This window comes from Martes martes (genome assembly GCF_963455335.1).
Source record: "Martes martes genome assembly, chromosome: 1".
Lineage (NCBI taxonomy): Eukaryota > Metazoa > Chordata > Mammalia > Carnivora > Mustelidae > Martes > Martes martes.
Window position 1 is genome coordinate 7,548,676 of NC_137888.1, and position 144,179 is coordinate 7,692,854.

General features: G+C 40.3%; 1 protein-coding gene across 2 annotated transcripts; it reads right to left on the minus strand.

Moving 5' to 3' along the window:
* Window positions 1-26,500: 26,500 nt before the first annotated feature.
* DYRK1A (dual specificity tyrosine phosphorylation regulated kinase 1A) lies at window positions 26,501-119,667 on the minus strand. 2 transcript variants are annotated; one of them, XM_080823682.1, is made up of 11 exons: window positions 119,582-119,667; window positions 68,004-68,200; window positions 61,575-61,667; window positions 59,332-59,520; window positions 54,890-55,037; window positions 50,314-50,600; window positions 47,667-47,813; window positions 45,631-45,771; window positions 35,900-36,206; window positions 35,299-35,423; window positions 26,501-29,810 (listed from the first exon to the last, which is right to left on the minus strand). In XM_080823682.1, exons 1-11 carry the CDS (start codon window positions 119,589-119,591, stop codon window positions 29,190-29,192), a joined length of 2,265 nt encoding a protein of 754 aa, XP_080679808.1. In that variant the 5' UTR covers window positions 119,592-119,667; the 3' UTR covers window positions 26,501-29,189. The 2 variants fall into 2 exon arrangements, with proteins under 2 accessions (XP_080679808.1, XP_080679807.1); XM_080823681.1 differs by having other exon boundaries at window positions 61,575-61,694.
* Between the last annotated feature and the right edge of the window lie 24,512 nt (window positions 119,668-144,179).

Below are 144,179 nucleotides of genomic sequence, written 5' to 3' on the forward strand. Positions count from 1 at the left end.
TTACCTCACATGCACATGAACCCACGGCAAAGTTTGTCTAAACAGACACGGGTCTGTGAGGACCATTAACCTGTCAGTCTGTGAGGCTAACTCAAAGAGCAGGCCATGACAGGGCCTAGGCCCGCGCTCTGTCTTATGGTTTTTCCTCCTTATGACAAATGACACAACAGAGACAAAAACAGTGCCCATTTGTATAGGGAATAGGATCAATAAATAAGACTTTTTTTTTTTTTTTTTTTTTTTTTTTTAGCAGAGTTGCTAGACTCAAGGAACTAGTTACACAAATATTTTCTCCTGCTGATCTAAATTTAGGAGAAGTGCTGTCACCGTGCTTGCTTCCACTTCACCCTTCAGGAGGAGGGCCGGGAGACTAGCAAGGTGAGAGTCCTTACCTTCTGCTGGCGTTTGGTCAGAGGCCCCAGGATCTCCCAGCTGCAGCAGCCCCACCAGTGAAAATCCCATCTGGGACCCCAGAAACTGTAGGGATGGAAAAGTTTTCCCTCCTTCCCTTCTAGGTTCTTCGGTTGGTCTAATAATTAGGTTGATAAAAGACAGAGTAGCAGGAAACCAACAAAAGCTTAATAACCTGTATACCTCCTGGTTACATGGGAGAGACCCCGGAAAACTGGGTCTGAAAACTGAAGTCTGGAAACTGAAAATTCCATCTTCAGCTGAAGACCAAAGATGCTGGGTCAGTTATGGGAGGAAAAGGAAAAGGACCAGGAAATGGAAATGACCAGGAAAAGCACAGTGACCTGGGTTAGGGGGTTAAGCAGATTTAAGTCCCAGCCAACTGCCCTGGTAGCAGTTTCTGGAGATTCAGCCCTTCCCCCCTTCCTGGTACTGGGAGGCAGACACCTTACACGCGGAGATTTCCTGCAAACACGCAAATGTCTCTTATAAAAGGGGAAATTCTACGTGGTTTTCAGAGCTCCTCATGAGTCGGCTGATTCTCAAAAACAACCAGCCTAAAACACTCCCTGTGCCAAAGAGGCACGTTGCGGGGGGCAGGAGGAGGGGACACATTCGGCTCCCCTACAGTGACATTCCTAGAATGACACAGCCTGTAGCACAAGGGCCAGGATTCAAACTCCGGCTTCTACTCCCATTCTGGGAGTCCTTCCATTGTTTTCTATGGCGTCATTTCTATGATCCCCGAAGCTGCTTTCCTGGCAACAGTTCAAGTGCATACAGTGAAAAATGACACTGCTAAAGAGGATGGCATTTATAAGGTGGGAGGAGAGGCATGAAGAGCGAGAACGTGGTTAAATAAATACCGACCCATCAGAAAACAACAAAGAAAACATCAGCCGGAAATTTATGACCTGCAAGTGTTTGCCCCTCCTTCTTCTGCCATGTACCTTCGTCCAGACTCCCTGTTCTTTGACCAAAACACCCAGAAACACGCTGTTTTTTTGTTTTGTTTTGTTTGGGGGATTTTTTGGCATGAGGAAGGAGATGTTTTGAATGATCCAGCGTGTCTCTTGTTCTAAGAACCCTTTAAGGATGTGAGTTATGGGGCTTTTCCTCCTGCCTTGGTTCCTTTAAATTATGCTCATAGCTTGGCAAAGGACTCTTAACTGCCTGGCCATTAATCAGGCCGCGCCATAAATTTCTTGCCTCGTTGCCCTGTGGAGAATCCGTCTGGAAGATGTTCACGCTGGAGTAGTTTGGGAAGCTCCCCCATCATCAGTGGCCTTGTCGGGTCAGCCATCCCCCTGCACTCCGGAACACAGGGGCTGGGCAGGGCCTCGGCCCTCCGCTGTGGCTGTGTGGGCCAGACAAGCCGCCTGAGCACTCTGGGCTCCTCGTGTGCAAAACGGAAATAGTCATATTTCCCTTTCTGGATGGCTTTGAAGGGTCATAAAGTGCCTGAACCAGGTGACATTAGGTCAGGGGATAGCAACAGTAGACCCAAGGACACAGCGCAGCCTCCTTAGCCTTCGTCCCGGCTCCGCAGGAGAGCCCCCTCCTTCCCCGTCTTGCTCTAGCCTCCACCTTTGTATTTCATGATGCCGCTTCAGGGCACCTGGCTGGCTCAGGCGGTAGAGCATGATCTCAGGGCTGTGAGTTCAAGCCCCATACAAGGCGTGGGGCCTCCTTAAAAACAAACCAACAAAAAACTGTGGGGCTTGAATGGGGAGCCTCCGCGCCATCATGGCTGAAGAAATGGTGGGCCCGGGTTTTGCTGAGACCCAAACCAATTCTGTCCCTTCCTGTCTCTCCGAAATGCAAACAAGGTAGGACGCGCCACCCGGAGGACCCCGAAAATCGCAAACCCCAGCTGGAAAGGTGGGTCCCGGTTTCCTAGCGCACCTTCCTGAAGAAGCACCACCCATCCTCACCGCCAGAGGGCACTGTTTTCCCTTCTAGATCCTCATCCTCGCGTGCCCTTGGCAACAGCCCAGCTTTTCCCCCCAGGTGCAGCTCCCAGGGTGCGTCCTCCGTTGCTCCATTCCACAATAACAGCAAGATTTCAACCCAGGTGAGGAGCGCATGAGCCTGAATCCAGGCCGAATCTGGGTTCCGTCCTCAGCATCTAATGGCCATCAGCCCGCAGGAGCTGCCTGCTTCCAGGGAAAGCTGTCGCATCTCTCAGGCCCCGAGCCCTTCGGGACGCCTACGTGGCATATACTTAAACCTAGAACTAGATGGGTGCGGAAAGCAGGGCCAGAATGAGCCCTGACCGTGTCTAAGACCAGCGGGTTAGGGTTGACTGAGTTTGAGATCTCGAGCCTTGCGAGCTGCCCAGCGCTCGCCCCTCGGCAGCAAGGCTGCGGTCCCCCACTCTCTCCACATTTCCAGGGTTAGTCTTTGGCCAGAAGCTCTGGATCTCTCCCTCTCCCTCTTTCTCTCTCTCTCTCTCTGCAGAGTCCTCAGACAGGATCCCCACGGTATGCAACGATGCTGGGATACGCAGCCATCCCGGAGAGAGAGCACCTATGTATCACCTACGAACCTTCAAAATAAAACTGCTAGTGATTTCACCAGCAAAAAGGAGGAGGAGGAGGAGAAAAAAGAGGAAGAAGAAGAAGAAAAAGGAGAAGGAGAAGGAGAAGAAGAAGAAAAGAAGGAGAAGGAGAAAGAAGGAGAAAGAAGGAGAAAGAAGGAGAAGAAGAAGAAGAAGAAGAAGAAGAAGAAGAAGAAGAAGAAGAAGAAGAAGAAGAAGAAGAAGAAGAAGAAGAAGAAAAGAAAAATGAGTTTATTTGGGATTAGCCGAGAATTGCAATCTGAGACAAGCAAGCCAGAGCAAAACTATAGGCAAGTCCAACGAATAAAGGAGAGAACCACTCTTTATAAGAGGAAAGCAGCTGTTCTCAACAGAATGCCCATTGCGGTAAAGCGGGAGTTTGAAGTATAGCGGCTTCTCATTGGCTGAGCTGTGACTGTCTCTCATTGGCTGGGCTGTTGCCAGGGGAGGAGAAAACCTTCCTTCCGCCTGCTGGGGGAGCGAAGTAGTATCCCTGTGCAAAGTACCTCTCTTTCTGTTGGGTCTGCAATGGATGGCGAGCGCCGGGCATGGGAGCTCCCCCTCGCAGCCTCCTGACTCCATGCTAAATGGGGTTTCCTTTTATTAAGTTTCACACAGACATCTGAAAATTAACGTACTGTGGATTTCTAACCCTACCTCGAGGAAAAGTGTGGACAGCTCAAAACAAAACAAAAAAATAGGTTAGTTATATGTTGGTTGTTCTAGATGACTCTATAATAAACGTAAATGAAGTAAAAGACTCCTTCCACTTTTTTACATGTCTGAAGTCAGTAAAGCAAGTGTAACATGGTTTGCTGTAGACCCTGACCTCTCAAATTTTTCTCAGAATGTACTCATAGTCCTATATCCCTTCTTAAATTAATTCCTGCTTCTTCCCCTAATTATTGTGTAATTCAGTGGTATCACTTTTAAAAATCAAGTCATTATTATACCACCAGCAAACACTAAGAAAAAGGAGGGGGGATCACTTTTTGAAAAGCATTTTTTCTTGCCCCTTGCATCTCGAACGTGGCCTTACTAAGGATTACACATTTGAGATTTTTTTTTCTTTCCTTGATCTTTTTTCTTTTTTTAATATGTTATATCTTTTCCTTACCTTTTAGTTTTTAAGATAAAGTTTATATAAAGTGGGATGCACGGCTCTCAAGTACACCATTCAGTGAGTTGTGACAAATGGATAAAGGTGCATGGCTCAAGCCCATACCGTAACACAGAACATTTTCATCACTGAGAAAAGTTTACTCATATCCTCCCGATTCATCTTCCTGCCTATCCCCAGCCCCAGAGACACCCACTGTTGTGACTTCCATCATCATAGTTTGTCTTGTTCTGAAACTTCATATATAGAACCAACCTGTGTGTACTCTTTTGTGTCTGGCTTGTTTCACTCAATGTATTGCTTTTCAGATGCATTCAGTTTCATATATCAGGAGTTTGTTGTTCTCTGAGTAATAGTCCATTGTATGAATTCATCACAGTTTCTTCATCCACTCTCCTATGGATGGAAATTTGGGTTGTTTTCAGTTTTTAGCTAATAGGAATAAAGCGGTTATGAATGCCCTTATACATATGTTTCAAAGGGCATACATTTTTACTTCTCATGGATTTATCTGGAAGTGGAATTTCTTGGTCAAAGGGAAGGTGAATGGTTCACTTGATAAGAAATGGACATTTTCCCTAAGACTGTGCCCATGGCCACATATGACAGTTGTGGTGACCTCCCGCTCCGTAACACTGAGCGTTGAGGGTCCTTCACATCAGCCGTTCTCCTGGGGTGTAGAACTTCATTATGGCTTTAATTTGCATATTATTAATGGATATTGAACACTCTCTTATGTGCTTATTGGCCATTGATTTTGTTTCCTTTGTGAAGTCTATATCCAAGTATCTTGTTCCCTTTTACGTTGGGTGGTTTGTCATATCATCATTGAGTTGTAAAAGTTCTTTTCCTAGAAGTTTTTTCTTCGATGCTTTCTTCTACAAATTTTATAGTTCTAGCCCTTATATTCAGGTCCAGGATCCACTTCAAGTTAATTTTTTTGCATGGTGTGAGATAAGAACCAAAGTTCATTTTTTTCTGCATGGAAATCCTCTGGCTTCAGTGCCATTTGTTAGAAAGACTACTTTTCCCCCATTGAATTATCTTGTCCCCTTTGTGGGAAATCAATTGACCATGTAAGTGGGGAATCTATTTATGGAGTCTATAGTCCGTGCCAATGACCTATCTGTCTACCTGTCTGCCGACATACAGTCTCAAGTGCGATATGGTGGAGACAGAGATGAATCAATAAGCTGACAGTAGTAACCTTAGTAATGGGCACAGGTGGTAGGTTCATTACACTATTCTACTTTTGTGTGAGAAAATGCTTTCAAAAAGAGACAGCTTCAAAAAGCATGGGGGTGGAATGTGTAACACCAGAAATGTAAATTAGGGCAATCTATTTTCACATCACCAATCTGATGTTTAACAGCAATACTAAATTTGTCTTGATAATACAGAGTTGTATTTTTACCTCAATATACACATAAACCCATATCGTCTATTCCAAATAGATGAAATATTTAAATGCAAACATCATACAAGTAGAGGAGAATTTTGGAAGAGTGCTTACATTATCCTGAGATGAAGAGGTCTATTTTAGCATGACAGAAATGTCCAAAACATAAAGGAAATGATTGACATCTAAAAGCATGAAGACATATAATGTTCATGTCAAAAAAAATCATAGACAAATTAAAAGATAAAGGACAAAGGGCAAAACATTTGCAATATATAAAGCAGCCACAGGGTGATTATTATAATATACAAAGGCTCTTTAAAAATCATTAAGAGATGGGGCACCTGGGTGGCTAGGTCAGTTAAGTGTCTACCGTCGGCTCAGGTCATGATCCCAGGGTCCTGTGATGGGCTCCCTGCTCAGTGGGGTGTCTGCTTCTCCCTTTCTCTCTGTCCCTCCCCCCTCCTGGTGTTCTCTCTCACACTGGTTCCCTGTCTTGCTCACTCGTTGTCTCTCAAATAAATAAAATCTTCTTAAAAAATCATTAAGAAAAAAAATCATTAAGAGATACAGATTTCAACTGCATTAGTAATATTTTTAAGTGTCTGGTCAATCAATAAGTTTATTTGTGGAATTTCTATACCTTTTTGGTTTTTATTAGACATTTTATAATAAGTTTAGGATAATAAAAACAAGACAAAACCGTAAGAAAAAGAGGAGCAACCCACTAGCAAATTGAGAAATGGGTAAATAAGTGCTCATACCACTAACCAAATGTGAGATGGTGATTTATAATAAGAAATATATATATTCGGCCTTTGTCCACTGTTCCTGGCACATAGATTCAAAACTTGGAATTTCCCATTTAAGAACCATATGGGCATCTTTTGTTACAATATTGGGGTTTTATTTGTTGTTATTTTTTTAAGATTTTATTTAGGGACACCTGGTGGCTCAGTTTGTTAAACATCTGCTTTTGGCTCAGGGTTCTGGGATCAAGTTCCACATTGGGCTCCCTGCTCAGTGGGGAGCCTGCTTCTCCCTCTGCCTGCCATTCCCCATGCTTACGCTCTTTCTTTCTGACAAATAAATAAATAAAATCTTTAAAAATAAATAAATAAAGATTTTATTAAAGGAATCCCAACTCACTACCTCAGAACCACTCTTCCCTTCTCTCCTCACAAGGGGCTTCAAGCAGGATCTGAAGATCCGGGCAGAACCGGCTCAGCTTCCCCTGCCACGTGCCTCAGACCCTACAAGGGCACCACCGCCCACTGTCGGAGCACACAGCTGTCACCCAGGGTCACCTGGAGTGAATCAGGAGGGCTGGGGGGCCTCAGTGTCCATTCAGCTTTGACCTCACGGTGCCCAGTGTGTCATCGAGAGAATTTCAGTCAGTTTTAAAATGGCAAATCCAAATAAGGAGCGCACAGAAAGGCAGGACCCACTACCACTTAGAGAAGAACGTTTGCCTAAAAAAGCAGCTCCTAGAGCTGACAGGGCTTTTCACAGAGCTCTCTCTGTGACCAGATAGCAAACACTCATGTTGCTTGCTGTCGGCAACAAAAACCTTTTGACTGAAGACAAAAATAATTATGGGTTGACCTGCCTGAGCCCTAGAATTAATTAAATGGGTCAGATGAGCTTTAGACAAGAGACATACATGTAATGACTATAATAACACAAGCCATCCCCCCTTCCCCAGAGGGAGGACATTCCCAGACTCCTAGTGGATGCCCGAAACCGGGGCAGTGCTGACCCTACCTGTACTACCTTTTTCCCTAATTATACATACCTATGACACAGTTTAATTTTTCAATTAGGCACGGTAGGCAATTAACAACCATAACTAATAATCAACTAGAACAATTAAAACAATATTTTGTAATAAAAGGAGGTGAATGTGGTCTCTGTGTGTGTGTGTGTGTGTGTGTGTGTGTGTGTGTGTCTCAACGTATCTTCCTGCACTGTCCTCAGCCTCCTTGTGCTGACGGGAGATGATAATATCCCTCCGGGATGAGATGACAGGAAGTGAGGGACAGGGCGGAAGGCGACTCAGGCGGTACACGCGAGGATCCCCGGACCGCAGGATTCCGGACTGCAGTGGACTGCGGCTAACTGAAGCTGTGGGAAGCAAAACCACAGGGAAGCATCATAACCAATCATAAACTGGTCGATCCTCGCCAATAATGATTTGAATGTTCTTGTCTCTTTCTGTCACAAGGGAGAGACCCCCTCTGTCGCCTCTGCAAAGGGGATTTCCAGGCACTGAGACCCTGGGACCGCAGCAGGGATGGCGGGCATGGGACAGGCCCCCGAGGAGCCTGGACTCTGGGACCATTCTGGGGAGCACCTGTCATCATTAAAGTGTCCAGGGGCCTCCAGTCCCTCCCTGCATGGCCTCCACTCCTCCCCTTCTCCCCACCCGAACTCTCTCCTCCTGGTAGATCCCCCTCTGGCCCATGACACCCAAGTCAAGCCAGACCGTAAGAGGGGAGTGGGAGTTAAACCAAACTTGGTGGAAACCCTGAAATAAAAAGGATAGGAAGGGCTGGTGACATAAAGAACATGTGGCCCTTCCCACATGACGACAGTAATTTCCAGAGACTGTTCTAAAGAATGAGGTCTCCGATACGAAGCCCACGTCACTGCACAAGAGAGGATGCACTCCATCACGGGCTCTATACCACACAATGACCCTCAGTCAGGAGTCACCGTCCTCCCCTGTGGTGCCAGCCCCTCAGAGGACATCCAAGGAGCCCGTGGTCTGGCCGCTGACCCCCACTCAGCCTTCGACTCCTTCCAGTTTCTCTTTGGATTTGGCGTTCCACCAGCCTGGCTCGGTGCTTGAACTGATTTTCTGCAGAGACTTGGACAAATTAGGACAAGTTTAGGGACTTCACGCAACACCAGGGCATCATCTTGTGGTGCTGGAAGTCACAAGTCCAGAGTGGGACTTGTGGGGTTCAAATCAAGGTGTTGGCTGACCTGTGTTCCTTTCTGGAGGCTCTAGAAGAAAATCCATATACTTGCTTTTCCAGCCTCTAGAGGCCACCTGTACTCCCTGCTTTGGGGCCCTTCCTCCATCTTCAAAACCAGCAACTCGGGCTGCGTGCTTCTCACATGGTCATTTCTTGGGCTCTCCCTCTTCTGCCTCCTCCTCCACTTACAAGGACTTTTATGATTATGTTGGATCCATCCAGATGACCTAAAAAAAAGCTCTGCATTTCAAGGTCATCTGGTTAACCTTAATTTCATATTCTACCTTAATTCTTCATTACTCGTAACCTAATATATCAAAGGTTCTGGGGAGCAGGACACAGATGCCTTTGGGGCGGCGGTGGGGGGGGCATTATTCTACCTCCGTAAAAACACCACAGCATTTGCATCTCTCTGCCTTTACCCACGCAGTTCTTTCTGCCAGCAACGCCATCTCTGTCACTCCTATTCCCATTTCTCAGACAAACTCATTTCTTATTCAAGATCTTTCTCAAGTGTCCCATCCTCTGTTAACCACTCTACTCCTCTTCAGAACCGTAAAACCTTGAAGCAGGCCCACACTATGTTAAGACAATTATCTGTGCACTCCAGTCCCACTAGATCGAGAACACCCAGTATTCTCCGTCTCAGGAAACTTTTTCATTCAACAGAACTGCGGCATTGCCATGTCTTAAGTTCCCCTTTGTCAGTGAAGGGCTGTATTTCCAGCTTGTCGGCTCTTCCCTGGATCTACTTCTCTGTTCCGAGACCAGCACCGCTCTGACTTCATTCAGTGGCTCTATACATGTTCTAATACCTGCTAAATAAAGCAAGTTCCCCACCGCCACGCTCCCTGTGCACTATCACTCATCTTCCTCCTGCCTCTCAGGGCCATTTTCTCCAGCACTGCTGCTTCTGTCCTGATGAAGAGGGTTACACAGGTGTGTACCTTCACCAACCGATCAAACCATTCACTTTAAATATGTCTATCAAAACTGTCAGGCATTTGTAACGCGATTACAATCAAGATACCACCAGCATTTTTCACAGTGCTAGAACAAACAATCCTATAATTTGTATGGAACCACAAAAGACCCTAATAGCCAAAGCGATCTTGAAAAAGAAAATCAAAGCAGGAGGCATCACAATTCTGGACCTCAAGGTCTCTCACAAAGCTATAGTCATCGAGACAGCATGGTACTAAGCAAAAAGCAGACACATGGATCAATGGAACAGAATGGAGAACCCGGAAATGGAGCCTCAACTCTATGGTCAACTAATCTTCGACAAAGGAGGCTTGAATGTCCAATGGAAGAAAGACAGTCTCTTCAACAAATGGTGTTGGGAAAACTAGACAGCCACATGCAGATGAATGAAAATGGATCACTTTCCGAAACCATACACACAAATAAATTCAAAATAGATGAAAGACCTAGGAAACAATCAAAATCCTAGAGGAAAACACAGGCAGCACCCCTTTGACCTCAGCTGTAGCAATGTATTCTGCAAGTGAAGGAAATAATCCATAAAACTAAAAGACAACCTATGGAATGGGAGAAGATATTTGTAAGTGACATATCGGATAAAGGGTTAGTAACTAAAATGTATAAAGAACTTATCAAACTCACCCCAAAAATAAATAATCCAGTTAAGAAATGGGCAGAACACATGAACAGGCACTTTTCCAAAGAAGACGTGCAGATGACCAAAAGACACATGAAAAGATGCTCAACATCAGGGAAATACGAATCAAAACCACGATGAGATACCACCTCACACCAGCCAGAATGGCTACAATGAACAAGTCAGGAAAAAAACAGATGTTGGCAAGGATGCAGAGAAAGGGGAACCCTCTTACATGGTTGGTGGGAATGCAAGCTGGTGCAGCCCCTTTGGAAAACAGCATGGAGGTTCCTCAAAAAGTTGAACATAGAGCTACCCTATGACCCTGCAATCACACTACTGGGTATTTACCCCAAAGATACAGATGTAGTGATCCGAAGGGGCACATGCACCGGAATGTTTTACAGCAGCAATGTCCACAATAGACAAACGATGGAAAGAACTCAAATGTCCTTTGACAGATGAATGGATAAAGATGTGGTATATTTACACAATGGAATATTACTCAGCCATCGAAAGAATGAAATCTTGCCATTTGCAACAATGTGGGTGGAGCTAAAGGGTATTGTGCTGAGTGAAATAAGTCAAAGACAAATGTCACGTGTGGAATTTAAGAAACAAAGCAGCTGAACACGTGGACATCTGAACAGATGAACACGGGGAAGAGAAGGAAAAAAAAAGAGGGAGACAAACCATCAGAGACTCTTAACTACAGAGAACAAACTGAAGGTTGATGGAGGGAGGTGGGTGGGGGGGATGGGCTAAAAAAATTAAGAACAGAAAACCACCGTCAGGTGATTCTTAAGCCTCTAGGCTGACTGCAAGTAGCACTTCAGGAATTTAGCACAGAAGCAGGTGGTTAGACTGAAACTAAGAATGTTTCTTTTCCCTCTTTACAAAACAAAGCACTTGACCCCATATGAATAATTTGGCTCATCTGGTATGAGTTAGTGCTGCTGGCTAAGCACCTCACCTTGGATGGCTGCCCAGGCCCGCCCAGCGGCTTGCAGGGAGCGCCCCACAAATGGCCTCCACGGCATACCCCGCTCTGGGGGGGCTCACGGGGAGACCCGGCCATGGGTGGGTGCCTGTCAGTGACCTCCCCTCAAGCAGTACGGTGGAAGGGAGCGGCCAGCCAGGCTCCCCCTCTTACCTGGCTTCTGATTCTGCAGCACCTCTTGGGGCAGCCTCTGGGAGTCTGAGATGCGGCCCCTTCCTTTGGAGAGCTTCCCACCGCACCGGGCGGACCCCCCTGGGGCCCATCCCCCTGGTGAGGCGTCGCAGCGAACTTGTCTGGTGTGCGGTGACTCATGACCATACCCGCTCCGGGTCCGGAGGACGGCTCCGGGAGGGGCTGGCTCTCAGCCCCGGGACCGGGGACTGCGGCCTAAACCCTCCCTAGAGTTCTCTCGTTGGCCAACTCCTCCTTCCTCCGGTTAGTAATTCTTTACACTGAAGTCTCCCTGTGTCGGCTACTGTGTGTTTCTTGTCTTCCGAGATGGATACAGCTGAGAACGCCGGTCCGAAGGGCGCGGGGGCGGTCTCTCAGGGAAAAGGAAGGATGTCGGAGGGAGCGGTGCGGGGAGCTCAGAGGAACCGGCAGCCATGGGGATGGCCACCAAGGATCCCTGAGTCCCGGTCCTCCTGCTGCTGGGCGGCCCCCTCCTACGCTGACTAGGGCTGACTGGCAGACCAGGAAGACATTGTAGAAAGGGCAGAGCATCCCAATGAGCCACAGAACTTTGTGGCTTCCCCCTCAAGCTCCTCATCTGGTCAACGTGAGGGACCATGTCATGCGGCTGCCTCAGGAGCCCTCCGGAGAGGCTCCTCTCCAAATTCTGTGAATGGTGGAAGCTTCCAGCCACGCGCCGATAAGGGAGTTGCCTCAGCAGGGATCCTCCAGCCCCGGTAAACCTTCAGATGACTGCAGGCTCCCCTTGAGTGACCCCAAACCAGGGCCATCCGGTGGAGCTGCTCCGAACTCCTGGCCCAAGGAAACGGAGCATAGTAAGTTATTAGTATTTTAAAGCCACTAATTGGAGTGTGGGGGTAATTCTTTACATAGCGTTCAAGAACAAATACACACGGTCTCAAAGTGTCTCCGGCAAAATGCCTATTACTTAGCAAGGGAAAATGAGTAACTTTACAATGGAGAACGTTGAAACATACCACTTCAGCAAAGCGATCAAAATTAACATCACCAGTATGGAAATACAGCAGCACCTGCCTTCCCATACGAGCTACTGAGAACAGCCCATGATCACTTCCTGCTATTCTTGCCAAAAATGTGTAATCTTAAACTAATCACAAAAAGCATCACACCAACCCAAACTGAGGGAAACCAAAATGGAGGGAAATTCTACAGAAGAAGTAGCCAGAGCTCTTCAAAAATGCCAAGGTCATGGAGAAAAGAAGAAGAAGAAAAAAAGACCAAGGAAATGTCTGAGCAGGAGACTAGGGGCATGGGAAAAATCAGTGCAGCGTGTGGCCCTGGCTGGGACCTCATCCAGAAACCTGGTGGAGTTTAAAGAGGTCTGTAAGTTAGTGAATCATAGGGTCATCTCATTTCCCAGTTTCATGATTGTATTAATGGTTACAGAACATGTTCACTGCAGAGGACACTGGACGACAAGTATCTGGGAACTCACCATCTTACTTTTGTAACTTTTAAAAAACCCTGAAATTATTTAAAAAGTAAAAGTTAAAAATAGTATCTTTCAAGAATGAAGGTAAAAATGGTTTTCAAATATCAAAAAGCAAAATAATTTACTACCAACGGACTGCAGTAAAAAAGAAACTAGAAGGTGTTCTTCGAGCAGAATGAAAATATTTCTAATTAGAAGCTCAGATGTGCGGAAGAAATGAGTACAAAAGAGAGTAAATCTGAATTTGGGTGAGCCCTGTTATGGGCTGACTGTATGAAGAGTGATCATAATCTATGGTGGGTTAAAGTTATACGGAATTAGAATACGGTAACAGCACATAAATTGAGGAATGCTCACAGTTTAAAATATTCTGAAACCTATGCATTGTCTGGGAAAAGGGTAAATGTGCTGAAATACCATTAGTCTTTGATAAATAAATGCCACACTGTTTAATCTCTATAGTAACCACTAAAAATAGAGTAGAACGTTGTATACCTTAAAGACTAATGGGAGAATTGGAAAATTGAAATGGAAAAATAAAATTGAAAATAGAATTGAGAAATGTACAATCAATCCAAAAGAAGAAAATGTCATAGGAACAGAAATAACGAGGGGGGGAAGAACAGATGTAGAGTACAACCGCCAATAATAGATAGATCCAAATGTATCAGTACTTATATTAAATCTGAGCGGACAGAAGGTCCAGTTAAAAACAAAAAGACTTTCAGACTGGATAAAAATACATCCATGAGATACACTCTACACTGTTTGGCAAAGGCACACCAAAAAAATAAGGATATAAAAAGGCTAAATATAAAAGGATGGCAAAACATACATTGTGCAAACACTAATCAAAAGATGACTGGTACAGCGGGATTGATGACAAAGTTTAAGGCAAGAAGGGTTCCCAGATAAAGACGAGGCATTTCCTTCTCGGAGGAGTAGCTGGAGGCATTCTCAGTGAAGTCAGGAATAAGAAAGACATCCACTCTCTCACTTCCGTAACTGCACCGGGGTGATGAGCCAGTGTTGTCGGACAAAGGACAACGGCAAAAAGATAAGCACAGGGAAGAAAGTATAAAATATACCTGTCTGCGGGTAATATCACTGCATTCTGGAAAAATACGAAAGATTCCATGAACAAGCCACTAAAAACAATGAGAGAACTTAGTAAGAGAGCAGGATCTAAAATTAACCCAGAAACCAATAGTCTTCATACGTTCATAGAACAACCAGCTAGAAGATGCACAGAAGAGGAAAAACCCCACCAATGGCAGAAACAAAAAAGCAAAACCATGTCCGTGTAAAAAGGACAAGCATTATGGAAGGTTTTTAGAAGAACTTTAAAACACCCTTGAAAGACACAGAAGAGGGTTTCACAAATGAAAAGACATCCGTACCATGTTCCTGGATACAATGATGACTCAACATCAAAAGAAGTCTGTTCTCGGGGCCCCTGCGTGGCTCAGTTGGTTAAGCGTCTGCCTTCGGCTCAGGTCATGGTCTAAGGTCCTGGGATCGAGTCCCAAGTCAGGCTCCCTGCTCAGTGGGGAGTCTGCTTCTCCCTCTGCCTGCCCCTCCCTCTGCTCGTGCTCATGTGCTCTATCAAATAAATAAAATCTTTTTTAAAAAGTCAGTTCTCAAGTCAGCTCATAACTTACAGACTTTTCTACTGAAATTAGGTATATTCACTCAAAAATTCATTTGGAGGAAATCAACAAGGAAGGACGACCAGGACAACCTGCAGGGAAGGGAGCGGCCCTGCCGGATGGCACCGCACCACCCAGCCTCATACTCAGACAGCAGGGCTGTGGCTGCGGAGGGCCTTACGAACCAGCGTCTGGAAGACCCAAGTGACTGTGCGATGCCGGGTGACAGATGATAAATGTGGGATCGTTAACAAATGGGGAGAGATGGGCTTTTTAATGCACGGTGGGGGAACACCCAGGTAGCCACTTGGGAAAATAGACAATTGAGTCTGTGCCTCATGACATACAATAGCATAAATGCCAAACAGATCAAAGATTTCTTTTAAGATTTTATTTGTCAGAAAGAGAGAGAGAGAGAGAGCGCATGCACACGAGCTGGGGGCGGGGTGCACAGGGAGAAGCAGACTTCCCACTAAGCAGGGAGCCCGATGCGGGACTCGATCCCAGGACCCCAGGATCATGACCTGAGCCGAAGGCAGATGCTCAACTGACTGAGCCACCTGGGCGCCCCCAGATCAAAGATTAAAATGTAAAAAATGAAACCATGAAAAAATATTAGAGTGGGGAGAATTGCCCCAAATATAAAGAACAAACGGTTCTAGACTTGAGGGGACTTAAGCAGCAGAAGGAAATGCGGTGCCTGCCCCTCACTGGGATCCTGCTTGGAACAAACATCGGCATCTCATACCGACTTTCCCCCAGCACTGGAGGGAGCAGAGGAGAAGCCACTCCTGGGAGGAGGAGAGGCAGATGGACATTGTCCACTCTGGCACGGGCACCGGGGCGCTGCCTGGGGCACACTCAGGTGCCACGGAACAGAGGGTCACAGGTCCTGGAGGGAGGGGACGCTGCGAGCACCAGAAGCGCCTCACAGAAGGTTGAGCCGGGAGCAAAGGCTGAAGCGGGCACATTGGAGAGGCTCATGAGTTTGGAACTCAGGAGCCTGTGGGTAGGTGGTGGGTGAGTGTCAGGTCTCAAAAGAATTTTCCAGAACTTTCGATTATATCCTGGCAGTGACAGAGGTAAGGTTTTGAATAGAAGAGGGCAAGGCTTATATGGGAGAATGCTGTCGGGGAGGAAGGGGGGCGCACGGCAGCTGGGAGACAGGCCTGGAGGGGGTGGGGGCTCGGCTTGAAGGCAGTTGAGGGTAATGGCGAGTAAACTTGCTCAGTCGACAAAACTAGGTTTGAACCCAGGGAGGATTTCTGACTCCCAAGCTAATAGCTCTGTGTCCTTGAGCCAGTTACCAGGACTCAGGGACCAGTCCTTACCTCCCAGGTGGCCAGGACGGACAAGCGACGCCGTACACCGTTGAGAGCTTCAGGCGCATTCGCTCATGTAACCCCCTAAGAACCCCCAGGCTGGGTAATACAGTCATCCCTGTTTTCAAGATGAGGAGGCAGAGACCCAGAGAGGTTGAGTACTGGCCCGAAGCCCCAGAGCTGGGGAGAAATGCGGTGCTCGGCCCCGACGGGCTCGTAAGGACACTTGATCGTGGGAGCCACCATGACGACGGGGGGCCGAGACGTGGACGCGCTGCCCCAGGACTGGCATGCCGCCCACCAACGGAGAGTGCCCCGTGGACGGTTGCCAGCCCCAAGAAAGGGGCTTCTACAGATTCTAGTAACAGTGATGCCCCCCTGGCTTTCCAGATTGCCTGGCAATTCAGCCGGTTTTACAGTCCCAGACTCACTCACCCTCTTCTTGCCTCTGATCTTGCCAGCAACACTGGCTGGGAATTCACTCCCGATGCCAGACAGGCTCCCGGTTTGGGGCCCCCCCATCATTCCTGTCCCGGGGGAGATCAACAGGGGCCTTAGTAAGTGCTGACATACACCAGCTGTGGGCTTCCCCACACCTCCGCTTCCCCACCACCCTGTCAGTCCTCACCCGGGGTGTTACGTGCTCACAGTCCACACGAAGGATGCTCCAAGGTAGGTGTTACTGTCCCCATTTTAGAGCTGAGTTAAACTAGCGCTCAGGGAGGCTAAGCAACTTGCCTAATGACACACAGCTCGTATAGGACAGGTCTGTGATTCAGAACAGGGTCCTCCTGACTCCAAAGCCTCTTTGCTCAACACTTACTTTGTGCTGGGAAGAGAGAAGTGCCTCCCGTGGAGGGCACTGGTTTTGAGCAGTCCCTATAAAGGAGTTGGGTAGAGGGGCCAAGAGCAGTTTCTGTAGTCGGCCCACCGGGGGTTGGGAGCTCGTGGACACTCTGGCAAGTTACCTTTCCGTGGGGCTTTGGTTTCCTCCACTGGGAAGTGACGATGAGAACAGGATCCATCCACCCCACCGGGTGGCTGTGTGCATTAGAGGCAATGAGCCCTGAGCTACTGCTGCGTCTAAATAAGGACTGCTGTGGTGTCATAGAAGGATGTTTGGTCTCTGTCCCTGGTCGCTGACACAGAGTTCGTCGATCCCTGGTAGTTTCCGGCATGATAGGAGTGTCTCTCGTTCTAATGGGATGACCCTTGGTGGGCCCTGGACAGCTTTAGGACAGGGGTTGGTCACCACAAAGACCAAGCTTTGATTAGAAGCCTGTGACCTTCAGCTCACCCTCTAACCTCCAGAGAAGGGAGAAGGGCTAAAAATGGAGTTAAAATTGACCATGCCTATGTAGTGACACCTCCATAAAACCACCCAAATGGCAGGACTTGGACCCTCTGAGTTGGTGAACACATTCATGTGCAATGACATCCCCCAACTCCACGGGATGGAAGTTGCTGTACTCAGGACCCTTCCGACCTCTCCCTACGTATGTACTTCCTCATCTGGCTAGTCATTCGGATCTTATATTAATAACCAGTACACAGAAATACTTTATTGAGTCCTGTGAACTGTTCTAGCAAATTACTGAGCCAGAGGAGATCATGGGAACTAATCTAAAGCTGGCCAGTCCAGGGAGATAGTGTCAGAACCGAATTGAATTGCCGGGACACCCAGTTGGTGTTTGGAGAGGATCAGGGAATTGGTTGGTATCAGGAGAAAAGAAATGTCCCTACTGCCTTTGCGCAGGCAAGCTGATGAGCAGCGACCAGGAATCCGAGGGCAGACAGCTTCAGCAGTCAAACTTTGAGGCACCAACTAGCTTCTGGGCCATCAGTCCTTACAGCTGTCCAGTGGGTGGTTCTCTGCATGGAAGAAGGCTTAGGAACCAACAGACCAGGGCACAAAGGGGCCATCATCCACCCAGTTCAGAGACTCTCTGAGGGGCAGAGCCAGAATATCCTGGATCCCTGCCCCAAAATTTGTCTTTTAGGGGTACTGATGTGGGAAGCCGAACCCACCTACTCCTCTTTTGCTACATCTATTGAAGGGATAAGTGGATTTTTTCTTAAGAGGCCAGGTCTAAAATGTTTTAGGTTTTCTGGGCCAAGAGGCAACAATCTAGGATACTGTGGATTTATATCATGAAAGAAAAAAATTTAATTGGTGAAATTCAAATATAATAATAATTGAGTAATTAAAAAAAATACAGGTCTACTAATGAGTGAGAAAGCAAACAAGTCCAAGGATAGGGGCAGAGGGAGGGGGAGAGAGAGAATCCTCGAAGAAGCTCCATGCTGAGTGCAGTGCATGACGAGGGGCTCAGTCCCACGACCCTGAGAGCACGACATGACCTGAAATCAAGAGTCAGATGCTCAACCAACTGCACCATCCAGGCACCCTGAGAATAATTTTAATTTGGGGGCAATAACATTTCACTGAATTGAGGTTAAAGCTAGAGTTGCCTGTCGTCAAAATCGACTACCTGTGTTTCTGTTAATGCTGATCTGTGGTTAGGTTCTGCAGATTTAGTCTTTGAAAAAGTCTTCACGGGGACAGATCCTTCACAAGACTGGTATCAGGCCATAAGCACAGGATTTTCAGATGAGCTTATTTACCACCTGAAAGGCATTTATGGAGTTCGATTAGATTTTTCTCAGGAGGTTTGCCTCGTAACAGGTTAATCCCTTCAACTGAAGGTTGCGTGGGAGAGCCTCCATTGACGTTGAATGGATTTTGCAACACAGAGAGTTCTTTGGGGGTTGCCTCAAGGTCTATAAAACACTTCCTGCACTGCAGTTTGAGCCCAGATACCACGTCTGCTGCAAACATGGGTGGGAATGGAACTCTAGGTTCTTGTGTTACCTTCACAACACCGGACACATAATGATGCAGTCTATCGTTAGTTGTGATTCCAACACTAGTTCCTGCTGAAATGAGTCTACCACAGTATGAATTCCACATATAAACTTTGTTTTGCCTGGTGATTTTAGATAGACTTCAATGAGAAATGAAGTGTCAGCCAAAACTAATTTCCAAAGCCCTTCGGGGTTTGAGGGCATTTCTTCTCTCTGTCTTGGTCCAAAGCTCAAAAATTGAAATTACACTTGACCACAGACTACACCACTGAACTGCTGTGGGATAGACCACGTCAGGATATTCAGCTACTGTTGTTGATGAAAATTCATGGACCTGTTGATGGTTCAGTCCACAGCAGTAGACAGAGTTCACTGTTGAAAATATTGGTTCAGTAACATGATTCAAATGTTTCTCCACAAAATACCTGTTGACTTAAACGATGCAGTAAATAACCATAGGCTCCACCACCTGACGTTATCACAAGCTCTATGCATTTGGCCTAGTAAGCCTTTTCTATTCCACATGTATTTTTTCCAACATCAACTGTGACACATCTCAGCGGATTCCACTTCAGGTTGTACTGACTCCGTTCTCTCAACTTTGAAAGCACTTCTGCCTGTTGTTCTTCCGCACAGAGTGTTGACAGCTGAAGTCGTCAGTAACTCCTGGCTTGGCACAGGCTCATCAAATGTCTGAACCACCCATGTGACATCAGTCAACTCTTGTAACAACAGTCAGGGACAACCACTCAAAATCACTTGCTTGGTTTGTTAATGGACACTTGATGTTGCTCATAATCCCCTCAACACCTGGAGCAGCTGCTGTCAGTGAGAGGCTGACAGTCCTAAACAAACTTTCTCTGGGCAGGTTTCTACAGCTGCTTCATCACACGTGACTTCAAGAAGTCACCCCAGGACAGTGGTTTCCGTGCTCGGCTAACAGAGAAGCCCATCAGAAACCTACTTTGCTTGTAGCAACATTTTCCTTTATTTGTGTGAAGAAATTCTGTGATTAGATAACCAATTTTAAATTTTCCAATTTTTCTGGCCATCGCTTTCTTGTTAGAAATATTACAGTGCAGGTTTAGATGGAGAAGGCCAACATCTATGGTCCTCTACGACATCACTGCATGCTACCACCTAATTCAGTGACGACCACCAGACTGGAGAAGCACGGAGAGACCCGAAGTCTCCTGTCCTCCTTTCTTGTGTTGACGTGATGGGTGGACATGGGCGATAAAGAGTACGACACAGAGGCAGTCATACATGTTGCACTCAGATGCTGCTGAGCTATGACCGAGTCGCAGCCATCTGTGGTCCACCACGCAGCAGAACGTGCCACACAGCTCTCTGTGGCACCTACTCAACTCTGCCATTGTAGCCCAAAAGCAACGACAGAACAATGTGCAAATTTTAAAGAATGTGGTGGTATCCCAATACACACTTGATTTATAGATACTGAAATTTAAATTTCAAAAAATTTTCACATCTTAAAATATCCGTTTGGTTTTTTCAACCTTATTTATTTATATTTATTTGGCGGGGGGCAGAGGGCAGAAGGAAAGGGAGAGAGAGAATCATAAGCGGGTTTCATGCCCAGCGCAGAGCCGGACACAGGGCTCAATCTCACAACCCGAGGTCATGACCTGAGCTGAAATCAAGAGTCGGACGCTTAACTGACTGAGCCATCCAGGTGCCCCGTGATGTTTTTCAACTCTTTGAAGTGTACAAACCATTCTTGGCTGGACAGGCCGCACACACACACAGAAATGAGTGGCTGTGATTTGTTGATATGTCATCTATGACAATGGACAGGAAGCAGGGGTCAGTCAGCCCTGCCCTTCTAGAGCTCTAGATGGTCCCTAAAGGGCCCATCACCGTGGAAGGATGTGCCCAGGGTTTGCTGCCATGAAAGCAAGCTGAGAGGTTTCAGGGAGACGAGTGAAGCTTCCTGGCAATCACTAGAACACAGCGCATCTACTTCTCTTCCGTTCTATTCCTGTTTTTACCTTTGTTCCGAGTCCTAGAGGGCCTCCCTACCTCTTGGTCCAGTGCTATGGCCCCGGGGCCCTCTCTCACATGGGAAGTGTCTAACTACAGTGCATCTGGATGGAGAGTAACTATGGGGCCTGGAGTTGGGGGGACAACAGGAGAAGACAAGGGGGACTGAATGCCACACGAGACAATCAGTTGCTGCAAAGGGCTACCCAGCGTTTCATCACAACATCCCTGCAGCTGCTGTTGGGACAGGAATTCTTGAACCTTGTAAACTAGAAGGGACGAAAATGACCTAGAGAAAAGGGGAGGGGAGAAGGGAGAGGAAAAGGAAGCAACGCGGTCTCTGCTGGATTCTTCAGAGCCTCCTGGAAGCTATTTTAGTTGCTCAGTGAAATGAAAAAGAGAGAGAGAGAGAGAGATCAGCTCACTTCCAAATTCACGAAAAGCCTGTCAAAATAAAAACTCTTCAGGCACCACAGCGGCTCATCAGGACGCAATGCAGTCACTCTTAAATACCTAAGCTGACTCGAGCCCCAAAGCTGAGAATCTATATTCACTGAAATTAGTCTCCCCCACAACTCCGCTTCTAGGGCTCCATCCAGCTGCCGGCTGTGCTAGGTGATCTTGAAAGTCAGGGTCAGCATAGAGAGCTGAAAGCAGGCTGCATTTCAGGCCAGTCGCTGACCAGTTGTGGACTCTTGAACTCAAGTTGCTTAACCTCTTAGGTTTTCTCAAATGTAAAGGGTGATGCTGGCCAGTGCTTCTTGAACTTGATCCCACCGATGCACTGCCCAGGCCTTGTTCAGATACAGATTCTGAGTGTGGGCGGGACTTGAGATTCTGAGGCTGATGTTGCCAGTCCCAGACCACCCAGAGTGCCATCTCCACCCCTCAAGAGACCCCGAGGGTCAAGAAAGCCATGATGGGGTTAATTTAGGGAACAGATAGGCTGCTCGTGTTGAGGTGCCCAGGCTCTGCTCTTAGCCCCCTATCCATCACCTTATCACCATCACCTGCCTGAGAAGCTCCCAGGCCTACCAGCCCCAGGCCCGACTTCCCTACCTTCAACCCACTCCCTTCTAGGAAATCACCCGCTGGACCTCTTCACTTAGATGCCCTTAAGCCCTCCACACTCCACGTCCTGTATCTGAATGCACAGGTAGCCAGCACACCTGCTCCTGGTTGAGGCCCCCAGGTTGCACAATCAGCACAGGACCATCTGCAAAGTTGCCCGAGCTGAAAGCTGGAAGAAGCCCGGGTCCTCTCCACCACTTCTCAGTCTATCCAATCAATCCCTAAGATCAATCAACTCTCCCTCCAAATAAGTAAACCCTAACCACTTAAAAACTTACATTGGCAAGGCCTTCTGGTTTCTCATTACACCAGGCTTTGAACATGCTGTTGCCTTCTTCTAGATTCTAGAACATTCCCACCAGCACTTAAGCCTCAGTTCCTCAGGGAAACTCCTGTCCGCCCCCACGCCAGAATACATTGGGCTTATTTGGGGTTATTCACCAACTATCTGCCCCTACCCCCAAAACCAAACGGTGATATGCAGGCTGGGGTCAATCCTAGGACACAGCTAAGTGCCTTGCACGGGGCAGGCATTCTCGTCTTCCATAGTCCTTATATCAGCTGCCCCAAGATCCCCGCCAGTGTTCCTTCTCTTCAGAGTAGGACTTTGCCATTTTTAAACTCTGTGTCCAGGATTAACCACTTCTTCCGCAGGAAGTAGGGTAGCTATTTCAAGTTCATGGTCTTAACGCGACAAGTAAAGGAGAGCGCAGCCTCGCTCCTCGTACCCGGTCGCCGCTGGCCCCCCAGAGCGAACGAGGCAGAGCTCGCGTCAGCAGGGCTGGGCTGGGGAGGTCGGTCGGTTGGCAAGTACCCACACAGGAAGGCCTCCGACTTGAATCTTCTCGGCCACTGCACGATGGGCGGGAGGCGCCTTCAGAAGAGCCTGTCTCTGCGCAGGCCGTCCGGCCCGCGGGGGGAGACCTCGGAGCGAGCGGCCGTGGAAGCAGCCTGCAAACAGCAAAGCTCCACCAGGCGGGAGGATGACACCGAGCCGGGCCCACGTGACCCCAGGGGCGTGCGGCCTGTGCGGGACTCTGCGGCCGGGCCCGCGCACCGGCCGTGCCCGGTGCAGCTCGGGCAGGCGGGGCAGGCTGAAGCCGGAGAGCTGCCCGGAGGCACGGAGGCCAGCCCGGTTTGACTCCCGAGTAGAAGGCTGTTACCTGAATTTCAGGTGTGTGCTGGGCCCCTCCCAAAAGAATTTTATCTACCTCAGGTGAACACTTAGATCCTGTATTAGATCACTTTCACCTTTTTCCAAAGCCACGGCCCATGTAACGCACATGTCCCCGTGAGGGAACGTCAGTCCTGTATATTCTAACGCAGATGAACAGGCCAAAAAAAGCCCTAAGAAATGTTTGTCCTGTTCACTCTAAGGGAGGGAGGATCCCCTGGGAATGGAAACGAGATCACACTGAGGGCCCCTGGGCTGGTGGAGGTACACACTCCCCTAACATAGCAGCAAAGTAAATTAAAAAGCAAAACACAGCAGCAGCCAGCTCCTTAATGCTTTCGGAGTGTGGATTATAACCAAGTACGTTCTGAAAGCTTCCCCAATATTACCGGGCCACTGGACTCAGGACGACCAGGTCTAACCACAGCGCCGTTCCATAGCTACTCCTCCAAACAGCCTCCCTCGAGTTGCAGAGAAAAATTCTACTTAAGTCATTCTTTATAAAACATTTAAATATCATACGTTGTATCAAAGCAAACTACAAAATTCTAAAATAGATGGAAGTAGCAATTTTAAGTAGTAAAGTTCGCATCCAGTTACAGACTGAAAACTGAAAAATAATCCCGTTTAATCATCCACAGAAAACACTGTACTCACCTTGTTTCCCACGGTGTCCGCCGGATTCATCTAGAAAAAGCAGATTCATTCATGCTGCAGACTCAGGCTCTACATTTAGTCACGGACCGTATTGACGGAGTGCTCCCCGTATCGTGCTAAGATCTGTTCGTCAGCTCACTGACGCCTGCCTCGAGTCCCATCTAGTGGATACTACAGTTATTCCCAGTAAAGGGACTGGCCCAGGATTAGACCCCAGTTCTAGAGCGGAAAACCGCCATCACTGCGTCACGGAGCCTTGCCAGACGTCCGCTTGCTCGGACCAGTGCGAGGTCCTCCACTGCCTGCGAGGCTGAGGCACTAAGGCCCAGGTCCCAGGCCCGCTACTGGGAAGCTCAACACCTGTCGTCCTCAGGGGACCTCTGAGAGCTACCAAGAAGATGCCACATCAACCCACTTCGAAAAGGGAAGATGACAAAAGACACAAATTGTACGTTTTATATACTTACAGCTGGTAATCTCTGCCTCTCTTGGGGGGCTTGTTTGTAACATTTTACAATGAATGCAGTGTTAAGTGGTGAATTTTAATTGTTCATTTATGTATTTTACCTTGTTCAATTATATATTAACATCTGTGCATAAAAACCTCAAGTAAATAAACTACACAAAGCTTCCGTTCAGACTCAGATGCGCCACATGCATCTTCCTGCCCCGAATCATGCAGAATCCCCTGCAGAGCTGCCTTAAAAACGTGCTGTCCGGGCCCCACCCCCATTTCCTCCATCCTCCACCAGCAACTTTCCCATTATTGTACCTCCCCATTTAACAAATGCATTTTATTAGCCAAGATGATTCCTGCTCTGGCTCTCCACTCCTCCAAACCCAGGTGAGCCTGGACACGCGATGCCCGGTGAAAGCAAAGGGAAGCCTGCGGAAGGTTCGTCTGTGCCTCGGCGCTGCCCTGAAGCAGTGTTCCCAGGTTCTACTGTGGAGGGCAGGCAATTCACGACAGGCCAAAGCTGAAATTCATACACCCCACTAAATTTTTAATAAAAGGACATACTCTCACGGTGGGCAACCATAAGAGAGACCGCATACGGAAACCTGCGGCATCCGGGTACGGGTTGCCGCTATTTGAAAACAGGGCATTTTCTGAAAGCTTCCGTAAGCCGCAGTGGCCCAAGACTTACACTGGCACTTGTTCTCACTGACTGCAAGAAATCGCAAGAGGATTTTCGCTCTTAAAAGCAGCTCATACCGTACTGTCAGTCTGTCTTACAAAAGCAAAGACAAACATTTGGAAAGCACGGGATACTCACACCTGGTTATCACGCGTGTGCTTAAATTTGAATGTTTTCGTTGGGGAAATAGCTTTTTGTCCTTTGAATAAGATTAGGGTAAGAAATTGGGAAAAAATTAATGACGACAAATACCTCATGCTCTCCAAAAGTTACGAAGAACACCCCGGGTCTTTGTCCTTCCTCAGCTCAAGCAACTCGAACCTGGGACCTTGGGTATCCATAACGCCAGCCAGACAGACACACACACACCCCCCCCACCCACCCCCCTCCCCCGATGGTCCACTTACCTTACTCAGTGAGTCTGGCACAAAAATACCTAGTGCTTTGAACACTACGTTTAAATACGTAAGAACTATCAGTACAAGGTGAAAGGCCAGATGGCCCAAGGACAACCCTGGTGGGCCCACTGACAGGGAGCTGCTGTCAGTAGAGGGACAACGAAGAATAAAATAAGCTATTTTCTTAGGCTTTCTTTTCTTGTTCTTTCTCCCAGAAATGACTCCGTGTGTATTCTCACCCTAGAAAATTAAGTCTAGGGAAGGAAATCCAAGATTAAGAAAATGAGACCGTCTGTTCTACTCTGACACCTAAGGCTTCTCAGTGCTGGGCTACCAGCTATCCCAGGGAGCATTCTACGAGATCTAAACACAGTCTCAATATACTGAAGTCAGTGTCACCCCCAGCCTTAATCTTAAAATCTCAAATGGTCTTCATACACGGCGCGAAAGCCAGCCTCCGTATCTGGAACAAATCAGCTGGCCCATGAGTTATGGTCGCCACAACAAGAATGAATATAAAAATGAGTATGGAGCTTGTGTTCTGAGACTGAACAAAGCAAAGGCCAAAAGGAAACTGGGGGACCTGGAAGAAGCCGGGCATTTGCGATCCCGTCTTTGTAGTTTATGTACTTCCCTACGGTAGCACTTATTGTAACAGTAAGTTAACCACACAGGAGTTGGAAAGGAGGGTACGGTGACAAACTTAGTAGGCATCCTGTGGTCCTTCTAGAATGACCGCAGCCATAATGATTTTTTTGCAGATAGTTTTAACACTCATCAAAATAAGCCTAGGATTTTTTGAAATCTGATACCATACAAAATGTGCCACTTACCTAAGTAAGTAAGCTCACAGCCTAAGAAAAAACTAAAGTTTTTCTTTCTTACATGTTAAGTCTAACTCTGTGTGACCAACCTGCATTCTACAGAATCGGAATTAAAATTTTAAGTAAGGGTTTTTTTGCCTTCTTGACAGGCACCTTAATACACACTTACAGATTAGTTTATAAAAAGAGAAGACTTTAGATCAGACACGTATGCACTGTGGCAAGAGTTTTAGACTCTGTGCGACAAAGTCCCTGACTCGCCCCCATACGCGGATCTGGAGGAGCAAGAGGTGTATTTCCTCTTGCTTTCCAGCAGGTCAAAGCCACAAAGAGAAAACCACTGAACCCTCACAGCCATTCCGAACACTACAAACTGTTAGCACTTTGATTCAGAGAGAAACTGAATATAGTTAATCACTCACAGAGAGAATCCATCTTAAAATCAAAACGATCAAAATCAAGCCCTCAATCCTGACCTCCCGAGATCTGGGACGCCTACGTAGGTCAACGTAAATACTATTTTCCTTTTCACACCTCTGACCGAACTTACACTCAATATACCTACCAGACCATTACCTGAACCAGGTTAATTGCATAGGAAGATTTTTACTATGTTTACATTTTTCTTAATTTTAAAAAAGCATAGTAAAGAGTCTGAGGACAAATTATTCAACTGTTTATCATACATAAGACCGCATGACTATGATACAAAGGGGGGTTCTTTTCATTTAACGTTACAATATACACAGCAAGTCCGGACCAGATCTTACAATCTGCACACAGGTATTTAACCTTTTCCATGCTGTTTATGTTTTACAATGCACAGAAGTCCTGTAACCAAACCGTGTAGTAAAGCACACAAAACTGGACTGTAACATAACACAGTATGCAGAAGCATTGGGTTTTATGATTTCCTTTATGTAAGTAGCGGTTTAAAAACTGCTTTTGTTTTTTTGGTGCTTGCTAAGATGTGGCAACCAGCACAGAAAAAAATGACCTGACCCAAAGAGTATCTTCCCCTCATATTCCTAAACAGCAGTAACTACTGATTCCTTTTGCTATTGCTATCCTCAAGATGGTAACCTTTTATTCACCGTAAACCTTTATGAACTACCAAGTTCAAAAATCATCCACAGGCTTGACATATAATTACAAAATATGGATTTCCTGATTAACAACAAAAAAAAATTTGTGGATTATAAAAACGGGTATTTCCAAGTTTCCATTCACATTCACATAGTTTTAAGCCTTTCTTTTGTCACTGTTTACATATAAAAACCTGCTTTTGTTCAGAAAAAATTGACCTAGTCAGCCACATGGAATTGACCAGTAAAAAGTAATGTGGTGTTCTGCTGAGTTGTTTTGAACAGGGTTATCGGCAGAGGTAGATTACTGCTTCTTTCCTAGGCTTCTTTTGATCCTGGACAGATAAATTACTTATCTTCATTCTCCCAATTCAACCGCTCAAAAGTATAACACCCTAAAATTGGTCAATTTAAAATGGGAACACAAATTTAGCAACTGCCAGACTGTGTTACATTAAGGCAGCATAATCTCAAAACTAGGCACCTGTTAAAACACCAGCCTGTTCACTTCAGGTCATGCATGAGAGTTCTGCTTTCCTCGTGCTCGTATTCTGGACCTGTTGGTGCAATCGAGGTCTTGCTTTCAAGTTTACAAGTAGGTTAATCAGGAATACAAGGATCAACTGCTGGTTCCATAGCTTCTGGATCCAGTGTCCCTTTACCTTCAGAAGCCTGAACACATTTAGAATGTAACAGATGTTGTAATCTTGAATTAGATGTCAATCTATTATGCTCAGTACACAGATTGCTGTAGATGTATTGGCTATGGATTCAACGACAGTTCCAGTTTTGTTTAAGCAATAGTACAGCCATAATTTTCAACTGACATTTAAAAATGGTCTAGTTACACCTTGTGTCAAAGTGCAGAACTGCTACATTATTGGTTACAGACATCTATGTGCTATAAAAACAGCTTTGGTACAATAAATTATCAAAAAAGAAAATAAATTTTTGTAAAATTCACAGCATAATTGTGAGGCAAAAAAGCAGTCACATAAAATTCTGCATTTTTTTTTAAAATGTTCAGGATGAACAGAAGACATCTTTGTGCAGAAGAAATGGTGGAGATACCACGTGCCGAGGAAAAAAGCAAAAAAAAAGGAAAAAAAAAGAAAGAAAGAAAGAAAAAGGAAAAAAAAAGTAAAAAGCAGGAAGGGACACAGCTGTAGCTATTTCCATCAAAGCAAACCACTACTTCTGTGACCTTCAACCAATAAGGAAGTCAACTATATGACACACGCAAAGTGACCTTGCAATACCTTACAATTAGTGGGTCACAAAAGTCTATTTTAAAAGAAAGGCCTCTTGAATTACCCATTCTCTGTGTTTTCAGCATTAAGGACTGTCTGCAAAAGCATGTCCAAAAGTGATTGCATCTGAAATGGTAGGCTCTTCTAATTTCGAGTCCAAATCCATAAGGCCAAAGGTTATCCCAAAGACCACCACTCAGACCTCCCCAGGACTGGCCACAACTGACCCGTTGATTGCTTCTCAGTGCACCTTGGTTAGGAGACCGGTCATGTTCCATTACTATCTTACTGTGGCCTCTACAACAGGAGACCCACAGGATCCCATGTAATTGCTGCTTTGCTCCTCAGTAGGTTCAGACAGGAGAGTTCTGATCCCCGCCACTTAGCATGCTTACTGTGCCTTACAAACTCCAATACAACCGTCCCTTCCATACAGCTGAAGGTGATGTTTGTGTAAGCTGGAGGTCCCTCTTCCTTACAGTACTGCATTTCTGTGCCCAAGTGTGTTTAGAGGACTTAAAAACCCAAATTTCCCACCCCCCGCCCCACCCAAACAAAACAAATGAGGAAAAAAAAAAAAAAAAAAGAGGAAAAAACAAAAAGGAAAAAGAAACACCCTCAAGGGGCCCTTTATGCAAATTATGTGCAGTGCCTTTTTATTTTAAAATTAGTTGGCAAATGACCAAGACCAACATCTGAACATTAACTTTTGTGGAACAGAAAGACAAAAAAACCCACTATGACTGGGGTGTGGCAAGTTAAAATGGGGGAGGCAAAAAGAGGACACCTCTGCGCTATCCATAACGATGGGTTTGGACATGGCTCTTTTAAAAACTTCATTGTCCCTTTGCAATCTTTTCAAGTTAAAAAAAAAAAATAATAAAGTCAGCTTTGCCCTCTTGTAGCGGTTCAGTGTGTTAATCTCCTTCTGATGCAAGCAGCTTTGCACTTTGTTTTTTGGAAAAAAACACCACTTCTATAAAAACACACAAGAAACAAACTCAAGTTTCAATTTAGTCACGAGCTAGCTACAGAACTCTGTTGCACACAAACTCCTGTCATGGGGGACTCTTCTCTATCAGCCCCTTGCCTCATTGTCAGATGTCCTTCAGTCATGTAATGTGTAGGACCTGTATTAGCAGAAAATTGGTATGTTGGATGTCCAGCTATGCCAGTCTCTTGGCGGGGATTGGAGTAGACGGTTAAATTAACGTCCATAGCTCCATTCTGTCCAAAGTCCAAGGTATTAGCAGCCACTGGGCGATTCTGGTAGGCCTGATTGCCTTGATTACCAGTAGAGGAGGAAGATGTAGAGGAAGAAGTAGTTGAGGAAGACAGGGATGTCATGGAGTGGTGACTATGGCCAACCTCCATAGAATCCTGGGTAGAGGAGCTATTCGTTGGAGAATTGTAGACCCTTGGCCTGGTCCGGTTACCCAAGGCTTGTTGTCCATGGTGGTGGTGGTGGTGGTGGTGGTGGTGATGGTGATGGGAACTGTTTCCATGGTGATGATGCAATGCATTCTGTTGAGGGGCTACATGAAAGGTTGTTTCTTGAACGGGATGAGTTTCAACAGTGACCTGTGTAGGAGCTTCAGTGCCTGACCAACCAAGGGGAGCAGGAAACTGCTGACGCACCTGTAAGAAGATTTTTAAAGGGTTTATTCAGAGTACTGGTCCAAGCCTTAAATCAACTTCAATCAAAAGCCACGACACTAGCATTTACGCTAATTAGAGAGAGGGGATATCGAAACTTTGAATGTGTTAGTTATATAATGCAAAATTCCAAATATATTTGAGTGAACAAGTATTATACTGTGAAAGCTGCCGATTTTTAGCAAGCCATACCCACAAACAAGCTCATATATTTCACTGGCTACTTTCTTTCCTTGGGAGCACTGTTTATGCCAGGGATCGGCAAACTTTTTGTGGCAAGGGCCAGATAGTGAATATTCTTGACAGGTTCAAAATGAATTCTTTACTTTCCCTCTAAAAACCCTCTTCTCTCCATCTTTCCTGTTTCAGTAAGAACACCCATTCCGCCAGCTGCTCAGCAACTCCTCCAACAAACCATCAGCAAGTACAACAGCGCCCCACTTGACCTCTTCCATCCGACCACCATGACCCCACTTCTCCCAGGCTCCTCCCATTTCTCATCCATCTGCACTGGGACAAATGCCCCCTCAGTCAGCTCCCAGCTTCCACCCTTGTGCCTTTTTCCAATCCATTCTCCATAGTAAAGAATAATGTTTTTTAAAACACAAATCCAATCACTTCCCTATTTAAAATCCTTTAATGATCTCTCTGTGCCTTAGAAAAACAAAATAAGCCCGGATGCCTGGGTGGCTCAGTGGGTTAAAGCCTCTGCCTTTGGCTCAGGTCATGATCCCAGGGTCCTGGGATTGAGCCCCGCATCAGGCTCTCTACTCAGCAGGGAGACTGCTTCCCTTCCTCTCTCTCTGCCTGCCTCTCTGCCTACTTGTGATCTCTGTCAAATAAATAAATAAAATCTTTAAAAAAAAAAAAAGGAAAAGAAAAACAAAATAAGCCAAAATCCATAGAGCAGCCTGCCACCTCTGGCCAGTGTTTATTTCTCCGAACTTCTCTAGCGACCCTTCCTCTCGCTGCCTGGGCTCCAACCACACCAGCTCTTCCTTCTACTCCTCCACCTGGGAGTATCGTTTAAATGTCTCAGGGCATTTGTATCTACTGTTCCTTTCTGACACCATAGGGAAGACACCACATGGTGTCTTCCGAAAAATGGGAAAAAATTCAGTAAGACCGGAGCAAATAAAGAGGAGAAAGAATGCCCTGGAAAGCGGTCAGACGATGCTGGTCACTTCCTGAGAGTCTAAATTTCCTTTTAAGTGCGAAGGAAAACCAAACACTGGTTTAAAGTAGGGAAATGCTCAGATTTCCAACTTCTGCCTACATACTTCTTTTTCCTTTCAGTTCGAGTCTTCTCTGACACTCTGGGTAAGGCTGCCCCAACTCCTGTGGCAGAAGCTCTTAGCTGTCCTCACCGCAGCACTACACTTCCCAGCCTCCCCTGTACTTAGCTATGGCCACAGGACTAAATTTTAGTCAGTGGAACATGAATGGAAGCTTTATATCATGGCCAGATCTGGCCCACAAATACCTCCCAAGGTAGGCCAGGCAGGTAATGCCCTGCCTCGTGGATACAGCAGACAAGTAGTTCCTAATGGATGGAGGAGCCCAGGACACCGGAGAGAGCCATGCCGCTAACTTCAACGCGCACAGAACCATTACATAAAAAAGAAACTTTATACTCTTTAAGCATTATTTTGTTACAAATAATAATAATACTTAGTAATAAATAACAATATTTTGTTATAAATAATACTCTTTAAGTGTGATTTTTAAATTATTACTTTTAAGTATTTTTAAGTATTTTAAGTATTATTTTTAAATTATTCGTTTTATTTTGGGAGGTCTGTTATCAATTCGGCCTACTCAAATCGTAACATATCCCGCCCAAAGGATAGCTGTTCTGTATCACATTATCCCGCCCTGTTTTCATTTTATCAACTAATGGTATTTGCAACTTCTATTAATTTGATTTTGCTTATTTACTGTAGCACTATAAGCTCGAAGAAGGCAAAGCCTGTGTCTCTTTTACCAGCAAAAATTGTTCAGTATTTACTCAACAAAGGTAGTCTAAGAACCAAGCTTCAAGAAACACCACTGAGAACAATCCAGTAGAAAAAAAGGCAGAAAGTTCTCAGACAATACTAATGGTTCTTAAACTATGGAGCTATTCAAATTCGTGTATAAAAAGAATTAAGCAAAATAAAAACATCCTCTGTCCATTTTTCATTTCATACTGATCAAAGGTGATCACACCCACCGTTTCTCCAGAGTCTTGTTAGTGGAAGGCTATACGGGCAAAACGAAACAGAGAGCAATTTGGCAGCAGCTATAAAAAAACCCACAGATCACATCACCCTCTGACCTGTGATTCCACATCTAGGGGGTTCTATCACAGTTACACTGCATGTGTGTGAGTGGTATGTGTGTGGCACTCCAGCATCATCTATAATAGTCAAAAAGACTGGAAGTTAACTAACCGTCCATCAACAGGGGCCTGGGGAAATGACTTATGGCTAGCTAAACAGCAGAGTACTGTGTGACTACAAAGAAAGAAGAAAGAAGAGAAAGGTGTCCATGTACTGATATAGGAGCTCCAAATATATGTTAAAAAATACATGTAAAACATACTGGAAAAAAAAAAAACACTCAAGATGTGAAAAGTGTGCATAGCATGCTACTCTTTGTGTACAAAAATTAAGAATATAGATCTATATGTGGGTATGTGTAAAATATCCCAAAAAGGATATAAAAACCAGTTAACACTAGTTCAGAAATTGGGTGGCTAGAGGACGTGGCAGGGAAGTCTTCACTGAATCCCCTTTTACATTTACTTATTTTTTTTAATGATGTATCATCTATTCAAAAAATTAAATAAAAAAAGGCTTAAGGCAAATAAGGCAAAATAATGACTCCTGTGAAATACAGGTGGGAGGTACACAAGAGTCTCATATTACTCCTGGTCCATGTTGATGTGTTGGCGGGATGTCATGCATTTGGAGGGCAGAAGAAAGGTAGGTCGTTCTAAAGATTTGACATTTAGGCAAAGATCTGAAGTATAAATGGTAGTGACTACAGCAAAGAGAGAGGGAAAGTGTTCAGGCTGAGCACAGGACATGTGAGAAACATGAAAGAACTCGGTGTCTTCCAAAAAATGGAAAAAAATTCAGTAAGACCAGAGCAAATAAAGAGGAGAAAGAATGCCCTGGAAAGCGGTCAGACGATGCTGGTCACTTCCTGAGAGTCTAAATTTCCTTTTAAGTACGAAGGAAAACCAAACACTGGTTTAAAGTAGGGAAAGGCCGCATCACACTGCTTTACCGACGTTCACATGCCTGCGGAGAAGAGAATGGTGACTGCCGTATGGAGTCAGATGCCCCAGGACCAGTTAGAAAATTCTTTCTAGTTAGACAGGCTGGAGGTGGCTCCAGCAATGGGGTGAAGGAAAGAGAATAAGAGCTATTTAGAATATTAAGAATCCACTCAATTTACTATCTGATTCAACTGCAAGATGAGGGGAAGCCGGGTCAAAAATCAGCTCCCTAACCCCCAGGTGCATGGCTGGAACAAATGGGTGAATCTCGGGCCATCGTGTGAAGAACCCACACGGCTGGGGAGCTGGGACCGGCGCCAGTGCAGTTTATACAACGCATCTGCAGTGTCCTGTCGTGGAGACTTTGGAAGTGACGGTTACGGTCAACAGAAATAAAGGCTCTGGGCTCAGGAGGGAGGTCTGGGTGAGCAAGGAAGCTGGAGGAGTGACCCACGTCAGGACGGCACTGCGGCCGGGGGGGCCGGGGGGCTCACTCGGTTGGGCGCCCGACTCTTGGTTTCCACATGGGTCGTGATCTCGGGGTCAAGGGATCAAGTCCCCCATCAGGCTCCAGGCTCAGCGTGTGGTCTGCTTGTCCCTCTCCCTCCTGCTCTGCCCATCCCCCCCCGCAATACTCTCTCTCAAATAAATGAATGAATAAAATCTTAGATTGAAAAAAGAAGAGGACGGCACTGCAGTCATTGGGGGGGGGGGGGGGCAACAGAGAACCCCGAAGAGAAGACAAGGAAGGAAAGGCCAGAGGAGTGTGTGGGGGGGGGAGGTAGTCAGGAGGTGGCCTGTCGAGGGAAAAAGGAGGACAGTGCTTCAAAGCGCCGGCGGGAGCCAGCAGTGTCAGCGAGGCGGCGAGCGGCGAAAGGCAAGCGGCGAGCGGCGAAAGGCGAGCGTCGGGACGCCCGCCGGCCTCCTCAGCAGTGAGCCCGGCCGCCGCTGCAGGACCGGCTGGAGGCGGCCCGACCCGAGCCGACTGAAGCACTCTTCGGGGGTAACACAGAGCTCCCGTCGCCCCCACCCCCTAAAATCGTGGGGCCGCACAGTCACGGGCCAGGCAAAGATTTAGCTCCAGCTGGGAGAGGCGCGGGGAGGAGCAGACGCTGACAGGAAGGAGCATCAAGCCCAAGAGGGGAGGCGGCAGCCCCAGGAGCCAGAGGCTGAGCAAAGGGCAACGTCAACCGCGAGGCGCTCAGGGCGGGGCCGGCCCGGGGCAGGAGGGAAGACGCGGGAAGACGCGAGAGAGACGCAGACAAGCGCTCCGGCCGGGGGAGGTGCGCCTTCTCTGAAGACTCTCCTCAGGCAGCAAGGAGCGAGGTCCGAGAGGGGGAGGTCAGCGGTTTCTAAAAAGAGTAGAAGCGGCAACCGCGACAATGACTGAAGAGACCGGGGAAGACAGGAGGTGACGAGGACCGGTTAAGACTGCCCAGAGAGGCCGGGCCATACTAACGAACGTGGTGCCAACGGTCCGCTCGTGGGCTTCGCTCCTGCAGCATCCGCAGACCCGCCGCCACCATGCGGGGTGGCCGTCCGCAACCTGTTTTGCTTCACGCCTCAAATACTACACTGGCCTCTCACTACAAAACATCGTAACGCAGTGCTCGGAATGAACCACAAAGAGCAGTTACTAAGTATTTTACTACCACCATCTGCTTCACCCTTTTTATAAAAATTAATCAACTACAGCCTCTTCTTTAACAAATTTTAAAAACAAAGAAACAAACCAAAAAAAAACACAAAAAAACAAACCCCAAAACCAAACCAACAGGGAGGTGAAAATCAAACGCGAACTGACTCGGAATCGAGGACTGTCCGCGATGACCGATGGCGGGGAGCAGTCGGAGCACGTAAGCAAAATCACAAGCCGGGGAGCGCTACTGAACCCCTGAAGGGACAGTTTCCCATGTAAAATGGAAACTCGACCCGTGCAAGGCTCCACATGCTGCTGGAGTACAGGAGACACACACAAGAAGAAAACAAACGGAGCAGCGGCTGGGATGCACCCAAGAAACGTTAGCAGGTTCCGAAGAACGAGAGCGCAAGCTGCGATGTGCTTTCGTTACAGACACATCAGAATCCCCTATAAATGAGGAAGCTGCCATGACCCTTCGGAGGAGATGACACAACCATCCGAGAGGCCCCTGGCTGCTGGGCCGGGGCACAGCGGGGGACGGCAGGAGCGGCGTGGGAGCTCACCTGGGGACTGTGGGTCTCGCAGTCCATGGCCTGGACGGCAGCTGTGAAGTGCCCGCCACTGTGCCGATGCTGGTGCGTCGGGTCTGACCTGGCTCTCCCACTGTTGCTCGTCCCCGACGATCCACCTTCAGTATCACACACAACACAGCACTTGTAAGTCTCCAGTTCACTCTGCTCGAGTATACATTCTAGAACTCAAACACTGAAACTGAAAGTACTTCGCACACAAAAAGCTCTATTAGTCTGAGAGCGTATCAGACAGTTATCCAGTTCTCTAAGTTCTTCCACATCAGCCCCTTTGGTTTTGGTTACATCAGGGAAAATTTCAGACATGTGAGCAAAGTAGTTCTATTTTTAAAGCAATTAAAAATTTCGGTTAATATAGAGTTTTGTTTCCAACTGCCATGCAGAATTTATTGTGCATAATTAAGTACTGGAGCTTTGGGGCAGGTGGATTTTTTTTTACTAACTACAAAGAATAGATTTAGGTCAAGTAATTCCTCCTGATCCCATCAAGTTTTTAAGATACTTTACAATAACCCCCACTTTGTAAAGAAAACAGTCAAGGTTCCCAAGCCTAACCCAGGGTCGGAGAACTGACCTGAGCTTGAAGACGTACTAGAGGTGGTGCCCGAAGACTGTGACTGCTCCATCGCGGGGCTGGTGGACACACTGTTACTTGTATTGGTGCCTTCGTCAGCTGTTTTCTTGAAAAAACTGTGCTGCAGGGCATAGTAAGGTTGAATTCGAGTTTTGGGGTCATAATCAAGCATCCTTAAAATGAGGTCTTTGAACTTCAAGTAGTCAGCTACAGTATGACCCGATTCCCCAGCACGACGCCCACCAGGTCCTCCTGTTTCTACTCCGAGAATATTATGAAGTTTACGGGTTCCTGGTGGTTTATACTCCTAAAGAGAAGAAAGATAAAAAGGCTTTCTCTAAATTTGATGGTTATGTAAAAGCCTATGTAACTTCAAATATGCTTCAATCTATTATAAAGAGGCCCTTATTAAAAAGAAGGCTTTATAGTTAGGATCCTCTGTATTTTCATACATTACTATCGTAAATGCACTTATACTAGAGAAATTCAAAATAATTTTGAGATCAAAAATGACTTTAAAGATCACGCAGCCCAGGGCTCAGCAAACAATGGCCTGGTCTCAGAGGTGTTTGTGTACAACCTCAGCCACACATGGTTTTCACAGTTCTAGAGGTTGTAAAAACCAACCAAACCAAGTTAAGACACCAGAAGCCCACAGAGCCTACAGACTGTACTCTCTGGTTCTTTGTGAAGGAGCTGTGCCCGCTGCTGCTCCGGCCACGTGCTCCTGAACCGTTTTTCTGCCTGATGCCCCACCAACCCTGGCCGCACTTCCTTGCACAATGGCAGCTCTCCAAAGCTGTGGTAATCACTCCAAGCAGGCTCTACATACACTGGTTTAAACCTACCTACTCGTATTTTTTTTTTTAATTTTATTTATTAACAGTTATCTCTACACCCAATGTGGGGCTTAAACTCACAATCCCAAGATCAAGAGTCGCAGGCTCTACCGACTGAGCCAGCCACGCACCCCTTGCTCATATTTAGATAAAGAAATTAAAAACAAATTATTTACGCCTCCCTTTAGAGTATGTTGAATAATAAATTACTTTAACGTGTTGATATTTTCTGAAAACTAATTTTTAAACAGATGACAGTACAACCCTTAAAAATCCTATGAATACTGAATTTATTCAGAATATCACCACTGGATTTTTACTTCTGGTGACAATGTAGAAATTTGCAAGAGACTATTGCTCTCATTCTAAAAGCAAGAACAAACCAGGAAGGTAGGCCACAAAATCATTCCATTTTAAAAAACCCGTTATAGTGCCAAGGCCTAAACAAACCAGAATTAACTAAATTCCAGAAAATGAAAAAAAGAAGCATCGTAAGGTGGGAGAGGAAACAAATGCCAGAGATCTGGGTAAGAATCCAGCCCAAGGACGCCTGGGTGGCTCAGTTGGTTAAGCAGCTGCTTTCGGCTCAGGTCATGATCCCAGCGTCCTGGGATCGAGTCCCACATCAGGCTCCTTGCTCCGCGGGGAGCCTGCTTCTCCCTCTGCCTCTGCCTACCACTCTGTCTGCCTGTGCTCGCTCGCTCTCTCTCTAACAAATAAATAAATTAAAAAAAAAAAAAAAAAAAAAAAAAAAAGAATCCAGCCCAACTCTGAACCAACGTGTGGGGGTGTAGGAAGACCCCAGGCCGGGCGAGGGCCTGCCGACAGTCCAGGTGGAGCCCACGGGGCACTCCCAGGCTGGGGGCAGAGCAGCAGGATGGACAGAGACTGCATGAGGCACAAACGGGAGCGGGCTGCTAGCAGTAATGTACAGAGGGCGCTCAGGTCTCTAGAGACAGGGCTTGGAACCTATGAACACCGTGGAGAACAGCATCTACGTTGAGCAAAGAGACAAAGCGAAGCCCAGACTCAGCTTAACTACAAAGGAAGCGCAGTCCCACTCTACTGCCTGACAGAATGAGAGGTGGGTCTCTTTCTGGAAGAGGTAAGATTTACTTCCCTCTCAAGTGTTCTTAAATACAAAGTCTGGCATACATTTAAAAAATGAGACACAAGAAATTTAAACAAGATGGGTCTACAATGAATTGAAAAAGATAGAGAGAAGACCCACATAAATAAATGACCCAAATGTTGAAACTGGCAGATAGGCATTATCAATAATTATGACAAATAGATTAAAGAATTTAGTTCAAAAGGAGGACAACATGTATGAATAGACAGGGTATTTCAGAAGAAATGAAAACTACATTAAAAAACAAAAAAAAACCAGAAAAGAGGGGTGCCTGCGTGGAACAGTCGGTTAAACGCTGATTGACTCTTGGTTTTGGCTCAAGTCATGATCTCAGGCCCCATGCTGGGCTCCATGCTCAGCATGGAGTCTGCTTAAGATTTTCTCTCCCTCTCCTCCACAATGCATTTTCTCACTCTCTCAAATAAATAAATCTTAAAAAAAAAAAAAAAAGTGGAACTATAAGAACTAAAATATGCAATATCGGAAAGAATTCACTTAATGGTTTTAACATAAGACTGGACTCAGCAGAAGAAAAAAAACCAGTCAATCAGAAGACAGAGCAAAGAAATTATCTAAACTACAACATAAAAAGAACACAGAATGAACAAACCAGAGACCTCTATTCACTGTAACATACATTTAAGTAGCGAATTAGAAGACTGAGCAGAACAAATATTTGAAAAGACAAAGTCTGAGGATATTCAAAACTTGGTGAAAGAGAACAATCCACAGACCCAAAAACTCCGCAAACTCCAAAAAAATAAACACAAAGGAAACTACACCAAGGGACGTTAAGAGTCAACTTACTGAAGAATTGAACATAAAGAGAAAAACACCAAAATCAGCTGGGGGAGAGGGAGACACACTTCATATAGGTAATGATGCTTAGAAAAATTACTGGCTTCTCTTCAGAAACAACATAATACAGAAAACCTTGTCAGTAACATCTTTAAACAATGTTATAGTTTCTTTTTTCTTTTGCTAAAATGCCAACCTAGTATTCTATATCCATGGAAATTTCCTTATCTTCCTTAAGAAGGTAAATAAAGGCATTTTCAGATAAACATCTGTTGACAGAAATCACCACCAAAAGTTATTCACCCTAAAATAAAAAAACTAGACAAAGTTCTGTTCTGGAGGAACATAATACCAGCTGGAAGCCAGAAACTGCAGAAAGGAAATCAAGATCTGCACAGGTAAATAGAAAAGATTGTCTTATTATCTTAATTCTTTGTGTGTTTTAAAATTTCTTTAAAAATCATTTTTTATTTAAAGCAGTTGAGCTGTTTGTTGTGAGGGCTGTAACATATGCAGAAGTGATATATGATGAAAGTGCACAGAAAGTGGATGGTTAGGCAAAAGCACATGGTTAGTTATGTGCTTTATCAAGTGATATCAGATGAATGCCAACTGATAAGTTTAAGATGTAAATTATACTAAAAATTACACACAGGGACACCTGGCTGGCTCAGTCAGTTAAGCGTCTGCCTTCAGCTCAGGTCAAGATCTCAGGGTCCTAGGATCGAGCCCTGCATCAGGCTGCGGGCTCAATAGGGAGTCTGCTTCTCCCTCTCCCTCTGCCTCTCCCTCCGCTCATGCGCTTGCTCGCTTGCTCTCTCTCCCTCCCTCTCTCTCTCACAAATAAATAAATAAATAAATAAAATCTTTTTTTAAAAAAAAAGAATAAAAATTACAAAGTAATAGCTACTCAATAGAGGAGATAAAATAAAAGAACCAAAAAGTATTCCATTAACCCAAAAGAAGGCAGGAAAGAAGGAATGGGGGGAAAGGAGGTAAGACGAACAGAGTACAAATAAGACAACATTTTAAAGCCCAAACTTCAGGGTTCTTAATGAATAATTAAATGAGTTAAAAATTCACCATGAAATAAAGAGATGAGCTGACTGGATCAAAAGGCATGACAACACTGCATACAAGAGGCATACTTCATATATAAAAGTATGGGCAGATCTGAAGTTAAAGGGTTGGAAAAATACAGACTATGAGAATGTGAAGAATAAGAAACTTGGTATAGATATAGTAGTATCAGACAAATCAGACTAAAAGACAAAAATAAAAAATATTACTAGAGATAAAGAGGGACATTTCATCATAATGAAAAAGTGAATTTACCACAAAGTCACAACAACAGTAAATGGGTACACATGACTAAGAGACCTTAAAAACACTAAAGCAACTAAAGGGAGATTAAGACAAATCCAAAATTAGGAGCACCTGGGTGGCTCAGTTGTTAAGCATCTGCCTTCAGCTCACGTCATGATCCCAGCATCCTGGGATCGAGCCCTGCACCAGGCTCCCTGCTTGGCGGGAAGCCTGCTTCTCCCTCCCCCTGCTTGTGTTTCCTCTCTTGCTATGCCTCTCTCTGTCAAATAAACAAATACCACCCCCCTACAAAAGGCAACTCCTAAATCATCACTAAAGGTTAACATTCCTCTATGTCATTGGGAGAACAAACATCCACAGATACACATTACACACAAAGTAAAGGATATAAAAGATATGGGGGGGAAAAAAAATCAAACCACCCAATCTATGCTGACATTTGTAGACCACTATACCAAATAAACGTATAAAATACAATTCCTTGCAAATACAGACAGAACATTCACCAAGAGAGATTACCTGCTGTATCATAAAACAAGTCTGAATCAACTTTAAAGGAGTTAAATCACGTTTTCTGACCATGATGCTACTGAACCAGAAATCAGTTAACAATAAGATGTTTTGAAATTATGTATCAACATTCTAAATAACAATGGGTCAATAAAGAAATCACAAGGGAAATTAGAAATGTTTCAAAATCAATGAGAGTTAAAACATCACAAGTCACTGCATGCAGCTAAAGCAGTAATCAGAGGGAAATCTATGCCTTTAAATACTGTTAAGAAAAACGTTTTAAATAAATGATCTAAGCTTCTCCTTCAGAAACTAGAAAACGCAAATTTAACCTAAAGGAAGGAGAAGAAAAAGAAATAATAAAGAAAAAAATCAATGAAATAGAAACAAGACTAAACAACAGTAAGAACAAAACAAAAAACTCGTTTGATAAATTTGACAAACCACTAGAAAGAAAGAATAATAGGAAAAAAAAGGGAGAAAACAGAAATGACCGACATTAGGAACAAAAGAGACACTATCACTATAGATCTTCAAGAAATTACAAAGATAATAATGAGATATTATGGGTAATTTTCTGCTAACAAAGCCAACAACTTAGATAAGGACAAGTTTCTTGAAATACATACCTACCAAAATTGACTCAAAAAGAAAATCTGAATAGCCATATATTTATAAAAAATATGAGCTATAATTAATAACCCTCTAACAAAGAACATCCCCAGTTCCTGATAGCTTCATTAATGAACTCTATTAAAACATTTTCAAAAGAATGCCAATCTTATACAAATTCTTTCAGAAAAATCAAGAAGGAATACTTCCCAATAGTTTTATGAGACCGACATAATCATGAGATCAACATCTAATGAAGGCATTATATAAAATTTTAGACAAATATCCATTTAATGACAAACTTCCTACCAATATAGACAAACTGAACCCAGCAATACTTAAGACAGTATATCAAGGCCAAGTGTGCTTTATCTTAGGTTGAGCTTAATATTCTAAAAGTTAATTAATGTATTTTACCACATAACAGGAGAAAAACATATCATCTCTATAGATGCAGAAAGCATGTGACAACATTCAAAACCCACTAATGATTTAGAAAAACAAACAAGCAAAACACTTGTCTAAAAACAAAGGAAACTACTCCTTCAACCTGATAGAGGGCTGCAAGAAATATACAATCTGTACCATACTTAAAAATATTAGATAAATGTATGCTTTTCCCACAAGACTGGGAACATGGGAAGATGTCTGCTCTCACCATAACTATTCAACATATGGAAGTTCCAGTCAGTATAATAAAATAAAAAATAAATAAAGGCATACAGAGTCAAAGAACAAGACTCCTCATTTGCAGAGGACATGATTAATTAAGCAGAAACTCCTATAGAATCTAAAAACAAACAAAAAACTAGAATAGGTAAATTTAGCAAGGTTTTGGGACATAGAGTCAACATAGAAAACTCAGTTCTATTTCCACATATTTGCACCGAGAAACTAGAAGACAATACTTTAAAAAGGACACTTAAAATTGCATCCAAAAAACTAAAAATTAAAATATAAAATATGCCTGCGATTGCTGCACAAAACACTACAAAATGTTGCTGAGACAAATTAATGACTAAATAAATGGAGAAATGTTCACAGACTGGAAGACTCAATGCTGTTAAAATGTCCATCCTGTTGGATGAACTCAAATGCAATCCAAACAGAAATGCCAGCAAGATTTTTTTGCGTACAAATTTAGAAGCAGATTCTTAAATTTATATGTAAATAAAAAGAACCTAGAGAATAGGAAAAAAAATTCTTGAAACAGAAGACAAGAGCTGGTGGCTTTATACTACTTGAATTTGAGATTTACCACACAGCTACAGTAACTGGCACCACGGTACTGGTTCAATGACTCATCAACCAAAGCAACAGAACAGGGTGCAAATACAGACCCACACATAAAAGATGAATTTTTCAGACAAAAGCTCCCAGATCAATAGGGAAAGGCAACAATTCAACAAATAATGCTGTAATGCTTAGGTAAGGACCTGGGGACATGAACATCAACTCCTATACCTCATTCCACATTCAAAACTTAATTCAAGATGAACCACAGAATTCTACCATAAAAACTAGGATCAAAAAAATCTTTTAAAAGAAAACACAGAAGACCCTCACAAACTTGAGGACAGCAAATGTCTTAAGATACAAAAACTACTACTATTCATAAAAACCAGTTGACAAATTTGATTTCATTGATATTAAAAATTTTCCACTCATCAAAAGATACTACCAAGAAAAGAAATAGATAAACCAGTCTGGGAAAAAAATACTGACACATAATGTGAGCAAGGACTTAGATCCATTATATGTGTTAAAAAACAAACAAACCAAAAAAACCCTCCTCAATAATTAAAGAACTCAATAATAAATCAGCAGAAGACTGGAAAGATGGTTGCAAAAACACCCAACAACTATGAATGGTTACTAAGCACATACTATTAGCCATGGAGAAATGCAAATGAAACCACAATACAGACCTGTCAGAATGGCTGATTTCAAGAAAGACCAATCATACCAAATGGTGAGGATGTCATGCAACTGGAACCCTCCTCATATACTATAGGAACGTAAAATGATAAAAATTTGGAGAACTGTATTTTCTCGTGAAGGTAAACACACATATACCCTATGACCTGGCAATTCTACCTCTAGTGATCCCAGGGAAATGAAAACACACATATACACAAGACTTACACAAGAATGTTTCCAGTACCCTTATGTATAAGAGGTCCAAATCAAAACAACCCAAACGTCCACTGACAGGTAAATATAGATAAATTACAGTATTTTTACTCAGTAGAATACTATGAAGTGATAAAATGAAATAACTTTTGAAACACAACAATATGGATGAATTTCCAAAAACAGTGTTTGTTAAGTGAAGGAAACAAAATAATAAATGCTATAGGATTACATTTATATGAATTTTGCCTGTAAGTAGGCAAAATTAGCCTATGATGATAATAATCAGAAAGTGGGGTGGGGTGGGATGACAAAAGGGTCAAAACAGAACGTTAAGGGTGGTGGAAATATTCCATATCTTGTTTTAGGTAGGGTTACATTGCTGTACATAAAGTCAAAACAAAATGAACACATAAGGTACGCGTATGTTGTTGCATAAAAACTATAAAAAACAGATCTTAATTCTTCATCCACTTTCCCCACCAAAAAAATATACATATAGTAGATACAGAGTTCATTACCAGGAAACTAAAGTGGGCTCCTGAAACATAAATGAGAAAATTAAAAGAAAGAATAAAATCACTGAGAAAATAAAAGCACAAAGAAACCCAATGATAGCACATGCACTCAATTTATACTTATGGTTAAATTCCCTAGTATATCCTTTATAACGTAATCATTTGGTTCTGGATTTGATTTTTTTTTTTGGTAATTGCAAAATTCAAAAAGTTACTTTCTACTTTAAAAATTAAGTCAGTTGCTGATTGCAGCTAAGGGAAATCTCATAAAACCTATAGTTAATATGTATTAAATACAGGTCAAGATACTCACTTTCAATTTTAAAAAGGGAAAAGATCCATCTACTCTTTTCTGAAATGCCCCCCCCTTAGTTTTTTAAAATAATAATTATAGCTCAGTTTGGGAGAAATGATAGGTTACAGCCCATAGTGGCTTAACTATGGTTTTAGAAGACAGAGATATGAATGCGATGGGATGAATGTTTTATTTAGAAAAAAGAAAAAACTGGCAGAAGAAGAAAAAAACTTCAAAATGGAGAAAGTAGTAGCCTGTATTGAGAGATAAAAAACATAAAGGAGGTTTCATATCCTCCATGCTAATTCAAATCGACTGGTAGGAGCTACTTTGAATGCTGGGGAAACTAAGGATTCCCAGGGCTGTGTTTTGGTTCAAGGGGAAAGGGGCCAGGCCTGATAAGCTAGTGATGTGGATAAAGGCAAAAGGACTCAGGAGACCTGCATATAGTATTTTCTACCTCTTTCTTAAGGGGAGTAGGCACACTCTGGCTGCCAGATATTACACTGCCTCGAACTTGAGAGAATCAGGCAGGATGCAGTAAGTTACAAATCAGCTGTGAAAGATACAATCACGGATACATTTTTAAATATTCTAAAGAAAATCTTCCAATATTAAAAGTTGAGACTCCACAGCTATGTGAAGGTGAATTAAAGCAAATAACCATCATCTTCAGTTCACCGGAAATGACACCTGGTGGCAGCATCGCTAAATTCCAAGGGCAAAATAAAAAATGGAGCAAAAATAAATCCCCCAAGTGTAGAAATGCAAAACGATCATCCCAAGGTGTCTGGTATGTACATATCCCATACAATCAGATAGTTACATATTACATTCATTTTATACTACCAACAAGCTGGATTACAAAACAGGATTATTTTTAAGAAGTTAAATCAAGATGCAAAGTTGCCATCATGTACTCTGTTAAACAGACACCATTTAGGTATCTGAAAAAAAGTTCTCAGCCAAAAGAAAATTACTAAAACAAACCTAATGATTTGAAAACCTCACTCTTGAGGATTCTGGAGATGTGACATTCCTGCTATCCGTGCCACTAAGCTAAGAACCTGCACTGAAATCGATCCAAGGACTCTAGTCAGTTCATATTCTTGTCACAAATTGCCTAGTCAAAAATCTTTTTCTCCTATCTGAAATTTAAATAATAAAAAAAAAGCGTGATGTACTGCAATTATGACCTCTGTGGCTCACAGCTGAAGTACTGTTAACTGTGACTTCATTACAGACCCACACTGTGTGGGAAAAAAGGTCAAACTTACTGATTCTACTGCTGTAACGAGGCCCGGTGGTTTGATCGGCTGTCTCACAAAGCAGACACAGAGTTTGCGAAATGAAGTCTTAACTCTAACCGGGGAACAAACACTGGTCCATACAGACAGCTCAGGTCAAACTATACCCAACTTTTAAAGAAATACACACCTAAGTTATTATTGAAATTGTTAACTAAAACACGGATGTCAAGTAAACATGAAATGAGCTACAGAAAGACCGCTCCAGTAAAATAAATAACAAAGGCTAAAAAAAAAAAAAAAAAATCCCTATTTTACCCGTTTTCCATCTTTGGTCTTCTTTAAGTTCCAAGTGCCATCTGGCAACTTCTCAAAGAACTTTCTTGCTTTTGGTGCTTGGTCAAGAATATGAGCAGGTGGAATATTCAGAACTTCCACTATTTTATTCATCTGATCTACCTGTATTAAAAATAGAAATAAAAAAGCCTGTAACTTCTACTGTAGTACATCCTACGTTGGCTCATCAATTCATCCATTCGTTCATAAATTATAAATAAGTAGAGCATCTCCTGTGTGTCACACACACCTCCAAGCACTGAGCACAGAATCATAAACAAAACACATGAAGTCCCTCCCGTCCGGCAGTCCCCTCATTCCTCACAGGACAGGGCGGATCATTCAACAAACACATAAAATCAAATAACCATCAAAAAGGAAAAATTCCAGAGGCTTCATCAAGCGTGGACCGAATAAAGTGTTCTTTTTTAAGTACAGATTCTGTCACTCAAATACCAAGTGCCTACCACATGCTAGAAACCACACTCAGCAGAACATAGCAATCAACAGAACAGACAAAAATCTCTGCCAAAAAGTTTATATTACAGGGGAAGAGATCACTACTAGACAAATATATAATTAACTATATTATGTCGGTGCCAAATAAGAACTACGGAGAAAATTAAAGGGATGGAGAGTGACAAGGGACACTGCAACAGGTACCAGAGGATCACCGAGAAGATGCAGGGAGAGCAAAGACCTAAGGCAGTGAGGGAAGGAGCCATGGTGCTCCCTGGGGACAGAGACTTTAAGCACAGGAAAGAACTAATGCAAAGGCCTTTGGTATGGGCCCACAGTATGGGCCTATGTCTACTGTTTCCAAGGGACCACAGGGCAAAGCTTTGTGCTGGGACTGAAGAGAGTGAGGGGAGGCAAGGTCGCAGAGAGAAAGCAAGAGTCGAAGGGAGCAGGGGATTTTCGAGCCACTCAAAGGACTTGGCTTTTACAATGAATGAAATGGAAGCCACTGAAGTTTCAGGGGATTTAACAGAATATAGTTAATTATATTTTATCATATTTTAATTATAATTAATACAATACAATTTAATTTCGTACTGTTTAAGCCCATGAAAAAGATACTACTTTACAGGGTACTATTACTGATAACAAAACAAAACCAATCACACACTATGCGAGTTACTGCCCAGGAGAGGCTCACGAGCTGTAGTTCAAGTGAATGAACAAGATGGAGGGACGGTTTCTGACACCACACTGACAGCTGTATAACCCAGTGCCAGTAAGTCATTAGGTTTTGTTGGCCTTTCTTATTTATAAATGCAACGGACTAATGAAGATCTGTAATGGTTAACTTTCCTTTTTAAAAAACGAAAAACCTCATAGTGTTTTAAACCAATGAAAAGTCCAGTTTCTCTGACTGCCGGAGAGCACGGCCTTTCCCATGCCCTCTTAGGCACTGCCTCTGACCTCCAAACACCTTCTGAGAACAGACTGAAAACCCATGAATTAGAAGAATTACGTATCATCTGTAGTTGTTAAATTCTATAATCCTAATTCACCCTCAATTATTCAGATCAAACACCCCTCCTCAAGGCCACTGGTCATCACTTCTTAAATTCCAAATCATGCTTTCAAAATTTACAGCGATGTTTACATTGTTCTTAGGGTGGCCCTCATGCATTTTTATCATCATTTCTGTTACATTATACATAAAATCTGTAAAAAATTTAAACCAGAATGCTTAACTTTTATTAACTTACTCAGTAGCGAATTGAAAGATCTCATTTCCCACCTCAACATCCTAAACTCACCATTACTGTAACTGAAAAAACTTAAAAAAATGGATAATATAAATTCAAAAGTGTCCCAACATTTTAATATTTAAATTAATAACATTATTAAAATTATTATTAAAATTAAAAACATTATTAACATTTTAATGTTTAAATTAATAGGCATCTTTTCCTAAAAACAATTTTCAGGTTACGCTATCATAGATTAAAAACAAAAAAGAAATTATGAAAACAGAAACAGAATTTTGAAAGCAATCCATCATATACCTCATTGGCTCCACTGAACAAAGGTTCTCCAGTGTGCATTTCAACCAAAATACACCCAAGGGACCACATGTCAATAGCAAGGTCGTAAGGCATTCCCAGTAGCACCTCTGGAGACCGATAAAAGCGACTCTGAATATACTGGTATATCTGAAATATATTTCAATATCGTATTAATTCCAACATAAGTTTTGTTTAATTATGCTCCACAGTGAATTAAGTACATTTAACTAATATTAACAGAAAAAAATAATCGGCTAACTCCTAAATTTGGCTTTCATTTACCCATTTCAACCTTCTACTACAAGTATTATTTAAACAACTAAACACTTCAAGAGTGGTTACTCTGACTGTGAAATGCAAAACACAACACAAGTCTTTCCATTTAGTCCAATCCTAACTGGTAATCAAGATCCACACCCTAAAACAAATAATTATGCCTTATCAGAAAAAAGACACTGAGAATAGTTTGTTTCTCTATTATTCTTTCCTGCTATGGCTGGCACTTGGTTTACCATTAATGGAAGGACTAAATTGTATTTAAATTAACCTTAAGAATGTATTTCAGCATTAAGTCAAACAAACTCTGTCCAATGTAAATGAAAATTCAGGTATCTACACTGTAGTAGTCTCGTAGATAAATGTGAGAAAGGCTGATATGTAAAATTCAACTGGGAGTCGTTTCTGACCAATCACTTCTTCCCTGCACTCTTCCACCTCAGTCTAAGACTTTTTAGGAAAAGAAAATCTTGAAATGGATAATTTTCAACAAAGTAATGTCTTTAATGTCTTAAGAAACCAATTCATCTTCACTTAGCCATTGTAAATTTGTACCTAGCAATATCGTGAAAGCAAAGAAAGTTTTATTTAAAAAGAGAAAGAAAGAAACAAAATCCTCCTAACTAAAACTTCCTCACTTAACACTCTCGACTAGGCGGCCAGCAGCACAGTGCTGCTTTCTCCTGAATGTTTCTGTGGCTCCCACCGGAAACTCCAGCCAAATCTCCAAGAATAACCTGATGCCCCCATAAGCAGGTCAACCCAACTTTAATGCCTTGTCAGAGCAAAGAAAGTGAAATTCAAAGGGACCGAGAAGAAGTATTACATTTCCAAGTTTTCACAAGCCAACAGCACTGGTAAGCCCCAAAGACTCCTTACTACTAAGATTGTCTCATTCCCTGGCTTATGCGAGAAGTTTGTCAGTCACCTATACATTTTGGTTAAAAGCAGTGGTTGGGTCATCTACAATGTTTGTGCACCAAAATCCCCCTGAAATATACCTGCCCTGCCACCTTCTGAGACTGAGACTAGGGTAGGGTCACTGCATGTGTATTTTAGAAAGGATCTCTCATTCTATCTGATACACTGAACACAGTTTAAAACCTCACTGAGCTAAAGGGACAGTTGTCTCAGTTCGGCTGGAGAGACATAGCAGTGTTTGATATTAGTATGGAACATATGATTTTGTTTAAATAGGGGGGAAATTTTTCCAAATCTAAATCTATTCAAATGACTCTCAAATGGGCATGTATTTTCCATTCGCAATATACTTTATCCCACATTAACAACTAGGAACAGCTCCTGATTTTCAGAGGCATCTGAAACTGCAAATCTTGCTTCCTACTCCTTCAGTTTATTTCAGTGATCTACAACACCACTACCATGAGAGAGCTGCAGAAAAGGACAAGCCTGATAATCCTGTTAGCTGACTATAAATCTTCACGACGGAATTAACCAGCCATATCTAAAACACGAAAAAAAGTTGCATAGGACAAGAACTCTCACTCACTTGGAAAAACAAAAACTGGAAAGCCAGTATGAAATACTATCTGAATGTTAGTTGTGGATTTTCTTTTTTCTCCCAAGAAATGAAGCTTCGGTAATTACAAGTAAAAGGAACAGTGTTTAAAGTGAGTACAATATTATCAAATGATTTTAGTTTCTTTCAAGAAGAAAGAAACCTATCACTTCTACGTTATATGTGAAACACACTGTTAAGAGAAGCTTTCGTAACACTAGAAAGAACAGTGGGAAAAATCTGCTTTCTTAAATCCACTAAATCTCAATCTGTATTATTGCTACAGACAGGTCTGTTTTTAGCAGTCTGAGGAAAACCAGTGTGGACACGTGTCAGAATTTACAGAGGGAGAAAAAGATTTAAACTTATTTATCAAAAACAAGTATGTCTAACCAACTGTGTAATTTCTATGCTGTATCACCATGTGTAATGCAAAACTACCTGTATGTTTTTAAACCCATCAATTTTTGAAGAACATCATTTATCTTGATCTATCTTTGGAGAAGAATTTCACAGCAAGGATTCAATATTTGAGTATTGCAATATCCCCAAATTCATACTAAAACTTCTACTTGCGAAATATAGTTACAAACCACCTTAGGCATATGTATAATTTTTAAAAATCTACTTTTAAAAAAGCCCAATACCTTCTAATCCAGAATCTTATATTTGCATTTGAAGAGATATGTCCCCAAAACAGGTTTCAACACAATGTGATTAGAGTGCTGTATTTTAAGGGTAACTATTCTATAATAACCTCCAAATTGTAAACACATTAATAACATTTCAAGTATCTACCGACACTATTTTACCTAATTCTATTTTAATTCACAAGTCCTGAAATATACTTACCCTCTGCCCCAACTGACAAGAACTGCCAAAGTCAACAATCTTGATTGCACTGCGTTTGGGGTTACAAAGAAGGATATTCTCAGGTTTTAGGTCACAGTGAATGATACTAAGTTCTGGAGTCGCAAGGAAAAGCAGTGCAGTGCACATCTGCTGTGCAAACTTTCGTGTTAGGTTCAAAGAGACACCTCGAAAATTGGTGTTCCTCAACAAGTCATAGAGGTTGTACGACAGCATTTCAAAAACTAAACAGAGATGGTTTCGAAACATAAAGTGGCGTTTCAAATGCACTGAAAGACAAAAAAAGTTTCATTTTAAATTATACATACCAATAAAATGAGAATAATGTATGCGTGAACTCTCAAACAATCTACAACATTTCAATGTCAAATGCAGAGTGAAAATCAAGTTAAAATTTGGAGATCAGCATTCTGCAGTAACAGCACATTCTATAATCAGTCGGGAATATCTAAATTGTTCATCTGCTGAATTAAACAGGTGTGGTGTCTGCCAATAAACAATATAATGTAAGAAGTACCACCAAAAGACTCTGCTTAAAAAAAAAAAAATGAAGTCAGGTCTGAAAACAAGTAGCAAAGCGACAAACAGTACTGAGAATACTTCAGTAACTTTATGCTCACTTCTATGAGCAAGGATTTTTTACTTCCTCAGAGCCCAACCTCACATCTTCACCTAAGCCCCACCCACTGGGATCTCCAGGTTGTGACAATGCGGGACTTGGCAGCTCTCTCTGGGAAGGTTTTCAGGCTCTGATACATATCCACATTCTGCTCTGCTGAGCCTGAGATCTCCCTAGTAACTTCCTGCATCAACTGTCAAAGGAAGACACAGATCTTTTTTTCTTTTAGGAAAACACAACAAATATTTGAAAAGCACGCTTTACAAGATATTAAAAGAGTTCATAATCAAGTCATTTGATTGTGTTCACCAAACTGGTAAATGGTATATCTTGTACACAACTGAAGGTCTGGGAAAACTTGAAAATAAAGCTCAATCAAAAGAAGAAATTATAAGTAGGCTTATGAATGAGAAAGAGTAGAGAAGCCATTACATGCTATCACTGCTGACCCTCTAAAAAGGCCTAATACTCACTAAATCGCTTCAAAGACTGCTTTTAGTACTAACACTGCCCATCAGATGAGGTCATTCAGTGAAGTGCTGCCCTTTACCGTAAAACTCTCTTATACACCAAACTGAACACTCATAACTCAACTGGATGACATAAAACCACCCATCTGTCAAGGTTACCTTCATTTTGGTCTTTTAGTTTCATAAAAACAGAGGCTCCTCTACCGATCTATCTGGAATAACCATGGTGGTATTCAAGGTCTGGTCCCTGAGAATGGGGGATACACTGTGTTGTCCTGCACCACCTCCTGGAGAGCGGTGCACATCAACACTGTTTTTACATCATCCTGACATACACGATCCAAAGTTAGGATAAATAACAATACATATACTTCGTAGCTCTATCAGAGCCTACAGTACAACTCAACACTCTACTAATAAAAGGAATCCGTAAAGGTTACTGAAGAATGTATAGTATCTGCTCTTAATCACTGAAGTTCACAGGTTTCATACTAAAAACAGAGCTTCACATGCAACAGAGACACCCCACAGACTTGGTCAAGAGTTTTAATTTGATTAAGCAATAGCCACAAAAAGAACGCAAAAAAGTAAATGATGCCACAATTCCAGTTTAATTATGAAAAGTCCTTTAAGAAGCTCTGTGATTAGAAAGTTCCTCCAATGGGGGTGCCTGGCTGGCACAGTCAGTAAGCATATGACTCTTGATCTCGGGGTCATGAGTTCAAGCCCCACACTGGGCATGAAGCCTACTTCAAAAAAGAAAAGAAAGTTCTTCCAGTGGAAGATCAATCCACTTGGTTCCACATGACTTCCCAATTCATTATTCCTTTACTGAGTATCTACAATGTACTGAGCACTAAAGACGTTGTCAAATCTCCAACACAAGTAATATTTATGTATCTTTTAAAACTGAACTTTGGGGATAATGGAGGGTCAGCAAAACTTTGTTCTAGACCTAAACTGAATTTTCATTTGACTAGATCATGACAGGTACCAAATAATCCAGGTGAGAAATTATGCTACATGGTCAACTAGTAGGTTTTTTTTTTTTTAAGTTTCAAAGACAAGATTATAAAACTCATCAGAATAAATTACATTTATCTATCACACTAAACAAGTTATTTATATCAGAAAAGAGCAATATGACTTGAGACATCTTAAATTTAAGTATCAAATCTACCTGCAGCACTAGGTCTAACTCTAAAGGTTTTATTTGCCTTCCAATATAGAATCTCAGTTCCTTGAGACACTGTGCATTCACCACCTCCCTAAATAAGAACTTAAAAAAATATTTCATCTAAAAAACATCAATCATGATTAATGCAACTTTCATAATCATTTTAAAGTTTGCTAAAAAACAAACTTTATTTTATTTATTAAAGTTTATTAAATTTTTTAATTTACTAAAAAAAGTTTATTAAAAACAAAAATGACAGGCATTATTATATACAACCAAGTGGCTAGCACTTATTGAATACTTACTATATACTTGCCATGTTTTCTTTCAATAAGGCAGAATTAAAATGTTACAGTAATGCTATCAACATATTCTCTACTATTTAAGCAAACACTCAAAATACAACATACAAAAATGAGGAGGAAGAAGTGGAGAGGCATGTCCAGATTACTTTGTAAGTCAAGTATCCTTCAAATGTCCTTCTTGTGCTTCTATGTCCCTTAAATGGAAATACACTCAAACTTACACTAAGTTATAACTGACACCGAACAATAAGTGTTCAGTGAATATGAAAAGCTTTTAAATACAGATGTAATTACTATGGATTATATCAGATATCTACAGAGAAGAAACTAAGAAAGAAAAATTAATAGTATAAAAGCTCATTTTCTTGCAATACTGGGGGGGAATGAAGGCTGTTCATAAATGAAATCTGATCTTGGTATCTGAACCTTACTTTTTTTTTTTTAAGTTTATTTATTTATTTGTCAGAAAGAGAGAGGAGGGGGGGCAGAGAGAGAGGCGGAGAGGAGGGCAGAGGCAGAGAGAGAAGCAGGCTCCCCGCTGAGCAAGGAGCCTGATGTGGGACTCGATCCCAGGACCCTGAGATCATGACCTGAGCCGAAAGCAGAGGCTTAACCGACTGAGCCACCCAGGCGTCCCAAAACCTTACATTTTTAAACATGCATTTTTTTTTTCTTTTCTGTTTCCACCGTTTTGGACAAACTAAAGAACCATAATGCCCTACTTACTCATAAAAAGGTATTTTATTACATAAAATTTAACCTCATGTTTATCAGGTAAAGCCAACATTTCTGAACAGGGTTGCTATGTATACATGCCTACAGGGAACTTCCATAGTTACTTGATCCAAAGGTCTCAATCCTAAAATTGATGGCATCTTATATTTATACTTGACAGCAATTTATTTCTCAGTGGCACATAAAATAATGGGGTCTTACAATCATTAGCATCATAGATTTGACTGAAAATATTAAATAAGGCGTAATTATTGATGTTATGCCCATATATCAACTGATCCTAGACTTCACTATTCGTTTTTAAAGATTTTATTTACTTATTTGAGAAAGAGAGAGCGTAAGGGAGGGGCAGAGGGAGAGGGAAAGGGAGAAGCAGGCTCCCTGCTGAGAAGGAAGCCCATCACGGGGCTCAGTCCCAGGACCCTGAGATCATGACCTGAGCCAAAGGCAGAGGCTTAACCAACCGAGCCACCCAGGCACCCCTAGACTTCACTATTTTCATAATTATTCTATCTTCTTTTTGTTTTCAGGAAAAACACTATAAGACAATGAAACAACAGAGTCTGACTCAGGCAGAAGTAGGTTCAGATGCTAGCTGCAGAGCCCTGGGAACTTGGTTATGTTATTCTTTGTATAAACTGTCTATAATATAAGGATTTCCTTATAAGTATATATATTATATATCTAACGTAAGTTTCCTTACAGGACTGCTGTGACTATTACAGATGATGGAGAAGAACACAAGGAATATGACAGGAATTTGTTAAAAAGTGGCTATTACCACTTTTCTGCTCTAGTTTTTAAGTCTTAATAGCTTCTAATGCTGCCAAACTGACAGAACCTGGGAAGGAGTCTGAGATCTTGGCTAAGATATTCCAAAACTGGTTCTATAATATACTAGCTTACTTTTAATTTCTAAGCTGTATTAGAAATGGTTAAAGTTACCCAAAAGAGGACCCCTGGGTAAAACTGCACCATTAAAGCAAAGAAATGGCACTAGTAACTTGTAAAATATGACACTATTCTTGATTGTTTCTAAATTATATGCTACCTGGAATGCCCAGTCCCCAAGATCTAGAGTGTTACTAACAACTCGAGTAACTTACATAAATCTACACCCCCCAACAGAAGTAAACAGTTGAATTTTTAACCTAGCACTTTAAGATATAATCAATATATTTTCATACATAAATAACCATTAACTCCAACGTCTCGTCCATATGAGGACATGTGGCTTTATCTGTTCATTTACCTATGTAGTATTTCATTTCAGTGTCATGTTTGTTCATGAGCTCAAGAAGTCGCACTTCTATCTGGGCTTGATTCAGAAAAGCCTTCTTGTTCTTTATGATTTTAATTGCAACCCATTCTTGCTCCACACGATCATAAGCCTTTACAACCTGAAAGAGAAAAAAGAGGAATAATTTTCTATTTCACTAGTGGCCACAATTTCACATTTTACAATTCACCTTAATTGTATATTTACCTAATTCTCACTTTTCTGACGTCCCTAAGCAGAAGAGGTCCTATTCATTTCCATTCAGTATCATCCATCTATTACTTTACAGTCAACTTTAAGTCAATCTTTTTATTAGATTTTATTATTTCTTTATTTGAGAGGTATAGAGCATGAGCACGATCAGTGGGAGAGGGAGAGGGAGAAGCAGACGCCCCACTGAGCAGGAAGCCCCATGCTGGGCAGATCCCAGGACCTGAGCTCACCTCAGATCACAACCTGATCTAAAGGCAGATGCTTGCTTAACCGAAATGAGCCACCCAGGCGCCCCAAAGTCAGTCATTTCAATTAACTGTCTTTTGTATCCTTACACCGTTTCTAAATATCCACAGTATCGCTTTCTTTTTAACAAAAGCTAGATTAACTCTTTTCCTCCAGAGGTAAGTTATAAATCTTGTCAAGTGCTTTGGTTCGGGAAAAAGAACCTGATTTAACTCTCAAGTATACATGTAAAATATTTAAAAAGTTCTAAGTCATTTGAAAAATGCAGATAACTTCCTAACCTTAAATTAGATTTTCAGAAATTAAAACACAGGTATTTAACAAAAGACAAATCTAATACAAATTACCAGGGAAGTTCCATGATAAAAGTCAAAAGCCACAATTAGATGGTCTTGATAGTTATAAAATCAACGCCAAGAAAAATGGAGTGCTCATGAGCAAATCACTACGTGCACCTCTTGTTTTAATTTTACTTGTGGAGCATAAGGAATAACACGGAGGACATTGGGTGAAGGAGTGGAGAAGTGAGTTGGGGGAAATCGGAGGGGGAGACGAACCATAAGAGATTGTGGACTCTGAGAAACAAACTGAGGGTTCTGGAGGGGAGGTGGGTAGGGGGTTGGGAGAGCGTGGTGGTGGGTATTAAGGAGGGCATGTATTACATGGAGCACTGGGTGTGGTGCATAAACAATGAATCTCGGAACACTGAAAAAATAAAATAAAATTAAAAAAAAAAAAAAAAAAAAAAAAGAACGGGTGCCTGGGTGGCTCAGTGGGTTAAGCCTCTGGCTTCGGCTCAGGTCATGATCCCAGGGTCCTGGGATCGAGCCCTGCATCGGGCTCTCTGCTCAGTGGGGAGCCTGCTTCCCCCTCTCTCTCTCTGCCTGCCTCTCTGCCTACCTGTGATCTCTGTCAAATAAATAAATAAAATCTTTAAAAAAAAAAAAGGAGTTTCATATTATTAACAAAGAGATTTACATAAAAATTAGAAAATCAATGCACAGATAAAACTATCCACAAATCAGAAACCCACTATAACTGATTAAAAGTTAATTTATAATCTATGTAGTCTGAATAGGCAATAGCATTATCCATTTTCTAGCACATTCACGAAGTCTGGAGATGAAGGGAGAACTCCTTGTGATTCCTTCCGATGTGTAGGCTGAGTCCCACTGGAGAAGAGAAGTGAATGGATGTTCCAAAATTTACATCAGTCAAGGTTATATATACTGTCAAGGATTATATATGGTTCAGTTAAAATCAAACTTGGAATGAAAAATGCAATTATTTCTGGTTTCACCCAATTCTAAAAAATACAATCTATTGTCTTTAAAACCGGAGATTACCCCGGTAAACATCTGACCAAGTGGTTTTGATATTCTTCTGTTCATTGACTATGCTACTGGCACCAAGAGCAGCAGTTCCATGCCCAGATCCCAGTGGTCTCCAGGACAAAGGCCACCGGCAGGGCCCAACTATTTACTGACTTAGCAAATAGTTAACTGGCTAAATGCTAAAGCAATGGTTTTTGACCCTGAATTACACGTTCAACGGGCAGTTTGAAAAATACAAATGCCCAGGATCCAGTCACAGAGATTCTGATTTAACTGGTTTGGAGCCTAGGCACCACTCCTCTCCCCCAAACCTCCCTGGGAAATTTCAGTGTGCAATCAGGACTGATAACAACCACTGGCAAAAGAAATGAAGGAGTCCCTTATATGACAAAGATCTGGCAGAGTTTAGAGAAAGTCTGACCAAGACAGTACGGAAGACATTACTTGGTGAGTGACAGGTCCAGAACCTGAACACCCTTCAGCTTAAGGGAGGCATCAGTCTGACCCGATGAGATGGGGTGTGTTGTCAAACAGGCCTCTATTTTCAATGATCTAACTATGCTCACTTGCACTTAGGAATTAAAGTATGAGAAAATTAAAGTGAAGAGGAGGAGAAAAACATCACTCTGCACTCAAAGACTAAATATTTAGCGAAAACTTAAAAAAAAAAAAAAAGGAAAACAAAGTTTAAAGTCTGCTGTATGGCCACAATTTTCATGGTGGACAACATATTAGTCAGAAAAATGTCCTGCTGGGGGACCTGGGTGGCTCCGTCATTAAGCATCTGCCTTCGGCTCAGGTCATGATCCCAGAGTCTTGGGATTGAGCCCTGCATCAAGCTCTCTTCTTGGCAGGAGGCCTGCTTCTCCCTCTCCCACTCCCCTTGCTTGTGTTCCCTCTCTCACTGTTTCGCTCTGTCAAATAAATAAATAAAATCTTAAAACGAAAGAAAAGTAAAAGAAAAAAAAATGTCCTGTTGAAGGCAACGGCCTGAACAGGTGGTATAATTTTCAAGATGAAGACAGCAATCCCTCTATCTAGGGTGTTCATCGCCTTACTAAAATATGGGCCTCAGAAATGCCTCTCCTTAAGAGCCTGATAGAGAAGTAGAAGCTGCTTCTCACAAAAAAGTACTATTTCATAAAGAGGGACTCCGAAACTACTGAGAAACCCTAACCCAAAGAAAAAGAGCTTACGAATCAAGGAAAAGTTCTCTGAGTTATGTACAATTACCGAAATTCCTTGAAATCATGGAAAGGGGGAGGTATTTTATGCAGATGACAGGAGGGCCTTGTACAGCCACAATGGCATTACAGAGGTCCTTTAGCAACCTCGTGCGTATCTCCTTACAGGTTTAATAGCTGCCATTCTTGTGGGTCTACACCTGTGGCTGCTAATGACCTACCATATACTTTTTGTCCTAAGCATGATCAGACTGACACACGAAGAATTTTCCCTCACAGGTTGAAAAGAGGCATTTTTTTTCTATCTCAGGGCAGGAACGGGTCAATAAGAGCATGTGTTCCGTACTTTTTTTTAAAAACCCAAAACAAATTTTTAAAAAGTAGTTCAGGAAAAGTCATTTTGAACCGCATTCTATCCTCATTACTGAGAAGTCAGAAGTGGTGTCTGGACTGCAGGTTAATAACGGACTCCCCACACAAAGTTTGCAAGGCAAAGGAGACAGGAATCAACAGTAAATCACACCTCAAACCAAACCAAACCAAACCGAGGGACTGGATGAGACAGGATTGACAAGCGGGAGTAGCTGGGGGGTCCACAGCCAGAGAAGAAGTTTTTAGACGAGTCAGGACGAAGCTGTGATGGCTCTCGGTCTGAGCACAGCTGATACAACAGAGAGACGTATTTAGGGTTTTGTGCTTTGCAGCGAGGCCGGGTGGGCAGGTGAGGAGGGGAGAGCTATGAGTGGAGAAGCCAGAAACAAAGAGAAACTCCAGGTCTCTTGGGGAGCCCCTTCCTCACTCTTCCTGCTAGAAGCTGCTGAATGAGCCTTTCCATCACAAACACCCCCTCACAGTATCAGCCATGCTGGTGCTGGGAGAACAGGAAGAGGAAATCCTAAAGACCATCTGCCCAGTTCAAGGCCTGATAACAGAAAGTGAGAGAAAAACCCAGGGCACAGCCCCTGGCTTTCCCAGACTCCAAAAAAGTAACAGGGCACCTGCTGTGCCAACGGAACTCTTATCTTTTTGAAAAGGATTATCAGGCAGGAAGGTAATTACTTCTAGCATCCACATCGAAGAATCATCCGGACTATACGAGAGGGGTAATACCACGTATTAGTGATTACAACCCACCACTCAGTCATTAGTAAGATACGTACTAGAGAGCTGCTCTAGAAAGTAAATATGGACAGAGAAAGTCTAATGGAGTTTTAGAGCTGATGTAGTTTTACTAGCTTTAAAGAAGTATGATAATCCAAATACTCACTGTATGTGAGTATGATAATCCAAATATCCACTGTTTACAATATGTTACAATATACTGTATATATTATAATATATTACAAACACTGAAAGCATACCACTGAGGAAAAGGTTTAACAACATGATTCACTATCAAGTTCTAATTTAGGAAATTCAGCATTTTCCATTAAATTACCTGTCCAAAGGAACCTTTGCCAATCAAGGAGTCAATTTCGTAACGATCCATCCACTTCTCCCCGTTTTTTACAATATAATCATAGTTATCATCATCATAACCATCATTGTAAACCTTCCGCTCCTTCTTATGACTAGAATCGTCTCCCTGGCCCTGTTGGTGTCGTCGCTTCTTTTTTGCATAGTAAACCTGAAATGAGAGTATACAGTGTTTACTATGTAATTTAAATCTTTGGCGGTTAGCAGGAGGCATATAAATATATACATACGCACATACACACATATGATATATATCAAGAACATGTATGAGACAAGTCTGCCATCAGGAGGAAACTGATGAATTTTTATTCTTTATAACAAATACCAAAAAATGAAATAAAGAACTTTCTACAGTTGCTATTAGAATTACATAATAACACGGATATATAACCAATGAAAAATGTCTACCCTGAAATTCACTTTTCAATTATACTGTTTGTACATTTTATAAATAGATGCTAAGTGACTAGTCCAAAGTAGCCCATTCAAGAAGACTAACAGGGCCCAATTTACACTTAGGTCTTAAACTAGGATATAATTTCTATACAATGAAGTGGCACGGCTCTTAAGAGTGTAATATAAGGGATTTGGCGGGAAAAATATATAGAGATGCCAATGTAATCAGCAAACGCCAAACCAAATAAAGAGCATTTTCATCCTCCTCATGTCAATATCTTGCATGCCCTCTGCCAGTCCATCCCAATTTTATATTTGCTCTGAAGGCAAAAAGTTATAAATATGAAAGTCAAGATATATATGAACTGAAATTCTACTAATACAAAAGACCCTCTGAGAAGTCCCCACTTTTTAAGTCTCTAACAAAGTAACAATGAAAAGCAGCCACTCCCTCCCCCTCCCCACACTAAAGGCCATAAATCCTGTGACTGGTCAGAGTTATTGTCCTTCTGTTTTTCTCACTAAATTGTTTCTAAGACCAGTAAGAAATAACAGGTAGACTAGGCAATAGCCCAAGTAACTGGTAACTGAGGAAACTATAAATTACACTGCACAGAATAACATCAGAACAACTCTAATTTACAAGATGGCAAAACGGTTAAAAAACAAGCTTCAGCAAAGCTACTGTTTTTGGTGAAACTCTTGTTTCACCAAAGCTTAACAATAGCTTTGTTAACAACTTTTTTAGTTTTGTTAACAGTTAACTCAGATATTAACAAACTGACATGAATAAACTGTTAATAATTTATCAGATTTTTCAGGTAATCAAAAGCTAGTTTGGCACATCTTTTCTAAATCATCAATTGTGTACAAAATCCAGCTGAAAAGTGTTCCTCACTGAGTTCATTCTAATCATATCTTTCCACATTGCCACAGTAATATAACGATACTGGCATTAAATGGCATCAAAGTGCAGTAAAATTTACACATACGTAAGAACATCCTTTTAGTTAAACAGCTCTAGAGCTGCTAGAGCATAACCTTTTAGTGTGACAGGACACAGGGCTCCCAGGAAGCGGAAAGGAAGCACAGGCATGTCTACTCTTCTCCAGAAAAGCTCATCTCATAATTAATTACAAAGCTAGAGCTGAGGCTAGAAGCAAATGGCAATCAAGTCAAAGGTCTAAGACACCAGAAAAAAATTTATGCAAGTGAAGAGCCAAGTTGGAATAGGAGTAATTCAAAGTGCTAAGTGGGTTTTTTTTTAATCTATTTACATCTACCAAAAAGGTTTTCAAATATCTTACAATAGAATAACCAAAATAAAAATTTAAAAGACAATTTAAAACCATAGAAATATATATATATATCAAATAAATTAGGACAAATGCCTCTTAATTGGGTATAAATAGATCCCTGAGCTTCCTCATATCCATGGCAAAAAACAGAAAGAGATATATAAAATTTAAGCAAAATTCTAACATACACATAATTTTACAGTGTCATTATTCCCTTCCTTTCTTCTTTCTTGTTTTGGAGAAGAGTTATTACAGAATTAATATCTTATCATATATTAAATACAACTTTGAAAAAGGGGATAAGTTATCTCCAAGTATCTTAATTTTTGGCAGCCTCTGTTAATAGATTTTTCTTTTATAATGTAATTATATTCTCTATAAATCTTTAACTTACCAATAACCATCAATATTACAATCACCGGGAATAACGTTTACTATGTTTAAAAGGGCCACAAAATAACTTTTCTTTCCTGCTCTATTGCAAGATATGCTGTTAAATCAATGGTCTTACCTCATTAATATGCTTATATGTTTTGATCAAGTCAACAGAAAGTTTTCTCAGAGGAGCAGTTGCTGGATCACGGAAGCTTTGGGGCATCCGCCTCTGTAACATGACAATATCAGGCATCACCTTAAATAGACAGAAAAGACTAGCACTTTAACTATACTTCACTGGTGCAAATCCCCTCTCTTCTGTAACCTGTATGTATGTATTAAAAAAAAAAAAGATATCTACATTAGAACATTATACATTCTCAGTTGTCTCTTTCAACCAGATTCCAGTGAAGAAACCACTGGAACAAATCAATGAAATGAGAAGATAATGTGCCAAGCTGCCCAAGGCTTTCGAACTTGTTCCTCAGATTAAACAGTAGGATCACAGACATGGCGGGGGCCAGGAGACACACAGGATGCTGCCCAAAGAGGGCTTCTCCACCATACAAGGAATAACTTCTGAATTATTCCTAAAGTCCGACCTGCTTGACAACAGAGAAACCCAACGTGCAGCTTCCTAGGACGGGATTTCAGGCCCGACTTGGCACCACGAAGCAAAGCAAGGAGGCCACGGAGCAGGGACGGAGCACGGCACTGCTCCGCTCCTGAGATCAAGAGTCAGACACAACCAACTGAGCTACCCAGGAGCCCCTGCACTTGTTTCTTTAACACAACTGAGGAAATCGTGCTCTCCACGGTCACATGCCCGACCTTACCCTCCACATTCCCATTCTTCCTTAGCACCTAGCACCACCTGATATACTGTATTTACTCATTTACTGGTTTAGGCTACTCTCCCCCTCCTTCCACTACAGGAAAAGGTCGGTGAGGTCAAGGATTCCTTTGTTCAGTATTGTATTTGTATTGTATTTGTATTGTATTTGTTCAGTATTGTATTCCCTTTGCCTAAAACAGTGGTGGGCACACAGATGTTTAATAAATATCTGTGGAATAAACAAATGAATCCATTATACCAAAATCTCTACTTACAATTACACTAGGAGCTGACCACAGATAAGTTCCAGAGAACACCTTAAAGCTCATGGAACTCCTTTAAAAATGAATTTCAACCACATTTCATTAACAACTCGCCCCCCAATCCTAAACTGCATGTCCATCATCTAATAGGTCGTCAAAAGTTCAACCGTGAGCTTCCTGCTAGACGGAAAAGGGAGCAGGGATCACCCTTCATACACGTACAAGGAATGCTGCGACTAGCACACCCATGATCCTAGACTACTGTTCATACCCCACTCCTCCACCCGTAAAGGGGTCCCAACAGGCATCAACAGATCCTCAAAACCAATTAATTCTATCAAGATACCTACAGTCACCAACACTAGCTATCTGGATTCCTATCTAGCTCCCACAGACATTGAAGCCAGTAAAATCTACTGAGCCAAAAGCCCCTAGCAGAGCCCCTCTCCAAGGACGCTCAGGTCAATCTGAGGGGCTGAGACAGCAAATGCATCATACCAAGGCCTCACAGAAATGTTTGGAGTCTTGGGATAATTAACCAACTTAACCCACACTGACAAAAAAGAGGGTTGTGCTGTAGGGTGACAGTGGACATAACAGGAAAGAATCTCCATCCCCTTGGTATGAAAAGTTGGAGTGACCGTAAGCAGTTTCCCAGGTGCACGTTCTCTGAAACCAGTATTAACATTAGTTTCCTCTGCCTCTATACTCAAACTCTAAAAAGCTGTTATCCAGATGGTAAATTTACTGAATTACTGTATTAAGTTATTAATTATCTTTTCCCATGATCCTCTCCTCTTTAAGGTTCCAAATAAGGTTTAAGGGGGTAAAAATATTCAGTGGGTATAACTACTTGTCTGAAAAGAGAGCAGCAATTAATAAGAATATTTGAATTGCTGAATTTTTCAAATATATACTGTTTCATTTTGCTGAATATAAACAGTATGTATAGTGAGGTTCACAGATATTTTATTCTTATACTTTTCCTTAGAGATGTAATTTAATGAATAAACAACATTGGTAATAAGCATGTCAATTATCTTTATGTGAATGAATGCTATAAGCATTTAAAATAATGGAAGAGGTTTCTCTTCATGAATTTCCTTTTTTATTTTTTAATGCAGGGAATTTATTCCAACAAGACCCTTCTCGGGAGTGCTGGAATGCAGTCGCACCCCACAATGAGGGTCTCACAGAACCTCAAGCAGTGAGATATTATGTTATTACTGTAAGAAAAGTTGATGGAAGGTGTAACTGTTAGAAACAAATGAATTACTGAAGTAGTTAATAATAAAATAAGAGTAGCAGGTATTTGCGACGCACTCTGTTAGGAGCATACATATTTTTGCATTTTTCATGTAATCCTCTCAACAATCTCCTGAGAATGAGTTGATTTCTTGTCACAAGCTTACAAATGGGGAACCCAAGTCTCTGATGTGAGCTGCTTGCCCGAAGTCCCAGACCTCACAGAGGGCACAGGTAAGACGGGATCCAAGACCCTGCAAAGTTCCAGGCTCTGAACCATAACACTGGGACAAGAGGTCCTGGTCACGTTTAGTCTTCGATTCTACCCTTTTGGTTGAGTCATTTTTAGGCTACTTGTAGGACAACAAAACTGAGTTATCTTTAATGAACACCAACAAAATAAGCATATGAATGTATTAAAAATTCACTTTATTAAAAATAAGTCATATACAAAACTGCAAATGTGCTCTGAGTTTTTAACTTGCCTATCTACAATTCCACTGACATTTAAACATCTGAAAAACAGAACCAGTGACTACATCTTTCCAGGAATAATTATGCTCACTCAAAACACAAAAATCACACAATCAAGACACCAATTTTGAATATACAGACATACAAGAAACTGGATAGGAACTAATTCTGACTGAGTAACAATGGTTTTCCTGCACTCAATACGAGTCTGTGCTGTTCGCTTGGTATTTCATAAAATATCACTAACCTCTTCTGAAGTTGGCCAACTCTGCCTATGAGGCCCAACTGATGAGCTAATTCTAAACACCTTACTTTTCTTACATACTTCTTGCAAGAGAAATTACTACCTCAGAAGAATCTGTATATATAAGCCAGATACATTCTACCCACAATTGGCCTTCATACCAGACCACGTTTCATTGCTTCACAATGGCACCTTGTACAGACCCCAAGTGCCCAAACTATATGGCAAGAGCAAACTCAACTCTACAGACTAACACTCCCTTCACTAACTTTCATTGCGATTTCATGTTAGGTAGCCAAATCTGCGTTTGATACTGTGCTGCTGTAAGCACAATTAGGAAATAACATTTCCAAACACTCAGGTAACAAACCTACACTAGACTCAAGGCTGGCCCCGAAGAATTTGAGGCTTTCTCCCTTTCCTGCTACTTCTCATCAGAAAGCCAGAACGCAGAGGAACAGAGCAAGCTCCCTTCTTCCCTTCCACAGTCAGAAGAAAACCCATGGTGTTCAGAGAACCCAGGAAGGAGCTCATCAGGCTGTTCCCGTCCCTCAGCCTCCCCACCGGTCCTCACAGCAAAATGGCCAGTTGATGAGCTATCCTCCTGCTGCCTCAAGCTATCTGGCTCCGGAACTAGAAAAACCCACATTCCCAGTGCTCACAGTTCTTGGACCTTGCGGGGTGAAAACAGAGATCACAGAGTCAAGAGAAGCATAGTTTGCATACCCTGCTTAAAAAAGTTACAAGAGCTTAAACAATCTCTGTGTTTTTTTCCTGTAAAGATTCCAAAGTGTACGCTTCAGGAATTTATTAAAAACCTATCTTTCAGCTTAATAATACCTACTCTATCCATTTTATCTATATTTATCTCGTATTTTCATATATAATGAAGAATTAGAAGCACTATATTTTGCCTTCCTTGGTATTCTGAGACCGCTACAGCTGAAAGCCACAGGTAGCACACATCCAGAATCCCGGGAGAGTCTACGAACTATGGAAGGTACTGTGCAAATGCTCATGGCGCAAAAGGACCAAGCATTCCTAACATCAAGCATACTTTTCTACGATTCCTTTTACTACATTTCTCCTGCTTCCTAAATTTATCTTTTGAACAAAACTGGGTTTAAAAACTTATATAAGACACACCGCTCATATAACCAGAAATAAAATGTTAAAGTTAGCTCATTTCGATTATTTGTTCAATAAATCTTTTGGGGAGAAAAACATACTGATAGGATGATTATTAAGAAACCACTGAAATCAAGTAATAAAATTATGGAAGTTTACAGCTAGACTTAAGTTTAGAGAAGTTTAGGTTTAGGGGGTTATAGTCTAAGGTCCCAATCTCACCTTCAAGGAACAGACAGAAGGGCCCACGTGACCTGACTCACCTCACACCACCACATCATGAGTCAGGACCTTGAGCCCGTGTTTTAGGACCTCCAGACCATGCCATATCAATGCCATTTTAGTGTTTTATACTTCAGTTGTAAGAAAAACCTCTTCTAATCTGCCTCATTAGGTTCAGAAATCCCTGGGGTTGGCAGAGATATCTGGCTGAATATTGTTACTTAAAAGACATTCTTTTTGTATCATATAAATCTTTAAAAATATTTTATAACTTAAAATGGAATTACTAAATGAATTATTTATCTTAAAATCACCCACAAATAAGATGTTAGCTGTATCTAAAAACAGGTACTGCGCTAACTGAACTACCTACTACAATAATAGAACCACAAAAGTAACTGTAAAGAACTGCAATGTTTTCCAGCACTCCGCAGGCCCCAGGTGCTACAGAACAGAAGAGTGCTGTGTCTAAGAAGAAAAGAACCTGGGCTGGACCTCCAAGTCTACTGCTTGAACACTTGGAGAAGTCACAGATGGGAGCTCAGTCTGTTCAGCTGTAAAATATTAAAAACAGGTACCCTGCCTAAGAGGCTGCTTTTTGAACTGAGAAAATGAATCCAAACATACTGTTTCTTTAAAGTACTGGTGACTCTTGATCAATGTGGGAGTTAGGAATACCAACACCCCCCCCCCGCCCCAGGCAACTGAAAATCTCTCCAAAAACTTACTTACTGATAGCCTACTGCTGACCAGAGCCTCGCCAATAAACTGCTGATTAACACATACTTTGTATATTATATACTCTATCCTTAACAATACAGTAAGCTAGAGAATGGAAACTATTACTAAGAGAATCCTAAGGAAGAAAAATATATTTACATTACTATACTCTATTTATCCCCCCCCCCCCAAAAAAATCCACGTGTAAGTGGGTTTGCTCAATTCAAACCCATGTTGTTCAAGGGCCAACTGTACAATACAAATGATTCCTTGTGCTATTACTACTTTTTGGATGTCCACAGAACTTTTTTCTGGTATATACACACTTTCCAGCTTTAAACATTCAACTGCTCCAATTCTCAAACATAAACCTTCTCAATTTACTACATAAAACAAATTCTTAAGTCTTGTCATAATTCATCTTACTATTAACTATGAATGTTATTCACATGCTACATACACTTTATAAATGTAAAGCCAGATCAACTGCTGACAAAAATCTTAATACAAGGGGTGCCCCCTCGTCATAATGCTACTTTACTACAGCCAACTGCCTATTAAAACCACATGCTACTGAATTAAAAATAAAGAACATTTCCTATAAATAATCCAGCATAAGAAATACATTGAAATTTTCCAAGTTTTTGATCATCACTTAATATATTAAACAACCTAAAGAAAACAGTGGCAACCCCAATTCCGAAGTGCATGGAAAAAAATCCTTGGTCGGCGTTCATCATACCCTCCATCCTGGTGGAGAAAGAAATTTTACCTCAACTACAGTTAGCAAAAAAATTCTCCCAAACCAAAAAGCAATGCAGTGAGTGCAGTTAATTCAGGAAATATTATGAATGCACACATACACACACGCACACACGTATACATGTATGTATAGCGAGAGATTTCCACATTTATTGTTAACTATCCATTTAAAAAGAAAAAAGGCTGACTCTCTAGTCTGAATATTAAAATGACCAGCAAGATTAATTTGCTTTACATTCTTTTTCATTTTAAGAAGTTTCATACTTACTGTGATAAATGTGCACTAAAGTAGTTTAAATAGCATAAAATGAGCTCTGTAAGTCTGTGATAATGGAATATCACTTGTTTTCCTTTAACTTTATTTTTCTTACCCACCTTTTCATAAAAATAAGCTTTCAGTTTATTTTAACTAATATTCTTTAAAAATAACTTTTCTCCTCCCTATTACAGAATGAAGAGAATGTGTTTGTGGTTTATGAGTGTTTTTTAATTACGTGGGATACATAGAAAAAAGAAAAAGCCAAAAAACTTTTGAATGCATACTTCTTATCATCTCTCATGTGGCATGTAAAACTGAAAACCATTAAACCATTTTTGTCGATTTACTGTTGTCCCATGTTAAGGAATAAACCACCACACCAACAAAGCATTTCTGATACATCGTAAACTTACCTGGTTAGTTAGAGGTTGCTGAATCTGGTCAGAATAAGATAAGGCAGAAACCTGTTGGTCACTTATGTTTGGCTGGCGACGGTCACTGTACTGATGTGAATGGGGCATCTGTCCAGCCATCTGAAGGCCAGCAGCATGGAATGAAAATGACGGTGCAAGCCGAACAGATGAAGGTTTGCATGCTGAAGTCTCTCCTCCTACGAGAAGACAACAAGTGAAGTTGAAAGGATGTATTTATGTCCCAAGGTCTCCATCTTTTGACCTATCTGATAGTTCCTTCCATAAGGACCTTAGGATGTTTGGTAATACTAAAAACTTTTAAAACTACAAAGTAAGTGCAAACAAGAACGTGCACTTGACAAAGCAGTTCTTTGTTAAATGTCATAAAATATAGTGATTCAAGTGTCTATAAATCTGTAGTCAGGGAAAACCTTAAGGAAATCTTTTTGTAAAGCAAGAGGATAACAACCCTTAATACTTATTTTCACGTATGAGCTTTTCGTCAATCGAGAACTGTTCGAGTTGCACAAGTAATCTCCGATTTCTCGAGAAAGCCCTCTCCAGCGGATCAGCTCCTTAGAAACCGGTGCAAAGGAACACTGCTCAGATACTGCTTTGTACCTGCCAGGTGTATGCAATCAATACTCCAGCATCCCCCAAACCAAGTGAAAGATCTGTCTTCATGGCGCTCACCACTAACACCGGTAATTCAAAGTTAAACAGACAACACCCAGGCACAAATTCACAGGATGCTGGATTCTTCCAAACTCTTCTGACACAGTCCTAAGAGCACCCAGAGCAGGTAAGCTCACCCCAAATGTGAATGGCCGATAATTACCCCACAGGTAGGCTGGGACCACAGCCACAATTTTCATTGTAGACACGGAAAATTAAACACTTGGTCAAAGTTACGTGGTAGTCAATTAATAAAAGTTAATTCTTCCTTTAAAAAAAGAAAGAAAAAAAAAAAGAACTTTCTTCTTAAATTCAACCACACTTTTAATCCCAGACTAAAGCCAAAGGCAAAGTGTCAAACCCTGGTCAACGAACTGAGGACCCAGAATTCTTGAGCTTGTCTTCCTGAATAAACCAGCTACACCTCCAACCATCACTTCCACACCTAATTTCCTAAAAAATAATAGTAGCATCTACCTCAAAAGCCTGTGGTGAAGGCTAAGAGCTTTCATGTGTAGAATACTTAGAACAGCTCTGGCAATGAATAAATGGTTCAATACTGGCGGCAGCTGCTGCAGGGCGATGGGAAGGATGACGGAGAGAGCACCTGCTTTGGCGGCGCTAACAAGCTCTACCGGAATGTCACACGGACTCCCCAAACTGAAGAGGACAAAGCTCAATTCTCTCAAAATGCAAGTTCCACTTCTATTTTCTACCGCAGCGAAAGACACCGTCTTCCTCCCCGTCAACCAGAATCAAGGCTCCCGGAGTCAAGTGAGAGTTCTGTCCTCCACAGACCAACCTCATGCAAACAGCTGCCCCACCCTGCTGGTTCCACCTCCCGCAGAACATTCAAATACAATCACTTCTCATCTCCACCAACCCACGTCTCACTTAGAGGACTAAAAGAGATTCCTAAGAGCTCTTTTCATCTTTGCCCATTTCTGGACTCCTTCAGTAAGATACCAGAGTGACTCTTCTAAAGTGCACATCTCGGGTCCTCCCTCCTTGCTGAAACGTACCGGTAACCTGCCTTGGCCCTGGCTTCAGACCTTAGCGTCTGTCTCCCTCCATTACAGAGTGAGGTCCTTAACGGACCCACAGTACACGGTCAGTAAGTATTTGCTGAATAAGTAAAAGGACAGTGTTGCTATCAGGATAGATGGGGTAATTTTCTAGACATTTCATTACTTATACTAAAAAAATACAGTCAACTTAATTACATAGAATAACTGTGTTCAGTTAAAAACAAAACAAAACAAAACAAAACCTGGGGGTGGGGACGCTCCTGGGTGGCTCAGTGGGTTAAGTGTCTGCCTTCAGCTCAGGTCATGGTATCAGGGTCCTGGGATAAGCCCCAAAGCACTGGGCTCTCTGCTCAATGGGGGAGTCTGCTTCTCCCTCTCACTCTACCTCTGTGTCTCTCTCTCTCAAATAAACAAATAAAATCTTTTTTTTTTTTAAACCTGGAAATTTTATCATAAGGATATATCAAGGACGCTCACAAATGTTTATTCTGGTATTGTTTGCAACAGCAAAAAAAAAAAAAAAAAAAAAAGAAACCTAAATGTCAAGTAATAGAGGGAAAGGGAGGCTTTATGTTTGCATGTTAAAAATCACCAAAAAACTGGGAAGGAATATAAACATACATAAAAAAGATTGAGTTCTCTGATATATAAATAGCTCTTATAAATAAAGAGTAAAAACAGTAAGGCCCTAAATGACAAATTAACCACTTTAAGGTCTTGGTTTCCCCATCTATGCAGCAGAGCTATTATCCTAACCCTATTCCCTTAGGTATATTATGAAGTTTTTAAAAATAAAATACCACAAGTAAGTCATGAATCCTAGTACTGTAAAAAAAAAAAAATTAGCTTCTCTATTATCAATGTCATTATTATAGATTATGTTTAAACTTACTTATAATATATAGAAATAAGTACAAAAATCATTAGTGTACAGCTTAAATAATTATAATCAACTGAACCTGTGACAAGGAAAAAAAATGGCCATCATGCCAGAAATCCCCCAACACCACTCCATGACCCGCTCAATCAATACCCAAGTCCCCAAAGTTACTATCTTGATCTCCAAACCAGATTATTTACAACTTTACAAGTTCACTTCATGTTACATTTATAAATTGTGGTTTGTTCATTATCATTACTTTATGGTATCCCATTATGCGAAGATGTTCTGATTTACTTATCTCTTTGACTTTTGATTGACATTTGGGTTATTTCCAGTTTACAGGTATTATAAATAATGCCACTTGGGGGACGGGGGCGCCTGGGTGGCTGAGCTGTGAAGCATCTGCCTTCCACTCAGGTCACGATTTCAGGGTCCTGGGATCCAGTCCTACATTGGGCTCCCTGCTGAGCGGCAACTCTGCTTCTCCCTTTCCCTCTGCCTGCTGCTCCCCCTGCTGTGCTCTCTCTCTGTCAAATAAATGAAATCTTAAAAAAAAAAAAATGCTGCTAGGAAGAGTCTTGTTAAGTGTCTTTTTGTACACATAGAGATGCTGTTCTGCTGTTTTTCCAGGTTTTAAAAATTGCTCTGTTTTTCCCCCTAGCAGTTTATGAAAAATCTCCTCTGTTCCCTTCCTTCACTAACACTTGGAATCATTATTCTTTCTAATTTTCAGCCATTGCTGGAGGTGTGTAGTGGTATTCCACTAGGAGATGAACTTGTATTTCCAGTGACTATGATCATCTTTTCATTTATTTAAGGCCAGTTAAATATCTACTTCTGTGAAATGCCCATTCAGGTTGCTTTTCCACTCTTCTATCAAGAAAGTCGTTTTCTTTTACATTTCTAAAACCTAAAACATTCAATTTTAACATATTTTGGGCATGAGCCCTTTACTGGTTGTAAGTGGTTTACATTATCACCCTCTTAATGGTGTTTTTTAATCAGCACAAGCTCACCTTTTGTTTTAGAATTAGTATTTTTGGTGTCCATTTAAGAAATGTTCCCTTACACCAAAGTCATCAAGAAATTCTGTAATCTTCTCAAGCTGAGTTTCACCATGAACATCTAGATGGACAATGCTCTTAGACTGGATTTCTATGCATGTGTGCCAGAGAAAGGTTGCATTCCTCCCACCAATCCAAAATGGACATTTGATTTACTCAGGACGAATCATTAAAAAGATAAACTTTCCCTGCTGCTCCACAAGGCCATCTTTATCATAAATGACACGTCCATATGTGCTTAGATCTGGTTTTAGATTCTCTATGCTGTTTTACTGGACACAGGCTTACCTAGATTTCTTAAAACTTTGTGTAAGAACCAGTTTTACAAGTTTTAACATCCAGTAGAGAATTTTGTGCTTTCTCAAGAATAGTTTGGTTATTCTTAGCCTTTGCATGCCCGTGTATGATTTAGAATTAGCTCATCAAAATCACAGAACAAACAAACCTATGTTGGCACTGTGGCTGAAACTGCACACCGTCCAATCAATTGACTGCAACTGATCCAATCAATTACGTACATCAAACTGAACAGTGGACTGTTCAATAAGAGTTTTTTTTGCAATGACGAAGTTAACAGCATTATCTAATAGGCAGCTACTAGCACTACTAGGCATTTGAACAGTTTTGTTTTTTCCCTCCCAATCCTTATCCTTCCTTTCGCCTTATTCTACTTGCTGTTGTCTCTCCAATATAGTGATGATCAGAAGAGGAGATACAGGTACCACTATCTTTCTACTGTCTTACTCCCAATCCCAGAAAGTAAGCTTTCAACATTTCTCCAGTACTGTGGTGGCTGCAGGTTTTCAACTGATAACCATTATCAGATGGATCAAGTTCCTTTCTAGTCCTAGTTTGCTAAAGCCTTTTCCTCATAAATGGATGCTGCATTTTATTAAGATGCTTTTTCTGCACCCACTGAGATGACATCAGTTTTCTGATCTACACTGTTAACATGGTGAAATACACTGATTTTTGAATGTTAAACTAACCTTGCATTTCCTGAACACAGACTGGTCATGATTATCCTTTTGTGATAGATTCATTGGCGAAACCATCTGGTCTTGGAGTTTTCTTTGTGGGTAGTTCAAAGTTAATAATTAATTAAAAGGTGTCTTTAATAGGACTACTCAAATTCTATATTTCCTGGCGTGTCTGTTCTGGTAAGTTGTAGTTTTCTAACAGTATGTCTCCATCTACATTTGAAACACACTAGCATCAAGCTCTTCATTATACCCTCTAAGCTTTTCTATCAATGTAGGTATAATTGTAGTAATATCCCCTTCAATTCAGCTCTGGTTAATGAGGCCTTCTCCTACCTTGTGATCAGTTTAATCAATGGTTTACTAATTATTAAGTATCCTCTCTTATATAGGGTTTTCTATTTCTGCTCTCATCTTATTCTATCAGTCAGCAAGAGAGGTATATTAAAAATATTCCGTTTAAGCATGTTATTGGATTACATCAATTTAGAGTTGTTCTACCTTCCTGATGAATAAAACCTTCAATCAACATAAACAGCCCTTATTTATTGCCAATAATACTTCCCCCTGTCTGATGGCCACACCACACTTTCTCTTATTCTTTCCGTGGAATGCCTTCTGTCCAGCCTTTACTGTCAACTCCCCGTTCCCTTCATAGTTTAGATTTGTCTCGTATAAACAGTTTGTAGTCTACAAGTTTTTAAATTTACAAATGTACACTAAGATGTGCACATAAGTACGCTATAACTATACTAGTACAGTGCACTATAACACAAAACTTTAAGTTTATTTAATGTACGAATGTACGCTAATAACCCTTCTATTTATTCCAACTGTTTTATGTTCCTTTCTTACCTTCTGCTGGACTGAAATTTCAATACCTCCCTGACATGCAAATTATTTTATTATTTTTTAGTTATCTTATACATTATAATATAGATCAGTATCTCTGACTCATCAAAATCTAATTATTGTATACTATTGTTGACTTGGGTATGTACACCGCCCCCCCAACACACACACAATCACAAGATATCAACTAATCGGGGCACCTGGGTGGCTCAGTGGGTTAAGGCCTCTGCTTTCAGCTCAGGTCATGATCCCAGGGTCCTGGGATCGAGCCCCGCATCAGGCTCTCTGCTCAGCGGGGAGCCTGCTTCCTCCTCTCTCTCTCTGCCTGCTTCTCTGTCTACTTGTGATCTCCCTCTGTCAAATAAATAAATTATTTAAAAAAAAAAGATATCAACTAACCATCCAGCATGGGTAGAATCAGACTCAAGGATACATCTGGAGGGAGGGAGGGAGGGGTGGAAGGACAAATTTTGTGATATCCAGATGGCTATGAAAGAAATACAAAGAAATGGCTAGCTGCTACTTGATTATTACTGTGGTAACTATCCTCCTAAAATATGTTTCATTTTCTGAATCTAGATCCAATCAATTATGTGCATTAAATTCAACAAGCAGTGAGAGGTTACTATGGCACTGTTTGAGAGTGACAATGACACCCATGATCTGTAACAGCACCTCACAAACTTTAATGTTCGTACAAATTGCTTTTGAATCCCATTAAAAATGCAGATTCTGATTCAGTACATCTACGATAGGGCTTGAGAGTCTACATTTCTAACAAACCACCAGAGCCACCCAGCTGCCCCTCATTCATTCCTCTTTATGATAAGACTCCAAGAAGGAAAACTAATACAAGAATCTGTCAGCCCGATTTATTAATCAGGCCCATCACCATGGCTTTTGGCTTTTGGCTTTTATTCTTTCCGAAGTTTCCATTTTAATTCGAATGTTAAAAAGAGCAAGGACTCAGTTCATCCTATGATGTTAATAAAGTATTAGGCTGAACTGCAGGAAACTAATGTTAGACCTCCTTTGGCCTACAAAACAGCAAGTTCATATGGTTTAACCTGACATCTACACCATACTAGATATAACTCTTGTCTAACTAAACTAAAAACTGACTCTAGTATTTTAGCCCAAGAATGTATCAAAATATATGCTCCAACATCAAGTCTTGTAATTTAATGATCAACTTATAATATTTAACCCAAAGTATCTTCATAATCATTATTTGGAGTTCAGTTCCGAAATAAATTTAAACTGCTACCAAAATAGTGTGAAAGACAAGCTGGAGAAAAGTATGCAAGCAGGGTCCTAGCTGCAGTTCTTCTATCTTTCTGTACTATATGCATTTTTTTTCTTTTTTTTACCATGAGCATGTTTCCAAAATTTCTAAAAATTGTGTTGGTACATAGCTTACTTAAGAAAAAAACAACAGGGGCGCCTGGGTGGCTCAGTGGGTTAAGCCTCTGCCTTTGGCTCAGGTCATGATCCCAGAGTCTTGGGATCAAGCCCCGCATCTGGCTCTCTGCTCAGCAGGGACCCTGCTTCCTCCACCCCCTTCTGCCTGCCTCTCTGTCAAATAAAAAAAAAAAAAAAAAATTTAAAAAAAGAAGAAAAAAACAACAAAAAAACAAAAAACAAGTGCGCGTGGGTGGTTCAGATGGTTGGATGTTTGTCTTCGGCTCAGGTCATGATCCTGGGGTCCTGGGATCAAGTCCTTCATCCAGCTCCTTACTCAGTGGGGAGTCTGCTTCTGCCCCTCCCTCAGCCTCTCTCTGTCTCTCACGAATAAATAAAATCTTTAAAAAAAAAAAAACGAAGCAGCTTTTTCATCCACTCAGGTTACATGTTTCAGCAAAAACCTGTGAAAACTAGAGACCATAACACTGGTAGAGATTAGCAGTGATTCTACAGAGAAGCACTCCAGGAACAGATCTGAGACTGGGAGATGTCAAGCCTCAAAAGGCAGAGGTAGACACAGACCAAACATCAAACAGAAAAGCCTGGGAGCAAACCCAGAATGAAAAAAAACCGCCATTTTAATTCAGCTCTGATGTAAGACCAACAAGTAACTCCACCTGTAGCTAACTTAAGTTTCTTTTTTAATTATTAATATGTGGGGAGAGGACCATTCTTGTGGTTATTTTAATCAACATTTGATTTCAAAGAGAAAGAACAATATTAAAGAACAAATGAAAATAATTTGAGTTAATTAAAACTGTAACATCCAAAAGGTGGAAACTCTTATGAGGCCAAGCTTCTGAGACAGACTCTCCTGAGGAGGAAGGGAGGACAACCAAGACTACGTGGGGAAAATGTGCATTGTCACTAGCAACAAGACATGTCCACAACGAAGGAGAAGACGAATGGCAACGGAACGGTCGACTGCACTTTAAATGAAGTGTCAGGAATACAGGCACAGGATTAAGAGAGTGACCGAACAGAAGTCCGTGAAAAAAGTTTCGTTCACCAAGATATCATCAATACCAAGAACAGTGCCTGGCACATGGTCTGCATTCGATAAACATTTGTTCAATGAAACAATGAACTGAATCCATGAGGAATATTTAGGGTATGAAGAAATGGTTGAGAAAGGGAGAGAGAGAGCCAAAGGGGGTAAGGGTAAAAGAAGTATTTTTACAACGAGGGGCACATGAGTCAGAACTAAAGAGCTGTCTAATCATAGCACGGGCCAGAGCTATGGATCCACAGTCCGTTTCTCCTGCTCAGTTTTACATCCCAAGCACACAGGACACTGCATGGCTCCACAGGAGGTGTGAAATAAATACAGATTAAAGTCAAACTATGTTTGGGCTCTGTCAATTACCTAATGATAAGGACAAATAAATTGATTACTTATTACCCACTAGTTAGCAGCCAGTAAGTCATAACAGAATGCGTGCGTGCATGCGCGCACACACACGGTCTGTTTTAACCTACTAGCCCGAACAGCATATTCAGTTATCTACAAACACGACGAAATTGCTCATGTAAGATCTAAATAAATGTTCCGGTTTTTCAGTCTGAAACTTCCTAATTTAATTTGTACATTAAATGAAGAGTAACAATGGGATAGGGGTAAAAAAAAAATGTATCTTTAAAAGCCTGTAACATCAGACTTCCACTTCTGAGCACTTCTGAGTGCCTTGTAACTGAACTACTTCACTCACCATGAAGAGTCATCAAACTGGTCAGACACACGAATTAACTGTTCTCAGACAATACCCAACAGGCAGCGCAGAGCTGTGATCACGGAGAAGGGAGCAAACTTGTAGGGAAGGGGAGCCCAAATCCAACAGTAGTGGTCTCGCTGAGTGCGGAAGACACTGGCCGGAGTTCAAGGCTAAAGAGCTGGCAGGAATTTGTGAGGCAGGGCACAGAAAGAAGGAAGCTTTGCAGAGAGATCGCTCCATTAAATCTGCACCTAGAAATCCCCTTGGCTCTTTGGCCAAAGACTAAGCTGCCTAGCTGCCAAGTGCAGGTCTGGAAGGCTCGGCGGGAGCGATGAGGTGAACTACTAGAACTCACGCAGGACTGGGAGACAGCAAGCTCTCCCATCAGCTGGCCTTGAAAACACCACAGACATTCAAACCAGATCCCCCAAAATTCATAATTCAGGAGTAGAGCTACGCTGGCCCTACAATCAAGGCTGCCTTCGGCCTATCCTGACAAACACTGAAACATACTCCAAAGGAGGAGGATAGTGTGCAGTCTTCCAGGACAAAATTCAACACCTTTTAAAGGACAACAAAACCCTTTAAAACAAAACAAAAGAAATCAACTACCTCGTACTCCTAATGCTCATATCCAATCAAAAATCACTAGGCACAGGGTGCGCCTGGCTAGCTCCCTCCGTAGAGCATCCGACTCTTAATCTCAGGGTCATGAGTTCAAGCCCCAAGTTGGGCATGGAGCCTACTTTAAAAAAGAAAAAAATCAGTATGCACACAAAGAAGCAGGAAAATGTTGCCTGTCTGTATTCAGGAGGAAACCAAATCCATCTATAGATCTAGAAATGATAGAAAAAATGAAGTTAACAAAGAAAAAAGGGGTATAGAAAGGTTTTAAAATAAAAGGAAAATGTAAACAAAATAAGAAAGGCCAGCAAATCTTTTAAGTTTATTTATTTATTTAAGTAATCTCTATACCCAACAGGGGGCTCAATTCAGAACTCCAAGATAAAGAGTCACACGCTCCTCCGACTGAACCTGCCAGATGCCCCCAAACAGCAAATCTTAACAGATAAACAGAAACTATAAAAAGAAACCAAATGGTAATTCTAGAAATGAAAAATAACTGTAAATAGGGGTGACTGGCTGGTTCAGTTGGTGGAGCTTGCAACTCTTCATGGGGGGTCATGAGTTCAAGCCCCTCACTGGGCACAGAGTATACTTAAAAAAAAAAAAAATTGAAATGTAAAATTCACTGAATGGATCAAACAGCAGATTAAACACAGCAGAAGAAATGATCAGTGAATGTAAGAACAATGTACTATAAATTAACCAAACTGAAAATAAGTATAAAATAAAATGTAAAAAGTATAAACAAAGCCTCCAAAGCTTTCAGAATAAAATCAAGCTAACGCTGCTATTTAGAGCAGACATCAAAAGTGAAAGAGAGAGAAACGGGAAAGAAAATTTATGAAAAACTAAGTCTAAAGTTTTCCAAATTCAACAAGAAGTATCAACCCACAGATCCAAACACAATCAACCAGAAGCAGTATAACAACACACACACACACACACACACACACACACACACAGAGGCACTCAATCGTTAAAAACCAACAAGAAAAAACCTGTAAAAGCAGCGGGGGTGGGGGGCAGATACACATTTACATATAGGAGAACCACAGACTTCTCATCAGAAATCATGCACACCAGAAAAAAACAGAGCAACATCTTAAAATGACAAAAGAAAGACCTTTAACCCACAATTCTATATCCACTGAAATAAACCTTCAAAATGAACGCAAAACACTTTCAGACAAATGAAGGTGAAAAAATTTTCCAACAGCAGACTTGGCACTCCAAAAATGTTCCCAGTTCACAGAAGGGAAATGATCCCAGACAGCAACTGAGATCTATACAAAGGAATAAAGACCAACAGAAATGGCAGAAATGCAGATAAATAGTAAAGACGTTTCTCATCAGTATTTTTAAGAGAGAACTCATTGTTTAAAGCAGAAATGAGAACATATTGTAGAATTTATAACATATATAAAAGCCATACAGATGATGACCACAGCACCCGGGACAGGAGATGTAAGTGGAAGTACACAACAGCAGAACTTAATGAAGGCTGCACCTGGTAAGCCCCCAAGCAACCACTAAGACAGACCAGATGGACAGAGAACTAGAATACAGAAAATATTACTTAATTAACCCCACTGTAAATGGGTCCTTAACCCTTTCAATTACAAAAGGCAAACCAAATTCTTGCAGCTGAAATAAGGGGTCAAGAACTTATTTTAGTAATAGCATCTGGAACACAAGAGATTAAAATAGTCACCCAAAATATAGCTGTGGGATTCCAGAAATTATTATACTGTACACAGTGTAACGTGTAATGTGGTTATATTTATATGGCTCCCAATATTCTAAAATTATAAAGTATTTTTAAATAGTAAAAAAATAAATAAGCAGATAACCTATAAAGTTATCAGTAGTCATGAAAATTCCAGGTAAGTATTTTTTTCTTACAGTATCCATAATATAAAAATGTTCTATTGGGGGCGCCAGGGTGGCTCAGTGGGTTAAAGCCTCTGCCTTCGGCTCAGGTCATGATCTCAGGGTCCTGGGATCGAGCCCCCCATCGGGCTCTCTGCTTGGCGGGAGCCTGCCTCCCCGTCTCTCTGTGCCTGCCTCTCTGCCTGCTTGCGATTTCTGTCAAATAAATAAATAAAATCTTTAAAAAAAAAAAGTTTAAAAAAATGTATCAGTAATAAACCCATTTAAATAAAATTTTTCCCCATTTCACAGAAAACAACAAGGTTGTTCAAGCAACCTTTGATCCTTTAATTTCTAGGAATGGGGGAAGGGTGCTTGAAACAAAAGGCAGATACACAAAGATATACGATGTCTCTAGAGATACTTCCAAGGTAAGATTAAATTTTTATGAATTGTAAACCCCACCAAGACCTCCCCCTTCATTCTGCCGTGTTCACTACTGAGTCCCTGGGACTTAGAACGGTGTTCCGCACACAGAAGCTCTGTAAGTAACGGATGCCTGACTGACTAAATGAGTAGTGTATAAAGAGCACAGACATTCATCAACTTATAAAGGTGAACCCGCCATTTGTAAAGTGAGTCTGCCAGTAGAAGATTTAGAAATGCTACCACAAAATGGAAGATTACTAACATGCCGCAATAAACAAACATACAAGCTACTGCATTTTAGGTATGAATCCCTAAATAATGATTTTAGAATAACTGCAACAAAACTTCTAAAACACTGAAAATAAATACTCCAGAAAAGGTATATGTGAAAGAAAGAACTGTATTTAACACAACTAAAATAACGGTCACTTGTACAAAGTGTTCGCAAATGTACTTTTGAGACAAACACAAGACAAAACGGTTTAATTTTATGATTGTAGTCGCACAATCCTTGCTGGCTTCTAACGGTCTTAAATTTATATATGCTCTAACCCTCAACCCCCCCACAACACACCCCAGTCCTTTGGGGGACAAAAAAAGCAAAGCTGTTTCTAACAGACGTTTAGTTTTAGATGTTGTTTCACTGGGCAGCCCTGCAGAGGGGCAGAAAACAATGCCTTCCAGAGCAGCGGAATCCAAGGAAGAACACAAGGGAACAGCAGATGAGCCAGGACCTGCTGAAGCAACCTTTTCGGGAACATCAGTGCCTTAATACAAAACCGGTGTGTTGCTCATATATACAGGACCTGAACTACAGAAGTTTCTTTCTAGCAGAGTATTAAAATAACATCATTTATTCAAGCGGTTACTAATCTGAGAGCAAGCCCCTAAGAAAAACATCTACAACCACAGTGATAGTATCTAGGAGATCTACAGAGGATGCCATGGTTGCTCTACCAGGCACCCAGATTAAGACCAGGGAACGTGAGCAGGTAACTGGAGTCCCAACTAGACCGTGTGTATGACCCGCCAGCCACTTCTCTAGCGGAAGGAGGCGCCCTCTAACGGCAGCCACTCTGACTGCAGCCATTCCGCCTTCAGTGAGTCTCTGTCACGCACACGTCAAGATTTCAAGAGTTTTTACAAAAATGACTTGTCATTCAAATCAACAAATTATATTAGTTATAATCAAGAAACCAGTTTTTTCAAGCAAGCTAAGAAATGATCATCACTCAGATTACATGGTATGCCAGATCCTGAGACTCCAATGTCTTTCAAGAAGAGAAATGAGGACAGCAACCGTACAAGCTCAACACTATCAGTCTTGATTTCAAAGCTATGACACAAGTACCTGTAGGATGATGGCTCCTTACTTGGGGTTTGGCAAATCCAGTCCCCTGAAACAGGATTAGCAGTAGCCAGCCTAACTGGCAGTAGCAATGACAAGAGCATTCAATGAATGACACTTTCTATTTTCAATGAGAAGATAGAGTTTCTGGGCACCTGGGTGGCTCAGTCATTAAGCGTCTGCCCTCGACTCAGGTCATGATCCCAGGGTCCTGGAATCGAGTCCCACATCGGGCTCCCTGCTCAGCAGGGAGCCTGCTTCTCCCTCTCCCACTCCCCCTGCTTGTGTTCCTTCTCTCGCTGTGTTTCTGTCAAATAAATAAAATAAAAAAGAAGAAGAAGAAGAAGAAGAAGGGGTTTCCATGTACTTCTTCCCAAGTTAGTCATCTGTGGGACAGTTAAGGGGAAGCACTGGAACAATGTAGACAGGATAAGCTCAGGTTTCAAGCTGTTCGTAATCACCTTTGTGAAATCTTATGGTCCAGGGTCCTGCTTTCTACAACCCTACAGATTCCTGTCACATGCAAATAGCATATTCATTTATAACACAGGAAAAACGAGAACTACATCTGGAACATTCAGCTCGCTATGTAGAAATACACTGGACTAGGATTTAAGACCTCCTCTCGCTTGCCTAAGCCCAAGCCTAAGTGCAGCACGGTGACAAACAACTCCGTCTCCTCATACATGAAAAGAGATGATTCATCATCTTGTCCAATCATGTAAATCCGAAGCATTCCGTCCCTTGTAAAATGCCATGGATCTGAAATGTTATACAGATCGTTGCCAGAGGAAAGAAAAGACTGTGCTCAAAAGTCTGTTTAGAGCTTAAAAGACACATTTTAAATAATGTCAGTTATATTCTTAGTTCTTTTTTAAAAATCCACACAAAAACATAGTAAAATGCTACTTATCTAAAAAATATTAAAACATTATGTATGTATACACATGCACACACACATATATATTGTATATATACGCACATATATACAAAACTTGAATTACCCAAAGACATGCCCTCTCCCACCCTGTCCCAGGAGTTTTCTGCAGATCTCCTAACGGTAACTTTGTCAAGGCCTATGTAAGCACACTAAAGTTGACTTCCCAAAATCTGAAGTACAAAAAGAAAAATCACATATTATAACACATCTAAAAGATGAAATATTATGAAGCCACTGAAAAGCTGAACAATGCTGCTTAGCTGTCTTCCCCTCGAGGATTCGAACACAGAAAGAGGCAGCTAGGAATACAACACAGGCAGAAATGTCACCTACCACAGGCCACCAATCACCTTCAACTATGCCGTAACCATGGCATTTTAAGAAATGTCTGAAGATGCTACTAAGTTTCAGGCACATAAGTTTTCTTTGGAAAGAAAGTGGCCTCAAACCTTCCCTGATCTTTACCTCTGTTTTCTCCCAAAGCAGGCAGAGCAACAGCAGCTGAGAAGAGGTGGGGGGGGGGGGAGACATATTTTTTAAAAAGTTTCCCCCTGACCTGTCCCAAGCAGAAAAGAGAGCCATACACATACTCCCCACTCATTTTTAGTTCTAGCTAAACAGCTGTAACACACAAGATATTTTTAAATCTAGTTAAGTACTTGAGTACCTATATTGAATTGCAGCATAATACTTAAAATTATCCAATGAGGCAATCATTTGGCTTTGTGATTCCAATTAAAACACTGTATATTTACAGGGATTTTCCATTACAAAATGCCCAAAAGGCAAGATATTCATCTGACCAAAGACACTTTAAAACTTAAGCATTGAGCAAACTGTTAACTGCTCAACAGAGGTTATAAAATTTAATAATATAAAAAAGTAACCCTTCATTAGAAGTATATTTATGTAGCAAATAAGCACATCATTTCAGAGTTCATAGTTTTCCTTCTTCCCTGTCTACTGGGCAGAGTGTTTAGAACTTTCACCTTAGTTCTATGCCACATGGAAACAGCATAGAACACACTACCGTCCAAACTATTATACAACATCCTTAATACATAAGAAAGCTCTCTAACAATACAATTAAAAACACAAGACATGCCCCTCACTTCAGGAAAAAAAACAAGCAAAAGATGTAATTCTTACAAACCAATAATAAATATATAAGAAAACTTTCAAACTCACTAGAAGTCAAAAGGTCAGTTGATAAAACAAGTAAAACAAGCAACATTTTCCGGAGTATCCTTAATAATCACTGTATGGTTAAAGCAGGTTTCTCTGACCCTTTACCGGAATACTCTGAGCAGTCACACAATTCAAGCAAAAGTAATCAAAATAAAATTAGTAATAGTCACTTAACTTGATTCCACGCCAAGTATTGTTCCAGTATGTCCTTGTACTCCCCCAAAGCTCTGTAAATGAGGTGGCATTATTACATTTGTTGTGTTTTACACAGAGAGAAGCTCACGTCAAGCAGCTGGAGAGGGGCCCCAAGTGTGGTGGCCCCATGTTCCCAGGCTCACAGAGGCTAGGACCAGAGGCTCCTGAGTGGTTAGGAAAACCAGACTGGCCGCTTCCAAAGAACACTCCCTTCACCACTCTGAGCTGGGCCTCGCAAAGCCAGGCGTGAGCGGGAGAGTGCGCAAGAGACAGGAGAAACCCCTCCTAGAAGCTGAGACGGCTGAAACCCTGCAAAAGGAGTAAAGATAAACTGAATGAGCGAGGAAAAGAGACAGGGGCTAGGAAACAGCACCCAGCTTCAGAATGTCCCTTCCCGAATACACCCTGCACCAATTCAGGTGAAAACGGGACACGCAGGTGGCTGTCGTAGAAGAGAGGTGAATTAAAAAGGAGTCTAGGAAAAACAAGTCAACTTCACATCAAATTTTACAAAGAAGAAAAAGCAAGTTCTCTAAGTATCCATGAGTTTTGTGAAGAGCTTATGCAAATATCCTGTGGGAGAAGACAAGACTAGGAAGTGGGCCACAATCTGGGCCTGACCTCCACTCGCAGCCTCATCTTGTGACATTCCCTCGGCGGGGCTCTAGGCCCTCAGAGATGCCCCCGTACTCTCAAGTGGATCCCCCCTGCTCTGCTTCAAACATTGCCGCCTTATGGCTTTGCGTGATCAACTCTCATTTCTCTTCCAAGTAGCAGTTCAAATGTTGCCTCAAGTCTGGCTGGGGAACACAAAGGAGTAGGTTAAGGACAGGAAGGCAGGCTGGGCCCAAGAGTCTTATTAACAGACTAAGGATTTGGATTTTGTAAAACAGGTAAGAGGGTGCCAGGGAAAGTGTGCCAGGAGTCACATGACTCCAGTTGTGGTTTTAGTTATAGCAATTAACACTCTACAGAGTGTCTAGATGCAATTTTGCCACTTACTACCTAGCTACTGTGGGACTTCAGATAAATTAATAAAATCTGTGCATCCCTTTCTCCCTGCAGAATGGGTTAGTAACAGTACTTGTACCTTAAGATTAGGAAAATTAAAGAGTTAATATTTAAAGTGGTATATGGCACACGGTAAGTGCTCAATAACCATCCTATTACTTAAGACTGTCATAACAGAATTGACAGGTAATACAGATTGAAACAGAGAGACCACAAGCAGAGATGAATTGGGGGCCTATTTCAACAGTCCAAGCAAAGGGTTGTGAGAGAGTTTAGGAGGGTAATGTTAGAAAAGGAAGGAGACATATGAACAGACGCTGTGAAGTAGAAGGGACAGGACCTGACCAGCTGCCCAAATATGGAAGAGGGGAAACCAGCTGGATTCAAACATGACTCAGAGGTTTTGAGCCTAGGTGACTTGGAAAATGGTGGTGACACTTACAAAGTCACGCAAGGGGACACTAAGCTGAATGATGAGATCTCCTTAAATGTATTATGATCTGAACTTTAAAGACTGGCTTCTAGTATCTGTCACTTTATCAAGCATATGACAGTTTAAAAACTTTATTGAAAAAAGAAAGGAAGAAAAAGTCCAAAAGTCTTAAAGGAGAAGGAAAGGGTGAAGAAGAGAAAAAGAAAACTGGCCCTGGGAGCAGAAGGCCGGGGTGCTGACCTGGGCTCGGAGCTTAGTGCCGTGACTGTGGGGAAAACATGCCCCGCGCGCAGATGACCCCTTTCTACCCCTTCCGGCAGAGATAGCGCGATCCATCTGAGCCGGCCACAAAAGTATACACACCAAGCTCCTTCCTGTCTCCAAAGCACTGTCCGGGGAGCCTCTCTTTCCCACAGCGGTAACCTAAACCCGCTCCAGGGGCCTGGGCAGAAAAAAGGATTGAACACTCCTGAATGACCACCCCACAGTCACTTTCAGCTCATTAACACACCACCATCAGGAGTAAGGAGATCTTGAGGTGCCTGGGTGGCTCAGTGGGTTAAAGCCTCTGCCTTTGGCTCAGGTCATGATCTCAGGGTCCTGGGATCGAGTCCCGCATTGGGCTCTCTGCTCAGCGGGAAGCCTACTTCCTCCTCTCTCTGCCTGCCTCTCTGCCTACTTGTGACCTCTGTCAAATAAATAAAATCTTAAAAAAGAAAGGAGTAAGGAGATCTCCCCTTCCCCACTGAGTTCAACATTGCGTATCTATCTATATACAACGTGAGAAACACCCACCTCAGTACAGGGAAAAGCCCACCTCCATCTTCAATACCAGTGACTTTGTGGTCACTGGATTTTCTTTAAAAAGTCATCTAGGTTTTCTAGAACATATAAATCTTAACTTCTATGTTGTTTTGGACACATTTTTTGAATCCCTGTATGATGCCATACAGGGACACTGTAACAATGACATAAAAATTTTAACAATTAGCACAACTGATGTTTTCTATTAATCCTATGTATATATTTGTAACTTCTACCGCAATACTTTTAAAAATGATCTTTAAGAGTTTCACTTACAACATCAACACTTGGAAACATAAGGTCATAACCTCAAAAACTGGCGTTACATTTCTCTGACTCACTTTGAACACATTCATTACATCCAGTACCTTCGTAAGTACCTAAAACCACTATTCAATGAGGCCCCACCATGCCTATGTCTTCTCCTCAAACAGGTTTACCTCACAGGAACAGTACACCCCATAACACGAGAGACTATGTAAGGGGGGGGGGAGAGACAGTTTAAGAACTCAAAATATGTAAGGGCTGAGGGATAATTTGGGGGAAATAACCTCTTTATATTCAGCATGTATAGTACATAATTTAATAATGCTAAGTATCACAATGCTAAAAATCAGACTTGGCTAATTTTAATACAGAAAAGACTTCTTTTTTAAGTATTTTGAAGTATACTAGTTCAGTGACCCCAAAGTAAAAATACTGATGCATGCCAATAACACTTCTCCCCACCTCCCATCTAAAAAGATATTTTCCATTCTTTTTAAAACTTTTTTCTAATTGAAGTATAAGTGACATATAACTTATTAGTTTCAGGAGCACAATATAATGATTGGATCTCTTCTAAGTCACAGGGAAACCACTTATGAGACTTTTACCTATAATGAGGAAAAGAAATAGTTGTAACATAATTCAATTAGAAGTTTACGCTAAACAAACTGGATTTGGGTCTCTTAAAATGTAATTGAAGAATACATCTCTTCAAAGCAGATGAGACAGCAAGAACAACTTCATCCCCTACCTGCCTTCAGAATCCACTCCCAGCCACTCCTCAGAGGCCTCTGTCCATCAGCTAACCCCTCTGTCTCCTGCTACTAACACCTCTCTCTCTGGGTCTGTCAATTTCTTTACCGTAAAAACAAAAGTCTTCCTTCATTCTACATGCTCCTTTAACACCCAATCTATCTTCTTCTAACTCATTCATTCAACCAGTATTTACTGGGTCCCTGCTATGCTCTAGACCTGAGCTGTCCAGTACGGTACCCACTGGTTGCAGATGGCTAATGTAGCACTTGAAATGAGGCTAGTAGGAATTCAGATGGGCTGTAAATAAAAAACACATGCAGGATTTTAAGGAAAAAAAAAGACTGTAAAATATCTCATTTGGAATTTTTAATTTTGAAATAATACATTTTAAATATACTGGGTGAAGTAAAATGTATTAGTAAAATTAATGTTACTGTTTGTATTTACTGTTTTTTAAACTGTGACTCCTAGAAACTTTTAGATTACGTAAGTGGTTTATATTGTATTTCTACTGGACACTGTGGCTCTGGACAAAGTTCACAGCATTGAAGACAGACGTACATAAGGTGGTGAGCAAAGTCTCTGGCCTCCTAAGCTGGTACTTTACTGTCAGTGACAAGGGACCTCTCAGATAATAAATAAGCAAATTTGAGAATTTAAGAAAATGATTAGTGTTTTGAAGACAATAAAACACAGAAAAGAGAAACTGGAGGTGGGAGGGGGGCCACAGAGCAGGGTATGCCTCTTCCCCTTCCCTTTCCCATCCCTTACAACAAACGGGCAACCAGGCTTCCGCTCAAGTACAAATTCAACAGACTGGCGGTGGCTGTGTGGAGCACGCACTATTACAAATTCCAAGGCTACCGTGAGCATCAGCTGGAGGGCGCGGCCCGCTCTATTAGCCATGTCTGCCCAGGCCAGAGAGCAGGCATGAGTGCCAAGTGCGATCCACTTCTACAAATGGTATCTCACCACCCATCCATCCACTCAAGCTAGAAACCTCAGTCTTATTCACACTCTCATTTCCACCTTCCTACACACACACACACACACACACACACACACACACACACACACAATCTAACTACATTCTGTGACACTGGCCTCAGGAATGTCTCACAAATCTGTTCACTTTCATACTGACAAAAGCCTAATTCAGAACCAAGTGATGAGGGGGGACTCTATACAGTATCTGCACCTTCTGCAGGCTCCACGCCTTAATTCTCCCCAATGCTGTCCAATTTGCTTCCTTAAAAAGTTTCAAAATCACCAACACTTTAAAACACCAGAGCTTCCAGGTTGAAGTGTTTACCCTTCTCGCCACATTCTCTCTCCATCCTGTCCCTCCAGACCCATCCTTCCTCTCGGGTGCACTGACGGTGCCTGCACAGAACTGCTCCCTGCCCAGAATACTGTCCTTGTTCACCTCTTTTCTGCTCCTAGAAATCTTGAACTCAAACTTCAAGACCCAGATCTACTGTCATCTTCTCTAAGGCATCTTTCCAGAATCTTAGAGGGAACTACTCCCCAGCTTCATCCTTCCCTTACTCTTCTGCTGTGACCAACAAAGCAAGCATGCTCTGTGCTGAGGTAACCAGTACGCCCGCACAAGCAGTACCCGTGAGGGAAGGACTGGTCTGACCTGTGTATTCTCCAACGCAAAGGCTTCACGCAGACACGATTAAATGACCCCTGAATCCCCTGCCCACAACACTCTCGCCTCCTCGTCTGGATGAGGTTCTCTTCATGAGCTACCCTACCATGCTGGGCTGAGCTACTTAGAGCACTGCACCCAAATTATACTAGAATGATTCATCTGTTCACCCACTGAACTGTGGGAAGGCCAAGATATCTTACTCATGTCGATGATGCCAGAAAATAAAGGCACTCAGTCAATGTTTATTTAATGAGTGGATAAAACAGATATTATTAGATATCAACTTCCCCACCTCAATTTACAGAGGGGACACTTGCTACGAGAGAGGTTTAATGACTTGTCCAAAAAGGTCAGTGGCAAAATCAAGACTGAAACACAGTCTCCTAGCTTATACCACAACACGGGACCTCTTCTCCTGATCAAAAGGTCCTCAAGTGTTTATCATTCTTTGGTCACTCAGTATCAGGGCATTTATCATAGTTTGTGGGTATCACGAAAGACCAAAAAAAAGAAAAGAAAAAGAAAAAGAAGCATACCTCCTACTATAAAAGCCAAACAACAACAAAAATTCACTCTTCCTTACACCTCGGTAACCAGGGCTTGCTAGCAACTCAAGCCTGAACAGCCAAATGTTCCTGCTCAGTCAGAGTTCAGGAACTTGAGGGGTCACCCCCGCAAGACGCAGAACAGTAAGAGCATATTCACACAAACTCACGGTGAAATGCCACAAGTGGCATCCTAACTAGAAGGACCTATGGCTCAACCCTGTGTTCTCTGCAGCCTGCCTCTCTAGTTCCTACTTATCTTTCTAGCAAAGTCTCCAGCTTTCCAAGCAATTCTGTGGCAAACTTCTAGCCCTCCATTAAACTCATTTTCTTCTGCCCAAGTTAGCCAAGGAGGAGTATCTATTGCCTACATCCAAGAAACCTGACTATCACACATAAATGAACAATGAGGGACCATCACCCCCACCCCCAAAAATAGATCACAGGTGGGGGGTTGGTTATTTAGCAGAAACATGGGAGAATGAGTAAAGAAACAATGAAAGTAACTGTGTAGAATAAATCAATGTCTTACTGATGACTTTTAAGGTGACTGCATTTGCCATATGAACTAGATTGCTCATCAATAACCGAAGGCTTTCCTTTCTCCTGACTGATGCAACTGGCTCCCCCTCCAGCTAACATGACCCTGTGATTAAGATGTGGCCAATGGAGTATCAACCTAAGTGTTGTGTGGTACTTACAGGCCTTAACCCATAAAAATCTCCCATGTAGGGGTACCTGGGTGGTTCAGTCAGTTAATCAGCTGGCTCTTGATTTTGGCTCAGGTTATAATCTCAGAATCATGAGATCAAGCCCTGCCGCAGATTCTGCACTCAGCAGGGAGCCTGCTTCTCTCCTTCTCTGACTCTGTCCCTCCTCTCTCTCTAATAAATAAATAAATAAATCACCCATGTATACATACTTTTTTCCTACCCGATGACTGTAAGCTAAACCCCAGGATGATGACTTAAAATAGTGATATCACACAAGTACTTTAATACTTGGCATAAAGGATAATTTTAAAAACTATAGTGTCAACTCATCAATGGACAGAAAAGTTTCTATTAAAATCCTTTCTAAAATATTTTACATTAATATAAGTAACAAGTACTCAACTGTAAAACCATTATTCTTTGCATTTTGAAGAACCAAGTCAACCAAGAAGTCCCAATGGGAAAAAAGGTCAAAAATACAGATTTTTTAAAAATTATTTGGAAAAAGGTAATATTAGACAGAAAAATTCATCTCTTAACAGCTCTTAATAACTAATACTTGTGAAGAGTGGGACTCCAGGAAAACAAGAGCAACTTTCATTATCTACTTTACATAAACTTTTACTACTTTATCATTTTAATGTACTGTTGTTCAATCACCTTACGTAATTCACACTCAACAGAAAACGCCAACAATAAATGTTCTCTGAAAGTGTAACAGGCTCCCCACCTCAAAGCAAAATTAGTTACCTCCACCTCTTGATTTACCACAGAGAGCCATCCCACACCCAGGGGACAGAAACTACCTCTACACCCCAAAGTTCCAACCATCTGTCATCACTGCTGGTTACTCAATTCAATCTTTTATTTTCTAGCTCTGAGGCTGACCCATACCTTCAAATACAATGGCTGTCAAGGTCTTGAGCAGGGATCAGCCAACTTTTTCTTGAAGTCAAAGTGTGACTTTGGTAGACTTTGTGAAGCACACAGTCTCTGTTGCAATTACCAACTCTGCCCCTGCAGCACCAAGACAGCCACACACGTAGCACATAAACCAGGGAGTATAGCTGTGTATTTATCAAAAAGGCAACAGACTGGATTTGAGGTCTTGAGGCTTGAGAAGCAACAAGGCACTCTGAAATTATCATCCCTATGCAGATGCAAACGTATACCCATGTCAATGTATCTATGTATTACACACAGTTATATAAGATGAAATATTATGTACTTATATATATTTTATATTTCTATAGTACATGTGTTTGTGTTATTATCTCTTTCACCCCACTATGATACAAGGTCCTTAAGGACGGAACTGTTGCTTCTGGTCACTGACAAATCTTTGGTGAATGAGCATATAAAAGCACTCAAAAATTATTACGGCCTGGCTCAATTAACTCAACCTCATGAGACTCAAACACCGACTGAGGAGGGGGGATACAAAAGAACCAATTTCCCCTATTAGGAGAGCAGGGACATTATTATACGTGAAAGTCTGCCCTCTCCTCCCCTCCCAAGCCGTCGCTGCCACTGACGAAGAGGACAAGTGCTAACAATGAGAAATGGTCACCCAAGACTACTATCTCAACTGGTAGAGCAGTGAGCTTACCAAAAACTGCACACACCGGAACTACAGAGAGAACACCAGCGGAGCATAATTCCTTCTGCCCATCTGGATATTGTGCTTTAAGGACAGGAAGTAGGGATGCCAGCCAGGCCTTGCTAGTTTTAATGGCTACAATGCCTATGGCATACAAGAGCACGGAGTAAACACCGAGTTCAAAAGCACAAATTCTAGCCTCGGTCCTACTAACTCACAGTATGACCTTGACCTTCTCCAAGGCTTAGTTGTCCTTTCTGCAAAGTGGGGATGACAAATCATTCCAACACGTAGAAGAGGGTCACATCAGCTCACACATATGAACATACTTTATAAAGTCTAAACCACCACACAAATTCAAAACTGAAGGATTTGAAAGCTGCTTTCATGCCATGAATTCTCAGAAATCAAGACAGTAAAATATTTTAATAGCTGGAAAGTAGTGCCAATTTTCCCATTAACTACTTAATGACAATTAAAATGGGGGAAAAAAATCCCCCCCAACCAGAATATGGAAAAAAAAATAATCCCCTCCAGGCCAGAATAGGCTATTTTCTTTTTGAATTTCTGAAAAATGCAACCTGAGAGCTGAGTTGCACTAGCTTAGTGAGCATTCAATAGTTATGCATGTAGTTCAATACGTTTTAGAAAAAAGTTAATTATGCCTTTGTTTTCAGAAATACTACAACAATAAGGAAATAGATAAAATGAGACAGTTAATGTAAACTATTTTATGCAAAATAAGTGAATTTGTGAGGACTAGTGCTCAAAAAACTTTTTCCAACTTTCAATTCTAAAATGTTTTTCCACATTAACTATTGAGAAATACGGATAGTACGTATGGGTCACTAGCAAGGATTTCACCAATTAAATCTTCCACGTATTACTACTTTCTCTTCTTGATGCCTAAAACATTTCTGGCGGCAAAATCTACTCATTGTTTTAAAAGCAGAGAAGCCCCTACCCCAAAACGGACAAGAGGAAGAATGCAGAGACTGCCGATACTGAGATCCACTAAATCCCCACCTCTTTCTTGGCTTTGTGACAAAATGGACAGCGATTACAAACCACTACTTCCTTACCTGGAGCTCCCTGGGCTTTCATATGGACTACTGTCATTCCTCTACTCCAAATGGAAAGAAGTGTGGTTTTTCAACATACAAGAATAGGTTTTCAAGATCTTAGGCAGGACTGTGATTGCCACTATAAACTGGAATAGCCAATGGACACATATTCATCTGATACAAGTCAAATGAACCAGAAGTAAAGCATTTCCTTGGAGAGAACACCCCTGACCCTCCTAGCAAAAACTGCAGCTCCCAACTCTCTACTTGTCTGGATGTTTACTGTGTATCTCTATCCATCAGAACATAAGCTCCATGAAAGTAAGGACTCTGTCTCACCCACTAGTACCTACCCAGCACCAAGAGAAACACCTGGCACTATAAATGCTCGGCATTTGTTGCTTGTAGCACACACCATTCCATTATCTTCAACCACCTGACATCTGCCAGAATATTCCTTAGTTCCATTATTTTCACATATACATCCTGTACATCTTATGAATTTAACAGAATTACTCTGGTTTTCTTACTTTTTTATTCCTATCTTCTATCAGTAAAGTGAGGCTGAGATTCTAACTTTCTCATAGCACTCCAGTTTCTTTATGAAAGAAACCTGAGATATTAAATAACTGAGTAGATTTAAAGAAAAAATTAACGACAAGCACAGAGTACTGCCTAAACGTACAGAACTAAAAACCCATACTACCCAGGTCTGAATTCTCGCTCCATTACTCACCTATGTCTTAAGCACCATTCTTAAGCCTTCTGTGCCTCCGTTTCCTCATCAGTGAAATAGAAATAATCATCCCAGCAAACCCTCCCATGTCTCTGGCCCTTTCATTCCTCCTTCAAACATTCTGAGGATATCACCTACCCAGGAAGCCCTGCTCCGGACTCTACCATCAGCCCCTCCATCCAATTAACCGCTAATGAGTTCTCTTTCATGGGAAAACAAGACTCATGTCTACCAATTCACTATTCGTTTCTGAATTTTCCACAAAGTGGAATTTTTACTTAGAGTCTCCCCTTATTTTATCTATCTTTTAATCTAACTTTTATCTATCTTCCTCCCTAAAGAAGAATGCCTTTACCTGACTTCCTATTTCTACTAATAAAACACTCTCTCACTCAGCCAGGCTTGATATCCTGCTTCTTTGACTCTTCCCCATTCTCTATCCTGAAAGACTAATCATTCTTCAAGTTCTGTCTAGGGTTCCTGAGGAAATCCCTTTGTATGCATCTTCTCTGTTCTCGTGTCTCCTAGCTCATCACAGACAGTAAATTCCGTAATAGAAGGCAGATTCTAATATTCTCACAGATCTATTCCTAACACCTATTAAAGGATTCTGTGTTTAGTAAGCGCAATGAGTACCTGTTTAATAAATTCATGCATGCCTGGCTTACCATGAACACCTCCCCAAGTGGCTTCCCTAAACTCCAGATTCCTAAGCCTCCAATCCTTCCTAAATGTTTCATTGTTTCACTCCTACAACTTGTCCACTCAGACACAACCCTTAATACATTCAGTTCAAGAAACCACTAGTTATAAAGTACTATAGGAGGTACTAGGGTGGGAGCAGAGAACTAGGATGCAATTCCAAAATTGAGTCATCTCCAGTTCTTCAAAACTATCGCAAGTCCATGCAACAAATAGCCATGTAAATACTTATAACAAATGGCACAATAATAATGCCTTCTAAATACAGATTCATTATGATTAGTAGGGGGTTTTTAAATAAGATATGTAGAGGAAAGGAAAATGGGCAACCTAATAGGAAGGAAGAACAAAAGTAAGACTCGAAGAGCGTAAAAGTGGTATGTTGTTGGCAGGGGGAGGTAGGGGGAGCATATTACAGGTTTAATTGTGTCCCCTCAAAATACATGTTGAAGTGCTAACCCTAAGTACCTCAGAATGTGACCTTATTTAGAAATAGGGCCACTGCAGATATAATTAGTTATGATAAGGTCATCAGAGTTGGCCTTAATCTGACTGGTGCCCTTACAAGAAACAATCTGGATACAGAGACAGACATGCACACAGGGAGTACATCATGTAAAGATGAAGGCAGAGATCAGGATAATGCACCAGAAGCCAAGGAATGCCAAAGATGGCCAGCAAACTATGAGAAGCTAGGAAACAAACTGGTTAGCTCAGCCAATAAAGCATGCAACTCTTGCTCTCTGGGTTGTGAGTTTGAGCCCCACGTTGGGTGTAAAGAGTACTTAAAGATAAAATCTTAAAAACAAACCAACACAGCAACCAGACTGGTAAGCATCAAGATAAATGATACAGGACAGTATCTTCTCAGGAGTGAAAAATAATTAGATTAAATACTTGCTGGTCTCACCTATAAAATCTCAGAAGTCTGACTGAAAAGATCAAATTATTTGTCCCAGAAAAAAGGTCAAGAAAATTTATAAAAATGTAAAAATACTCAGCACTCAACAAAGTAAAAATTCACAAATGTCTGGCACACAATCAAAATTACCAGGAAAAAAAATCAGGAAAATACAACCCATGATGAGAGAAAAAAAAAAAATCAATCTGGAATCAACATAGCCCTTAGAATTAGCAGATAAAGACATTAAAACAAATATCATAACCATATCCCACATATGCAAATAGTTAAGAGGAATCATAGAAAACATTTTCTAAAAGACACAAACTGAACTTGTACAAATTAAAACTGCATTATGTTAAATTAAAAACACACTGGATGAGATCAAAAGATCAGACACTGTGGAAGAAAAGACCAACGAACTTGAAGAGATAGCAATAAAAAGTACTGCAGTTCCAAACGACTACTCAACAACTAAATTAGCTGTCAAAACAGAAAGAAATAGAAAGGATCCAACTCTTGGTTCAGCTCAGGTCATGATCTGAGGCTCTATGCTCTACATGAAGCTCTGTGCTCAGCGCAGGGTCTCTGGAGGATACCTCCCCCTCCCTCCCCCTCAGTGCCTCCCCCTGCTCAAGTTCTCTCTCTCCCCCCCCCTAAAATAAATAGATAAAATCATTTAAAAAATTAAAATAAATTTAACAGACATTCTTCGAGTTCTGGGACAATCTTAAATACCCTAACATATGTAACCAGATTTCCTGATAAAAGAAGGTAAACAGAAAAAATGTTGGAAGAACCAAAGCCAAAATTTTCCCATTTTGATAAAAACTATAAATCCTTAGTCTAGAAATTCAACAAATTCCAAGACCCAGAAACATAAAAAAAGCTACACCAAGGTGCATCATAATCAAATTGCTTAAAACTGATAAAAAGAAAATCTTAAAAGCAGCAGGAAAAAAAAAAAGACATATATATAGAAAGGAACAAAAATAAGGATGAACTCTTGAAAGAAACAATGCAAGCAAATAGAGCAGTATCTTTAAATTCTTTAAAGAAAAAAGTACCACCAAGAATTTTTATACCCAGTGAAAATATCTGTCAAAAACAAAAGTGATATAAAAACTTTTCAGATATACAAAAGGTGAAGGAATGTATCACTGGGAGACCTACACTATAAAACATGTTAAAGGAAGTACTAAAAATGAAGGAAAATGAATTCAGATGGAAAGAGGACCTAAATAAAAGAATGACAAACATCAGAAAAGGTAACTACATTGGTAAATGTGTAACAATTTTTCCAATTAGTTTAGTCTCATTAAAAGAGAACTATTTAAACAAAAACACTAATAATGTAGTGTGGGGTTTATAACATATGTGTAAATAAAATCTATGTAAAAACAGCTAAAAAGACCAGTAAAAGATAAATGGAAGTACACCATGGTAAAATCAATACGTTATATTGTGAAGTGATGTAGTATCACTGGAAGGTAGGTGTGATAAAATAAAAGGCAATCACTAAATTTAAAAACAAGGAGTTAAAATGAGTAAGCCAACAAAGGGGAAAAAAATCAAATCATTTAAAAAGTCCAATTAATCCAAAGAAGGCAGAAAAAGAAAGTGGGACTAAAGAACAAGTGGGAAAAACAAAATAATACACAGCAGGGTCATTTAAACCAAAACATACTACATCAATGACTTGTTTTCTAACTTAATAAAAAAAAAGCAAATGAAATCCAAAGTTAAAGAATAAAAAATAAAATCAAGAATATCCAGAGTAGATAGAAATCAATGAAGCAAAAAACAAAAAACAACATAGAAAAGTCAATGAAACCCCAATTAACTTTCATAAATATAAGTTACAAAAATTCCAAATGAAGTTGTAGTAAACTGAATCCTACAATCTAAAAAAGGGGACAATATATCATTACCAAGTGGCCTTTATTTCAGAAATGCAATGCTAGTTAGCATTCAGAAATCAATGTTATTCATCAAATTAACTTAAAAAAAAAAAAAGGTTATCTCAATAGAAGAAGAAAAAATTGCCTGACAAAATCCAACATCCATTCTTGGTTTTAAAAAAAGAAAAGATTTTCAGCAAACTAGGACTAGGAGAGATCTCCCTCTATCTGATAAAGGACGATGACAAAGACTCCACAGTTAGCCTCACTTAGTGGTGGTGACTGAATGTTTCCCTCCCTAAAATAAGGAAAATGAAAAGAAAGTCCTCTTCCATCACGTCAACACTGTATTCTACGTTTTATATGTATTCTACATTCCATGGAATTCCAGCCAGCAGAGAAAGGCAAAGAAAAAAAGAAGAAAAAAAAAAAAAAAAAGAAATACAAGATAACCAGACTGGAAAGGAGAAAGCAGAGCTGTCTCTCATCAGACAACAGAATGATCACACAGAAAGTCTGATGGAATCTACCAAAAGCTTCTAGAGGGTGCCTGGGTGCCTCAGTCAGTTAAGCATCTCAGCCAGTTAAGCATCTACCTTCAGCTTAGGTCATGATCCCAGATCCTCGGATCAAGCCCCACATCAAACTCCTTGTTCAGTGGGGGGCCTGCTTCTCCTTTCCCTCTCCCTCTGTCCCTTCCCCTGCTTGTTCTCTCTCTCTCTCTTCTCTGTCAAATAAATAAAAATCTCTTAAAAAAAAAAAAAAAAAACTTTGGGCGCCTGGGTGGCTTAGTGAGTTAAGCCTCTGCCTTTGGCTCAGGTCATGATCTCAGGGTCCTGGGATCAAGTCCCACATCAGGCTCTCTGCTCAGTGGGAAGCCTGCTTCCCCCTCTCTCTCTGCCTGCCTCTCTGCCTACCTGTGGTCTCTTTCTCTGTCAAATAAATTAAAAAAATCTTAAAAGAAAAGTTTATAGAGTTAACAAGTGATTTATAGCAAAGTTGCAGAAAACAAAATCAATGTACAAAAATCAGCTGTATTACTATGTACTAGCAACTACCATCAGAAACTAATATTTAAGAACCATTTATAATAGGGGTGCCTGGATGGCTTGGTCGGTTAAGAGTCAGCTTTTGATCTTGGCTCAGGTCACAATCTCAGCATCACTGAGTTTGAGCCCATGTTGGGCTCCCTGCTGGGAATGGAGCCTACTTAAAAAAAAAATAATAGGGACGCCTGGGTGGCTCAGTGGGTTAAGCCTCTGCCTTCGGCTCAGGTCATGATCTCAGGGTCCTCGGATGGAGCCCTGCATCCGGCTCTCTGCTCAGCAGGGAGCATGCTTCCCTGCCCCCCCCCCCGCCTCTCTGCCTACTTGTGATCTCTCTCTCTCTCTCTCTCTCTCTGTGTCAAATAAATAAATAAATAAGAGTATCAAAAATATGAAATACTTAGGTATAAATAGAACAAAAAATGTCAAAGACTTGCGTGCTGAAAATCAGAAAAATTAAAGAAATTAATGAAAAATCTAATTAGAGGAAGAGTTATACTATGTGCATGAGGATTCAACACAATCCCAATCAACAACCTAGTAGGCTTCTTTTTTTAAAAAAAGATTTTATTTATTTATTTGACAGAGAGATCACAAATGGGCAGAGAGAGGCAGGCAGAGAGAGAGGGGGAAGCAGCTTCCCTGCTGAGCACAGAGCCCGATGCAGGGCTCGATCCCAGGACCCTGAGATCATGACCTCAACCGAAGGCAGAGGCTTTAACCCAATGAGCCATGCAGGCACCCCCTGCGCCCCCTAATAGGCTTCTTTATAGAAATTCACAAAATGATTTGACAGTTCATATGGAAATGCAAAGGACACAGAATAGTCATAATTTTAAAAAAGAAGAAAACCGTAAAACAAACACTATCTGACATCAATATACTTTATGAGGCTATAGTAATAAAGACAATATAGCATTGGCGTCAAGACACACCAAGAGGGGCGCCTGGGTGGCTCAGCGGGTTAAAGCCTCTGCCTTCGGCTCAGGTCATGATCCCAGGGTCCTGGGATCGAGCCCCACATCGGGCTCTCTGCTCAGCAGGGAGCCTGCTTCCTCCTCTCTCTCTGCCTGCCTCTCTGCCTACTTGTGATTTCTGTCTGTCAAATAAATAAAAAAAAATAAAATAAAATCTTTAAAAAAAATAAAAAATAAAAAGACACACCAAGAGATTAATGAAACAGAGCAGAAACAGACCCACAACTGATTTTCGACAGAGAAACAAAGATAATTCAATGGCAAAAGAATGGTCCTTTTGCCAAATGGTTCTAAAATAACTGGCTATCCATTTGCAAAAAAAAAAAAAAAAAAAAAAGATCTTTTAGCCACCCCTCTGCAGAACCATTTATAAATACTGACTCTAAATGGATCATAGTTAAATGTAAAACCCAAAACTGTAAAATCTGTAGGGGGGAAAAAAGGAAACGTTCTAGATCTTGGGACAATTAGGCAAATGTTTCCCAAAGCATGATCCATAAAAGATCAAATCAATAAACTACACTTCATAGAAACTTAAAATACCTGTTTTTCAAAACACTTTTTAAAGAAAATGAAAAGATAAGCCACGGACTACAAGAAAATCTTTGTAAGTCACGTATCTTATAAAGGACTTGTATCCAAAATAGATAAAGAATTCTCAAGGCTCCACAGTAATAATAAAAGTCAAAGATCTGTATAAACATTTCACCAAAGACAACATGCAGAAAGCAAATAAACACATACAAAGATGTTCAACATCATTAAACACCAGGAAGCACAAAGAGATATCCCTACACACCTATTAGAATGGCTAATTAATTAAAAAGACTGGCCACACCAAATACAGAAAGATGTGGAAGAAAGGAAACTCCTATACACTGCTGGTAGGGATACAAAATGGCACAACCACTCTAGAAAACAGTTTAGCTGTTTTCTTAAAGTGAAGCATATACCTGCCATATGATCCAGTCATTTCATAATTAGGTTTTTACCCAAAACAAATAAAAACATGACCATGCAAAGACTTGTACTTCAATATTCACAGCAACTTTACCTATAACATCCAAAAACCACAAACCCCAATGTCCTCTCAATAAGTGAATGGATAAATTGTGATATATCCACACAATGACTACTCAGTAATAAAGAAATGAACTACTGATCAGTACTACACCACAGATGGACCTCAAAGTAAATGGGCTGAGTGAAAACAACCAGACAAAAAAGGACAACATAGAGTATGATTCCATTCACCCAAAATTCTAGAAAAAATGAACTAATGTATAGTGAGAGAAAACAGACTGGTAGTCACTAGGGATTGGGGGGAGGGGAGGAGGTAAAGGAACAAGAAGCGGAATTAAAAAGAAGTACAAGGAAACTTTTGAAGGAGGATGGATATGTTCATCTTCCCAGGTGTGGTTAAAGTTTCATGCGTGATACATGCAAAAATTTATCAAATCATACACTTCAAATAGAGGGAAGTTTATTACACGTGAAATTACTATATATCTATTACAATACAATAAAGTTGTTAAAAAAAAGTTGCAACCCATCCAAAACATGACTTTTTATAGGTATCCCCCCCCTCCCCATCTGCTTCTCCTGTAGAATAGCCCATCTCATGCGATGGCAACTCAAACCTTCCAGTTGCTCAGACCAAACATCTTGAAATTACTCAATATCATATCTTAGTATTTTAAAATCAAGGAAAGGTCTATTTTGAAATTTGTAAACATTCACAGAAGACATGTTTTAGTAAAACTGAAATACTGCTGAAAGAATTTTTAAATTCCCCACTTTTTAAAAGAGAAACTTCAAAGTCTATGCTGTCCATCCTTCATGGCCCTCAATCACAGTCTCTTTACCATCAACCTCGGGCAACAAAATGTTCTAAACAGGCCTCCACCTTCAACTAGATAGCATCCTCCACACCCTGCAGACTTACAACATCACTCGCTAAAATCCTATCCATTTCCTAAGACCATGGAAAATAGCACTTCCACCACGAATCTTTTCCTACTCCCAATCCAAAACGGATCACTCCCACTTCTGAATTTCCACTTCTCTTATACTGTGGATACTCTACCATGTGGATACAGTGTAAACACATGCCTCAACCACCTTCATTAGATTTAAAAATTTCCTAGGTCCAAGAGTCTATGTTCCCTTGACGATGTAGGTGAATAAAGTATATATGCCTAGGAAAATATTTTAAAAATCAAATGTTAAATGTTTAATTCTTTTTATTCTTTGCAAGGCTATAAGAGTGTCCAATTAGCTTGTCTATCTAATTTAACTAGGCTCTTAAATAAAAGAACAATTAAAGGGGTAAAGCTGGTAGACTTGACACAGACATCTAAATTCACATGAATTATTTTTGGTGCCATCCTGTGTTTCTCTGCTCTAGGGCCAGGAGGGAGGGGGGAAAGAAAGTTAAAAAGTCCTATGCTTTAACCAACAGACACAAAAAGGGAAAAGCACTGGTTGTCACAAAACAAAGTAAAGAAAATGAGAATCAGAATGCTAAAACTGCACCTCATATTTTAAGGGAATGACAACCAGCCTGCTTGGAAGCCCAGGCACTGAAATAGCTAAGATACTGGGGGCCCTGATCAATCAATGTGACTACCTATATTGGACAAATGAATAGTACCAGAAAGATGACTTTTATTCCACTGCTATCTATTCTTCACTCCAAAATGTTCTTCCTTCTTATTACTCTCCAACTATTTGAATCCTAAGCCATGTTTAAAAGCTTAACACAAGTTCTATGGGCTCCCTCTTTAAGCCTTTCCCAGACTACTCAACCCATTTCCCATGTCCCTGTCCTTAAAATGCCAGATTTTTTTTCCCTTACTCTTCTAGATAAATCCTTATGGCACTTTCTGTACAACTATTTCGTATTTTTATCTAACTTTGCAAGTATTTATTCTTTACCTTTCATGTTCCTTGAATAAAGCACTGAGTTTTCTATTTCCTACAAAATCTCCCACTAAGCAGTACCCAATAAAGACTTAATGTAAACCAAAAATAATATAGTAAAAGCAATAGTTAAAACATATGACTTAAACAGAAAGGCAATAATAGCAGGAGGTGGTGACTAACACCTGATCTTCCATCTGAACAGAAGAACATGAACCAGGAGCTCAAGTTTATGCTCCTATTTGCTAGATTACATGGGCAGAACAAGATAAATTCTGCCCAAAACCTTGCATCAATTTATTAAAAATAAACATGTACCTTTATAAAAGGTCAAAAGCATGAGAAAAATTAAATATGCTACTTACTGCAACAGTACTATTTCTAATCTGGAAAAAAATGATCAATTTTACTGAACAGGGTTTTAGAAAACCTGTGCATAGTGCTGTTACCTGAGTTTTATTTTTTTAAGACACAAAGCTAAAATACTTCCCTTTAATGTTCTAAAGTATTTAATTAGATAAAAATTTAATACAAGTTAACTTCTGTAATGTAATACACATATTTTGGTTACAGGTATTTAACAGAGCAATTAAATCCTTATTTCCACTTCTGTTCTAAAATCCGCCTGCCCGCAGTGAGTGGGAACTGCTGCAGATCATTAAACACTCATTTATCAATGTCTCTCACCAGGCAACACAATGCCGCAGAACAGCACACAGAAACCATCCTGAACCCCAGCAACAGCGGCTAATTAGCATAGCCTACCACTAAACCGACACCATATGATTGGAACTGTTAGTCGGAATGCTAGCCAATCAAACTAGGTTATGCAAATAGCCTATTTTAGTTGCCAGGGCAGAGCTACTTCCAATTGTCCAATAGGAAAACAAGCAATAAACAAGAAATGAAATTGAGCTTTGTCACATTTTCAAGTTGCTGTTAACACTTTCAGGTTTAGAGCAAAATTAACAGCAATTGTAAAGGATTAAAATCATATTTTACCTTCGACTCCAAAAGCAATCCAGTAGTAATACACCCAGAATACAGTAAAAGTAGTGTATTTGTTGTAATTTTAACTTTTTACTACACAGATATGAGTTTCTCTAACAGAAGCTGCGATCAACATTTCAACTTTTTCCCCACCTACTCAAAAGCAAGCATTATGTAAATGTCTTTCTATACATTCAAACAGATTCTCAAACATTACATTTTAAAGGAATCCTACAAAGCGAATTTATTCTATTATGGAAAGACTAAAAGGTGGGCATAACAGAACCCACCTTTCTTGCTGTAAGTCTTAAGCTTTATCAGATTTAAAAGAAATAACATTTTGTTTTTAATTATGACACATGTTAACATAAATTTCAAAAATAATTTAAAAATAACAAAACCCAAATTAAGTATTAACCTATAGGGCTTCGAATATGCAAACTGTGACCAAGTAAGATTCATCTTGAAACCAAGTTGAACTAAAATATAAGCATAATATAAACACATTATATTCATATGTAAATTTTCTAATAATGAATAAAACATTAAAGAAAACCTCTGTCATACATACTAACGGCTACAAAGATAGTTTTAAAGATCAGTGTTCAGACAATTCTTAGTGGTTGAGAGAATTTCTTTAATCTCACATATTCAGAGAAATGCTTTGAAACATGTCAAGGAGACACAGTTCTCATCTGTGCCTTATAATTCTAGCTTCATAAAAGATACAATTTTATTTTAAAATAGATCAACTTGTCCCACCTATCGTAGCAATTATCTCCTTCTAAAGGGAGTACAGATTCATCCCACACAGTGAAGTTAGCAATTTTTAAATATGTTTTCCACACAATGTTTGTAAATGTCTCCAGAAAGACTTCCAGGATTTGTAAAATATATTGAATTAAGACACAGAGCAGATTCTGAGCATCAGATTTAAGGAAAACAGCATGTTGGTACTCTGTCACTGCAAATTATCTTCCCCTTTAAGAAAACTGAAGCCACTTTTCCACCATCTTCAAGCACCCACCACCCACACTTGTTTTCCTTATTTCTTCTCATGTTCTCTCTACTGAGGGATTCTGGATGAAAACCACTTAAAGTCCAAAGAAACCATACCAGAGTCAGCTTCTTAAGAGGGAGGACAGGGATCAATATCTGAACTTTAAAGCTGAAAGAAACCTTACAGATCATCTAATACTATAAAAAAGAAACTATACTTTCAGAAAAATAGTGCGTAAGAGAAAGATCCTGTAGGTGAAAATCAAAGTCCTTCCAAATGATCTTCAAACACAGTATCTATGAATAATCAATGTATCAGTCAGATATCAGTAAGTCTTGGCTTACTGTACATATGAAAATAGTATTTAAATATACCTTCAAAAAAGATTACTCAGAATCATTCCCCATGCCACCACCTACAGCATCTACTAATCAAGGCTTAAAAAAGGTGTGCAAATCACTCTAACCTAAAGCCTTTAATCCATTCCCTGAAAGATTCAATCTCCATTTACTTCTAACTTTAGGTATCATTTGGTGTGTTTTTTAACAACCTAGAATGCTTACAAGCCTCCTTTAATACTAGGATAAAAGCAAGAGGAGAAATAAAAAGGAAAAATTTTTAAATCAATTTAATTCACACACTCACCCCTGGGTTTTTACTATTCTGGCTAATTCTCCCAGGGTCAGGCTTCTCTTATTCCCTCCACACTGATAAGGCAATCCTAAACCTGTCTTCCAATGAGCAGCAGTAAACAAAAGGCATTTTCCATGTACACAAAGGACTGTTTCCTGGTCCATCTCTTAACCATTCTTCATACCACAAAATTTTCCCATCCTTAAAGAGGGAAAAATTAAAACCTTGGCACTCTTTTTTTCTTTAGGGGCCTAGAGACACAAGGAAACATCGTCTGCCTGGTGGCAGGTGCTCCAGGATAAAACATCCTGAATTTAAATGTTGTTTCGTTTATCATCAATTCTTTTTAAAGCTACTCATATTGTGGAGTTTAGGAAAAGTGTCAGTGGGCATTACGGTTAGAATCTGAAATTAAACACATAAAATGTTTAAAAATAGTTAACTTGCTAAATAAATCTTCATTACATAACACTTATGTTTTAGAATTCCTCAGAAAAAAATAAATTTTCTCAGTATACAATTAATCACTAATTTGTTAAGTAATCTCAATTACATTCTCCCTTATAATGTAAAAAGAAAAATATTTAGAATAAGTAACTGAAAACTTCTCACCTGCAGTTAATGATTCCGTGTGTGTATGTGTGTGTGTGTGTGTGTGTATGGCTCTACCCTCTACATGTCTAAACAAGCCATTATTATGCTAAGTAATCATCCAAGATTAACTGAAAAGACAAATCATACCATACTGATTTTGTATTTTATGGAGATACACAATGCACCTTTATAGTTTTGGAAAACAGCAAGTAGAGAGAAATGTGTTCTCATTTTTTTAAACTTGGAATCTGGAAAATACTCAAAAAACTTTAAGCAACTACTTTGGTCAAATGTGTAAAAACCACATTCCATAAAATAAGCCTGCCACCATTTTGTTTTGCTAACCCTCTTTTACAGAAGATTAAACCCAGTAGGTTATCTGTACTCTCCAAAACTGATGTTTTCCACACACACACACCCCATTCTCATAAGTCTGCTTATGAAAATAGAAGGTAAACTTTAGAGACATAAATTTTTAAATCTTGGACTGTTCTTTACTTCTGTGGATCAACTAATTCAATTTGGGGTATGATTCCATCTTCTTCCGCCTCCCCCTGAGGAAACAAAAAAGACACCTAGAACGTTAACAATACTCGGTTACATGTTAAACATATTTTTGCTCCCTCATCCAGGTATTGTGGAAATATAAAAAGTTCACTGATCAAGCCTTTATTTAGCTAAATGTTATCCTAATTAATGCATATTGCTAACACAAAAAAAGATTCTTGCAAATTAACTTGGGGGTTAAAAACCCATTTTGTCTTGTGCTTATCAAGGCAATAAAATTAAAAGTCTCATTGTTCTTAAGTGCCTTCACCTTAAACTGCATTATTTCGTTTTAAAGATTTTATTTATTTATTTAACACAGAGAGAGAGCACAAGCAGGGGGAGCAACAGGCAGAGGGAGAGGGAGAAGAAGGCTGGGATCATAACCTGAGCTGAAGGGACACACTTAACTGACTGAGCCAGCCAGGCACTCCCACCTTAAACTGCATTAAATACTCACTTGTCAATTTCCATACTGTATGAAAGCAAGAGGACAGATTCAACACATTTAGGGAGTATATTCAGTCCGACTTAAAAAAACAAACATTATGAAAAATTCATTTTTTAAAGCTTTTTATTTTTAGTAATCTCTACACCCAACATGGGGCTCAAACTCACAACTGCGAGATCAAGAAGAGTTGTATGCTCTTCCAAGCCAGCCAGGCGCCCCTAAAAAGTTCACTTTCAAGAGCCTTGGTGGGAAGCACCTCAAAGAGATAAGCAGCCATCCTTCAAAAACAGGTTACAAAGAGAGGCCATTTGTCTGTCCACGGGAAGGTAAAACATGTGGATTGGACAAGGGCCAGAGAAAACAGTGCTTCCAAAGAGAGCCCAATCAAAAGTCACAAAGGCAGAAACTGAAGAACAGGTGCTGAGTTCCAACAGAGCTGCTTCTCACCGAGACTTTAAGTGTTCACTTCGAGTATACCACGTACAGGAGGAACATTTTACTGAGACCAAAAAGGCACCTACTTCTTAATATATACAGCTGACCTCTGTACAACATGGGTTTGAACTACCCAAGTCCACTCATATAGGTTTTTCGGGGGTTTTTTTTTTTACATAAATACAGTAAGAAGACTGTGAATGTATTTTCTCTTACAGTTTTCTTAGTAACATCTGCTTTCTCTAGCTAATTTTTAAAATACAGTATATAATACATACAACATAGAAAATATGTGGTAATTGACTGTTTTTATTATCTGTAAAGCTTCTGGTCAACAGGAGACTATTAGTTAAGTACTTGGGAAGTCAAAAGTTATGCTTGGAGTTTCAACTGCATCATGCAAAAATCAACTTTGGTACCTGAATCCACTAGTAAACAGAGTGGGAGTAGTGCCTGAAAAATCCTTTTAGACCACCAGCAAGAAAAGGAACCAACACCACACCTAGAAGCTCAGTTTCCTGAGGTGGAAGAAGAGGGCGCTTCTAAAAAAGAAAATCTACAGCACTAAATATAAATTAAGCAAACTTACTCATATTATCCACAAAATCCAGCAAAATAGCAGCAGAGTCACAGAAATAAAACCAATTAATTAAGACACAGGAAAGGGGCTTAACAGTGAACCAAAGATTCTGATAGATTTCTTTCAAGACAAAAGACCAATGCAATCAGACCAATAATCAAAGGAATGCCAGACCTACAGCTGAAAGCTGGCACTGGGAGCCACAGCAGATGTGGCAGTGCCATTCGGGATAAGAAAGGAAAACCGGAGAGGAAGAAGGGGCAGAAGGTGGCTGGATGCACTAGACAGCTCTCTGCCGCACGGCCAGTCCTCTCCTAATGGCCGTAAGAAGCACCCACTGCGGTCAGGGCAGTCACTAAACACAGTCACCCCCAGGCAAAAGCCAGAGAAATGCCGTGTAAGGATGCTAAGCCACAGGCCTAGGAAGGGCTAGACAGGCAAGAGCCACCGACCGCACCGCTCACTAGGGCCCCTTCACCCTGGCAACGGAAGGATGCGAACCCTCCTGCCAGGACCCCAATTCACACTCACTGCACGGACGCGCGCGGTCCAGTGGCTCACCACACGCACCCATCTGCCTGCGGTCCTCTCACTCGGGAGGGAAGCTAACAGTGGCAGGCGAAGTTCAGACTCGAGTTGGGCAACAGGGGCTCACGGGTATTTATTACTGGAATACTAGCAAAAAAGGGCCGTGCATCAACCAAAGGTGACAAGGGTCATAAACAATGACTCTGCATCTGAGACTTTTTAAAAACTTTCTAGCGAAAGCTGAATGCATGTAAACTCCTACAATATCACACCATTAAATCATTTCTCCAAATCAACCCTCACACTGCAACACTACAGTTCAGTCCCAGAGTTAACATTTCTCCTATGAATGGAACAAACTTGATGACACAGTATTACATCTCCCTCTCTATAGATCTTAACAGACTGCTTTTCCCACACAGGTTTGTTTTTTTTTTTCCCAATATTCAAAAGAATCTCAAAGCAAAACATGGAATTCAATTATAGTTAAGGAAAGGTGTATAAGTGCATTTCCTTATGGACATACTATGTAAAAGTAACTGAAAGGTAAAGTCTGAGGTAGGAAGAAATATGAAAGGTACTAAAACCCTCACTGCAAATCTTGGGAAATCAAGAGAAACTGTTCAAAAGTGATAGGTCAAGAAAGAGGTTTAAATCAATTTTATAAAATTTTAATAATAATCAAGAGAAAAAAACTTTAAAAGAGAAAGAGAAATTGGCAGGAAGAGAAGTAGAATAGAGAGCTCTTTGATGTCAACTTTCTGGGAGGACAGTCATTAGTTTTTTAAATAATAAAACAGAGCTATAAACACATTACTGTATTTAAAGTGACAGAAGTAACCAAAGGAAGAATTTTAAAATTTAAGATTAAAAGCAATTTTAGGAGTGCCTGGGTGGCTCCGTCAGTTAAGCACTGGTAAACATCAAGCTCTTCATTTCAGCTCAGGCCATGATCTCAGGGTGGTGAGATCTAGCCACGCATCGGGCTCCAAGCTGGGCACGGAGCCTGCTGAAGAGTCTCTTTCCCTTACCCTCTCCCTTTCCACCATGTGCTCTTTCTCAAAAAAAAAAAGAGATTTTATCACTAAGGAGTGAGATTATGAAGTAAATTTTACTAATATACACATGTAAATAAGTTGAGTAATTAAGGCTTATACAGAAAAGTACAAATAGGAACTTAACATGTCAGCTGAACATAGTCTGAAAAATACTACTTCCTAAAGGAGGAAAGAAGGCTAGCTATAACAAGCAGATTAGACAAACAGCAAGCACCAAACACATTTTTTTTTTTTTTTGGGCTTTTATAACTTTACACAAAGCAGACCTAGATTTGTATTAGCAAGATAAATATTTACTTTTTAAGTGTCTGCTTATTGAGTAACTGATTTCATGGAGTGTATTTTGTGGATGGTGTGTAAAAATGGAGATAAATTTGTGTTTCTCTTTAACCTAATCTTTAACACAGATCCATTTAATGATATAGATTGCTACACTTTTTTGAAAGACTAGCGTGAAGGATACACGGGTCTTGACCAAACTAAAGAAAGACCACAAAGCAGCCTGACGTCAACCACCAAAGGAAAAGGGAGAAAAAAACCTACAAAGAAGTAAAACTTAAATTAACTGATCAACACTATCTAAACCTTAAACAGCAATAACTTCTTACTTCAGCTTTCTTAGTTGGGGCTTTCCTTTTAAAGGAGAGGGAGAGATTCTCTAGGGGTGAAAATATCCCGAGCCAGACTCAGTCTCCACTTTTTTTTTTTTTTTAAGATTTTATTTCTTTTATTTGACAGAGATTACAAGTAGGCAGAGAGGCAGGCAGAGAGAGGAGGAAGCAGGCTCCCTGCTGAGCAGAGAACCTGATGTGGGGCTTGATCCCAGGACCCTGGGATCATGACCTGAGCTGAAGGCAGAGGCTTTAACCCACTGAGCCACCCAGGTGCCCCTCCTTTTAAAGGATTTTACTTCTTAAAGTAGATCAAAATTCATTATTCAAAAATTCATTCTTTTGAAACAATGGCCAAATCTACCAGTTTTTCTAAAACTACAAAACCCAAACTCCATCAAATTATTCCTAGTACCAAAACACGTATTTTATTTCACTTGAATCTGTAATTCACATCACCGTCGATGATACACATTCTTCACAATTCACACTTGCTCAAGAACACATACATGGTCCTTTTTAAAGCAGTTACTCCCATAGACTTTCCAGAAAAGCTAATACAGATAAACTTACTGCATTTCATCAAAACCAAAGAGTAAGTTATTTATGAAGCCCTTGGGAATCCCTCTAAAAGAGGAAATACAATACAGAAAATAAAAGGTCACCACCATCAACAGATTATTAATGGGTGTATTCTCATTTCTTCAACAAACATTTGAGAAACTTGTATGTTCCACATGTTACACTAATAAATAATATGTAGTTTCTCCGTGCAGAAACTTTAAAATCCTGTATAAAGTGATACTGAAACAAAAATTTTTATATTTAATTAAAACTTAGAAACACAAACTGGAAAACGTATTATTAGCAGTAAGTCAGCAGGAACATACTGGTTAACAGTCTGGAATCATGCTTCTGGTCTGCATCCTAGCTCTATCCATACTAGCTTTGTGACCTCATCACTGGCTGGGTTAATCATCATGGCGATCTCAAAGTTACCATGAAGAGTAGATGAGTTAAAAAATGAAAATTGCGGACACCTGGGTGGCTCAGTCAGTTAAGCATCTGCCTTTGGCTCAGGTCATGATCCCAGTGTCCTGGGTCAAGCCCTCCACCAGGCTCCCTGCTCAGCAGGGGAGTCTACTTCTCCCTCTCCCTCTGCTTCTGTTTCTCCCCCAACGGCTCCCTTTCCTCTTTCACTCATGCTCTCTCAAATAAAACAAATAAAATCTTTTTTAAAAAAGTAAATTGCTTAGAATTGTTCTTGACATTATAATAAGGATTCAATAAAGAACTCTTACAAATTAAAAAAAAAAACTAGAAGAAATACCGGCAAATATTAAAAGGAAACTCACAGAACATATGCAGTCTCACTAATATTCAAACAAATAGAAATTAAATATTAAGTTGTTGTGTCTATCAAACTGACAAACATGTTTAAATACCCAGGATTGTGGAGTCTGGGAAAATTCTGATGTGTAGCTGGTAGAACCATAAATTGTACTTTAAAAAGATATTTGAGGGGCACCTGGGTGGCTCAGTCAATTAAGCCTATACCTTCAGCTCAAGTCATGATCCCAGCATCCTGGGATCGAGCCCCACATCCACATCTGCTTCTCCCTTTGACCCTCCCCGCTCACGCTTGCGCTCGCTCGCTCTCTCTCTCTCTCTCTCTCTGAAATAAATAAAATCTTTAAAAAAAAACCCCATACATTTGAAAATATGTATCAGAAGTCTATAAAAATGTACATATCCTTTAATTCAACAACTGCAACTTTGAGGGACTGGACCTGAGGTAATAAATCAAAGAGAAACACAAACTACACACTAATGTTCACTTAAACATTACTTATGAACTACTAATTAGCAACAACAGGGAATAGGTTAAATAGTAACTGGTTTGTAGAATACTAATTAGCCATTAAAAATGATTCTATAAAAGAATATTAATGATGGAGATATGTTTAAATTTTGAAAGATTACAAAAAGTAAACTATTATCCCAATTTTGTTTCTTAAATATGGTCTGAAGGAGCCATATGCACATAAAGTAACAAGCAACATATATACCAAAAAATTACAGTGATTATTACCTGAATGTTAAAGGATTACTACTGATTTTCACTTTCTTCTTCACATGGAAGTTCTATGTGAACTTGAGCTATTTTTAAATAAAAATAGGTAAACTGGATTGTGGTGGTGATAACTGCACAACTGTGTGAGTTCCATAAAAACTCAAATTTATTCATAAAATGCCTAAATTTTATGGTGCGTAACATGTTTCATAAAACAGTGATGCATGCATGCACGTGCACACACACACAACTTATAAAAAAGATGAGGGGTTGGAAAAGACCCTACTCTCAAAGAAAAAAAAACATTACAAACGTGTCTCATGTTAATGGGGAAAAAAACAGAGCTTAAGGATTTCAGGTATCTTTCACACCTGCATAACTGCGACAAGGTATTTTCTACTATATTCAGATAAAAATGGATGTTATACAATCATTTCATAACTATGAAAAAGCAAAATGTTTATTTTGAGCTAACTTAGTTCCCCAGAAAAAAAACCTTTACCCATCACATTTTTTCCTACTAACCTGCCCCTGGAAATGCTTTGCCTAACTCCAAGTCCAAACTATAGGCCACAAAGTTGCTAATTCTAATGCCTAATAAAATAAAACAGCCCTTCAACACAAATTTTAAATTATGTAAATGAGACAGAAAGTTGAATTGACTGTAACTCTGATAATACAAGAATATAAAAATTTGAGACATAAACATGTAATTTGAGAAGACATGTCAATTTCTCAAATACAGGAGAAATTTGAGAAAATGCAAGCCCCTGGGGCGCCTGGGCGGCTAAGTTGGTTAAGCATCTGCCTTTGGCTCAGGTCATGATCCCAGGGTCCTGGAATGGAGCCCGGCCCACATCAGCCTGCTTCTCCCTCTCCCTCTGCTGCTCCCCTTGCTTGTGCTCTCTCGCTCTCTCTCTCTCTCCCTCTGTCAAATACATAAATGAAATATTTTTAAAAAGGAAAAGAGAAGAGAAAAAAAAGAGAAAAGAGAAAATGCAAGCCTGAAATATGCCTAACTAGTACGGTAATAACTGGATGGAGAGATAATACTAATAAAAGTAAGAGCACATTTCTTGGGCAATGAAACATACACACCCTGCACTCCATGTATTATGAAGTATTATTATACATCATTATGCTTCTTATTCTCCACAGGAAGAAACTGAGATTTGGAGCTTGTACTTTGTTCTGATGGTTAATTCTATATTAATGTATTTATATCATACCCCCAAATCTCTTCTCTTTCCCTTTCTTTTCATTACGTGTCTTGAGGTGAAGAAGTATGCCCTACTGATTGCCCCTAACTTTCCTCTTCTCCACGCCCCTGATCTGAAGTAATATCCTTTCACTCCCCATTAATAACTATGAGGCAAACAGCAACTTTCTTCTCCGTTTATTTTTCTGGTTATTGGTACTGCAGAGTACAGGCATTATGTATTAGACTCACACATATCATCACTTAGTGTCACACCTTCCCTTACATTCAGTTCCTGAAGTCCTCCTGGTTGCCAAAGTTTACTCTCTAGCTGATTCCTCAAGAATCAAGAAGTGTTCAAAGAAACAGAAGTTCCCCAACTTCATACTTGTGTTCATAACACTTTGTCTGTTTTTATACTTTAGTCAATTTAGCTGGTTATAAAACTCCAGGTTCTCTTTTGTTTTCCTTGAAATACTAGGCGTTACCTCCATTGCTTCTGGCAATAAAGTGCTGCTATCAAAATCAGATACTCTAATATTCTTTCCCTTTAATAATGACGTAGGTCTTTGCCTAGCTACCCCAAGATACTTTTCTTTCAAGTCCAGTAATTTTTAAGAAATATGCCCACATATTGGTCATTTCTGGATCTATTTACATAAGCATACAACATGCCCTTTCCAATTGTGCTGGCAAATCTTTTTTTATTTCAGGAAATTTATTTCAACTACAATTATTAGTATTTATTTTAATTGCTTTGGTTCTTCCTCAGGATCTTTTATTACTCTATAGTTGATCCCTTATGGTCTTTAGCAACTATCACCTTTTTCTAGATGGTTCTTTACTTTTCTTCAATTCTTTTTAAATTTTTTTTTCTCCTATTTCTCTTCAGTTTCTCTAAATTTCTCTACTGTGCTTTTTCACTCTTGTGTTCCTTCTAGATTGGTTTCATTTTATTAGTGACTTTTTAAGAAAATTTCTCTTTCCTCAGTTATCACATTTCTAAGACTTCCCTATTCAGATTTATGTTGCTCTTTCCCATTTTTATCACTTTCTAAATTTGCTTGGGTTTGTTCTGAAACATCAGGTTATAGTTTTCACTAGTTTCAGGGACATTTCTTTCTGGCACACTTTCATGGTCTGCACGAATATTACTCTGCTCCTTATTCCTTTCTTCTTACAAAAACTCTGTGGGAGGGGTGCCTGGGTGGCCCAATCGGTTAAGCATCTGCTGTCCTCTCAGGCTGTGATCTGAAGGTCCTGGGATCGAGCCCTACCTCAGGCTCCCTGCTGCTCCCTCTCCAGCTCCCCTTCCTTATGCTCTCTCATGTGCTTGCTGTCTCTCAAAAACAAAACAGAACAAAACAAAATAAAAAACCCTCTGTGGGAAATTTGACCATGATCCTTGTCTGTTGCTCATTTTCATATAAAATAAAAAAACTTTTAGAAAACTGGAGGAGCAAGCTTTTCTGTTTAGTAACAGTCTTTCCAGTTTTTACGAAAGGTACTGAAATAGAGCCTCATAAATGAGGTCTCCTGGGTGTTCCCCTTCTTCCACTTCATCCGACCTTTCTCCCTTTGCCTCCCCTGCCTCCACCCTGCTTAATGTGGATTGTATTCCCAGAAGTGTCTCCTGAGGTGTGAGGCTTTGGCCAGGAAGGGAGCTTCAACTGGCTTTCCAAGTTCATAGGGACAAGAAAGCTCTGACCCCAAAGAACTCCTGTGCCCCCCTTGCACCCCGGGAAATGAGAAACCTCTTAGTCTCTGCTGCTGTTCTCAAACTTGCTTGACACACTCTGCAGGGAGTTCTGTTGGCTATCCTGAGGTTCTCTCTTGTTCTCAGGCCTTTCTGATAGCCTGCTGCTTCCTTCTGCATCCTTCCATACAAATGTTGACATCACGCAGGTCTTGTAGTTACTGGGGACTTGCTCCCACCCACTTATATTAGGGTTTGTGGGGATACCGTTCACCTAGTCTTGTAGAGGCTGCTGAACGTGAGTTTTTGGCTTTGCTGTTCTAGCTACCCTGTTTTTAGAGAAAACTGTAGAGATTCAAAAAAACTATGCCCTGCTATCATCTTCTCAGAGCTCAAACATTCTTTTGGAGGTCGATTTAGTAGGTATCCCAAAAATCTAATATTAACAAATATGAATTTATTTGCTTTCACTTTAGAATAAAGGCACTAAAGACTAAGAAATGCAACTTTGCAATGTGGCTAACCCTGGGTTTCCCATTCATTTCCACACATATCATATGTTCTCTTATGTAATATGAACAGGATGCAATCATTAATTGCTTCCACTTAAAAATTAGAAGCCGAAATAATTAAAATATGAAATATAAGAGGAAAATAATGTGGATGTCTTAAAACCGTTTTAAGAAATTTATTAGAGCAGACATTCACATTAAGATATTTTTAGGGGTCAAGACGGCAAAAATTATTCTTTCTCCAAGGATTCATTGAGCCACCTTTATGTCCCAAGAACCCTGCTACACAGACATGGGGCATACAAGAAAGATAAGCCACCTCATTCTGATCTTGAGGAACTGTCAGACCAGGTGGAACAAAAAAACAGTAAGCAAATGTATGCAAATGCTATAAAGGCATTAACTAAAAATGATTTGCTAGAAAGAAATAATCCTGGAAGGAGAATATCTACCAAAGTGTTAGGTTTATTGCTTACTTTATGCATTCTTTTTTTCCTTTTTTAAGTTTTATTTAAGTAATCTCTATACCTGACATAGGGCTTGAACTCACCACCCTGAGATCAAGAGTCACATGTTCTTCCAAATGTGCCAGCCAAGCACCACTTACTTTATTATACATTTTGGAAGCATTGGGAACTCTTTCCTCCACTGAGTATACACTATTACTTTTGTATTTCCCAAAATAGGAGATTCTTCTTTTTGCCAACTGAATTAGAGAGTTATTTTTAACTATAATACTCAATGCTCACAAAGATATGTTAGAAAACGCACATTCATGTAACGCTAGTGAGTGTAAACTGGTACATATCAACAAAAAGTTTCCTGAAAAGCTGTTATCAAGGGCCTTAAAATTTTCCAAGCCCTATAACCCAATATTTACACTCCTAGGAATCAATTATAAAAAAGTAACTTAACATACAACCAAACATTTATGAACAGATGTTAGTGCTTTAAAAAAATGGAAAGGAAAATTTTAAAAAATAACAATGTCTAATAAAAGAAACCAAACTTAACTAGTAAATGATCATATTATGAAAGAGTCTCAAATCAGCACACTTTAAAATGAGTTTCTAAAAGTAATTCACCCTCAAAAGACAGTTATGGTTCTGAATGCTCTATGCTGGCTCAAGTTTAAAATGACAGCAGACCACTACAGGTTTTGATGACAAAAAGAAATACTTATGGTATTATGTGAGAAAATACAAATAATGTAAAATACATTCTAACCCAAGCATACCACCCTGAGTGTCAAAAATGGCACAGAAAACCAAAACCTGACAGAGAATGTGCCAGAATGAAATACACAGAACTTTGGGCATATTTCCTTCTACCTATCTATATTCCTATAAATTTCCAAATTTTTTCAGTGACTGTGTATTACTTAATAAACAGGGAGAAAAAGTAAAAACCTGAGAGCAAAAATAAATCCAATGGGTTTATCATTCACCAAAAACAATAAATCTGTTGAATTATTAGAATGGAATCTGATAGCCCTGGGTTCAAAAATGAGTGGAAAACACATAAAAGACCAGATGCACAGGCCTGTGTGAAGAACAATTCCAAAAGGAGTCAATCGGCAATATGTGCCAAATATTTAAAGGTACACACCCAACACACCCTGCATCTGAGTGAGATCTCAAAGTTCTTTTCTGAAATTCACAGATCAGGCTTCTAACTGTTCTGTAGTAATATACTATACTTCTCTGACAGCTCAACTATGCAAACCTTGCCCTACAAAACTCACATTTTAAAAATAAATTAGAGAATCTAAAATTTTAAATTCTGCCGTATTAGTTTTAAGCAATTAAATTCATACATTTAAGAAATACAGGGGCGCCTGGGTGGCTCAGTGGGTTAAAGCCTCTGCCTTCGGGTCAGGTCGTGATCCCAGGGTCCTAGGATCGAGCCCCCCGTCGGGCTCTCTGCTTGGCGGGGAGCCTGCTTCCCTCTCTCTCTCTGCCTGCCTCTCTGCCTGCTTGTGATCTCTGTCAAGTAAGTAAATAAATCTTTAAAAAAAAAAAAAAAAAAAGAAATACAGTAACAACTCTACGAACAAATCGGCACAATGTAAAATAAATTTCCAATGCATTCTTCCTAAAAAAGTGGTATTTCTTTATGTTCTAGAACTATTCAAGTTTTAAAGTGACTAGCTTATCACTGATGTTCAAAGACAATTTTAATTGTTAAAGCAGCCCATGTCAACAAAATAATGAATGGCATCAACTGTTATATCCCAAAGCTTTTCAGAAATTACATTCCACCAGATGCTAATGAGCACAAATAACAAATAAAAGGGTGGGGAGTTCCTTTTATCAAGTAAACTGAAAAAAATACAAGAGCTTTTATGTTAATGTACACAGTAATCTCTGAGGCAGTGCATCTTACAAATACAATCTCAGAAGTAAGTGATTCTACATCCTTTAAATAAATGAAATCTGGTTACCTCTTAGTTCAAAAGGGTAAAAAATGCTCCTAGGTTCCCAGGATAACGGTATGCTTAGGTAGAATATCACTCATCTCTAACAGGAATGAACGGGAGTGAAGGGGTGTGTGCAGGAGAGACATCCAGGAGGCAGCCGCTGAGTCTGGAGCTCAGGAGAAAGGAGTGGGACACAAATGTAGATTCCGATAACATGGGCATGTGGATGTCAGGTGAGGCCAGTATTGTGAATGCTGCTAACCAAAGAGTATTTTCCGTTTCTGCTCTACATGCCTTAAATTCAATACATAAGTCTTAAAAACTTATCATAAATATCCACTGAATCATTTCTTACGTATCTGTCCCCTCCTCCAACTAAACTGTGCTCCTGGATTCCTAAGCAGGAGGACCCTTGTGAGCAGAGCACACATATTGTATATTATATATATTACATACATATACACATATTATAGTAGCTGGTACAAATTAACCAAATAAATGGTCACAAATAATTTTTCATCCAAAAATTTAAAAATAATCCAATTTAACCTTATATTCTTATTTTTAAATATGCAAAAACAACCACAAATTAAACAAGCACAAGAATACCCATATACACAAGTATTAGAGATGTATCAAAGTTGGACTTTGGCTTGGTGTTCAGTAAAAATCTATTATTAAAGCTTTTGCTTTTGAAAGACCAATCATCAGTCAACACCTACTTCAACATGTTTTCTGGCACCCCTGTACCTGCGCTTAATCAATGAAATGGTATGAGAGAGGAGGGTATCATCACGTCTAACCAACATAAAGTCAGTACCACAAAAGCCCAGGGAAAACAGAATATTCACTTTCAAGTATGCATAAGCATTCTAGAAATAACTTTTACTGAAAAACTCCTTATCAGCTTTTATGTGTTAAAGTTCTATCAGTTGAAGTATAATAAAATGTGTGCACAGTAGTACAAGAGCAAACTGCTGCATTAATTAATGATGATTAGGACAGCTGCTAATTTTATGTTCAAAAACAATTATTAACTTGCAAACTGTTAAAAGGGAAATACACCAAGAGCTAATACATATATTAGAGAAAGCTAGATCTTCCTTCTTGAGTTTTTTTTCCTTTATAAGCCAATAAATGTTGACAGTTTTTAAAGAATACAAGGCCAAATTAGAGAGACTGGGTTATATCATAAATCCAATCTTTGTAGAATTTTTTTTGGTCTCCTAGAACTCAAAAAATTAACTAGGTAACCTTTATAAATGGTATTCACTCTTTAGACAATTTCATTTCATCCATAAGCCTTTCCAGAAAAAGAGCTATTCAGGAATGCTTCGTTATCATTAAAGATTAAAGTAGAAATAAAACAGCAACTGTGCCACCTCCAACTAGAGAAAATCTCCAAGATCATTAATATCCACGGATCAATCTATGAGATAACCCCCAAAATACTTTGTTCCTCTACTGACCTCAGTTGAAAGTGAGCATCTACTTGGTATAGCCAATGTGCAGTATAGTGCCCAACGAGCAATCCGGGAGCTGACAGTGCTGAGAAATTGTTCCTGCACCAAAAGGTCAAACTTAAAAATCTGACAAAAAAATTTTCATAAAATTCTAAAATATTTCTCTGTAAATATTCCTATTTATTCCACTACGACAGTGCGATTCAGCCTCAGCACTGTGTTAACTTTCTCAGCCACTCGGCCAGAATGCATACCTGGCACAGCTCTAGTTTGCACAGGCAGACACACATGTGCCCATTTGAGAGACGGAGCACAGAGGATGACTCAATCACCTTTTACTTAAAAAAGAAATTACCATCAAATGTTTTGAATCCCTCATGAATGTAAAATATTATTTGATCTATAATTTAATTTAAAAATATATTCAAACATATACCTTCATTCATAGTAGAGACATTCTTTTAATTCCCACTCTAAAGTCAAAAAGGTAAATTTTTCCTTTAGAAAACAAAGATCACCAAAAAGAAAAACTAGTCACAAAAACTTTAACAGCTACACCAATAATATAATTAAATATCTATATGAGGTTTATGTAGTTACTTCTTTTCCAGTTAAAGACATTTTCGAACAGTTTATAAATATAATCCAATTAAGACTATCCTGACAAAGTCTGCAGATATAAGCCACTTGGTTCAACAAAACACCTCACAATCAGCCTGATTTAAGGAACATACAAGTTTGAAAGTTAACACATTATCCATTAGCTATCTTGTATTTTCAAGAGTCCGGACATAGTCACAGATGAGCTAGATTCCAATTTCCCATTTTCCATCACTAAGATCACCTCAACTAATAATAAAGCAATCCAAAAACTTCTTTCCAAAATGCCTTTATAATGCTTCTCCTGCATAAATACAAAAAACAAAAGGATGAAAGGAAAGGGGAAAGGGAAGAAAGAAAAGAGAGAGGGATGGAGGAAAGGATGAAGAAGGGAACAAGGGAAGAAAAAACAAAATCCCAGACCATATTATTCCAAGGAATCATACACATGGGTGTAATACCCTTAATTTAATTGTCAGTCTCATATTAGATACACTAATAACACCTACTCCACATGCCTTTAAAAGATTTGCTCTATTGTAATGGGGATCTGAAGGACACACACATTCAACTTCATAAAGGTGAATATTAGTGAATTTTTTTTCAACAGAAACGCTTCAATTCTCATGAAAGTATTAGCCAACCAACCACTTTCAAAAAGGTCAAGACTAGCAATCCTAACAATCACTGTGCAGTACTTGCATTAATACCACACTGTAAGTCACTAATTATCAAATGGATTCCCAAAGTCATTTATTAAATATCCCAACTAACTTTGTATTTATTGATCTAAATATAATTCCCCCCACTAATGCTGTTTATCCCCCATTCAAAATATAGCACCAGTTCCCACATTCGCTCAGACAGCCACAGCTTTACTGTATTTCAAAACTTGAGTCACCTGTATGCATCGTCTTCTTTCAAGTCTCATATCATCCTGATGGGGTGGGGGGAGGGAGGGAAGAGTCCAGCAGCAAAACTATAACACTGTGTGAAGAAAAACAGATTATGATAAGAGATAAGGATGCAAGACAATTACCCCTATTGAGGAACATCTAATGCAACTACAATCCCCAAAACAGAGATAAAATTATCTGCAAATTTGTTTACTAACATTTATTTATGCTTACTTGAAAATAATTTCCATTAATGACAATCAATTATATACATAAAATGTGAAGTATTCAACTGTCAGGAAGAAAACGTTTCAAAATCTGCCTACTACCAATGAAACTTCAGGCATTTCTAGGTATGAACGATGGGGTCAATATTCCACTATTCTATATAATATATCTGGGAAAAATTTACATTTTCTAATATCGACCAATTCACAAATCAGTATGAATATGAAGTCACTTTTCATCGTGGCTTACTATCAGGTAAGCAGAGGTAATGGAGGCTGCTTTACAGGAAGGATAACATATCAATCTACCAATGTTATTTGTAAATTAAGTTCTGAGACACTGCTCATAACTGCTCCCCTAAACCCACAAGCCCTCTTTTGCTCTCCAAGTGGCTTCTTCTACTTTACTGTAAGCCTTTCACTGTACTTCCTACTTACTGCTTCCACTGGTATTTCACAAATGACCAGCAAAATTTATAATGACTGATGGGAAAACAAAAACGACCTAAATGTTGTTATCAACTGAGAGTAAGTGATAAGAGACTAGGACAAGCACAGGCTACAACCCAACTTATTTATATTCAGCCTAAAAATGTACTTTTTAAATTGATACTATGGAATTCAATAAGTATTATTAATGAAACAATGTTGCTTATGTTGGCCAAGTTCCCAAGCCAGCCAAAAGAAACTTAGTGATACCAAAAGACATTATTGATCATGGGCACTGGGGACCACTGAAAATATGGAAAGGTAACCAATTCTAGATCCTCTCTCTCTGAACAAAGTCTAAAATAGGTTGTTTTCCTTTGTTAGTACTCAACTCCTGATGTCTCTAATTCCCTAAATTTTACCTTAGGGAATCCCAATCATCCAGCTACAATTGTAATCCTTTCTCCTAAGTAGTCCTGTGTTCCTAAATTACCATAAAAAACTCCTATTACCTCACTTCAAGTATGTGACAGAAAGAAATCAAGCAGACTGAAATGATTTACTTTCATGTTTGCAATTCTCAACAAGGATGCTACTAGTTAGTCCAAATGAACTCCCTAATTGGTGGAATTCTAATCACATTATAAAATAAAGTTTACAATGACCAAGGTAGCTTGAAGAAAAACATTTTTAGGCAAATGGTCATAATACAGATTCCAATGTATATTTATTGTCCCAAAATATTTCTGCTCTTCATTCATTTCTCCATTTGTGCACTCCCAGCTTCTTTAAAAGCTGGATGTTTGTACTCCAAAGAGCAGTAACTGGAAGTGCAGCTCAGGGACAGAGATGTAAATGTATGAATTATCTGTAACTTGGGAACTGCCTGTGTATAAAATCATTACCTATATTCCAGATCCCATTCCTAAAGAACCACGTTTCCAGATTAGATGCTATGGTAAAACCTTAGACATGGGACCAACTGATACCCATTCTGGGGGTTGTATGGACAGATGGATGGATGAACATTAAAGTACTACATCAAAAGTTTTATTCCAAAGAGTAACAGTATTTGAACTCTCAGGAGTAATGATTTTTACTTCAAAGACATAGTTTTCTAACCATTTTTCTCCCATAAATCATCTTTACCATTCTAGCATGGACCATGGGGACAGAAAATGTGAATTAAATCTCTAGCTATGAATTATATATCATCCAATCTTTTAGGTGCTCAACATCCCATTCTTCACCTATAAAATGTTACGTACAATGCTATCTACACTATGCCAACTTGAATGGTTTCAACAGGACAGATACTGCTGATACCAAAGGACTTCATAAGAAAAAAGCAGAATCAGATAAACCATTAGCATTTTTTATCCTATTAAAAGCAGTTAGAAAGTAGCAGATTATCCTTACTGTACAAAATATCTAAAGGTAAGAATATAAGTGGGCTGGTGGCACAAAGGAGAGTACATGTGACTGAGGGTCAGAAGCAGCATGCATCAAGACTGTCTGAACCTAAAAAGGACATCTTTTAGAAAAGTCAACCATTCATCACTACTCATCTGAAAAGTAGCCTTTAACAAAGGGTAAAGCAAATCTACAAGTTACAAAACTTGCTGTTGACATATGCGGCAACTAAACCATCATCTACTGAGCAATGCTAAAACTCCTTAAGTCTTGACCTTGGACTGGTTTAAATTAAGATTCTAGTGATAATTCCATATATCCTTTAGGCTGCTCACTTTTCAAATATGTTTATATCAGGTCAGTGTTTTATGACAATAAGCAGGTAACAGCAAACACCAAATGTACTTTGCAAACTATAAATACAATTTTCTTTCTAAAGAAAACTAAAAATCCATCATATTCTAAATTTTTCTGAGAAAAATCTACAGTGAATTTTTAACCTTTCCTCCCACAAATGGAGTCATTCACAATTACAGAGCTAAATTAGATGCTAATGAAAACCATCTACTATCCTTACCACAGGAACCTCCTATAATCCTCTAAATCTTTCACTGTATGCTTTAGCTCACATTTTGCCAAAGGCAACATAACAGTCTACAAACAATCTAGAAACTGAGCTTAACTGGTTTTTAAAGCTAAACCTACAAAGCATTTTTTAGTTGTCTGAAAATCACTGCATAACAGTAGTAACAACCTACAGCAGCAGGGAGAAAATTTCAACAGGCTGAGTTTAAACACCTGGAATTCCCCCATAGGTATCAGATTCAGTCTCCTGGCACCTGTCTCTGCGGGGGGCGGGGGGTGGGGGTGAAGGAGAGAGAGGGAGAACATGGAGACAACTAATTAAAAGCAGTGATGGACTGAGATTTATATAATTAATGCTAATCCTCAAAGATGAAGATTGGCAAAACAGTGATTGAAATGAATGCATTAGCATGATATGGCAAATCCAGATTAACTCAATAGTTAGTGAACTAAATGGTAGCTGTGACGTTTTCTCTCTCATGTCACAATGTTTTATAATGACATAAAACTAGAAATTATATGGAGCTTCAAAATAACTAAATTAGTAGGTAAGTATGACAAGCAGCAGGTAAAAATAATCAGTATGACACAGGCTTCAGTAATACTTATAGATACTGTTCTATTTCTTAAACTGGTGAAGCACACAGCTGTTTTTTATTATCTTTTAATTTTACAGGTTTTGTATAGTCTTGTATGTATATTTCAAGATTTTTTTTTAAAGATTTTATTTATTTATTTGATAGAGATTACAAGTAGGCAGAGAGGCACACAGAGAGAGGAAGGGAAGCAGGCTCCCTGTCAAGCAGAGAGCCTGATGCAGGGCTTAATCCCAGGACCCTGAGATCATGACCTGAGCCAAAGGCAGAGGCTTTAACCCACTGAGCCACCCAGGCGCCCCCATATTTCAAGATTTAAAAATTTAATCCACATTAAAAAAAATTTAAAGCACAATAGTATTTAAAGGGACAATCAGATAGTTTAGAAGATGCCAATTTAAGAATAAGCTACCCACTCCCAAAAAAGAAAAAGCTACAAAAATGAAATCAGGGAAAACTAAGCTGATAGATCTACAATTTGATTCCATGCATTAAAATTACAACGTGATTATCTAAAAATTATACTGTGACTGGCTTTCCTTATAAACTTTTATTCATTTACACTAACATTAAGGAAGCAACAGAAGTGTCCTCTTCTTCCATAGAACAATTTTAGAAACAGACTTTCTGTAATTACAACAGCCAAAGAAGTCAAAGCAAAAAAGAAATAGAAAAAACCATGGTTTTATACCTAACAAGAAAAACAAAAAAATCTCTATTAACTCTAATTCCCAGTAAGATGATCAAACGGCATACAGAGAAAAGGCATTTTCACTAACTAGAGATTTCAAGTGAAATTCTTAAAACCAAGATGATTTAGGACTCCTCCAAAACCCCTAGAAATAGTCCTAGTTGTAAAAAAAATTAAAAAGCACAAGACTTCAGAATGGGATATGAAAGGAAATTCTGAGTAAAACTGCAGGGAAAAGAACATTTGCTGAACACTTCCTATGCACCGACTACTCTGCTGAGATACCTGAGAGAAGCTGACACATTTACTCTCATAACAACCCTACAAGCAGGCAGTGTGATTTCCATTTCATCCATGGGGAGAGCAAATTCAGAGATGAACCCGCCTGGACTAAGGTCACAGCTTGTGAACTCTGGTCCCACACCAAAGTTCGTATTTTCTACCATACTAAAATGCCTCTTATTAATAAGCACTGAAACAATCATGGGAAAATTTCAAAGATCTAAGAATCTACATGTGTCTAGGTCTGATTTTAAGACTCCATACTCAATCTTCCACCTCAACCATTCCAAGCAAGAAAGAAAGTTCCTAAGCAGTAAATTAATTTGTTAAAAGCACTTCAGTTTAGGAGAATGGTAAAGAAACTCTCAAGTCAGTCTAGCAGAGAAAACTGGATCACAGCAAAACAGACTGATACATATATTCCCTCTACCATAAAAATTGAAGGAGACAAACTAAAAAGAGGGTAAACACCAAAAGCAGGTAAGTCATTACTGCACCAAAGACTTGGGGAAAATTTTTTTAAAAAGGATTACAATTATATGACTCCAATGGCATGCTGGAAGCAGAAGCAGCTGATATAAGTGTTAAAGAAAATAGAAAGATGTGATTTCTCATGAAATTATGTGAAAAAAAAACAAAAACAAAACCAAAAAACTAACAACTGTGAGTAAGCAGTAAAGAGAAACTTCAAGAACTAAGAGCTGAGTGGATTAAATAAATATTGCCCCAAATTTTTGCTCCTTCAAGGACCAAGTTACTTGACCTCTCTGGGACTGCATCTGGGCTCAAATATGACAAAATTAGGCCCTAAGTATTTGTATACAACAATAAATACAGAAAAACAGGACGGAAATGCCCTCTATGCGTATTACGTGTAATTTGCATTGCCAAATATCCTTTTTCTATAAAGTTAAGGGTAGCTATGATCAGTAAATGTAAATTACTGTTACCCCGTCACGAATTCAAAATATGTCAACTACCAACATATTTATATGTATTCTTTTGTATTCTGAGTTCCTCGAACATAAATTCTCAGACCACAGAACATTTTAGGAACCTAGCTCCCACTATTAGAGTGACTACTACATAAAATAGATACTAAGAAACATCTCATAAGTGAACCTAGGTTCCAGAAGGCTCATTTCTAAAACAGCTGGATAAAACTCAACATTAATCATTATTTTAGTTAAATGTGCAACTAAACAGACTTAAAAGCTGGCTTGGCCCACCTCTGTCTGTAGAGTTCCAGGCCCACACTTCCAAGGGCCCAGCGAACCGAGCCTGAATGTCCCAGATGTTGTTGTTTCCCAGTTATTACCGAAGAGATGTCTTATCTTTAACAGATACATATTTTACTTTCATTCACTTAATTCCCATAAATAGTTGTATAAGGTAAGTAATACTATTATCCCCATTTTACAGGTGAGGAAACTAAAGCCCAGAGAAGTGAAGCTGCCCCAAATCACACATGACTAATGGTGAAGAGAAAAATTTCAAATCCAACCAAAATGACTCCAAAACCAATGCTTTCAGGCACATGTTAAATTGAATTTACTATCTCCTCACCCTTCTCCCCTGCCCCCCAAAAAGGCAGGACAAGGGAAAAAATTAAAAAATCTGTTTCTCCTTCCTGTATTCCCAGTCTTGGGAATCACCCCCATCTCCGAAGGATCACCCAGAGCCTCTTTCCTAGTGCTTACACCACATCGATTTGGCAAATTCTTGTGCTAGATTCACCTCAGAAAGGTCTTCCCAGCTGGCCTTGTGCTCCATCTCTGCTGTGCCTGCCTCAATCAATGCCCCTGCTGTCCTGTCAGCACTCCTTCCTCAAACCTATCCATACAATCCACTCTCACCCAACCTGTAGGCCTCAAAGCACAGGCTGTCACCGTTGCAGCCCAATCACGTGCAATCAGGCTGTTCTGAAGCTGCAACTCAATGATGGTCTTTCTCTCCATTTAAAATTAAAAACCTATGGGGCGCCTGAGTGGCTCAGTGGGTTAAAGCCTCTGCCTTCTGCTCACGTCATGATCCCAGGATCCTGGGATCAAGCCCCGCATCGCATCGCATCGCATCGGGCTCTCTGCTCAGCAGGGAGCTGTTTCCCCCTCTCTCTCTGCCTGCCTCTCTGCCTACTTGTGGTCTCTGTCAAATAAATAAATAAAATCTTTATTTACCTCAAGTTTTTCTCCCATCACTTCTCTGAAACAAACACACTCCATTCTGACTGTAACACATTACAAGCTCCTTATTGTTAAAAAAGGGAGTAAGAAGAAACTGAATAGGAATAAAGAGCCAAAGGTCACGCAAACTTCCCATACCCTAAGGAGCGTCTGCTCCTATTGTTTATTTCACATCTTCCCATCAACACTCTGCACCTGCAGCTCCTTTCACGGTTGTACAGTACACCCCGCTATGCACAGACCCGTTTACCTGAAGCAAATACCTACAGGGGGATATTTGGGTTGTTTCCAATTTTTCACTACCATAAATTCTGAAGCTTGGAGCCTGCTTTTACAAACCATCTGCTGATAGGAATTAAAAGCAAAGTAATAGGAACACCAAGACTTTTTGAATCTCTGTTATGTTTGCTTACGGATAGATTTTACATTACCTACACATGATGTACTCAAACTTCCTATTACTCAATCAATCCTACCTTATAAAAGGAATTAAATGACTTCAAGGACTCTGAGATTCACACCAGAGCAAGATCTAATGTGGAGTGTTATCCCTAGTTACATTTCCCTACCCAACCTCAACATCTGGGTGGATCTCATTCATTTATATATTCCTATCAGACAGAGGACACTTAAGAAGAATATGTTCAGGGGTGCCTGGGTGGCTCAGTGGGTTAAAGCCTCTGCTTTCGGCTCAGGTCATGATCCCAGGGTCCTGGGATCGAGCCCCACATCAGGCCCTCTGCTTAGCAGGGAGACTGCCTCCTCCTCTCTCTCTGCCTGCCTCTCTGTCTACTTGTGATCTCTGCCTGTCAAATAAATAAAATCTTAAAAAAAAAAAAAAAAAGAAGAAGAAGAAGAATATGTTCAGTCGACAGCCTGCAAGCCCTTCTCATAACTAGTTTTTAAGGAATGCACCACTGGAGGGGCACCTGGGTGGCTCAGTCAATGAAGTCTGCCTTCAGCTCGGGTCATGATCCCAGAGTCCTGGGATCAGGCCTTGCACTGGGCTCCCTGCTCAGTGGAGAGCCTGCTTCTCCCTCTCCCTCCGCCCACCCCATGCTCTCTCTCTTGCTCTCGCTCAACCACTCACTCTCACTCCATCTCAAATAATTAATTTTAAGATTTTATTTATTTATCTGACTGACAGAGATCACAAGTAGGCAGAGAGGCAGGCGGAGGGGGGGGGGGAGCAGGCTCCCTGTCGAGCAGAGAGCCCCATTTGGGGCTCAATCCCAGGACCCTGAGATTGTGACCTGAGCCAAAAGCAGAGGCCTAACCCACTGAGTCACCCAGGTGCCCCTCAAATAAATAAAATCTTTTTTAAAAAAAAGAAAGAAAGAAAAGGAAAAACAGTGGAAAACCACTCTGCTCCATCGTTTCTGATAGCACTAACTTTTCCAGAGTGGTCAGATATATTTATATGCACACACACATATAATTTTACTTATAAAATATACATTATGTATAATTAATTTACCTAAGTGCATGCACACATATACTTAGTCGGTTGTATGTACTTTTATACATATATAATTATATGTAATTTTAGAAACCACTGCTTTTAATTATCCTTGCATTTCAAAAATACAGAAAAATAACCAGGCCAGAAATAATCAAAAACACACACTGCTATTAGCAGCTTACATCTTCCTCCAACAAGCCTATTACTAAGAGCAGTAAATGAGTTTAGTTTTACTTATTTTTCCCAACCACACTTTTGAAAAACTCAAATATTCTTAAAATGTGTGTGGCCTTGGATCTCAGAGCATCAGTGATCCTCCAAACATCCCATGTCTCTCACCTGTAGCCCCAGCCTCAGGGGTTACCTCCAGTTCCATCCCTTAGCCCTTCCACTCGTTTCTCTAACCATCTTTCCCTCCAAAAGAAGTATTTCTAAGTTTTACTCTGAACTAACAATGCTAACTAGTCATTTCTCTACACTAATCTCTAACTCAGTACCTAGTCCAACTGCTGCTAGATGTCACCTACAGTACCATCATGACCTCAACTTCCCAGGCCTGAGACACATCCTCACCTCCTTCCTCACACAACTCCCCCTCCCATCTTTATCCCCAGTTGCCACCGTCCTTCAGCGACTTCACTAGAAACTGCTGGCTTCTTCCTTTACTCGACATGGTCTCACTAAATCCTGTCCATTTTCAAAATGCCTCCTACCTTAATTATTCTCCAGGCCCACTGTAATCACCTTGGTCTAGGTCCTTATTTCATACTTGGTATTACAGATTCCCCTAGAACTAAGCATCTCCTGGGCCAGGTGGTGTGTCAGAAACACTACGGGAGGTTCTCAAAACCGGACTGCAGACTCCACACCCAAAGATACTGATTTAGGAAGCATGTGGAAGAACCCAAGAAGTCTCCCTCCCCGCCAATGATTTTAGAGCATAGCCTGGTGTGGAAGTTACCAAACTTAAAGGCAGCTTATCCCTTGTCTTAATTCATCTGGCATATAGCTGCCACATGAATCTTCCTGAAGCACGTGACTTTCAACCTGGATTTAACTTACCCTCTGTAACTTAAGAATATCTGATCAAATTTTAATGCCCTGAACACAGAGTTTAGGACGGCATTCTATAAAATGCCATTTAACCCCCTTCTGCACCAATGCTCAAATGATTTTCCCTACCTAGTTTGCCTCTTCTTTACCTAACCGTTTACGTAAATCCTATCCATCCTTCAAGATCACCAACCGTAACTCCCCCTCATCCAGTTTTACATCACTCCAGCCTCTCTGAATTTGCATTCAATGATCCACCACTATATTTTTTAATTATTTGTTGTACTGTTACTCCGTGGTATTATCTCCTGCTTGGTGAGCTTCCTATTTCTATTTCATCAAGAGTAGACGTGCAATGAACGCATTGGTAAAGCTGAGTAACAACACAGAAAATACTGTTCTATGTAGAAAAAGTAAGTTATAAAACAGTATGCAAAATCCTGTTAAACCACCCCCCCCTCCGGCCTGCCTCTCTACTTGTGATCTCTGTCAAAATCCTGTAAAAAACAAACGAACAAACAAAAAACAGTATGCAGACACCATTTGATTATATTTGCTTTTTTTTAAAGGAGAGAAAAATAGTTGCGTACATTTAAAAAAAAAAATGACCGGTTATCCATAAAACGTAAATAGTAGTTCTCTCAGGAGAGAGGAACTGAGGGAAATTGTTATTTTTATCTTTTGTATTTTCTAAATTTCTTAAAAGGAACGTGCATTTTGTAATGAAACCAAATCCTCCTAGAATCTTAAACGTTAAAATCTTAACCTACAGTTTGTGTGACCAATGGAAATCCTGTAAAAATGACCGGCATGGCTGTCAGCAGCCACAGCATAACAATCTTAACGCTCAGGACTTATTTGTTAATGTTTACATTTCCTAACCTCTACTTCAAATTCCACTGGCCTTACGAGGTGGATGTTCAACTTTAGGACCCTGTTCAGGGCTTTGCAAATCAATTTTATACACAAGCATACTACTTCTCTAGCTGTACAGAAGCAGAGTTATACTTACTCTCCTGGTTTGTCCTTTCAATCAAAACTACAAATCTTAACATAGTATTTTTTTTTTTTTTAACAATAATGGTATGGGTTGGCAGAGGGACAGGGTGTTTGTTTTTGTTTTTTTTTTTAAGATTTTTTATTTATTTATTTGACAGACAGAGATCACAAGTAGGCAGAGAGGCAGGCAGAGAGAGGAAGGAAAGCAGGCTCCCTGCTGAGCAGAAAGCCCGATGTGGGGCTCGATCCTAGGACCCTGGGATCATGACCTGAGCTGAAGGCAGCGGCTTAACCCACTGAGCCACCCAGGTGCCCCTTAACATAGTATTAATGCTCTTATTTCCACATAAGACCAGGAGACATAGAACAGGTGAGAAAACTGTAATTAATATTAAAATAAATCTTAGGAATGAAGCTCTGGAAAAATCTTTAACATACCATCTAAAGCACCATTTCCTTCTTAAGCAGAAAAAAGTCCTAAATACAGTGAAACCTACCCATTTCAAAGATTAATTCTCATAATAAACTACAAGAAGATGTTCAATCCTTAGTTACAAATTCTAAGCTAAATTTCTCGACCCCAACTTAAGTTCATGACGTTCCTCCCGCGCATTGAAGAAACAGAAACTAGCTACACACAGCCTACAAAATATTCTTCCTACCCACACTCCTCAGCTTTTCTCCAACTGCACATGAAGACACTCAATGTGTCTTCTCAAACTGAACTGGCCAGCTTCCGTCCATTTTTCCTGCTCAAGTCTCCTGTTTTCTCAATTTATGATCTCCAAATTTGTACATAGTATACTTAAAACACTAGCCTTGCAACACTAAGTATTGTTTCTATACAGTTTTCCTTTCTTCATGTAGTACTGATTCATGGTCCACTTGTGGTCTTTTATACCTCATGTTCAATCTCTTAGAAATCCCTTTCACGAAAGAAAACACAAAATTTATATATAGAAGTGTATCATTAAAAATAATTCAAAAATCAGGAACAATAAACGTTTTCAACACTAAAAAGAAAAGGTGACAAAGATTATGGTACATTCACCTAACAAAATACGATATAACCCTTTAAGTTCTTACGATAACTGCATGGCATGAAGGAAAAAGTCATACACTATGTCAGAAAGAACTCAAAACCTTCCCCAAAGCAAAATCTCAGGGAGGGAAAATAAATACACTGAAAAAACTCTGGGGGAAAATATGTAAGGTTATTAATAATGAATGTCTTCGGCTAATATAATTCTGGGTGATTTTTAAATTTCCTCTTTACAATCTTCAGTACATCACGACTTTTGAAAGTAAGCACATCTCTTATAATCAGGAAAAAAATGGTCCAAGAAATCCAAACCTCCATATAAAACATAAAAGTCATGGTATCTGGCTAACAGCCACAGCCATGAGAACAACCTCTAAGTGCATCCAATTTCTAAAACTCTAATATAAGTAAAAAGCTCATGAAAATAAACTATTAAAGATCTTGGTTTAAAAAAAGCAGTTAAGGGGCACCTAGATGGTGCAATCAGGCATCTGACTCTTGGTTTTGGCTCGGATCATGAACTCATGGTTGTGGGATCAAGCCCTGTGTGGGCTGTGCCCCATGCAGTCTGCTTGAGATTCTCTCTCCCGCTGCCCCTCCCACTCACGCTCTATGAAACGAATAAATAAATCTTTAAAAAAAATCTGTTAATATATCGCTAGGTCACCGTCCACAATAGGACCAAAATAGGACCCAAAAAAGTCCTTATTTAGTGTCACTTCACCCAACACTCAAGGCCCTACGGCCATCAGACTCCCGAGTCAACCTGCCCTAGTTTAACTTCTGGCTCCACAACTTACTAGGCGGGCTCACACAAGGCTCTAAACTCCAAGATGACTAAGTGTCCTCATCTACAAAAGTGAGGATAATCCCATAAAATTGTTGTATTATCAATGACATAGCATACATAAAGCATTTATAACACCATAGTGTTCAATATACTACGCCAGCATACTTTATACTGTCATTACCTTCACCTTTCTAGTCTTATCTCCTACTATAAACACTTTTCCCAAACTGACACTCCAGCCACAATGGACAAAAGCCACTTTTTGCTCCGGCTATTCAATGAGCTTTCCTCATCCTTCCCTGCCAAGCCCAAACCCCACAACGAGCTACACACTCAGCATGGTGTCAGTCTGCTTGTCCCGCTCACTCTGCTCCCCACCCCACCCCTATCCCCACCCATTCACACACACGAGCCCATGCTCTTTCTCTCGCAAATAAATAAAAAAAATTCTTAAAAAAAAAAAAAAACTTCAATATTTAAGGCAAGATACTAACGACAGTTAAATCATACCTATAACCTACTGGTGGAGCAACTGAGTTTGCCATGGTTTAGTTCTAGAACTCATTTCAGTGAAAAAGGTAAAAACTCTAGTGTTTTGCTACAGATAATATTATATGAGCTAAGAAATATTTTATGTAATTATCAACTCCATATAAAGAGCCATAATCAAATAAAGTTTGGGCTAGTTGAGGGGTTTTTTTAAAAAGATTTCATTTATTTATTTGAAAGAGAGAGAGCAAGTGAGTGCACGCAGATGCACAAGCAGGGGGAGTGGCAGGCAGAGGAAGAGGGAGGAGACTTCCTGCTGAGTAGGGAACCCAATGTGGGGCTAATCCCTGGACCCTGGAACCATGACCTGAGCCCAAGGCAGACACCTAACTGACTGAGCCACCCAGGCACCCCTAGCTGAGGGGTTTTATTCCTATTAAATACCAAGCTTCTTTTTTTAAGAAGAATAATTTTAACCATAGTTATTACTTACACTTAAAATGCTAAAAAACAAAAACAAAAACAAAAACAAAACAGGTGGCCAAAATACTGACAACTGTGAAAGCAAGAATGATGGGGACACAAGGGCTCCTTATGTCACGCTCTACTTCTGTGTATGTCTGAAGTTTTTGATAATTAAAAGTTTCTTTGAAAAATAAAAATGTGATATATGAAAAAAGTATTAGAAATATAATTCTTTAAACCATAAACTAAGTGACTACTTTTTTTTTTTTTTAAGATTTTATTTATTTACTTGACAGAGAGAGATCACAAGCAGGTGGAGAGGCAGGCAGAGAGAGAGGAGGAAGCAGGCTCCCTGCTGAGCAGAGAGCCCGATGCGGGGCTCGATCCCAGAACCCCGGGATCATGACCCGAGCCGAACGAAGGCAGAGGCTTTAACCCACTGAGCCACCCAGGCGCCCCAAACTAAGTGACTACTTAACAAAAGAAGCTAACTAAAACAGGCCCACAGCGGACTCCCTGCTCAGTGGGAGTGGCGGGGGGGGCGCCCTACTCCCCCTGCTTGTGTTCCCTCTCTCACTGTGTCTCTGTCAAATAAATAAAATCTTTTTCAAAATCTTTTAAAAAAAAAAGCTAACTAAAAGAAATGTGAAGATTCAGTAACATTTTATGATAATAGAACTCATAAACAAACCATGACTGAGCAAAATTTGCCTTTTTTCATTCTCCTGTTTGTTTCTCTTTGAGGAGAGGAGAAAGGGTCTAAAGTAACTTGGGAAACTATTTTCCATACAGTATTTTCAAATAAGACACTAACAAAGATTTTCCTATGTAAGCTTTGGTTTCTATACATTCTTCAGAAGCAGTCACGTGCTACTAAATATACAGTTGCGATGTGAAAATCCAGGGAGGTAGGCGAAATTCCCTCCAGGATGTCACTAGCTAGCACTGCAGGATCAATAAAGTGCAAACTCCCTAGAGCCAAAGTCCCCAAGAGAGACGATCCCACTACTAGTTTCAGCATCTGACATACTCTAGCCAATCTTGAAGGGCAAAAACCAAACATTTTAATAACTTACCCCAAAATTTCCTTTTGCTACCGAAGTCATATTTGATTTTTATCTTCCTATTTTTTCATATTATGCAGACAGTACATTTTTCATGATATCTAATACAGATGACTTATATAATAACATAAAATTTATTATCAGATTGAGAGCTAAGAGGACTTCAATTTTACTTAATTCAAATCAATCCTTTGGCAGACATGGAAACGGAAGTCTAGAGGTTAAGTGCCTTACTTACAAGTATCTGAAAGTAAAACACTGGAAAGGTCTTGTTATCAAACCAATGACAGAAGCAAAATAATACTGAATTGCCATTTTAACTGAACATTTAAACTCTACTGCTACAAAGAAGTATGTATAAAAACAATATTTATGTATATAACAACAACATAAGCATACTTACATAAAAATGAGAATATAAAGGAAAATGTCCAGAAGCTGCAAAGCTTTAAGAGCAATATCTGGGGCTGGGACAACGGGACTGGGAAGGAGGTGGGATAGGAATGGCGAGAAGGTGAAGAGAGACATTCATACATCTGTACACACTGCAGAAGTGCCATCAATTACACTTACTGAAACAAATGAAAAATTATGTGAAGTAACAGCATATGGGCAAATAATCTCCTAAAAATCAGATGACGTCTTGACACAAACTTTAAAATTCACCTTTCATTTCTTCAACAAGTATGTGCTGAGTACTGGAGACATAAGGGCAAGATTTGTTGTCACTGTGCCTGCCCTCTGAGAACTCACGATCCAATGTGGGAAACAGACAAAAATCACAGTAATACTGAACTACAAGCTGTGCTACCAGTCATAAGGGAAAGTATGAATTACTAAGAGAACATATAACAAAGGGAACCTATTTAGATTTGAGAAAAGAGTATCAGAAATATTCTTTGCAAGAAGTTGACAGGTAAGATCTGAATTTGTAGTCTTTATGCCTGTTTGGCTTCTGAAGCTTAAAATTCTTTTAATTTCTAGATCCACATAATAAGAGGCAATAAGACAATACAAAACTTCTGAGAAAATACTAGGTGGATGGGGATCTGGAAGTACCAAGGCTGATCAGTCAAGACTGTGAAAGACTAGAGGAACAGTGGACAGATGCCTTCAAATGATGAAGCAAGTCTCACAAATATGGAATGAATTAACTAGCTTCCTGTATTTCAAGAACACAGCACTCAAATCAGAAACAAGTAAAATGTTACAAGAGAATAGGTACAGAACAAATAAAAGAAGGAAGGCATCCAATAATGGGACAGTTGCTCCATGAACGGCAGCCCTCGACCACCACATGTAACCGCAGGGCCTCACATACATAACATCTACCCCAGCCATGATTCTAACACTAAGCTGGAAATGGAGTTCAGTTACCCCAGAGCCCAGTCCTCTGGCCCAAAGGCCCACATCATTACATTATTAAAAAAACTTGCCCACTCCAGGGGGAACAGCTGGTATTTTGTAAGAAAACTGTCTCCTCCACTGACGTGGTTTTGCCTCTTTCCCTGAGGACAGCTTCTCAACATGGGAGAGGTAGCTGGAGCCCAGCAAAGCATGGTGGTTCTACTGAGATATAAAGATGGGAGTTCCAAAGAGCTGAAGTCACTGGACAGGGTAACAGAGAGAAGGAAGCCGTGCAAAAGGGGGGTCTCCAAAAGTCTGTGTGGGAGGACTCAAGAGGACAAGAATGCACAGGAGCAGGGTAAGACTACACAGCCTGGCAAAGACTAACTGCTAAGAGACTGGGAACAGAACAGAAGTGAGAGAGAATGAACAGGTCTGGGGACTTTGGTAGTCCCTGCCCAGGCACAGTGGAGGGAACTCAAAGGTTCATTTAATGTGCCAATCTCACTGGGCCATGGGAGTCCAGACATTTGCCCAAACATTTTTCTGGGTATGCAGTGATGGTGCTTCCATAATTAATGTCTGAATCAACAGACTTCTCCCTAATGTGGGTGGGTTTCATCCAATTAGCAGAGGGCCTGAGTAGGATAAAAAGTTTGATCCTTCCACAGTAAGAACAAACTCCTGTCTGACTGCATTTAGCTGGGACATCAACCTTTTTCCTGCCTTTAGACTCAAACTAAAACATCGGCTCTTCTTGAGTCTCAAGCCTGCTGGTTTTCAGACTGGAATTTAAGCCATCAGTTCTTATGGTTCCCAAGCCTCTGGACTCCAACTGAAATATACCATCAGCTCTCCTGGGTCTCTAACTTGCTAACTGCAGATCTTGGGAATTCTCAGCCCTGATAATCATGTGAGCCAATTCCTTATAATAAATCATGTATCTCCTACTGGGTCTGTTTCACTAGAGAACCATGACAAACACACGCTTTAACTTCCTTTCTCCATTTCAAAACTAAGGACCACATCTTGGCATACAGCCTATGCACCAATACTAATAATGTCTAAAACCAAACCCAGGACAAGATCCAAAGGAAGACTCTGTTTATAAGTCATGTCCCGTATTAAAAGGGCTAGGATTCATCTTGAGCTCCCACAGATCTTGCATAATAAAATATAAAACCAAATATATATAAATTCAAAGTAACGAACCAGCCTTCTAGAAGAAACATTAACACTCTTAAGAAGAAAAAACAAACCGTATTCAGTCAAATATTAATAAACAAGAAAGAAAAAATATGCGATCCATAATCAAGGACGGGGGTGGAGAAGAATCAACAGAACACCAACCTCAGGATGGACCAGATGTTAGATTCAGCAAATGAAGACTTTAAAGCAGCTATTTTACACCAAGAATTAGAAGAAAATACATTCAAAACTTTAAAGAACATATGTTCTTTAATGTGTAAACAGAAAATCTGAACAGCAGAAAAATTAAAACTACAAAAAAAGAACAAAAAGGAATTCTATGAGTGAAAAATAATAATAACTAAATGAAAACTGTGTTGGACAGATTTAACAGCACACTGAAGATACCAGGAAAAAAAAATCAGTAAACTGACAGAGCGACAGAAATTATCCAATTTAGGGGCACCTGGCTGGCTCAGTCAGTGGGGCATGTGACTCTTGATCTCAGGGTTATGAGTTTGAGCCCCATGCTGGGTGCAGAGATTGCTTAAAAATAATTTAAAACTCTAAAAGTATCCAATTTTACTACAAAGGAAAAAAAAGACTGAAAAAAAAAAATAAAGAGACCCTCAAAGACCTGCAGAATATAAAATGTCCTAACACACATGTAAGTGAAATCACAGAAGACTTTGAGAAAGGGAAGAAAAATGAAGAAATCATGGCTAAACACCTCTCAAATTAAAACTATACCCAGGCACATCGTGGGCAAAGAGCTAAAAACCAAAGATAAACAGAAAATCCTGAAAGCAGCCCAAGCACAAAAAGACACTACACATACAGAACAATATAGTAAAATCAACAACATCTTATAAGAAACAATGGAAGCCAGTGCTCGCTTTGGCAGCACATATACTAAGAAACAATGGAAGCCAGAAAACAGTAGAACACCACCATAAGGTGCTGAATGAAAAAAAAAAAACCCTATCAATCTGGAATTCTACATCCAGTGCAAATAACCTTCAATCACAAAAGCAAAATAAAGATATCTGTAAGATTTTTAATAATCTGAAAGAATTCTCTGCCAGCAAACCTACACTATGAAAAGATGCTAAAGAATTTCTGACTCAAGGGAAATGACAGTGGATGGAAACACAAATCTACGCAAAGGAATAAAAGGGACCTGAAATGGTAAATAAGTGGTTAAATTTTCATGAATATATTCTCCTTCTCATAATTTAATTAAAAGACTACTGATTAAAATAAAAACTTTAAGTTGGAGTTTAAAACATGTACTTAAAGCAAAAATCATAAAATCGTAAGCTGGAGTTTATAATGTACAATGTAACAAATATGTAGGAGTAAAAACCATGGCAACAACAGTACAAAGTGGGAGGCAGGTAAAGAGAATGATAATGTTTATGGTTCTCACATGTGGGAAATGGGGAATAAGAAGTGGAAAGTCGGTGACTTCAACATTTGGAAACAGAGATGCACTGCCCTCAAAATACAGAACAACTTCAACAGTTTTGTGATGATTTCATACACAGCAATTACAACACAGAAAAATCTAACCCTCCATCACAAAAGAAACCCAACAGATAAGCCAAGGAACTAGAAATAATAGGACTATCTGAAAAAGATCCTTCAAATATGTATGTTGAGGGATGCCTGGATGGCTCAGTCGGTTATGTATCTGCCTTCAGCTCAGGTCATGATCCAAGGTTCTGGGATCCAGTCCCAAATTGGACTCTGCTCAGCAGGGAGCTTGCTTCTCTCTCTACCCACCTCTCCGCCTGCTTGGTGCGTGCTCTCTCTCTGACAAACAAATAAATAAAATCTTAAAAAAATAAAATACGTATCTTGAGATGTTTAGAGAAATAAAAGAGTCTATTTTTTTAAAGGGTAACAAAAATTCGGCAGGTTCAGGAAAGAATCAGATATTAAAATTAATACACACACACACACATTTATGTTCATGACTCACTCACAACTTCAAAAACCCTCCACTGGAACCTTCCATTCTAAGTGTAAACATTTTTTTTTTAATTTTTAAATTTTTAAATGTGTGTATTCCTATCTTGTCCAAAATAAGCTAGCTACAGTTGTCCAAATTAGCTAAAATAAAGTATAGCTTAATTAAAAAAAAAAAAACATAGTCCAACTCTATTTTCAAGTTTGATACAACCAAGCAACTTTAGAAAAAATATAATCATAGCAGATTTTTCACTACTACCCTGCAATCTGTACCTTCTCACAGTCATTAAAATTCCTAGATTGCCAAAATAAGTGCTAATAATTTAGGTCATTTTCCTAAATTTAGATTCATTTTTAACAAACACTTGATAAAAATTACCACTGTCGGCTTGAGCCAGCCCTAAAAGAATAACCTCATTATTTAGAGACAAGTTGCTCAAAGCCATTATTATAATGACATGCAGGGTGGTGAAAACTGGATAACAATATTGGATCATCAAGCTAACATTGAGAAGTTACAAGACAAGTAAGTAAGTAAGATGAATTCTTACTGTAATGGGGAGCATACTCACGATATATCTAAAAGTTACTCTTTCAAAAGCCACCTTCCTACTCTTCCAAATAACTTATAGGAGTGTAAGTTGAAAATGTCACCCACCCCCCCAAAAAAATCCACATTCTTACCTCTAAAATCTATAGATGTTATCATATTTGGAAAAGGGTCTTTGCAAATGTGATGATGATTAAATGAAAGATCGTGCGATAAGGAGATACCCAGTTGGCCGTAAATGCCATCACAAGTGTCCTTGAAAGAGAGGGTGTCAAGGAGAGATCTGACACATAAGAGAAAGTGATGTGACCATGGAGGGAGAGACTGCAGTGATGATGTGGCCAAACGTCAAGGAATGCTGGCAGCCACCAGAAACTGCAAGAGGCAAGAAGATTCGTGCCTAAGGAAGCACAGCCCTAGCCCTCCAGATACTGATTTCAGCTTAACGGCTCAGATTTCAGACTTCTGGCCTCCAGAACTGTGAGAAAATAAATTTCTATTGTTTTAAGGCATTAAGTTGTAGTGATTTGTTACAGCAGACACAGCTAACGAATACAAGACAGACATTTTCAAATTTTTTAAAAATACATACATTCTATAGATGTCACCTAGGAGAAATGTTCCAATCTGTACTTGTATTCATGGGTGATACAAAAAAAAAAAAAAAAAATTAAGTGTGCTTAATCTATGTAAGCATCTTGTTTGGAATGATCTGCAATCTTACTGCCTTCTGAGGAGTTCTTCAAGCTTTAGAAAGATATAACCACTGGGAGACACACAGTGTAAAATCCACCACCCCCACCCCAACTCATATTCTTTAAACCTAATACTGAGCTACCCAATCTGGAACAGTTCAAGAAAGTTCTCACATCATTGGACGTGAACAGCAAATGCTAAAATGCTGTCCATAACATGAGAGCACTAACCATATTTTTCTTTTTCTCTACCTTTAACCCTAACATGTGGTACATTATTTGTCAAATCCACCTTCCTATTTCCTGTAAAAATTTACTGCTACCAAAAAGTTTCATGTTTTCCATATCACTCAACCCCTTCATATACCCTGCAGCTTCAAAGGGAACCCACAGATCTCTAGCCATAATATCGTAACAGGTTAGCAGAAATCATGCACTTGTCAGAACCAAAGCAAACCTAACAGGCTGAAACGAAGGAAAGGTCTGTTAAGTCCTGTGAAGCTACTTCCCCAGGAAAATCCCCTTTTTTATTATCTATGCACAAGCCAGGTTTGGCTCCAACACGACCTACTGCTTCCACGTTTTAAAATCCCATGCTCCTTCCAATACTGCCTCTCTCAACTCACAGAACCACTGGAACTGAGTAAGGTGACACACAGCACAGAGTCTGCACCATGGAATTCAGTTCTGCTTCCCTTTACTTCAGAGAAGGGGACAAACCCTTAAACCCGTGGGAGCTTCTCTATCATCTTAGCTGCGTACAAGGTCCTGGCAACTGCACTAGGGGAGAGAGGAGCCCTCTGGAGACCTCGCAGAGACCAGTCTCTCTCAGGGAAAGAGAAAAGGGGAGTCACTCCTGTCTCAAGCTGTGCTCTTCACCTGGCATGACCTCTCCCTTCCTCTGAGCAAACATAATATTCAGAACCTGCCCTGTTACGGTTGTAGGATTCATTCTTTAAAAAGAAAATGTTTTAAGAACATGATCCAAGTTTGTTTTAAAGTCTTCTCTTCTCTACTAGGCTGTAACTTCCCTATGGGCAGAGACTAGGTCATAGTCAGGCTGGCATGGCCAAAGGGCAAAGCACAAAGTTTCCCACACAGATGACACTGAAGTCATCAAGCCGACATAGGGTATCTTAATCATGTGAAAACAAAAGCACGTCAATTATTTGGCTTCTTCTGCCATTGGTAGTTATGCTGGGCAGGTAACTTTTTCTGAATCCCTGTTCAATTATACAGTATCAAGAAACCTAGATTTCTACCTTCTAGTTATTTCCCAGTTTTCTTCTAAATGAAGAGAGCACCACTTACCCTTCAGGACCATGGTACAAATAAATTAGTTCAATGCCGGGTGCAGACTTGACATACAACACCACCTAAAATACTTTATGCTACTTTTTAGTGATGAAATAATTACAAATACAGCTCACTTCATGCTCTCTGAACCCTATAAAGCCTCGCAGGTATAATTCTGCACTTTCACATGGGAGGCAATGGAAGTGTAGACTATCCAAAGCAGTGGTTCCCGGGCCCCTGACAGCTACATCAGAATCACCCTGAGGGGCCTGTTAAAAATTCAGATTCAGAAACATAACCATCAGCCCCTCCAGAGGGCAGAACCTGAACATACATTTTGAACAAGGGCCCCAAGGCCATTTTGACACATGGCCAAATTCAGGAACTTATGATAAGAATTCAGAGCCCAAGAGGCTTAATGGTATTTAAGGAGCCTCCTCTTATTGGACTAGTTTACCAAAATGAACTATGAGCTACTCCACCAGAAAAGAGAGCCATAGCTTGTGACTGAATGTGTACCCTAAGTGTTTCTACGAACACAGACTGCCCCAAAGATTAAAAGACTCTTTCCGAGCTTATACTTTGAGGAAACAAAGGTACCATCAGTTAGAGCTGGTTACTTTTATGTTTCTAATTAATTTCAAAACCTGTCTTTTGATATATTCTACTTAGCATTTTAACCCATCACTTGCCAAAATTGACTATCTTTATATAATTTTAATGTAATTTTTAATAAACAAAAACGTGAAGTAAAAAAGCTTCCCCCAAAAGTATACTGAGAAAATTAAATAGCTTCACCTGTCCTATATGTGGCAGAAACAATCATCTCCTTCTTCCATAATTATAGCCCAGCACATGGCTGCCCAGTTGATGTTACATTTCCCAGCCTCCGTTTCCCCAGGGTATGGCCATGGGACTAAGTTCTCATGGGCAAAATGAAAGTAAGCTGTGACACCTTCGGGCTTTAAGACGAGCAGTGAACACTCCAGTCTCTTTGTAAGCTGGAGAGAGGACAACACAGAGAGAACCAACCATACCTTAGCGTATGGTGGGAAAACAGGAGAGATAACTGATGAAGCACCCCTCACTAACCAAGCCACTCACCTCCAGACAACTCTGTTCTTGCAGACACCCATCAGCTAGCTCTCAGTCACACCAGCTTAACTGTGCCCCCTAACACACAGCTGTTTGTCTGACAACGGGAACTAACTCCTCTCACACCTCTGACAGCTGAGGATATTTCTAATGTGGTCGCAGTATTTGGCAAAAAAAGAAATCTGGACCCTGAAAGGCTCTTAAGAGATCATCTACGAGGGGAGACTGGGTGGCTCAGTCGGTTCAATGTACAGCTCTCGATATCATCGTCACGAGGTTCAAGCTCCGCACTGGGCTCCACTCTGAGCATGGAGCCTACTTAAAAAAAGATCATCTACAAAATGCCTCAAAAGTTTATAGAGAAGAACACAAGAGACTGAAAAACATGGCACAAGGAAGAACACTGGACCCCATCACTCCTAACTTCCCAGTTCATTTTTCCTTCAATACTACACTACAGACTAGACTCTAAAATCACAGAAAAGGATTGACACTTTTCAGAAGAACCTTTGGATTAATTTCATTCACTGATTCAGCAAATACTCTATCCTAACATCTTGTGGGCCGCCAAGTCATGTGTTTTCAGGTAAATGCAGATTTGAGAGGCCTTCAGCTTTCTGGCTGTCCTATACCTTTAACTCTCCTGAGCCTGCACAAATTACAGAGAAAACAAAACAAGTACACATAATTTTAACACTACTTTGAAGGACCTATAAATACCCAAATCAAAATGTGGGAGTTTTCTTTGTAAAATTATATTGTAAATTTCTCTTCTACTTCTCCTATTACTATCCTCTCATAACCTTCATCCCCAAAACGCATTTTTTTTTTTAAAGATTTTATTTATTTATTTGACAGACAGAGATCACAAGTAGGCAGAGAGACAGGCAGAGAGAGAGGGGGAAGCAGGTTCCCTGCTGAGCAGAGAGCCCAACGTGGGGCTCGATCCCAGGACCCTGAGATCATGACCTGAGCCGAAGACAGAGGCTTTAACCCTCTGAGCCACCCAGGTGTCCCCGCATTTTTTTTTTTTGAAGACTTTAGGTAATCTCTACACCCAATGTGGGGCTCGAACTCACAACCCCAAGATCAACAGCTGCATGCACTACGAATGGAGATAGCGGGCACCCCCGAAAAATGCCATTTGCATTTGTAAGCAGCCCAGAGCAAAGGAAAAAGCCAGCAGAGCCAGAAAACGGCATTATTCCTACACTCCCTCTCCTTCCCGGTGAACAGGAGCACTGGAGGGTCTGGCTTCTACCTTGCAAAACCACCCCCACGGCCTGCACGAAATAGGAAACAAAAGCAGAGGGACAGTCCTCACGCCCAGGAGAGACAGAACACCTCCTCTCCTGTAGCAATATGAGGGATCCGTTGAGTTTTATGTTCACAAGCAAAAGAACATGAAGAGTTTTTGCTAATATAAAGCTAAAAGGTTTCTAAATCCCAGAACAGAGTCCACTCTAGCAGTGCTTTGTTCATAAACACAAAAATCAATGTGCTTGGATGCAAAAGGCCAGAGTAAAATGTTTTCACTCTCTGTACATTTTAAAAGAAACTCCATTTAAGGTCAGTAAAATCTTAGTATTAAAAAACGTGAAGCAAGTCACATACTACAGCTTCCCAGGATGGGTGGGGTGGCACCGTCCTGTGCGGTAGGTATGATTCAGAATAGTTCTTACAGGACAATGTTTCTCAATCCCTTTAAAATTATTCCCATTCGCAGGGGGAAAGACTTAATTTAAATTTCTCCTTAATAATATTAGAAAAATGAAACATTAGTATTTCGTCAGGTAGGGTTGACTTTTTTAGAGGGCTGTAAATCATTGTAATACCTGATTTTTTCACTCCCCCACAGCCAAAAACAATTTTTACCCTTGTGGGGGTGATATTCCCCCATGAAGAATGCATGCTGTAGGGCCTAAAAATATTACTCCTCAAACTTTACATCACCCAAATCCCTTCTAACACTTCTAGATATGCTAAGTCTGGGGTCAGCTCCCCAAATCTGCATCTCATATTAAGCTTTGCAAAGAACTGGTTTATGCGGTCTATGAGCCACAATATTTCTGACATATTTCCATTGCAACACTTAATATCTAGTAACAGAATGACCTCAAAATGGAATCAAGATGAAAGCCACTTAAATGAAATAAAATGCTGTCACATCCAGGGCGTTAAGAAAAAAAGATCTGTTTGGGGGCAAAACAGTTGCAATTACAAAAGATCTGAGATTGTCTCTTTTCCTTCTCCTGTACACAGAACAATCACAGGATTACTGAAGGAAAAAAAAAGCTTGGGATGTTTTATGGATTGTAGTATGTGACCCAAAAGGAGGTTTATGTCACTTACTTCACCAAGTACATATTCGGGCTTTCTACCTAGTAATTTGCTTAGGTGTAAATTGGATCTGAGCATCACATAAAGTACTCATTATCTTTTCTTCCCCATCCCCAAATCTGTATTTATGAACCTTACCAAATTACCAATACATGATCTAACTGAATTTGACAAATTATATTAGTACTATACAGCTATCTGAACACTTACAGCAAATACTGCATTATAAAATGAATTAAGACAGTAAGATTAGACAATGAGAACAAAAAGAACAGAAAACTCATCTTTTTTCCTTTTCTCCCTTCAGAAAGGGAGAGGCACCTGGGTAGCTCATTTGGTTAAGCATCT

Bases quoted from the DNA above. Each gene is read 5' to 3' on its own strand.
- DYRK1A (XM_080823681.1), bottom strand. The intron at 50,601-54,889 runs GTAAATGAACAG...TTTGTCTTTCAG, and splicing joins TGAAATGAAATACTACATAG to TGCATTTGAAACGCCACTTT. The intron at 36,207-45,630 runs GTAAAATAGGGA...TCTTCTCTTTAG, and splicing joins AGACCAAAGATGGAAAACGG to GAGTATAAACCACCAGGAAC.